This window comes from Carassius auratus, chromosome 13, assembly GCF_003368295.1.
Source record: "Carassius auratus strain Wakin chromosome 13, ASM336829v1, whole genome shotgun sequence".
Lineage (NCBI taxonomy): Eukaryota > Metazoa > Chordata > Actinopteri > Cypriniformes > Cyprinidae > Carassius > Carassius auratus.
In genome coordinates, this window is record NC_039255.1 from 7,148,247 (window position 1) to 7,289,675 (window position 141,429).

Here is a 141,429-nt window from a genome sequence, read left to right on the forward strand (position 1 = left end):
TGAAGCGTTTAAATGATCGTATCACGTGACCATTCCGCACTTGACCACACGATGGCAGTGATTGTCTGGAAATTTGGGGGATTTTTAGATTTATAGTAACTAAAATAATAAGTAATATTAGGAAGTAGCTCTGGCAAAATGCCACGGTCTATTTAAACTTATTTTAAACATTTCATTATTATTTTATTTTATTAATTATTAATTATTACTCAGTGCCATTTTCTTAAAGTCAAATACAATAGTTTAATTGTTAAAATGATTTTGGAATATACGTTTGTGTGCGTGTGTGTTTATTGTGCCAAAATAAAGCATATCTCGTGTGTGCTGTGTTGCTGCGGTCGCTCGCTCGCTCTCTTGCGGGCGATCCCTCCCTCCGGGCTGCGCAGATGCGGGAAGCGCGCGCAGTGAGCAGCTGTGATTACACCGTCATAGACACGAGCGCACTACATTGGAGTTGAATCGGGACGTTGCCAACAACAAAAACAAAGACATTAGCACTCCCCGAATTTTCGTCGGATTATAACGGATTCCGACGTCGCTTTGGTGACTGGGATATGCCCAGCAGACGGACTCCCACAACATGACAGTCTCCCGTTGGAGAAACTGCTGCTCGCGCGCTTCATGAAAAGTCTCGAGGCCACAGAGCCACCGCGCGCCGCCAGATGTGCTGCAGTTAACCGCAGGGACACAATAGTAGCGCGAGACGAACGCCAGCCTGACGACACCCAACGCCTCAATTAACATTTCCCCTTTTGAGAAAGACATGACATCGGCTGTCCTGTTTGAGGAGCAGCTGGGGGAACTGCCCGACTAGCATGTGCGGCTAATTTCGGTATATGTTAGCGGCTAATTAGCGCACGAGCGCTTCGCGAGACACCAGCGACACTCCAACGCCTGTCAGGACAGAGATCCGGACACTTTTACACTCTTCAAAACTGCTTAGATTGATTAAAAACAGTTTTTTTCGCAACAGAATGAGGTACTTCACGTGTCGAAAAGCCTTATTGGTTCGTAAATGTGGTAGAGTTTGAGTTTGTTTTGACCGTGTGTGCGCGCCGTGAGTGCGGATAAACTTGTGTGGTTGTTCCCGGTGCTGGGAGCGCGCGGGGCCGATGCAGAGCCGCAGGCATGCAGCACGACTTCAGCTCCAGCGACGAGAGCAGCGCGAGATGGCGAGGCCTGTTCGTGCAGGCGCTACGAAAGGTACTGACCCTGTTCGGTCCGTCATTCACTCTTGTTGTTTATATTGAATCTCAAGCTTAATGAGTGAGTTTTAATGAGCATTGAAATCTGGAGTTCGCTCCGTATGATGATTTGCACAGCTGTACGTAATGTCTGCTTTTAGACATTTCTAAAGGATGCAGCTATGCAAGATGCAAAGAATGTTTCTTTAAAATTATATAACGGCCTAAACACCATAAAGCCACGGTTTGATAGTTGACATACACTTTGACGCGACATGTCTTGGTCTAGTGTCTAGTTTGGAGAGATCAGTTGGTTGGCTTTTACTTTTTAATTGAGTTTCACCTTACAAAAAGCAGTCCAATGTTTAACTATAATGTCAGGTTAGTCCTTTTAAAAAGTAAAAATTAGACGCACGTACACATGTTTACTTCGCTATCTAAATGGGGACAATTCATAGACTTCTATTGTTTTATATACAGATACACTTTAACTTAAACCCACGCCTACCCCTCAAAGAAAATTTCTGCATTTTTACAATAATAAAAAAAACTTTAATTTTATACCAGTTTTACAAATGGGGATGTCCCCAAATAGGTTTTTGGCGATTTTGTCAGGTTTTGGTCACTTAAGGTGCAAATTTGTCCCCGAAATATAGTTAAGTAGGTACACACACTAATTTAGTAAATTTCTATTTATTTATGTTTGAGATTGAGGGAATCCAGGGCTTCCCTGCCAGAATAAATGACAAAATGTATTCCAGATCTCCCTTCCGTCTTGTTCTTCTCACTACTGCAAGAAAAATATCTCGGCACCATCAGGAGTCTGTGGGAGCAGATGGTGTGTGTGAATGTCTTTGGCTGTGAGAGAAAGAAAGATTTAGGCTGCATCTGATCTGATGCTGAAAATGATTTATGTTTCCAACCAAACAAATCCTTAAAAATATATGTGAAGTTAGTGTCACACTGAGACAGATAAAGAACTTTAATTATAAACAACATATTCACTGATCATTACAATGCAAAAAAGTTCACCCAAAAAGATTAATTAATTTACTCATCCATATGTCATTTCAAACCTGTATGTCTTTCTTTCTTCTGTGGAGCATAAAAGTAAATACTTTAGTTTATAAAATGGAGGTCAGTAGTTACCAACTATCTTCAAAATAATTACTGGTAATGCCCTCCCCAGAAGAAAGTCATAAAAGTTTGGAACATTATGAGGGTGAACAAATATTATCAGAATTTATCGATCAGTCTCAGATCTGTTCCATACAAGTTTTATTATTAATCCAAATCTAAATCTTCAAAATGTAAATATATGGAGAATTGGTTTTTTAAATCTCATCCTGTATGTTTTTCACTCTGGACATACACTCACTAGCGCTCACATCTATCATTTTGTCTGCCTGCTCTCCCATTCTCCACATCAATACTTTTCTGTCTGCTACTATCATCCCCCCATCCCTGGAGAAGACAGAGGGGTAGAGTGTGTGTTTGTATCTGCATGTGTGTATGTGTGTTGTGGGGTCCCAGTAGAGTAGCTCTCAGTGCCTAATGGAGGACAGCATGTAATCAGACACTAGAGCAGAGAGCACAAGCCATCTCTCATCTGTGTATTTGTGTGAGTGTGTATGTGCTTGCATGCATTTGAATTGTTTTTGGTCAGTATTTCACAGTTGCACTGCAGGAGTGGATTAAATCTGTGTTTGAACTTGTGTTCACCTTTAACCTTTCACCCATCATAACACAAATGTTATTTTTCTTATTTGATTTGAAACTGCTTCTGTTTGCTGTGTCTCTCTGCCTGGTTTTGCTAAACTACCTGAACAGACTGCATTCCTATTTCAGGACACAGCCCAGTAAGGGAGGGGGATAAAATCAGAAAGAGTTTTTTTTTATTTTATTTTTTTATTTGTCCACCACAAACTGTGAGCTGAGATGGTGTGTGAGTGTGTATGTCAGATGACGTCAGGTTGCATTTGCAACAGTATGTCTATCTATAAATCTGTGAGAGAGCTGTGATTGCAGACCAGATTTTTAAAATTAACTTTATTTTTACAGTGTTTTTCTTTTCTTTACTTTTCTTTCTTTTCATGTGCATTTGTCTTGGTGATACCATTCAAATGCATTCGTGATTCAGTGTTACAATGAAGTTATAACACTGCTATGTTTTTATATGTGCAGGTGCAGGTACAAGTGCATCCAAACCTGGCTGCTAAAGAAGACGCACTCCAGCACATTGAGGCGCTCATACTACAGCTCCTGAACAAGCTGTGTGTTACACAGCCCAGAACAATAGCTGATGTCGAGGTTAACATAAGTACACATCAGGGATGGGCATTATGAGACACTGTATAGTGTAGTATGGGAGAAATGTGTCAGCTGGCAGCAGTTGTGCTATACATATCTATATATTTATGCTAGGGATGTGCGATATGGTGATATGATTTTGGGCGATTAAAATATCTTCACTATCTGCTAATGAAGAAATATTTTAGTACTGTGCTTCAGCGCACATTCTGTCAGTTGCAGTTCTGGCACATCCTTCTCAATAAACTGTACAATGCAACGTAGATTCACAACAAATGTTAACTCAGTGGTAGAGTTACTCTCACAGGACACTGCTCACAAAAGTACATTATTTGCATGTGCTTTAAAGCCTGTCCAGTTAAAAATTAAATTTGTGTGCAGTTCTGACATGAATACCTGAAGCAGCACACAACTGGACCAATTTATCTTTCGCATCTGACAGCGCTGATACTGTCAGAAATACACAAGGCTTACATATAAACACAGTTGGTTATGTCTAAAGTGAAAGTAAAAAAATGGCTTAAAGCCACAGTACCAAACATGCTGCCGATTGTCATTAAAGGGATAGTTCACACAGAAATAAAATTTCTGTCATTATTTACTCACTCACACATTGTCCCAAACCTGTAATAATTTCTTGTGCTGAACCATTTTTTAACAATATTTTGAAGAATGTGGGTAACCTAACAGTTGCTGGTACCCATTGACTTTGATAGTAGGAAAAGTATACTATGGATGTCACTTGGGACCAGCAACTGTTGAGTTACCAACGTTCTTCAAAATAACTTGTGTTCAACAGAAAAAAGAAACTCATTTGGGTTTCAACTTGAGAGTGATGTATATAGTGTTTTATATTTATATTTATATTTGTTAATTCAGTTTCTTGAATGCTACTGCTAAATACACCTACTGTACCTGAAAAATAAAGCACGGTTTGTTTATTTGCCTATTATGTGTATTTGACAAAGATTTTTATCTTCGCCCACTTTGGCCGAAATATCTTCCATTATTTTTTTTATTTTATATTTTACCTCATAAGGATTTGTTTTTAGAATAGGGAAATTAGGCTGTACTGCTCAGACAACTTGCAAAATAGTAAAACCAACATGAAGAATCATGATTAAATCGTGATATTCCTTAAAAAATAAAATAAAATTGTGATATGATATTTTTGCCATAACGCCCACCTCTAAATTCTGCTGCTATAAGTGGGTTTGACTGCTTTAAATTATTTACATGTGACAGTGGACATACATGGAGGAATGTAAAAATAAAGATTGGCATGTGTCCTAAACAATCAAGACAGGGAAGTTTATTTTTTACTAAAGCATGAAAATTACATAATATTCAGCTGATGTAGCAAACTAGCTTCAAATGAAGCTCTTTCAGTCAAAATCTCTTTAATTTTTATAAATCATATATTTTTCTGAATATAGTAAAATCAAGAGGTAGCCATGACCCTGAATAGTCCCGAACATAGTTAAACACAAATGCATATATATACAGTCTGGCAGTATGTGTTTGCCTGATTAGTTTTGTCACCTTTGGCTTGATGTGTAATCATAGGATCGTGTCCAGAAGACGTTCCCGAATCCCATCGATAAATGGGCCATGGCAGATGCTCAGATGGCGATAGAGAAGCGCAAGCGAAGGAATCCACTGCTGCTACCAGTTGATAAAATACATCCACTACTGAAGGTGCGAAAACTTCAAACACATCATCAGTATTCACACAATGCTAGCTAGCACACAGAGTAACAAGCATCTGGTTTTGTGTGTACAGGAGGTTCTGGGCTATAAGATCGACTATAATGTGTGTCTGTATATCGTTGCTGTACTGGAGTACATTGCAGCCGACATCCTCAAGTTGGCTGGAAACTATGTGAGCAACATTCGACATTTCGAGATTAGCCAGCAAGACATCACTGTCTCCATGTGTGCTGACAAGGTCAGAAGTGTGTGTGTGTCTGTGTGTTTAAAAAATTACTGATTCGTTATGTCTGTATAAATAGTTTTTGTTTCTTGAAAGGTTGGTACGTGTGAAGTTATTGATGAAATTAAATAAATAGTGATGATACACATTTAATTATGACAATTATTACAGTTTATTTCTAATATGTCTGATACAAGATGGAGAAAGACCTTCTTAATCCCTAAGTAAATTATTGATTAAATCAAGATGGGCAATTAATTAAGAAATGGCAATTAAGTAATTATAATTCTCACTAAATTTAATTTAAGTTCATCAAATCTGAATCCTGTGAAATATGTTGACACTGGCACTAGGGTCTACATTAATCTTTATCCAGATGATTCAAAGAAAAATTCAGAGAAGTGTTGTTTTTATTCATTTTGTTTTCATATGTTTCTTATTTTGATTTGTTTTTTAAATACTGTGAGACCATAATATCGTTAAAACCAAATGATCTAAAGTTTTGTGAGGCTCACTGACCTTGACACATCATTATGATCTACAGGGATCTTTTATATTATGTTTATCATTGTTCTTGTTGCTGTTATTTTCAAAATTATTTCAGGCAAATCTGCTGTATTCCATTATACCACAGAAATAAAAATAATAATGAAAGATTATTTTGAATCCGTATGTCTGAATACCACAAACATTAAAGATTAACTGCATAAATTATAGTGAATAGTTGTTATTTATTTGAATTTATTAACAGTCCTAGTATTGCTTTTGTGTGTGTGTGTGTGTGTGTGTGTGTGCGCACTCTCTTTCAGGTGTTAATGGATATGTTCGATCAGGAAGAGGAGATGGGTCTGGTGTCTCAGGGTGTAGAGGAGGTGTCTTCCTCTGGTGTGCTCACATATGATGACCTTGTGCGTCTGGAGATCGCCGAGGAGCGTCAGTATCTGCGGGAACTCGATCTCATCATCAAAGTATTCCGGCAAGCCTTTACGTCCAATAGCAAACTCTTCTCCACTCAGGTGCGTTCTTCTGACCAGTCAGAACATGAGCTAATGGAAATAAGCATTAATACTAGCAGGGATTCGTTGTTTGCTTTCTATTTATTATCATTTATTGTCAGTTTTCTTTCTGCCTGCAATGTGTGTAGGATGTGGAGCTGGCATTCAGTAATATTCTAGAGGTTCACGAGTTAACGGTTAAGCTGTTGGGTCTTATTGAGGATGCTGTAGAAATGACAGCCGATGGAAGTCCGCACCCCCTTGTGGGCAGCTGCTTCGAAGACCTTGCTGAGGTACAGAAACTCAAACACTCATGAGAGTCTAAAACGGAGAAATACATTCATGTATGATGTACATTACTGTGCTGTTAGATATGTTTGTGTGCATATCTGTTGTGTACAGGAGCAGGCGTTTGATCCTTATGAGACACTCTCTCAGGATATCCTCTCTAAAGAATACTGTCAACATTTCAACACTTTGATGTCCCGCCCCACTGTTGCTCTGTACTTCCAGGTCAGTACCAATACTGGCCTCTGATTGGTTCATCTTTTTTTTTCAATCTTGAATTGTTTTTTGGAAGTTTCAAAGTGAAAATGAAAGTGATATTCAAATACTCGGAAATTGTGCCATGCATTTAACCCATCCAAATGCCCACACAGAGTAGTGAACACACACACACACCATGAACAAACACCCAGAGCAGTGGGCAGTCATGTTGCTGTGGTGCCAGGGGAGCAGTTGGGGGTTTGGTGCCTTGGACTAGGGTCTCACCTCAGTCGTGGACTTGAGGGCAGAAGAAATCGCTGGTTATTGACTGACAACTGACAATCACTGCCAGACAAGAGACTCAAACTCGTAAACTTTTGGTTAAGATTCGGACTCTCTAACTATTAGGCCACAAGTCACAGCTACCTATGGCATGTAACCACTAAATTGGTGAGATTAAAAATCTCTATAATTTTTTTGAAATTCATGCTTCACTGTAAAGTGAATTTAGGTGTCACAGCATTATAATGCAGAGTTTGAAAAGTTGATATTAATTTTGAGATTTAATAAAGATTAAATTTAACTGTGGAAAGAAGTGTGCATAATTAAATATCCAATTTCAACAAATACTTATAAATTAATGTAAATAATAATATTGGTTGATAGCTGTTATTCTAGTATTAGTTATGTTTTTTTTTAGTATTTGTTAGTATTTGAATTAGCTTATCATTTTAATTTTAGGTTTAGTTTAAGTTTTAGTAATATTGTTTTGTGCTTTTTGAATATTTCTGTGTAGCTTTGATTTAAATTAGTTTTAGTAATTTTAGTACTAAAACTTATTTTATTCCAGTTAGTTGCCAAGACAGCATTTCTGATTTTAAGTCATCTTTTTTCATCTGATATTTTATTTTTTATTTTTGTTAACAATATCAACACAGATAATTGATATATAACTAATACATTTAAACCGGTTTAAAAACATGAAATATCTCCAGTCACTGAGGATTGTGTTGTTGTTGTTTTTTCTTTTTAAGTTTCAAACTTCTTTATTAATCAGTTTAATTGTTTTTGTAGAGATATAGTTTTTAAGATGTAGGATCATTTTAATCCATGTTTGTTTCACTTTTATCCAGTACTGTGCATCTTAGAAATTAGACTAATTGAACTTGAATGCAACTTGCTTTTTAGTTTCACTATCACTTTCAAGGTTTGTGTTCGCTTGAACTTCTCCTATCAGTCATCTCCCCTTACACTGTGTCCACACCAGATGCGATAGTTGTTGTGTTGCACCGCGCTGTATCAGCTAAAGACTTCTACACTGGACGCGACAAAGTGACCATTGAAAATCAAGTGAAATTTCTGTCAACACATCATAAATAGAATGCGGCAGCAGTTCACTGTCAGGGATTTTTGTAGTGATGCTGCTCCTCTCGCATCTGGTGTAGACACGGTGTTAGGAATCATTCGTTGTTTTCCCTTATGGGGATTCACGCTTCGGGCACATCCCCTAACACCACTCCCCGATGTCATCGTCCATCGTTACGTTTCACTGTAGACATCGCCTCACCCTAATTTGAATTAAAGTCTTCATCTCTGCAGTCATGAGCTCAGATCTTTTGTGTTTTTGTGTGTTTCAGTCAATTGCAGAGGGTTTTAAGGAGGCAGTGCAGTATGTGCTTCCTCAGTTGATGATGGTTCCCGTTTACCACTGCATGCACTACTTTGAACTGTTACAGGTACTAAACACACTTCACTCAATCAGTTACCTACAGCAGTGTAATGTGTCACTTGAGGTTTATGTATCATTGTCTCTGTAGCAATTGCAGGAGTGCAGTGAAGACCAAGACGACAGAGAGTGTTTAAAACAGGCTCAGACTGCACTGATCAACCTACAGTGCAGCATTGAACGGATATATGCTAAACAACAACCACGACGCAAACAAGGGTAATGCAAACTTCATGGTTTGTACACCTACTGTATATGTCAGTACGAAATCCCATTAAAATTTTTCTTTCTCTTTTAGGGAGCCTCTGTATCGGTTATATAGTCGTGCATCTCGCAGCAAACAGGCAGCAATAAAGCGTATGAATGACATCCAGAGGTGTATTGATGGCTGGGAAGGCAGAGATATCGGCCAGTGCTGCAGCCAGTTCATCATGGAGGGGGCGCTTTTACGGACCGGAGCTAAACACGAACGGCACAATTTCCTGTTTGATGGCCTCATGATAAGCTGCAAAGCCAACCAGAGCTCCAGGTTGCCGGGAGCAGGCAGTGGGGCCGAGTTTCGTCTGAAAGAGAAGTTTGTTTTACGCAAGTATCGCATTGTAGATCGTGAGGATTCACCAGATTTTTGTCATGCATTTGAGCTGGTGGGCCGCGAGGAAAGCAGTGCTGTGTTCAGCGCGCGTTCAGCGGAAGAGAAGAGTGCATGGATGGCTGCGCTGGTCACGCTACAGTACCGTCCCACTCTGGACCGCATGTTGGACACCGTCCTGCACCGCGAGGAACAAGCACAACCGCTGAGGCTGCCGTCACCGGACATCTACCGGTTTGCTATACAGGATTCTGAGGAGAACATTGTATTTGAGGAGGGAGCGCAGCGCAAGACTGGAATCCCCATTATTAAGGCCGGGACAGTTGTCAAGCTTATCGAGAGACTGACGTACCACATGTATGCAGGTACAGAATAAAACACTCCTTTAGATCTGAAGGTCTACAAGAAAGAAATTCAGTCACCAAACCTTTGCATACTAGTGTTTCTCTGTTATTTGTGTCTGTCCCTGCATGCCATTATAAGTACTGTTCTTCTTTTCCACACAGACCCAAATTTTGTGCGTACATTTCTGACTACATATCGTTCTTTCTGTAAACCACAAGACCTGCTCACACTACTGATTGAAAGGTAAAGCACACATACACTTGTGTCGCACACATGTTCAGCCACTGAGAAGAGAGGAATTAAATTAAATTATTCATAGCTCTGGCATCACTCTAAAATGCCTGCTTGTCCATCAGGGAGTTTGTTGCATTTACACAACTGAACGTTGTTTGCTGTTTCTTGTTGTTTCCCTTTCATGTTAGGATATACAGTGTATATGCATGCAATTTAGTTTTACTTGTGTCCCCATGATGCTTCAGGATTGAGATTCCAGAGCCAGAGCCATCTGAAGCAGACCGAGAGGCACTCTGGAATGGAGAGCAACCGATGGCAGCTGAGCTTCAGAGATTTCGCAGGGAATATGTGCAGCCTGTCCAGCTCAGGTAAAACACACATTCTCATTTGCCAAGCAAACTCAAGCATGATGCACTCGTGATATTATAATAACTTAAAATAACTGTTTTCTCTTTGAATATATCTTAAAAATTTGATTTATTGCAGTGATGGCAAAGTTGAATTTTCAGCAGCCATTACTCCAGTCTTTAGAAATCAATTCTAATATGCTGATTTGGTGCTCATAATTAGAAACATTTCTAATTATTATCAATGTTGAAAATGGTTGTTCTGCTTAATATTTTTGTACAAACCATGATGCATTTTTTTCATGATTCATTGAAGCTTCAAAAGAACAGCATTTAGTTGAAATGTAAATATTTTGCAATATAACAGCAAAACGTCTTCAATGTCACTTTGATAGATTGAATGCATGCATGTTCTGCATGTCTGTGTTAATGAATGGCGCAGAAGGGTGACTTCATTTATTACACACACATGACAGTGATTTCAGCTTCTGTCGTCTCACAAAATGAGGATGTAAACACATGAAGAACATCTCCAGAATTGCATTGAGTCACTGCATGAGCATTTGACAGTTTGATTTGAGTATAACTAGCGTCACATCACATAACACAGAACTGTAAAGGTATTCATGGTCACCCGTCAAAATAAAAATCAGGTTTAATGTAAAGGCAAGTATTTGCCTTTACATTAAATGTATTACTATTGTTCAGCGGAATGTTTATAGCCTACTACTACTACTACTACTACTACTAAAATGAAATAATATATTTTTAAGGAATAATCACACAACATTTCTTCCATGTTTTATTTTTAATAATAAATCCCCTTTGTTTACCAAACAATTAAGTTTGCTTAATTTTCAGTAATTAAAATAAAAATTAAATGCATGTTTTATGCCTTCATTTGATAACCAGAAAAATTTAAATACACAACAGAATTTCTGAGAGAGAAAAAACATTTCATAAGTATATTTTAAGAAAAACATATGGTGAAGAAAAAATAAAACATTTCATAGGGCCCTATACATGTAATTGTTGTTAAACTTTTAATAAATAGTTGTGAAAATGTTTAAGTGTTATGATTTTAATTAATTAGACATGCTTTTTAGGCATGCTTTTTGATTAATACAATTAAATGTAACCATTAAAAAGGAGTTTAGAAAAATTATATATATATAGTTCTCTTTTAGAGAACTACAGACCAGTTTCTCTTCTTCCTTTCATTGCAAAAACACTTGAACAAGCTGTTTTCAACCAAGTCTCTACATTTCTCACACACAACAACCTCCTTGACAGCAACCAATCTGGCTTCAGAAGTGGACATTCAACTGAGATTCTGTCATTCAGAAACATGGCTTTTCATACCACTGCTATGCTGATGACACTCAACTCTACCTCTCATTCCATTCTGATGATTCGACGGTTGCTATTCGCATCTCAGCTTGTCTAACAGACATTTCTTCCTGGATGATGGACCATCACCTTCTACTCAACCTTGCCAAGACAGAACTGCTTGTGATTCCAGCAAACCCATCGTTTCATCACAATTTCACCATCAAGTTAGGCACATCAACCACAACTCCTTCAAAAACAGCTAGAAGCCTAGGAGTTATGATTGATGATCAGCTGACTTTCTCAGGCCACATTGCTAAAACTGTCAGATCCTGCAGATTTGCTTTATTCAACATCAAGATGATCAAGCCCTTTCTTTCAGACCATGCTGCACAACTCCTTGTTCAAGCTCTTGTTCTGTCCAGGCTGGACTATTGCAATGCCCTCTTGGCAGGTCTTCCAGCCAGATCTATCAAACCTTTACAATTAATTCAGAATGCGGCAGCAAGATTAATTTTTAATGAGACAAAAACGAATACACGTCACACCTCTGTTTATCAATTTGCACTGGCTTCCAATAGCTGCTCGCATAAAATTCAAGGCATTGATGTTTGCCTACAAAACTACCACTGGCTCTGCACCCATTTACCTAAATTCGTTACTTCAGACTTATGTGTCCTCTAGAAGCTTGCATTCTGCAAGTGAACATCGCTTGATTGTGCCATCCCAAAGAAGCACAAAGTCATTTTTAGGGACATTTAAATTAAATGTTCCCTTCTGCTGGAATGAACTCCCCAACTCAATCCGAGCAGCTGAGTCCTTAGCCATCTTCAAGAATCGGCTTAAAACACATCTCTTCCATCTTTATTTGACCCTCTAACTTTAACACTCATTATTCTAATTCTATTCTTAAAAAAAAATCTAACTACCTTTCTAATCTTTTTGTATTCTATTTTCTTTTCATTAATTATGCAATTGTATGTCTGTGTGTGTGTGTGTGTGTGTGTGTGTGTGTGTGTGCGTGTAAAAGATCTCTAACACTAGCTTGCTCTTTTCTTTTCTTTTTTTCTATCTGTTTCCTTTTTATTTATTATATTATTTAAAATCCCATGCTTCGTGTATGTGTTAACCTAACTGAGACTTGTTATAGCACTTATATATCATTGCTCTTTTTGTTGTTTTTGATTGCTTCCACTGTCTTCATCTGTAAGTTGCTTTGGATAAAAGCAACTTAATGAATAAATGTAAATATATATAAAAAAAAAAAAATTTGTAAGGCTCAACCATCCCGTTTGGTTCATTTCAGTCAGTGTTACCCCATACAGTCCTGCTGATAGTGCCTGTGAGCACGTCAATCTAATGTCTGTATGTGTGTCTAGGGTTCTGAATGTATTCCGTCAGTGGGTAGAACATCATTTTTATGACTTTGAGAATGATCCTGAACTCAGCTGTGGACTTGAAGAATACCTCATCAGCACCACACAACTTAGAGGTACGTACACACACTCTAACATTTCTGATGCATGCATGACGTATGAGCATGTAGATATCATATTTACACATACACAGATTTAGAGACTGGGTTCTGATATTCTGTTTTTCAGGTAAATCGATGCGCAAGTGGGTGGAGTCTATCATCAAGATCATGAGACGGAAGAAACAAACTCAATCTAATGGGATCAGTCACAACATCACCTTTGAGAGCCCACCTCCTCCTATTGAATGGCACATCAGCCGTCCCGGGAACTTTGACTGCTTCGATCTCATGACTCTTCATCCAATAGAAATTGCTCGTCAGTTAACACTTCTAGAGTCTGATCTGTACAGGTGAGCCAGTCAGAACTATAAGCATATGTTTGGATAACAGTACACTGTCTGACTATTGTACATTTGTGTACATAGAGCCGTTCGTCCATCTGAGCTGGTAGGAAGCGTTTGGACAAAGGAAGATAAAGAGAAGAATTCTCCTAATCTGCTAAGGATGATTAGACACACAACCAACCTGACACTGTGGTTTGAAAAGTGAGTAACTAGCTCATAGCCAGCTGCATCATCTCCACAAACAGTACAACACATTTTATATTGCAGAAAAACATCTTCTCCATTCTTGATGCTATCAGTTCTGTAAGTCAATTCTTTGTTTCTCTTTCTGTCACTCAGGTGTATAGTAGAGGCTGAAAATGTGGACGAGAGGGTTGCTGTATTCTCTCGTATTATTGAAATCCTGCAGGTATTTCAAGAGCTCAATAACTTTAATGGAGTTTTGGAGATTGTAAGCGCCATTAACTCAGTACCGGTGTATCGTCTCGACCACACATTTGAGGTGACCTGTTCATTCATTATGCAATCACAGTGCGAATCAGAAAAGTAACTGACAGATAATAATGGAATATGTGGTTATGTTGTGTATATGTAGGCTGTGCCTGAGAGGAAAAGGAGGATTCTAGAGGAAGCTGTTGAACTCAGTCAAGATCATTTTAAGAAATACCTCGCCAAGCTCAAATCCATCAACCCGCCTTGTGTACCTTTCTTTGGTAAGAGATAGAGCTGCTTTGTAACAAACTGGCATACATTTTGACATCAACATTTTGAACAGTATTGTGTGTGTGTGTAGTGTACTTATGTGATGTTTCCTGTCTGTTTGCTCTGTGTATTCAGGTATCTACCTGACTAACATTCTGAAGACTGAAGAGGGAAATCCAGATTTTCTAAAACGTGATGGAAAAGAACTGATCAACTTTAGCAAAAGACGCAAAGTAGCAGAAATCACTGGAGAAATCCAGCAGTACCAGAACCAACCCTACTGCCTCAAAGTCGAATACGAAATAAAGGTTTACATGTTGATCACTCACTCTCGGCTGTTTTGTTTCCCTCCGTCTAGTTCTTATGTGTCTAAGAGATTGTTTGTCTTGTAGAGGTTTTTTGAGAATCTGAATCCCATGGAAAACATGAGTGAGAAGGAGTTTTCTGACTACCTGTTCAACAAGTCTCTAGAGATCGAGCCACGGAACTGCAGACAGCCACCCAGATTTGTGAGTTTTTTTGTTAAAAGCATTATGTCTATATATAAATATATATGTCTGCATTTATCAGTTTTAATTTTCAAATAATTAAAACAACAAAAAAATTGTATTGACAACTAATTTATTTATTTGGCAGCAATGTTGTTGTTGTTGTTGTTATAAGTTTATAGTTTATTGGGTGAGGTTGGATTATTTATTGTATTTATTTTGGACATTTTGGCTTGTAATTAATAAACAATTAAATTAATTTAAATTAAAGCTATAATAATAGTAAAAATAGTAGTAGTAATAAAATAAGAACAAAAAAATCTCACTAATCGACTGGACATTTGTTGGAAACCATTTTTGCGTGAAATATTTTCTAAACCTATTTTCTATGTATACAGTTCATGTTGATGCTTGTTGATGTTGAAATCTGTAGATTAGCACATCCCTATTACAGATCCACGCCTTCTTTATGAACATTGATGGGACCAGATGGATTTATTCTATAAAAGATTAATCTCTTGAGATGAATATAATGGAGAGATTGTGTTGTGTTGATGAGTAAAGTGAGGTGGTTTAAGTTTATAACATTGTGTTGGTTTTACAACTGAGTGTGTTGTGTCTTTTAGCCCAGAAAGACTACGTATTCTCTGAAGTCTCCTGGCATTCGACCAGTGCGGCAAGCATCAGGAGGAGGAGGCACTCTGAAAGGTCACCCAGTGCCATTAGAACGAGAACCACCTCACAAAATCACTTTCAGGAGCATTGCAGAAGCAGAACCTGAGATCCCCCCTTCTCTCCCAACCTCTCCAAACACCCCCACACCTCCACAGTCTGCCAGCTCTGACCTCAACTCTGTGTTCATGGAGCATGACCTGAGCAGCTCCTATGGTGAGAGAAGATCAGCTAGTAAACATGTGCATAATTTTTTTCCCCTGAAATGCTTAAATGTCATTTTGTTTGTTTTGCTGCAGGTAACAACAGCATATTTGCCTCAGTTTTCCTGCCTCAGTCCAGTAAGTGTGAAGTCATAAATTTCCCAAAACAGAGTTCTCTTGCTTTATGTGAAGGACTGTGAGACTGTGTGTTTTCTCTCTTTGTCAGAGTTTCAGTCTGTGTCGTGTGGCAGTTTACACCATTTAACTGGGGATGAGCTGCTTATACCCCCTCCATTACCTCCCCGCAGGAAAGATACCTCTTCAGAGACCAAGGTGACTTGCATACAGTGTTGAGGAAGTTACTTTGAAACATGCTTTGAAACAAGTCCACACACATAAAAATTAAAGCTCCAAAAAACATTTTAAAAAATGGTTTTTATTTGGAGCTATAATTTCCAACACGCTGACATTGTGTTTGTTTTTTATATGTATCATTTTCTGTCCTGCTCCTGAACCCCTTTTTTGGGGGTCTTTTTGGTTGTGCTCACCTTTTTGCATTTCTTTGAAACTATACATGATGCTCATGATTTAAAGAGTTGACAACATATCTAGTAACATATTTTAACAAAATATTTTACTACAAAATTTAATCTTTTTTTAATCATTACGTTTTAATAGTTTTCCTATAGCACTTTCCTGAATGCTTTCATTTTTGGTCTTTATTGATACCTGTAATTTAATTTGCTTTTATTTTTAAATATAAGGTATAGAAACCGAAAGAATATCATTTTCGTTGGCTTAATTTGCATAGGATTAGATGTTTTCTTTAGAGATGCACCGATCGATCGGCCAGGGATCGGAATCAGCTGATTTTTCCTCACGATTGCCCCGTATCGGTGACTGACCAATCAGTCTTCTCTTCTTTCTGATTTCAAGCCGTTTTTTACAGGCAATATCAAAATAAACACAGTCAGTTTTTGGAACATTAAATATTTGAGAAAGAGAACGCATGTTGTGTAACAGTATATTGGGTCCGTGGATAAACTCTTAAAGGGACTGCAGACAAAGATCCCTGCTTCTGTCTGTCAAGATAATCAAAGAACAAAAGACAAGGAATATCCTTTCTGCTCTTAATAAATACGTTCTATAACTTTAATGGTAAGCATTAATTTTATTTAATTTTAACAATGAAGACTATAAAATTTAAATTTGATAAAAATGTACATTTAATAACTTTAATTTCTGTAGTATTTCTAACCTGAATAAAAACGTAACCTAAAAATGTCGTTTCATAGCTTTATTGCATTTTCAATTTTTTTATTTGCTCTTATTTTATAAATGTCTTTTTACTTGTGTTTTTTTTTTATTTGCGTTGAAGAAAAGTCGATTTTGTTTGTGCTGTCAATTATAGTTCTTGGGGGAAAAAAATTGTAATCAGCAAAAAATCTGTATCGGCAGATCACACTAACAAAAAAACAAATCGGAATTGGCCAAGAAAATTGCAGTTGGTGCATCTCTAGTTTTCTTCATTCATTTCAAGTTTAAATGAAAAATTTCCCTATTCAAAACATTTTGAGGTAAAAAAAGATGGAAAAAAAGAGCACATTACTTTAAGCATTCGTGAGACTTGTGAAAATGCTTCTATTAACTTGTATTTTGTTTTCTAATTCATTACTTAAATGAATTATGAATTAAATGAATTTGTCCTCCTGTTTACTGAGATAATTTTAGTCAGTTTCATAGGCTTTCATCATTGCATCATGTGCTGTCACATTTACATGAGTGCATTCTATCCTGTTTTAAGTTAAGTTTCAGATCTGAAAGTCCCCCTGCCATTCCACCACGACAGCCACCACCTCCTCGCCTGCAACCACGTGTTCCAGTGATCAATGGGCCAACAGATGGGCCCCTGCCGAGCCCTCCACCCCCTCTGCCCCGCGATCCCCTTCCAGACACACCTCCACCAGTTCCGCAACGACCACCAGAGATCTTCATCAACTACCCAGTGAACATGCAGCCGTCTCCAGGAGGCCGTTTCGCCTGGGACTTCACCAGCTCGCCTAGCACTCCCAACACCCCTCCTGGGACTCCCTCACCCCGTGCTCTGGCCCCCGGCACACCTTCTCCACGTGTGCCTCGGCGCCCCTGCACACACAGTGTCAGTCAACCCATGCTGGTCCACCTCCCCCCGCCCACTCAGGCCCCTCCCATACCACCTCGGCACAACTCCACCCCCGCACTGCCAAAACTGCCACCCAAGACTTACAAAAGAGAGCTCTCTCAATCCACACACACGCTCTCACAGCCATCCATACACACTCTTTCACTAGTTGACAACAGGGACAGCAACGAATAAGAGCATCACTCCCTGAAATACAGTGTGTGTGTGTGTGTGTGTGTTAACAACGTTTAACCTGGAACCAGACAATCTGAAGCTAATAAAAACCTGAAGATGCTCATTGCTCTTAAGGAATATTATTATCTCTCATTTTTCACATCCATCACGTGATGTTCAGCATGCAGAACTACGCAAGGTCATGTGCTCGTCAACAGCAACTTCACTGATGGGAATGCTGCTCTGAGACCTTTCACCACCGTCAGACTCTGCTGTGGATGTTTATTTGGTTGCAGTTCAAGGGTCAACCAGGGTTTAACCCAAACACCCTCAGCACGCTTCTCTTCGGTTGCCTTTAACTAATCGCCGTGACCTTGACCAGAGATTGTACCCTTCAGGTGAACTCATAAAGTTTGGGAGAGCTTTTTTCCTGAAGTTTTGGTGAGAGCTTTTTCCTTACACTATTTAAAGCCAATATGATGTCTTAACCCCTCCCCTCCAAGGCATACTCATCTATTCCTGGATTCATCACAAGCCACACCCCTCTTCTGATGCTTACGACCCCCGATTTCCGCACCAGACTCTTAATGTGCCTTCAATATCAGTTCTGAACAAAATTGAAGTGTATGAAAGAATTTGCCTTTACCATGCTTAGAACAAATGTCTAGACAACACCTCTGTTCGTCCGTTTGTGTGCGTGCGCTCCAAGTATTTTGTACAGTGACATATCTGCCCTCACTGCTCAGCTCGGTGCCGTGGCGGCCCCGATGCTGATATATCTACTGACAATCTCAGTCTGAGACCCACCGGATTCACACACTGTTGTAGAGTGTTTTGTGTGGACCAGTGTCTAGTTTGTGTGTCTTAATAGTGTGCGGTGAGCCTTTTTTGCACTTTAGGGCAGTACTGTTACAGAGAAGCAGAGGACTCAAACTCACAATCCTGTGACCTTATGACCCTGTCCTGCTAACCCCCGTCCTCTGGGCTGGTCAGGACAACCGTCGGGCTGTTTCCCAAAACTCATGAACTTTGGGACACCGCGCTGGGGTCAGAATGTTGTATTGTAATCTATTGTAAATCACGCCTCCTGCTCTCATTCAGGTCCGCTCCATCAACCAAACCAGGTCCATACAGGAAGGGCTTCATCACCAGAGCAATTCCTATCCAATCGACCACGGAAATGGTCTCCGAGGCGATCAGCCATAGAGGGACTGGAGTGTTTTGTAGTGATGTCACATCCTGTATGTGTAGAATTTCATCCTGGCCACTCCCACAGAGATGATTGGTCAGTTGGTCTGAAGTGTTAGTAATTCCTGAAAAACTCACTGTTTGTGTGCGTGTGTGTGTGTGTGCGTGCGTGCGCATACACAGCCTGTAACTGCTTTTGTACCATGTTCTCCATGAGACTCATTAATAAACTCGCAGTCTTATTTTCTACTGAACGTTTTTATTCCTCTGTTTATGTGCATTCTGTTACATCAAAGTGTTTATTTTCTCTCTGACAGATCAAATCATGCTGGAAGACTTTTGTTGAATTTAGCTGTGGTCAGGGTGCTGGTGCTTCAGTGTCAATTCACAGTGAGAAGAAGTCATCATTTGTAATCTCAGATAAGATTCCCGTCATTTCATTGGATAAAGCAGAAAAGTTCCCTGTGTGAGTTGCACCAGTGCATAATATTAATTGTTTGCTGGCATAGGAGTGTGTCAGACTGTACTGCAGGGTCCTTCACTGTCCTCACTGTCATGCCACACTGCTGCAGCCCGCTGGACTCCAGTCCCTCTATATGCAGATCTAAAACAACATATACACACATTACTACTTTGGAGTGACTTTAACTGGGATCACACTATTTTAAGTTTAGCACAGATCACTGCACATAATTTAATGACATTTTTATTGGATTTCAGAGATCTTTTGGAATGGCATACTACTGGCACTGCAGAAAAATCAGAGGTAAGTGCTGTTTAATATGTATCTAAAATGAAGTAAACAATTAAACAAACTAAAGTTACACTAAAAAAAGGATGAATTCTAAGTCAATTTGTAATGTAATTCAGACCTTTATCATTACAGTATCTTGTGCATTATTAAAAAAAAAAAAACATTCTGACATGTTGCTAAAGGGAAGGATTTCTTGTCTTGCTTTTGTGCAAGGAGACAATGTTGTGTTCAGGGACATTTTTTTTATTATTAAATATTAAACATTCATTTTTAAAAATGTGCATAGAAAAATCTAAATAAACATTGCAATATTCCATTTAGAAAATTATAATTATACAATTTTATTTTATAATTATTTTACACAAATGGATGGCACCAGCATCCATAATTAACACAGAATGCCAAATGCTAAATAAATGGCCTTCAGTTCAAATCGAACAGATTATTATAACAGATTGTTAAATGACCTGTTGTATGATGCACATTTGGCAGGTCATCCAGGTAGAACGCTATTCCTGAACCCTACCGTATGGCCCTTACCGTGATTGGTCAGTCTCTTGCTGCTGATTAATGATCTGATTGGTTGAGCTGAAAGATACAGAGTTCTCTTTTGCAGGAGTCACATCACCCTGAAAGAGAAGGTGAGTGTTTTTGTTAGTAATGGTTCATGTGATATTTCAGTGGCTGCATCTAAAATCACATAATTATCCACTACATAGCAAAAACATGAGAACGGTAGTATGTTTGACTTCATGGTATTCATAAAACAGCTGGTGAAAAGTTCCTGGATGTCTTAATACTATTGACGTGATTCTGACGTGACATCAAATTAATACATAACTATCCCATGAGGCCACAGGACAAAATTTGTGAAACTGATGCTGGTAGGTCACATGATGATGACAACATAATGATTGTAGATTGATGTCGAGATTACATTCATATTATACATGTTCATACTATATAGAAATTTTTTTTTTTTTTATCGTCATGAATTGAATTTTATCTGCCTGTAATTTCAGAGGCAGATCATGTTTAGTTGCAAACAGCTTGACTAGCAATAGAAGTGGGCCTCGGACAAAATTGTGATTCAAAATTTTAGGATGCAGTCGGTGCTTGTGCTAATTTTTGAGTGACGTCTCAAACCTGTGAATAAGTCGGGTCCCAAATCGGCCGGAAGGCACTGGCAAGGATTCTGTGTGCTTTTGGGGCATGCGTTTTTCCTTGAGCCCCAATGCAAACCTCAGAAGGAATAGGAGCCCGTCTAGGAATCTGCCACTGCAAGCATAAGCTTCCCCCTGTCTGCACAGCTGAAGAATTGTGAGTGTATGAAGGTTTGAGGAGAACTGGAACCTCACTGTTCTCTTCATCATTATCCTCCTCATCACGTGCTTCCTCTCCCCTGAGTCGATTCAGAGTTTCATCTGGGCTACAGGTCGTTACAGAAGAGAAGTCAAAAATGGATGCATCAGCCACATCGCAGTCTGTGTCGCCGTCATCGATACGTTGTGACGGAGGGTACAGGTCAGATGTGTATATGCGTCCGTCGAGGCCTGGAGACCCACACACACGCACGGCCAGACCAGCCGAAGAGCACTGACTCTTGGCAGCAGTGGTGAGGTTTCCCCCGACACCTACAGGTGGCACAGGATTCAGAAAGCGCCCTCCTTCTCTAGGATGACGAGCGAAGGGTACACAGATGGGACCTGTGTGGCTCTGCCCTATGCTGCCATTCCACATGTACTCTGCAGTCCAGCCACCAGGGGTCAGATCACACATATGCTCACGGCCATTTCTGAGGGGAGACATTGTTGTTTACTAATAAGAAAAAAAAATATTTGAAAGAATAAATTATAATTCCATTCAATTTAGCTGCTGTTTACAAAAGTAGACATTTATAAAAAATAAAAAAAAATAAAAAATTACATTTTTTGCCATTTGTTTCCTATACACATAATCTGTACCAGCAAATTGATTTTATTCAGTACATTAATACATTTAGATTTATTGCAGTTCCAAATGTTATGCCATTTTTGTCATGCATTAAAGCAGCTAAAAAAAAGGAATGCCTTAAAACTACATATAGAGAGAGAGAGAGAGAGATGAAATTATTTAATTATTAATTCTTTATTCATTATTATTAATTCTTTGTAAATTATTTAATTTTTAAAATCATTTTATCCAGATTGCACTATCAATGAACAATTTCAACAGGAATTTACTGTCAAAAGAAGCAAATGTAATATTTTAGAACTAAGTACAACTAGAAATTCCCATGATTTTAAGACTAATATTAATTTTCAGGTCTAGTATCAAACTTAAATATTGAAATCAAGATTTTTTTCTTTTGTTTATTCTTAGTGTGTTCAACAATAATATATTTGTATCCAATAATGAAAGTAGCTACATTCAAACGTTTATATGGGAATTACATATTTATCTTTTGCAATCAGATAAAAAATGCTTTCAGATCGAGGTTGATCAGATTTTTTTTTTTTTATCAGTTAGATTTTAAAAGATTATTACGCTGCATCAATTTTAATTTTTCTTCTAATTTCTATATAACAGGCTGGAGTACCTTAAAATGCCACTGGGCCGAGGTAGTGTCTGTGAGATGCCAACACGACAGCATTTCCTCTGGTGTACAGTGCTGTCTATGCCTGCTCCCGCTGTGACACTGGCTGTATCTGCATCGGTGTTGGCACAGTACTTGGTAAAAGCGGAAGGGCCACAGTCGGGGCTCTCGGCACAGCACCTGCTTCTAAAACTGCAGACACACTAAAATTAGCATCAACCACCTGCCACAAAAGCCATTTTCATCTAGTTAAACAGAAGAGCACTTCATAAAATTCAAATTTACTGAAGCTTTACATGACAGACAAACCGGCAAAATAATAAGACTGACCCTTGTTCAGGCCCCTCCCTTTCTTCGCACGGCCCCGTCTTTGCTAAAGTCATGTGACAGCTTGTGCAGAGGTCCCACAGCACCCGCTCACTCTCCTGCAGTGAACACCAGTCTGCATGTCCAGTGCCAGAACTGCATAACAGAGCCTGGTGGAAGCAGGGCATGCAACAGAGAAGATGCAATATCATTTGTAGCAACACTAAAAATTAAAATCACTTCGAAAATAGCAGACAGCATTTCAGGAAGAAAATGTATACTGTATGTACTGAACTGCTTGCATTACTTGTCTCAGACAGTAGTGCAGTAGTGTAGTAGTGTGCAAAGCAGACTATGGTGGCAAGAGTTCAGCAATGCGGTAATGCCATCTGGACCTGGCTCAACTGTGCTCTAGCATTCACTGCCCACTCATTGGCTACAACCCCAGTGTCACGTCTAGCATCACGACATTTCCCATATTTCTGCGTTTAGAGGATCAGAAGTATCTTGACCTAAATTCAACATAGCATCAGTTGTTAAATTGAGTCAGATTATACATTTCAGCACTGACTCTGAAACTAAAGATTCTTGACCTGTTGGCCGTGTCTATGTCCTGCTGTCGATCACCATAGAAAATTATTAAGACACTTAGTAAAAAAAAAACGAATGTTTGAAGTAATATACTTGTAATGGAAGCTCAAAAAATACAAATTTATATAGTACTTTAGTAAAATAATACTTCTATAGTAAGAGACAGTAAAGACCGTACATTCATCAAACAATCCTAAAAAATCCATCAGTTTCCACAAAAATATTAAGCAGCACAACTGTTTTCAATGGTTAATAATAGGAAATGTTTCTTGAACAAAATCGGATCATATCATATCAGAATGGTTCATGAAGGGCTGACTGAAAATACAGCTTTGCCATCACAGGAAAAAATTATATTTAAAAACAAATGTGAGTGGGTAATAATAATTTTTAATATATATATATAAAAAACAATGAAATATCTGATTGACACCAAACCTTTAAACGGTCGTATATATGAGATATGAAATTAATAATAGCCGTTTTAGGTTACAGTAGGGTATGTTGTGACAGCTACTATAGCATTAATAACTACATAAATCAGATATTTTTGTTATTAAATGTTTTTACACAATTTTTACAATGCATACAGGATCCGGTAATCATGGATTTCCAGACCCAACGTTTCCAATCCATTTTTTTCCTTTGAAAATCTCTGCTGTTTACATAAAACAAACACATCACGGGTTTTGCAGAAGTTCATGCCCCTAGAATAGTCTCAACTAAAGGATTCACGCCTTTATAGATTACCAAGCATTGTGTGTGTTTTACTGCTAACATTTTTCTTTCATTTGTATCAAGCTTATTCTTCAAGTATGTGACTTACCTGTATGATGTTCAGGTATTTGTGGATGCGGGAAACAGGAGCAAATAGTAAGGAAAGCAATCTGAAGCTCTCTTTCTCCTCCTAGCAGGAAAACATAAATGAACACATGAAACCAATATTATGCAAAAGTAAAAAAATCAATAGACTTGCACTTATAAAATATATATATATATATATATAATTGGGCCTGGTTGCTGTAGATTAATTTGTTGTCCTTTCACTACTGCAAAGTTAAACACAAAACAGGCACCACTTTATACTTAAGCATCTTTCATAATATTTTGCCTGTGGGTTGCTGTGGGGTGAAGTTGAACTGATCTCTGTTCTCAGGACAGTTCCCAGACTGGCCACGTATCCAAGATATGCATCAGAGAAAGACTTCTGCACAAAGACAAACAATGAAATGATAAAAAACAGTAATATTGTAAAATATGATTACAATTTAAAATAACCATTTTCTGTTCTAACACATTTCTGTGATGCAAAGCTACTCCATTCAGAAATCATGCTAATGTGTTGATTTGCTGCTGAAGAAACATTCATTATTATTATTAATCTTGAAAACACTTGTGGAAAATGTGATATTAATTTAGAATTGCTTGATGCATAGAAAGTTCAAAACAGCATTCTATAATATTAGTTTTTTTTGTTTTTGTTTTTTTGTAACAATGTAAAGGTCTTTACTGTCACTGTTGATCAGTTTTAAACTGGACTACATATGATTATTTTAGTAGTCAATGGCATTACATTATTGTGTCCAGTGAGGTTGAGGAAAGCATCCCCAGCAGCACAGCTTCTCTCATCGGTGGTCGGTCGTTCTTCTAGGGTGTTACGGAACAGCAGGTGGCGCTGTAGCATCTGATCAATATGCTTTACAAACGCCACACTGTCTCACAAACACACAAATACACGGGTTATAGTGCCTGGTACAGACAGAAATAAAAAGATTACATGAAACACACTGATAATGATTAGAGTTCTCTACTGTTGCTCAGCAGATTTGTATTTCTCGTAGAGCTGATTCAAACTAGACACATAATCGTGTTCGGACTGCAACAGCATCTCCACCACACCCCGCCTCGTGCCTGACACAAAGAGACAGAGAGACATGAGGATCTACTTGTGAATGCTGAGCAGTTAAAAGGCTTGGGGGACAGATTATTTACCCCGCCGTAGGCAGCTGTGTGTTACATGGCAGGATAGAGAATCTGCACCTGAAACAGTAAACAAAATATTTTAGGTTGTTTACAAAACAATGATTGTACTAAAAACAGAAAAGTTCTTAAAGTTACGCATACAGATGACAACATTGTCAAAACGATCCGTGAAAATGACTAAAAATGCTGTATTAGGCACACCAGGCCAGTAGTTAGCGCCTGCAAAATTATGCATTCCAGTAGAATACAATTTTAATATGCATGCACATGACTTTCACTTTGAAACCCTTTTTTTCTTTTTACCCCCCAAAAAAGGAAAGCTCACCTGAATTCTGTCTGGCCCATTTCCACACCTGTAATCCCTGCAGGTAACAGTGTATGAGGAAATCTCCACCCACAGATGAAAGGGGAGGAGCCTCTGCAGCACCATTACTCTGTCCGCTACTGTCGTCCACTCCATTACTGCATTCACCCATACACACATCAGCACTCACACTATAGCACAGTTTCAGTCATACTTTAAATGTAAATCTGTGCATGTCAGTGTGTGTTTACTTCTCTCTTCCTGGATTCTCTGGTGGCGTTCTCTCTCGTGCCTCACAGAGCTGACGAAACTGACAACGTACCTCCTCCAGCTCCTCCTAAAGAGACACACATCAAAACATACCTATGACAAACACATAAGGGGTGCTTCTCATTTCTTATCTGCACATCCTCTTTTCCTTTACTCGCTTCCTCTCCTCATGTCTTAGCTCCACCCCCCTTAGGATGAGAGGGAAGGATACAAGGAAAGACAATGTGGAAGGAGATATCAAAGGAGAGCTTATTTGTACATTATTATATTCTTGATTACTCAAGCGTCACTTCAAAGCATCATCAAATGCGCTCAGGTGATCTGCCCTTGTTAAAGTTTGGTTATTTAACCCATTCATTATAAATATTAATAAAGCAAGATACCGTGTAAAAATATATGAGACGGGTGGTTTATTTACAGCAAAAGTAAAACATAATTGAAATTAGTATAACAGATGTGTAGCAGGAGGAGAATTTATACATGCGTCCAGTTTTTCGACAAGAAAGACTTCAACAAAGGATACAGCTGTGTATCCTCGCTTATAGCTCCTCGTTCCTCACCTTCTAGTGGTACAATTTGAGATTTGAGATGTCTTTCAAGATCAAACTTTGATTCGTTTCTGGGTCTTGGGCTTGAGGAAAAAGGAGCGAGGAAACGAGGAAGTACCAGTTTGAGCATTTAAAAGGAATCAATTCTGATCTAACCTTGAGGGACAGCACCAGACTCTCTAGATGAAGGGAGCGCTTGTTGCAGCCATGTCTTGTGTCCTCCAGCTGGCTCTGCAGCTCAGTGTCTCCCTGCTGAATCTGATTGAGTTCCAGCAGCGCTCGAGAAAACCCTGCCCGCAACTCACACACCATGCCCTGAACCTGAACACATCCACATGACCATCAGGTGAGAAGAAACACTCCAATGTAGATTTGAAAACATTTGATGTAGATTAAGCTGTTAAAGAACAATTTCTATTCAGTTTAATATTTTGGAGTATAGCTAGAAATATCCATGATTTTAAGACTTCTATTAGTTTCCATGACTTTTTCAGGCCTAGTTATCACAAGTAATTACACATACTAACCCAAAATGTGTTTTTACAATGCTCATATACATTTCTTGTTATTTTTCAAGGCTATTGAAGAAAGTCAGTGTGTGTTTGTTACCTTCGAGATCTCTCTCTCCAGTTCTCCCTCATGAGATTTCATTTTCTGTGTGAGGATACACAAACATCATTTAACGCCCAGTCTCAAAGGTTTGTAAATACACTCTGTGGAGAGGCTTTATTCTCCAGATGACTGCTGAGATTTATGTTGGTGTAGTAAGATGCACAACAGTTCAGTTCTTATGTCTGATGCTTGCTTAACAGATCTTATCCATTTTATGTTTTATAATAAGTTACTCAATACATGAAGCAATCTGTGATTGCATTACTTTCACAGTAATTTCACAGTGGGACTTCTCTTGTATCTAACTGCACTCTCAGAAATGTCTGTGTTTCCAAAATGCAGATGTAGTCTGAAGGCACCCAGCATGCATGAATAGACTTTTCCTTCTTGTTGGTTTTATTTGTGCTATTGAACTTGTTTTTGGTTCACTTATAGCAGTTTATATTGTATGTTTATTTTGTACTGTTGGTTTACGTTGGTAGGGTTGTTTTTATTTGTTGAGTGTTACCATTGTAATGTTTTGTGTGTTGAATATTGATGTCACATCTTTCAAAGATGTTTCTCAGTAGTTGCTTCATTGTTGTGAACAAACAGTTATGAATATGAAATAAGTAACTGATTAGTCTTCATGCTTAAATAATGCTAAAATAAAATCTTCATGTTCATGCAAAGAATATTTTGACTATCTTAAAGTCCGGAAACTTGCTTATTTCATATTCTAGCTTGTCAATGTTTTGCCAAATGTTTTCATTTGTCACACTTCTGACATGATTCGATCAGAAATTTGAATATGAACATGCAAGGTCAAAGAGCTCAAACAAATGGGATCACCAATCACCTTTATGGTGACTTCAAAACAATTACAGTAGTAAACAGCTACATTTCTCAGTGGCACAGTTAAAGGCAATTTTATAATCTGAATTCACAGTAAAACAAGAGCAGTAAATTACTGTGATGTTAGCATCATTGTGCTGTTCATTTACAGTCATTTGTAAGAAAATGACCCAGTATGCATTGATTTCATAATACATTTCTGACTACAGTTATTTACTGTAAAATACTACTTTTTAATCCTGTAATTCTCGCATTTTTTTCCCAGTGCATGAATAACAAAGCCTGAAATCACCCATAGCATGAGAACAAAACTTGAAATAAATACTAAAGTTACTAGTAAAGAATATCTAAGAATGCGTGTTACTGTTTGTGATCAATGAAAAAGCAAGGCGCGCGCTTGTGTTTTACCTAAAGCTGGTCGCCCTATATCAGTGAGATCCAGGTGGGGGAAAGATACCTGCCAAAGAGCTCCACCCTACAGCAGAGAGTGAAAAAAGATTTTAAAATGTTCAATTTCCTTTTTCCCCAAACATATTTTCATAATATTAAAACACATTTTAAAGTCTTGTACAATACAGATGTAAAACTAAGTGTCCTATCAAAAGTAGCAGCCTGAAAACATCACTGAAGTCATTCAAAAAATTAATTATTTCAGCCCATTCATCAACACAAATCATAAAGGATCAAACTAAGGCAATTATTATTAATAATAGCCTAAAACTATGATAAATGTGACTGTACAGCGGGCGCTCACTTACCAGAGAGAAAATCTTTAAGATTTCTTTTTTAGTTTAAATGTTATTCCATTTCTATGACATAGCGACAACCTCATGTTTTTGCAGTTCTGTGTCTATCCCTGAGCTCTGTGTCCCGGTGTCCGGTTTATCTGGTGTCGTACACTGCGTCTTTCCGACTGCGGGAGGAGAAACAGAGCACGGACTGCGCGCGCCGTCCAGCGTCTCGGGAACGTTCACGCGCTCCTGCGCAGTCAGCAAAAGAGCAATATTTCGGCTAATTAGAGCCCCATTTGTTTTCCTCTCACATATCAGAGGTCTAGAATGCACTGAAATAATTAGGGACTTTTCACGTGCTTTGTGATTATTTTAACTTGGGTCAAAATATTTTATTTGTTTGTTTACATCTTTGAAATTCAAAGGTATAATCAAAGTTTGAATAAATAGACACATTGTCGTAGCTCACTCCGAAACAGCTGAAAAAAAAAAAATAAAGTTTACGTCTCATTAATATTTTATACTCAGAGTAAGCGAAACTGACTGGTGGGCGTGTCTTCTACAAACAGGGGCGTGGCTTTCAAACATGTTGGACATGATTGGGCGAGTCCTTTAAGTATGTTTTAAAATAGCTGCGCATGCGCAGTGCGGAGTGGTGTGTTTTGGTGAGTTCGGTTGTTTATTCTCTCTGTCGCTTACAGTCTTATGTTTGTATATAGAAATTGAATGCTTCATTTGAATTACTTCAAGTGCGTAAATATAATTAGTTGTGCATACGAGAATATATATGAAACTGTTAGTAATGTCTCACAGCATATGATGCTTTTATTTCTCATCAATTTACACTGAAATCATCTACATTTCTCAGTTCCACTCCTACACGATAAGGAAAACAATCAGAACAAGCTGCTGTTTGGATATCAGTTTCACATTTCAGCTCTCCTATGTCAGTGTCCGGGTTGATTAATGGTCTTGGTGTCATTACACTTGTGTGTATTGTAGACTGGGGCAATGAGGACAAGTGAGTTTGATTCATCTGACGAAGAGGACTTCGGTGAAGAGGAAGCTACACCTTTTCAGATCTCATGGTGAGCAAAACGTGCATATACTTTCTAAACAGCTGGAGAAATATTTATAGATTGAGTGATTTGTGTGTGTGTGTGTGTGTGTTTTGCAGGTTGTCTCTGTCAGTGGTGGAGTGTTCCCAGTCTCTTGGCATTTGTTCCTTACCTGGTAAACTTAATCTATAGATAATGTATCTGTGTGCTCATGCCATAAATATTTATAAACATTTCTGCTGGGGCTGCACAATTTGGGGAAATAAATCAAATAGCATTTTTTAAAATGTATAAATCCTATAAAAATGTTGCAGCAATGTTGGTTGTAATAAAAAAATAATAATAAACTTCAAGAAAAATAATAAATGTATTTTTCAATACAACTGTAAAATTGCAATACTAATACTAATTTAAACCAAACTTAAAACACTAGATCATGAGCTACTTGTGCATAAATGTACACAGTGCTAAGGTTCACTATGAATAATCACACTTAGCCATAACATGATGTCACATTTATTTCAGTTAATCATGCAGCCCTAATTTCTGCTCATTTCAGGATGCAGATATAAAGACATCAGACGAAACCTGCAGAAAGATGTTGGTGAGTCTGTCTGTCTGTCACACACATACATTAATGGTCAAAACCAGTGGTTCTTGACTGATTGGTTACAGGTTTGTTCTGATCGGTTTGTGAAGGAGCGAGGTAAAATCAGTGCTAAATTCACAAATAAACTTTTTGATCATGAATAATAAGGGTAGTGAAATAAATAGTCTTTTTACAGGGTGTCCGCGGGGTTTTAAAAAGTATTAAAAAGTGATAAATCAAAATAGTCAAATTTAAGGCCATTAAAAGTGTTAAATGTGGTCTCAGAGGTATTATTTTTTTCCAAATTAGGTATTATTTTTTCAGACTATCAGGTGTCCTATTCTGATTGAAATTCTATCTGCGTTCGCGTCAGTTCGTTTAAATATGGGCTTTAGCATATCTGGGCAGATAATCAAAGATCTTTCGTCTCCGTCTCAACGTATGTTTGATGCTGACGTCATATTCAGTGGTCGTTCGGCATCATCTCAGAACACTGCGCGCTCAACAGAAGTGGCTGGCTTCAGTTTTATTTTAGACTTGCTTCAAGGCATATCTTCAAAGACTGGACAACCATCGTCGTCTTCATGGGCAAATGTAAAAAATCTATTTAATAGATTTACTGATAGCGCTGTTTCTCACACATGCAAAGAGAGAGAGAGCGAGAGTCTTACCACGCTGAATCGACACGCTATGTGTGAACTATTCTTTGTTGTCTTCTCCTGTCAAAATAACGGAGTTCATTTAGAATTATTCACATTCATTTTCGAACAAGCAGAAGACATACCGGTTTCTCTGGTAGTGGGTGGAGCTAATGCGCAAATGGCAATTTCATTGGCTGGCGCTGATTTAGTACCGTCCCTGTTTTGATTTCAGCAAATCAGTTTGACCGAACGCTGACAACGTGATTAATATTCATGAACCCAGCAGCTCATCAATTCATAGTGCATTGTATATACATTAGTATGATAGTAGAATTAGTAGTAGTATTATCTTTTAATAATAATTAATTTGATCTATTACTATTTTGTTACAGAAACCCTCAATGACCAAAAATATCTTAAGCATCACCACCAGTCTTAAGTTCAGTTAAAATGACAAATATGCATTCATTAGGCCTAAAAGTAAATTTTTACGAATGGGCATTGTGCTAGAAATATTACTATTATTTAGTAAATTACTACTGTTGAAAAAAATGTAAAAACTTTATTTTTTGAAGAAATAAATCACAATACTTCTTCCATGTTTTGATTTTAATAGCAAATCCCCTTTATTTACCAAAAATAAAATGTTTAAATTTCATAAATTAAAAGACAAATTAAATTTGGGTGAAACTTGTTTACTGTTTTTCATAATTATATAACTTGTAGAAAAACTTTAAACACAATAAGTATAAAGAATGGCATTGGTTTTATTTTTAGTGTAAAAAGTAAAAAGTATTTTTTTTTAATTAGCATATTTTTGTGTTTTGCATTGGTACCGAGATTGGTACAGAGAACCGTGGATTTTCACGGCTATCGGTACCGAATATTGAAATTTTGGTACCGTGACAACACTAACAGGAAGGCTTATTGTTCGGTGTGTAAAAAAAACATCAATGTCAACTGGATGGGAGCTAACGCACTTCGGTCGCATATAAAATCCACTAAACATAAAAATGGAATGCGTGCTCGGAGAGAGCAGTTAATTCTACCAATCTCAGCTGTCTGCGCGGCTGCACCTCCACCACTGCCGCAAATTCGTGGTGCAGTTTTTGAATCCGCAACAGTTCATAGAATCCGCAACAGTTCATAGAAGATGCCCGTTTGTAATGCATCAACTTGCAATGAATGCCAGCCAGTGTGCTGGAACTATACATTCTCTCCATTGCAAATTTTATGTAGTTTGTTTTATTTTATTTACTAAGTTTTATTTACGAAGTTATTTACTCTAAATCTATTCTTTTTTGTATGTTATATATGTCAAAATCTGTGTAAATAATAGAAAGGTCGCTGATTAACACTTGGAATTCAGTGTCGTGATGGTTTTAAAAAATATTCTGAAGGTAGTAAAAAAGGTATTAAAAAGTAGTAAATTACACTTAAGGATTGCTGTATATACCCTGTTTTAACTTTGATAAATGTGTTCTGGCATCACCTTTAAATCAAAATCTGTGGTATTTAGGCACAAATTCTTTAGATACAAACATTGAGAAGTTCATTCATTTGGAGCAAGAAACTGTTTCAAATTTAGATGTGTCACAATAAGTGAGAAATACCACAATTATTTCCATTTAATTTGGACCTATGTGAGTTAATTTGCATGAGTATGGTTTGTGCCAACCCCCCCAAAAAATGTTGTGCAATGAATTTTTAGAAAATTTAAGAGGCTTCAACAAACCAGGTTCATTTTCTTATTCAGTCTATGCATTGCTGTTTTTGCATTTAGCAGGGCCTGCAGTTTTATGTAATAATAATACATTTAAGTGCTTGGATGTTTTTGGTTTTCTGAATACAATAATTTTGTCCTGCTTTGGTTCACCGCTTGATGTCCTGACTGTGTTTCATCTCGTGTGTAGCTGAGATGTGTGATCAGGGTGTGGAGGACGTGTTTGTGTTCTGTACCAGAGGAGAGCTGGTGCGCTACAGGGTGCCCTGTCTGTTAGAGGTTTATTCTCAGAATGGACTCAGAGTGCACCACGTCCCCTTCCCGGACGGTTGCGCTCCAGAGCTTCCTCAATGCTGCTGCATTCTGGAAGAACTGCAGGACTGCCTGCAGAATCAACGCAAGACTGTCATACAGTAAAAAACACTCTCTCTTACTCCATTCAGAGATATTCTTGCACCAGTGAATTTTTTTATATTTATTTTTATTTTATATTTATTTTAAATCAAACCTTTTTGTTTTAATTGACATTTATTTAAATATATATTTCAAATCTGTATTATTTTTTTATTTTATATTTATTTAAACCTACATTTTTATAATTCATGAATGAAAACATTTTGTAACATGACTTTGATGTACCATTTTCATGGTAAAGTAATGTTTGATTTTAAAATGGGTTTCAAAGCATGAATTTTGAGATTTTAAGTTTTCAAGTGATTTATCAGGTTCACTCTTGCCATAAATTAAGCTGTTACTTTGCTTATATAATTTTTATTTATTTTTTTAGATTGGTAAAACAACCCTATACGGACACCTTGGCAATTGAATCACCATTGGCTAGTACATTTTTTAGTCTACTCGCCAGACTGATGACGCCATGACTATAACTTATACTTAGCCTTCAACTCACACACTGGCGAGTAAAATCTGAGAATTTATTAGCCATTGGCTAATATTACACATCATTTAGTCGCCAGAGTGAAGATTTAGTCGCATATGCGAGTGATTTACTCTCAATGTAGAGGGTTGTAAAATATCTATTTAGGAGTCTTGGGCCTTTCCAACGATATACAGTTTGTCATGATTAGATTAGGATATAATTGTAATATAGTGAAGTAAACATAGGTGTCTCGTATATGGGACAGGGTGACTGTTAACAGGTTAAAAGTATTAATGTTTACAAGACATTGTCATCAAGGATGCATTGAATTAGTCTTTTGTGACATTATAATATTTTAAATAAACAATAAATGCATTCATAATAATGATAAATGTTTCTTGATCCCTAAATCAGCCTATTAAAATGATTTATGAAGGATCATGTGCTTAAAATTCAATTTTGCTATTACTATTATGTATGTATGTATGTATGTACTATTATGTATGTATAAGAAAAGGTTTTAATTGTGTGCTTTTATTCCCCCACAGTTCCTATGGAGGCCTGGGACGCTCAGGGTTAAGTAAGTGTCAAATGCTCAAACAGGGTGCAGTGTCCCGTGTGTGTGATTAGGAGTTTATCTTATGCTTCATTGTCACAGTTGCTGCATGTTTGCTGCTGCAGCTCTCTGTCGCCATGACGCCCAGCGCTGCTCTAGAGACCCTGAGGGAGCTGAGAGGGGGCGGAGCCATTCAGACCATCAAGGTAAGAGGCAACATCCAAAAACCTAAATGCTTCACTTCCCCTAACCCTAAAGCCAAGCTGTTACCAGTGCTTTCTCATTCGTCTCTTATAGCAGTACAACTTCCTTCATGAGTTTCGTGAGAAGTTTGAAGCATATCAAGAAACCAAAGAGCGGCTTTCAGAGAGATCAGTGTCTCGATGATACACCTGACATCCAGATGATGTAACAGCAGAAAAAAAGACAAATGACTTTAATTGGTGTTTTTGCTCTATAGATTTTCTCTACTTTATGAATGCATTTGTTTCTTTTCTGATGGCACTTTAAAAAGTCTGTATTTTTATAAGTCTATCTAATAATATTGTGCTTAATATATAGCTTTAATTTTGCAATTAAATGGGTCTTGTTCAGTAAGTGAGTCTTAAAGGTGCAGTAAGTGATTTCTGAGAAACACTGTTGGAAATTATCAAGATCCAAACAAACAATTTTGTTCTGTGTGTGTGCTAAAACAAATTGTGTTTGAACATAGTCCTGGCTGTGTAAATAAGGGAAAAACGAAGTGGATTGGACCGATCAGACCGAGCCCCATAATAATAGAGGGTTGATTATGCTCATGATGGGGAGGAGAGAGGGTGAGCAAGCGGGAGGTTTGACTAGACTGTAGAAGAACACATGGCTTAGACATTTATTTACCTAGAACATAATTCAGAGGAATATCATTAGAAAAAGAAAGCTTACAATAAGGCAAACTGTCGGAGCCGGAAAAGCTTTCTGATGCTGGAGAGACTGAAAGTCAAAAAAGGACACCAGTGACCGAGGTTGCTTTGTTTCCTTTCCAAATGTAACATTAGTTTTTGTGTCTGAGAAACTATGTTGCTTATGTTAGTGAGGTCATTTGGATGGTGTGGTGGATAAATCATTATGCAGCTGTTTACAATAATTCCTGGAAATTCTTTATCAAAGTGGTCATTAGCAAAGAAATATATTGCATCAGTTACCTGTTAAGTAAACCAAACCTTTTCATTTAAACAAAGCAATGCTAATTTTCATAAAATCAAATATTCAAATGCTATCATATTACTAAAATATTAAAAAAGATTTTTCATATATTTCTTGTTTGCCACATGGGTGTACTTTTCAATAAACTATGACTAATATAGCTTTGTGAAAAGCAGTATCACTGTTGTGTAATATTTTTTTGACAATTTTATCATTGGAATATTTTTTACTGAAAATGTATGTAGATCATGTTTTCAGGTTTAAAAGTTAAAATGACTTTAACGAAGCTGAAGAACTGTTATAAGTATTACATCACAAAATCAGCAATATTATTCATAAGATGATTATGTTAAAGGGGTGGTGAAATGCTCGTTTTCACTCAATATCCTGCTAATCTTGAGTACCTATAGAGTAGTACTGCATCCTTCATAACTCCAAAAAGTCTTTATTTTTATTATATTTATAAGAGAAAGATAGTCTGTACCGATTTTTCCCGGAAAAACACGAGCGCCTAGAGGCGTGACGTGTGGGCGGAGCTAAAGAATCACGAGCGCCAGTAGGCTTTTGAGTTGAGAGCATGTGGAAGCTGTGAAACAGATCCAGAGGCTGAAATTTAACAAGAGCAGCATCAGCAAAGGCGGTATGCTATGTGGTATGTACTGAAACTGTATATATTTGCTTAGCGGTTTTGGAAAATGACTAAGTTCCACTTTATGTCGTCTTTTTTTTTTTTTTTAAGCTGTACATGTGGAAAGTGCAGTTTGATGACAACATCCCATGTTGTTAACTTGATGTGCTTATGCGCTGATAGCTAAGTTAACAACACAGAGATATTTGAAGCAGTTTTACTCACCGCATGTGGTTCCAACACACAATCGTGACCCTTTTTCGTTGGGACTGCATTATCCTTAAGAAATAAACGATGTGCAATCCGAAATGCAGGGAACAAACAAAAACACTTGCACAACTCCTTTGATGCTCTGTAAAAATAAACTCCATCCACTGGTCCCTTAATGCTGTTTCTCTTTTGGTAATCTGTGCAGGGATGTCTTGCCCTGGCAACCAAAAACACACCTCTTTTGTGACTTTTCGCGACGCTCTCGCTCTGATCAGGCTGTGCTCAGCCTCTCTCTGCTCTGCTATACGGGAGCGCGCGCTCTTCCGGCAGAAGAGCGCGCACTTAGGACCCATATAAGGAAATTCCGCTCCATCTAACGTCACACAGAGCCATACTCGAAAAAAACTTTCCGAAACTTGTGACAAACCTGAAGAGGTTTTTTTGGAACAAAAATACTCCTTCAAACGTACAACTTAATTTTTGAAACTTTGTCCATGTTTAGCATGGGAATCCAACTCTTTAACAGTGTAAAAAACTCAGTATGCATGAAATAGCATTTCACCCCCCCTTTAATAATATAGAAAACAACTATTGTCCTATTCTTTCAGTTTAAACAAAACCCATTTTTAACCATGAACACTTTATACAAGTTTACACAGAACGCCATCATAAAATAGGCTATGAGCATTTGTCATGATTTGTCTATGGTGGGCTTTATTGGAAACTTTAAAACATTTAAGAAAAAAAAATCTAAAAATTTACTACAGCTTTTTCCAGACTTTATTACATTCAAACGCACATGACACACACACGGGGGAAAACAGAAAAAAAAAATCTAAATAACAGGGAAAATAAACTATTACATGGAATACGTACAACCTTAGTGGTTACGCTTGGTGATTATGGACAACTGTCAGTGTGGTAAAGACTCCTTCCGCACAGCTGTGTACTGAATCCAGATGCAAAGTCTACAGCATCACCTCAGGACTGAAGCCTGTTTGGGATTACTGACAGTCTTAAAGAAATTGGCATGTTGGGACACCGAGATCATGCCAAGATCAAACCAAAAATACTCAAAACAGTGTCCACACTCATTTCGGTCTCATAAAAACATAATGGAAGTAAAACTAAATCAGAAAACAAATTACACTTAGAAATACAAAATGCATGCAAAAATAAATTTAAAAGCAAAAAAAAAAAGTTACATGTGGAGTATTTCCAGGGTGTATGAGGGGAAGTAAAGCTTTCAACACACCGAAAGCATCAGTTCTCATTTGCTACCAACCAGACAGTAAACAGTGGTTTTGACACTTGAAATGGAGCATCCATCTGATAAGTACCATCAGCATGAAGCAGACCACCAGCATGAGTTCAAATTCATGGACTTAAAAGATCATGAACCACCAAAGCAGCACAAGACTCTGAAGGATAAATTAAAGAACTGATTTAGCTAGTAATATATATGTAAGATAAAATAAGTCTGTAAAAATGCTACAATCAAGATCTTTATTTTGTCCTACAGTTTGAAAACACAAAGAGTTAAATCTTTGCACATATCTTTCAGTGGTACATTGTTGAAGCCCTTGTGCCTCTGCTTTGGACATGATCTGGTCAATCTTAACCGTTTCCTCTCATCTACTAATGCTCTCAGTGTGTGAAGTGCTTTAGCATTGGTGTGGGGCATGTGTGTGTATGAGTCTAGTCTAGTTGTACTGAAGAGTTGGTAATAGTTCATTTTTGTGTGTGTGGTTCTGGAGTTGTTGCAGGCTGCTTGATTTCCTGGATCGTTCTTTGCCAATGAGAAATAAAGTAAAGTCAATGTCCATTTGAAACAGCCGAGCAGAACTGAGAGAGATGGCAGAGTCCAAATTCAGCTCCATTTGGGTTTTAAAATCAGCATCTCAAACGCTTCCATATATGCTTTCCAGCTCTATCCAGATTAAGAGCTCACCAAAACATAGATCATCCTAGAATAAAAACACCAGAGAAAAATAGAAGCTGTAAGGTTGACCCCAAAGTTTTGAATGGTAGTGTATATAAATGTAAAATTTATTTTTAAACTCTACAAACCCATAAAGATAGTAGAAGAATGAGAGGAGGTAGAATGCAAGTTTGCACCAGCCCTCCTTCTGACAGTACGCCAGAATATCTGCGTTCATTATTGTAGTGGGGTCATACAATCCAGGGCCACTCATCACAGGGCGGCTCATATACCTGCACACAAACAAACACTTGAAGTTGCACTTTGAGCAAGAATAATGTTGACTAATAACTTATTAACTTTAGAGAAACTAATGTGACACATCTGCTGAGGTGTTTTATATATTCTCTGTGATTCATTTAGGGCTGAGAGCCCCACCCACCTCCAGATGTGATAGGCCAGCAGGGGCATGTTGAGTCCAAGCGTCAGCCATTCTGCGGCACACAGGAACATTACGCAGAAGAACACATGGATGAGGTATTCCGGCAAGACGAGCTGAAGAAGCCAAATAATACACGGTCAGTGAACACATTTACACAGATCCATCTCAGAGACTAGAGTTTTACTGCGCCTGAAACCTTCATCCCAAGTCTAGCCAATCAGGTGTAAGATTCATTCGTATTCCCCACATCCCATGAGCTCTAGTACGTATTGATCTGCTTAAGTACGTCTAAATCTCTCTGAACCTCAAAAGAGCAGGATCTGCTAAGAATAATTGTCATAAATGATCAATTAATGGAATAGTTCACCCAAAAACGTAAATCTGCTCCCCCTTAGGTCATACATGTAATAAAAAATTTTCATCTGTAAAAATGTTTAAAATTAGCATCACATCACTTGGTTACCAATGGATCCCTAACCCTGCCATCAGAATGAGAGTACAAACAGCTGATAAAAATCATCACAATAATCCACAGGTAATGGATTTATTAAACACACCGCTTTTTTGACATTAAATGTAGGACTGGAGTCGTCTGAATTACTAGTAGTAAGTTAACTGTGATGTTTGAACTCTGAATCTGACGGCAGCCATTCACTAGAGTTGATCCATTGGTGAGCGAGTGATGCAATGCTAAATTTCTCCAAATAAGCTCTGATGAAGAGACAAACTATTCTAAACAATGCAAGGTCACAGACAAGTACAGTTTCAGCAAATTCCTTTGCAAGCAAATCTAGAAATGCTCTCAAGCACTCACACAACTAGGTGTTTTCAGAAGGCTAATAATGCTTTGTGCTGGTGAACACGTCTTAAATTCCTAAATGGTTCAAAGGTTCTTAGGCCATCTAGTTTAGAGGCCCTCTCACCTGCCAATGATCTCTACTCAATAACCTCTGAAACAGTCCATCTATTTTGCTATCATTAGCAAATTACTTAAAAAAACAAACAAAAAAAAAACAGATGAGTGGACATTAACTACACCCCCAGCCCACAGACAAAGATATGGGAACAGAGGCAGGATTGTGTTTTTCACAGGGATACAATGCCAGGCAGAGTGAAAACAGCAGCCATGCTGACGGAGGGAGCAGCTACGAGAACCCCAGGTTGCCCCGCCATGCCTGATCATAACCAGTAAACGTAGACAACACATGAAGCCCATGCAAGAAGAGAGAAAGTGTATGTATTCTGCTTTTGCCCAACAAACACATTGCAAAAATATTAAAATATTAAAATTTTCAATGGCGATTATGCATAACATAAGTAAAATGGCCTCAAAATTCATCAAACATTTACTCAGATAGTGATCAATCTCATCTAACCAGAAATACCCCTCTCTAAAGGATACTACTGCTAAACTCGAAATTAATGTGCACCAAAGATGATCAATACACCCGTTTTTCTTTCCCGTTCATCACTCAAGTGCACTTGAAATAATGACGACTTCTGCATGTTCTTAATGGTGCAATTGTTTTACAGAGGAGCCAATTTTAGAAATGCACTTTCTAAGTGAGACGTCATAAATGGAGTTAGTCGCTCTGGGTAAAGAGCAAACGGAGGGGAGGACAGAACGGCACATGCATGTTCTGAGCATTTGCAAGTCTTTTCAGTTAACACTTTTCCCTGTAAACCACTGTCTCTCCTACACTCAAATAAACACCTGTGCAGATGACATCTGTGCCTGTACCCAGACCCACAGTAACGGACTCAACCAGCCAAACATGAGCAAAATAAGAGCAACCCTGAAGGAGCAATCTGGGTTATGTTCACTCCGCAGATGTGATGGCGTTTCTAACAAAGACAACCTTTGATTTCAAGATGTCTAGTTGGCGTAATCCAGGTCCTGTCTCTTCGCATGGCTTGTTTGTCAGTTGTGAGGTGGTAGTTAACTGAAAAGACATTTGTAAACACTCCGCTCGTGCACAAAGAGAGACTGTTACTGGTCTAAAACTGAATTCTGGTACCAACCTTCAGAGCAAGCCTGACCCTTTTAATTTTTTTCACCCTGTCAACTGTCTTTGAGCCAGTCAGAGAAAAAGGGTAAAAAGCAAATATTAAGAAAATAAGACAAAATGCAAATCAGAAAAATCGAACCAAAGTAGTGTTAGTGTTGGAAAGCAACATTCACTGCAGATGATTTCATCGATTAGCAGAACAGTGTTGAGATAGAAGAGAAGAAACAGGAGTGCATGCATCATACGTCATCCCTCCAAAACCTCTCACTTACCGGATTTAACGTGTTACACTGGTCTATAGGATTTTTATAGTCAGTCTTCAGCTCATCAAATGCAATTATCTGTAAAACAGTGGGGACAAAAAGCAAGGTACATGATCCAGGAGTAAATATGCAATCACTTCCCACATTATCATATGTCAGGAATATGGTATTCTTTAAGAAGCAAGACTTGGTTTTTTTTTTCAGAAATATAAAAAATATAAACATTCAGTAATATATTTGTGCTGAATGAATGAGTTAAATGCTAACAAAGATTAATTGCAAACATAAAAGCTTGAGGACCTTTAATATTTTGTGATGTGTAAATGTAAATTTAAACTGCTTTAATAGTCTGTAAACTCAAGTGTTAAATCTTTTTGACTCCTCCCTAATTCAGAACATATGCAGTGTATTAATCCATTATCCCTGAATCATTCAGATTTAAATTTACTCTTGCATTATATAATTATTATAATAATTATATATTATAGTCATAAATACTAAAAATCTAATTGATTACCAAAAGTAATATTATTATATGAAATATAAACATTTACCTTTAATCTTGGAAAAAAAATAAGCATGGAAATCAATATTCCTATCACTGTAGTAACATTTGTCTACATTTGTATGCATCTGGCATATTAGGCAGAAATGTGATGTTGGTTATGAAAGGGTTATCTCTGAAACAGGTTAATAGCACCGGGCAGCAATGAATCAGCCTAAGAAATCTGAACAATGGTGCTTTTCTGTTCGCAAATAACTCAATGTGTGGCTCCTAATTAAAAAAAAAAAAAAAAAAACAGTTCGGTCTAAACGATACAGACAGGCCCAGTGACTCCAGACTGAGATGTTTATGTATAAAAGGTTTCACTGCGGCGGTTCTTTTTTATTATTTATTAGTGTCTGCTTTATGTTTTTGATTTTAGTAGCCGTTCTGATTAATCAATGATCTGTAAACACATGCACGAGGGCTAAACGGGAGCGCGCGCCCCATCCGCCCGTAGTCACCACTAACAGATATGACAAATTGATAAACAGTCTGTATAAATCTGTATTTAATACGGTTAAATAAACCGAATGCCCCTAAAGGTTTAACGGAAGAATAGAGGTGCCGATGACAATTTGTGTCATCAGCTTTCGATCGTGTCATTCATTCGCGGTTAGTCTCGCACTCTGCTTTGTGTGCCACGCTCCGCCAATTATCTGCGAACTCAAAAGTCTCACCAGTTCGGTTGTAGTTTAATCAAAATACTTACATGCCAAATAGCGAAGAAGATAAGCGCCGCCGTCAGCAATAACGCCAGCATATAACAAAAGGCCGCGAATGTGAACGCCATTTTTCGCTCATGTGGAATTATCCAGACCGACGACTGCTGTGACGTTCAGACAGCTGTACGTCACGTGACCGGAAAAGTCACATGTATACTCGAAAAAACGCGAGATCATGATGGGAGACCCTAAGTATAGAAAAAAAAAGGATTCTGAATGAAATGTGGAACTAAAACTCCATACCTCTTGGGAACAAGGCGTGGAAAGCCCGGAAAAGATCACTCAAAACATCAAATTATGGACCAATTTCTTTAACATCTAATTCATGCAAATTGATGGAGAGAACAATAGTTAGCCAATTAAATTATGAAGTAGGATCCGCATTGCATATAACAGGAAAAGGTGAGTCAGATTGCTGCAATTACTGTAGAATAACAGAAAAAGTTGAACATGTCCTCTTACATAATAGACAAAGAAAGCAGCTTGTTAAAAAAAATCAATGACATTTCAGTTAAGAATATATTTCAGAATGCTCAGAAAGAGTTGAGGGTTTATGATTTTCTTCTTAAATATTTGAAAGAAATAGATTTGATTAAAATAATAATAATTATTATAATTATTATTTTATATAGTATATAAAATTTTCGTTCATCGAGGCCTCACACTCCATCCCAGTAGGTGGTGGAAATGCATCTTAATCTGGTTTGCAAATTGCCATTAAACACAAAATAAGAAGAAGAAATTTGGAACCCATTTTTCTGTGGAACACAAAAGGACAGTCTTTGAAGAATGTTCACACAGCTCTATTCCTAAACTAAAATTACCATTAAAATAGAGCATAGTAAACATATAACTATATTCCAAGTTTTCTGAAGGCATATGATAGCCTTTGTGTGAGGAACTGAACAAGATATTGGCTAATATTCACTGATAATATGTATCTCTGCCAAAGCTCAAAAATCTCAATCTTCATTCCAAATTGTATTGATTATATCTAACTGAAAACTCTATTAATAAACTTTATAAAATTATGATATATACGAATCGCAAATATTAACCTCTTAAGCACAAATGCTATTTTGGGGATTTCCGTTTTTCATTTTCCTTCCTAATTTTGAATGCTTCCCTATTCACATTCAAAAGTGTGAGATGACAAAGTTTGGTATCATTTTAAAGGAAACCCTTTGAAATTACATAAAACACTGTTGAAATTGATAAAAATGACAATATATGCTGTCTTTGTTATAATAAATAGGGAAAAAAACAAGGCGCTTTTTTATTTTATTTGTGTAAACTGAAGTTTGAAATAGTATAGCTCAGGCAATGAAGGGCCTAGTAACTTTAGACCAATTTCATGTTTTTCTAGCACATGTCAGCTAATAGAGGAAAAAAGAAATTTCTTTCTATCTTAATCTATGCAAAAGTTATTCTATTCCAACTGAAGGAAGGAATAATACCATTTTTGTACAAAATTTTAGTCTAAATAAGTATGAAGTCATCTTTTGCACACTTGCAGTATGGAATAATGTGATATCTGTATATTATTTTACAGAAAACACTCAGAAGTTACATAAAAAGCTGCTGTTTGTGACAAATAGTATTATTTATGTTGTTTCACATATGATGAACCATCTCAATACAATGTGCTTTTTTGTGTGTATGTTTTCTGAACAGTCTTTCAAATAGAATTAGGCAATAGCGACATGCATAGAATTATTAAAATATCTGGTCTGTCACAGTCTTAAATAGAATCCACAATTTCCAGCTTAATATCATTTCATTTATGTCTATTCTGCATCATGTAAAGATTAGGAGACCTTGCCTGTCTCAAGCATGTATGATATTTCATATTTATAGCGTGTCTGTTTGTTATTATTCAAAACCAGCGATAAATCCGCGTCCCCGAAGCTTCAACGCGAACTTCGGAGCGTCAACAAACTAATTTATGTTCATCCACCCAGTATACTGTACTGTTTACTGTATATTCACTGAAATGCGGTCAAATATGAAAATTATGAAAATAAACAGATAAGCTTATGGCTAGCGGAGCTTCGAGGCTTCAAAATAAAGAATGAAATGTATAAAAGCAAGTATCACGCGTATACGCTTACCAGATGCGCGTCCTGACCTCTCCACGGCGACGGTGGTCCTCCATAACTTGTATTATGAATATTATTCATTGTTAATCCGGAGATTCTTCCGCGTGTAGTTTCCCCCTCGCGTGGTCTTTGTTTAGAAGCAGCCAAACACTCGATTTCCCTTCGGCCAGCAGTTCTGTGACGTCACCGGACGGAAACAGGACGGGGCAGTAAGTGACCCCCCTGTTGCGGCTATTCGCACCTCTGACTGGTTCAGACGGCTTTTGAGTGACAGCTATTTGGACTAATAGCGCTTCACAAAGAGATCAGATCTGTATAGCAGGAAAAAGGCTTTAGTGCGCATCATATGAGTTAGAGGTCTGGTCAGCGCTCACAGGGCTTTGGACCTCTATTGCGCACTTGTACAGAACGCTTTATATCTCAGCAATGGAAGCACGCAGAAACGTAAAAATGGTCTTGTTTGAAAGAAGAGATTCTAATCTAAAAGATTATATCGAGTATATAGGTATGCGTGGCTGTTTGCGGCTGACTGAAGCGGTGCAAAATGTATAAATAATAAGGTGAGAAATTTTACATCGCGATTCTGTTGAAGATCATTCGATCTGTGATTGTCACACAATAAAATGATCTACATCATCAGATTCCTGAGAATGAGAGCTTTCTTGTGATATATGACTTGACTGTTTTGTGAAAAATATTTTAAATACACATTCTTACGAAAACGTATTCGCAATCGTTAGATGGAAATTTATGGGGGGGGGAAATATATTTCTTAGCTTAATTTGACTACTTTATGTATCATAAAACCCCAATTAATGGTATTCTTTGTAAAGAAAACACTCTAAGCTTTCAAATGAACCCATTTTTGGGCAAATGCCATATAAGGAAGGATATGCAAATGAGACACAAACACGTGGCATGCTATTTTCGGACCCGGTACCGGGTCTGCAGAGTTTAAGAGGAAGCTTGAAGGATTTCACATTTTATGAGATTTGTGTGAGGCAGAAGTGAAGCGAGTTGAATCTGCTTGAATATGGAAATACACAATTGCTGAGCCAGAGATCATCTTGTATTTCTCTTTATTTTGCCTTTAAACTGATTTGTTAAGTCTTTTTGGCCAATCCCAAGTTAAGTAACTATGCAACATTTTATCCACCATGCCTGAAATTTAGGTTATGACTGTTGAAATGAAATCATGAAATCTTAAAAAATAGTTTAACACATTTAACTTAATCTTAGAAACATAAAGAAAAAAGTGATCCTGCTGAATCTCACCACTGTGACTGACATCATAAAAATCTTTTAAAAACCTTTATCTTTTAAGTTGCAGATTATGGCATGTTGTGCTGAATGTAAAACATTCTAGTGGTTAGTAAAATTAAAATTAAATTTGAGAAATAAAGAGGAATTATATGTCAACTAACTGCAAACAAACAAGTAAACTTTCTGATTGTAATTTTCACTTTCTTAGGCAAAGAAAGTGACTATACATGGTCATCAGATGATTAATGTTTGTTAAGGACTAGATCAATAAAGCCAAACCAAATTGATGTAATCAAAACTACATGAAAATGATAGTAGGACCTTCTAATGCTTTATGCCATTGGTTTACTAATGCAAACCCAGCATATGTGCGACACTAAATAGACTTGCCACAAGGTAATAATGAGCATTGCTAAATCACCTTGTCTGTTTGTAATGAAATTACATTTGCTCTCTTAGCAGACCCAAGTAAGCAGAATATGTAGAATGCAGAAAATCCTTTACTAAATCTCCATTTCATTCTTAACTAATTTAATATTTAATTATTTACTCCCACCAGTAAACTTTGCTAAAACAAGTAAGATAGCAATATTAAACATGTTAATGTTCAGTGTAATTATATTTTGTATCAGACATTATTTCACCCTTTGCTTACAGTATAAATGATTGGAAGAAAAAAAAAAACTACTACCGTGACATGAGCACACATTATGCCCAGTACAATTAAGAAGTTTTCAAATAAAACAGGTTGTGAATATCAATCAAAAACACTCCAGTTAAACACATGGTCAAATTTTCAAAGGAAAACCCTTCTATTTAATTATTGGAAACAGCAGACAAATGTAATTGAGACACATATTGAAAGGATAACCATTTTTCTGTTTTCTTGAGTTATAAATGACCAGGAAAAGCATCTTCAGTCATTAAAAATTAAATGTTAAACATATACACAGTTCACTACTGCATGGGACATATCATTTGATGCCCACATCATATAAACCACCAAAGTGAGCAATCTGCGTTTAACAGGAAATGGCACTAATCACAGGTGTTAGGGGTTCTACAGATGTACAGAGATGAGCCTGACCCACATTAAGCTCACAAATTCAGAAAAACTTGAGATCTGCAGAGGTATTACTTATCAAAACCAGAATAACATCCCTTCCTTAAACGATTCATATTATCCTGTTAAGCTTTGAACATTTAAGACATTTCAAGTGTTTACATTTTGCCCATAGAAAATGTAAACACATCAGCTTTGTGTTTACAGAATAGTGACATCAGCTTTATTCCAGCGTTTAGTTGGACAGTGAGGAGTCATTTAGAATAACTAACAGAGGAATTAATTACAAGATGATTGCCTGTGGCATAATAACACCATAGCACATCTCTGCCACTGTACATCTAAACCGGCACATTTCCAAAAAGGTAAGACAGATCTGTGATTAAGGACATCTGGGTGACAGATACTATATCACCTCTCCTAAAAAACACTAAATCAAGAAAAAGTAGTCAAAGAACGTTCACTCAATTGTCCTCACAGATTCTTGATCTTTAGTGGAGATTTGTTTATCAGGCTGAGCGCAGATTTAAAAAGGCAAAAAGGAATGAATTTATGACACTCAAGACAACAGGACAGAAACAGTAACCAAATGCTTTCTCCCAAAACTATCAGTAAGACTACAGATATCCAAAAAAAATAAAAATTAATGTTTGGTCAAATTACAGGTAGAAAATGCATTACAAAAGAAGAAAAGGTATGGCCCTTTACATGAAGACTTATGTGATTTTACACCAGAACTGGTAAAACATACCACATGATAGAGTTTTAACATGTTTAAATCTGTTGCGGTGTCATCTATCATGAAGGACTGACATAAGATTGCCTAAAATTGCAACATGTCACCCAACTATCATGGCAGTAAGACTGGACCACCTTTGCATGCCAGTACATATGTTACCGTTACTCAGGGACGAGAACGGAATGGTTCTAAAAACTCCAAGGAATAGTTCAGAGTATTTGTGGAATTTGCCTTCACGGTTTCTTTTCTTTTCACCTCAAATTTCTGTCATCTTAATCTGGTACAGGCGGGTTTAGAGTTTGGGCAGAAGCATTCAAACATACACAAACAGACAGTATCAGATGGACTATGGTATTCTCTCCGTTTAGAGGTGATGGTCCCATCTCGGTCACTCTTTAAACACGAGTATTAGCTTGTTCGGGTCACTCTTAGCGGAAGAAGCCCAGTTTCTCTCTGAGCCACTCCTCTGTCAGGTCTTCGGTGTTCCTGATCTCAAACACCTGAGAGAAAGCAGATTCAGACAAATTTAAAAACACATGCCCCCTACACTGCTTTAAAAAAACAACAACAACAACAACAACATCACTTATGTGTAAGGTTAGGTGTGTTAGTTAGAACTCACCTTGGTCAGTTCAACCGTCTGCACCAGTTTGTTTTTGCTGCCAGCATACATCATCTGCTGCTCAGGTTTGCATCCTGGAAAATTTGGTTTCATTTTAGAGACTTGGAGAAATAGCACTGGTTTATAGTACTTTGTTTGTGCATGTTGACTATTGAATGAGTGTATTTTCTTTACCAACGGGGCTGGAGAAGATAAAACACAGAGGGTAGGACACCCTCCCATCATCGTGCTGGTACTTATAGCTGTAGACTACAAATGTGTCGGAGGTTAAGGAATCCAATGATAGTCACTTGTCACTTTTAATCAAATCTATTTCACTTGTAGATAGAATTTACAAGTTTTTTTGAGTTTGCAGCACAGCACAGAGTTGAGTTTTGTTTTAGTGAAGGATATCTAGGCTGTCTTTCTGGTAGCTCGTTCTTCAGGTCTTCAGGAGAAATATCCTACAAGAAGAAATCAAATCCTGGCTTATGCCACTGAGCTGCTTAATTATTAGTCCTCCTAGAAATATGTGTATTACATATTCATGAAATAACAGTGATCTTGTGTATGTATTTTACCTCATGCTCCTCCTCCAGAATCACTAGCTGTTTGTCTTTATCAATCTTCACTGTAACCCGAGGACAAAATCAGCAATATTACCATTCGATCCTCACAGAATCTGAGAAAGTGTGAGCATTTATGAAACATTTTCAGATCGACTTACTGATGATGGCGGCATTATTAGTCTCCTTCCTGAAGCGGAAATCCCGCAACTTTTTCACCAGGTCTTCATCCACCTCACACACAACTAAAGACTCACTCTGCATGCATGCACACACAAACACATTAATGTTATTCAATTTTTTTTTTTTTTTTTACTTTGTCAGGCTGCCTAGTTAATTGTGTCCAAACTTTTGACTAGTAGTAGTTTATACATAATTCATAAAGCCAAAAAAACCTGAGAAACTTCCAATTAATCTCTTTGATTATGAGCCATAGGGACACACACATAGTTCTAGTTATATAAATCTAATTTTAATTAAAATGCTTTAAAAATATATTAAAGTGACATATTTTTGAGTTTATTTTTTGTAGTACCAGAGGTATATTAGCTTGGATAGCAGGACCATTAAATATTTTCCAGGACAAAGGGGGCAATGAAATCAAAAATGTTGAGAGTAACACTTTAACAAACTTTAAATCACATCAGCTTAGATGCAGCCATCTCAACAATAAAACACGTGTATACTCTGACATAACATCACAAGGAATAGGAGTTCACAAAAGGCATGCACCATGACAACCTGTGTAGGTCATCACACTGATGTCATCAGAAGGACAATCACGTTCTTAGCTGGTGATGTGGCGGACAAAGTGGTCAAACGTGTTTTGACGTGCATTTGCTGGTGGAATGCACAGAATCCGCGTGTATTTCATTACATTGTCATTTCTGCTCTGACTTAGTTACAGTGTTTGATCGTGACTTGACGTGCCATTCAAAGCAAAGGAACCGCGCCGTCTCTTTGTCGCTCAGCAGATTTCCCAAATTCCCTTGAAATACTGAGGTGTGAGCACGTCTGCAACAGGAAATGAGAATTCCCCCGGACCCGTCGGAAATCCATCATACCTCAGTTATGTAAGGCGACCCTGTCTCATGATAATTCTAAACAGAGTTTGGGGTATATTTAACGCAAGACATGCCTTTATTTTGGACAACTTTATGAATTCGGTGTAATGCGAGAGAGGGTTTGACATGCAGCTCATCACAAAGCACTGGGTGGAACTGCAACAGGGCTCAAAAAAAAACAACCCTTCTATCACACACATATCACAGACCATTGAGGCGTACGGCGTTATTTGTAAATGCCTCCGTATTACTATTCATCCTAAAAGAGGGGACCGCCATAAAAATATTTGTATTAATCCAAGACAGTTTTTGTACTCACCATTTTCACAGACAGCACGAGCTCAGCAGTGCAGGAGTTCCACCGTGCCGCGTCTCGTGACGCTCGTTCGACCAATCACAGCGCTGGAATGTGACAGGATTTACATAAATGGCTGTACTAGGATCAGTTTACTTCACCCATAGAAGGACGAGCTCTGTCTGATCCCAGAACAGCAGCATTTAAGCATGAACTTATGCTTATGGAAAGAACTATCGGATGCAGGCTTCTCTCTGCACCCTAGGGGGAAATCAGAGGATTTAGATAAGCACATGGAATGCACGGCACGCAAATGTATCCCAAGTGAATGCATTCAGTCCCTTAAAATACTGACATCATTAATTTATTTAAAGTAATATTTAATGAACAACGTACTTTGACGTTTAAAATAGTAATAATAACATTCAGAATGTATTAAAAAGCACATTTCAGAAAATAATAATAAAAAATTTTTTTTAATGGCAATCCTTTAAGCACTAGAGTCTTTTTTATTTGTAAATGATATATGCATTGAGAAAATATATTAATATATGTTTATTAATTGATGGGAAATATACATTTATCAGTAACTACAAAGGAACATTTAGTCAAACTTCACTTCAACATTCACCATTTGTTGGAAAAAACTTCACATTTTCAGGCTCTATTCGTGGAAAGTGGCATTTAGAAAACTGGAAGAGTTTCTAAATCAGTTGTAAGGCTGTGATTCATTTTATTACGGTTGTTTAATTTTAAGCGTCCAAGGGTCGAAAATACCCCCTTCGTCACAGTGACCCCTGCGCATGCGCAGATGAGGCGGCCCATCCCTCTAAAGACACGCCCATCGGGGAGCGTGCGCGTGCATAGCGCTCATATCTGATCTCTAAACGCAATAGATTGTTCTGTGCCTTTAACTAAAGTGGCTAATGTGTCATCCAGATTACTTGTTGCTCACAATGTTTTCAAACACGCCGTTGAATGTTCCAGTTATTACCTCACTTCCTGCGTATAGTTTAGTAATTCTTGTTCTAGGATCTTTTCGGGTGACGGGACCTGGTGCTGTTCAGAAGCCCAAATCTTCGGACCTCAGGCCCTGATACAGTCGAGGTGCTGAAGCCCACAAAACTGCTTACATTTCACTCAAATGCGCATGTATAGACTTACACAGATTGTTCTGTATGTAGTTGGAATCCCTGATTTTATCTTACAATTTAAAGTATAATTTAAATAGTTGCGAGATTATGTTTGATACAGTGACGTTATGCTCTATTAATGGCGTCTGTGTAATTAGTTGTGTGCATGTAACGTTACTTGATTTATGACAGAGGTTGATTTGTATACAGTTGCATGTCATTAAGTTTCACTGTTTGTATCTTTTTTTTAGGCCATGGCAGACTTTTCGGTAAGTGTTTTAACTGTTTTATAAATAATCTTGTTCAATAGTTCACTTCTATCGGTTTGGGCTATTAATAAAGAAACTTTGTGTTATTTTTCTTCTCTGTTACCAGCAGTAGAAATGAATATACTAGTAAACTCAATTATTTACATTTCTCGACAGTTTAATTGATGTAATATTATGCAGCACATATATTCAATTATTCAATGGAAAAAAAGTATGGATTTTTACTTATTGTATAATGTACAATGAGACCATTAATTATGGAATTAATCTATTTTTATTAAAATGTATAAATAGAAATGTATTACTATGTATTATAATTAAATATATTTATTTCAATTATTAGAGTAAGAAAAGTTAAAACAAAACATATTAAATTAAAAATAATTGTATTTGGTTTTTCCCTACTTTGCTTTGATAGCAGTAGCACTGAACTGAAGCCCGATGATCATGTTGTCCGGCATGATTTGAGAATGATCCAAAGAGCATCTTCTACTTTTGTGGAAGCAAAAATGTCACATCTACTTATTTAATTAGCTGGTAGTTACTAAAAGTATTGCAGATTAATCATATTACTAATGATTAATTTGACATCATAATGTTATTATTTTTGTAAAGTCCTGCAATTTTCTTTTCTTTTGCATGTTTAATTTAGTTTTTTAATCTCATATTTTCAATCTGGTCTTTTGGACCCAACTGTTTGCCCTAGTTAGTCTTTGACTTTGTGACTTTGTCTCTCTGATAACTCCCAGCTAGTGTTTTATTTGCTGTGATATTTCCTGCAATCTTTTTCTGTAGCTTGCTGATGCAATCCCAGATGATGTTTCTAGTGAAGCATCAAAAACTAAGCACACCAATCCATCTGCTCCTGGAAATGGGGCTCCGCCACCCACTAATCCTGGCTGGCCTGGTGCGGCCCCTGGTGGCCCTCATTTCCCATCCTCAGGAGGCCCTGCCCAACCAACAGCACCTGGCTTCCCTCAGACTGGGCCGTCTGCCCCAGGTTCCTTTCCACTAGGCCCAGGAGCTCCGGGCCAATTTCCTGGAGCCCCTGCTGCCCCGGGTGGATACCCTCCAGGACCGGGCGTACCTGGACAGTTCCCCTCCAACCCTGCAGCTCCCGGACAGTTCCCCTCAATGCCAGGTCAGTTCCCACCAGGTGGGGCACCCATGCCATACCCTGTTCCTGGACAGTTCCCCTGCCCACCTGGGGCTCCACAGGGCCCATATCCAAACGTGCCTTACCCAACTGCTCCATCTGGGCCTGGCATGTACAGCCCAGGAGGCCCTGGTGCCTTTCCACCAGATAGAGGCCCGGGATACGGAGGAGGAATGTTTCCCCCAGTTCCACAAGGGTCCTGGGGTACACCCGGAGGGGGCTTCCCTCCTCAACCTGGCCCGCCAGGAGCCTTCGGTCCAGGACCCATGGGACCATACGGAGGGCCTGCAGCTCCAGGTGGAATGCTGGTGAGCAATTATAATGGGTCTATAAAGCTTAAGTCTGCATAAAAGTGTATGTTATGGGTTGGTTTGGTGATGGCTCTGCTTTAATCTGCTGGAGTTTGTTTTTATCAGAGTGTTGGTGACACAAACGCTGCTTTCAGGGTTATAGGTTTGGCTCTTGAGTTCTGGGATGCTCCTGCTCTGGTCTTTTTCTTCTGGATCATATTAAAACTGTAGATTTTAAACTCAAGCATATCTTATGCAGATCTCAAAAGCTCCTCTTCTTGTTTTTCAGCCACCATATAGACCACCATATTTTTGAGCACAGTGAACAGCTCATCCAATTGAAGGAGGAGGACTGCATCACAGCCATCAAAAAGTCCGCAATTAACATCCAATCAGAGCTCAGACTTCTGAACACTCAGCACATAACTCATGCTGACATATTAGAATATCACCTTTGCAAATAAATATACATTTTTAATGTAGCTGAGCTACCTCATTTCTGCACAGTACATTAGCTATTAAGATTATCATTATTTTAAAATGTAATTGTTATATAATGCTTGAGAAAGAAGAAAAATAAATAATGCACTTTGTGTTTATACAACAAACAGATGAAATCCGTATTATTGTAATTAAAGTGTTTTTTATGGGTTTAAATTATTTTTTGTCAACATTAGCTTTTGTCAGAAATTGTAGATAATACTGAGAGGTTGGTGTTGTTCACATACATTGACATACTGTATGTTCTTCATTGATATTTAGGAAAGAGAGGAGTATAAGGACCTAAACCTATGACATTGAATTTAAGCAATATGATGCATTTTAATTTGTATTCCATGATTACATATAAACCTTTTAATAATTACACTACTGTTCAACATTTTGGGGATGGAAAGATTTAATGTTTTTGAAAGAAGTCTCTTAGGCTCACCAAGGCTGCATTTATTTGTTCAGAAATACAGTAAAATGGTATGTTGTGGAATATTATTAGTTTTTTTCTGTTTTAATATATTTTATAGAGTAATTTATTCCTGTAATAGCAAAACTTAATTTTTAGCAGTCATTACTAGTCTTCAGTGTCACATTTCATAAATCATTCTAATATGCTGATTTGATGCTGAAGAAACTTTTCTTATTATCAATATTCAATGGAAATCTTTTGTAACTTAATACATTTATTTGCTGTAACTTTTGATCAGTTTAATGCATCCTTGCTGAATAAAAGTATTTCTTTCAAAAAACGTACTGATCTTACTGATCCCAAACTTCTTCGCTGTTTAGCATACATAGGTTTTCATGGCGACTGGTAACTAGCTTATCTTAGAATGTTGTTGGTAAATATTGCTTTGAATTTAACAGTCCTGTTTAATGTCAGGGAGGGTTTCATGTTATTTTGTACTCTATGGAAAAGCCAGTGATGGAATTTTGTGATGGAGAATGGAAGAAACTCTGAGACATCATGGGAAAGTGTGTTAACCGATGACGAAGCCTGTCAATTCTCTACACTTCATGTGAAAGCTCTCAGGGTAATAGGGCTGATCCAACACTGAGATAATGATATTGTGCTTTATAGTTTATAATCATTTTAATCAAAAGCTTGGGGTCAGTAAAAATTGATTTAATTTAGCAAAGATATATTAAAAAAAAATTATATTTCACATTTACATTTCTGTTTCAAATAAATGCTGTTTGTTTAAACTTTATATTCATTGTAGAATCCTGTATCACAGGATCCACAAAAATATTAAGCAGCACAACCGTTCTCAACTGATGATAATAAGAAATGTTTCTTGAGCACCAAATCTTGTTTCTTGAGCAAGACTTGAGTAATAATGCTGAAAATTAAGGTTTGCCATCACAGAAAAAGATTACATTTTAAAATATGAAAATAGAAAAACAGTTTAACAGTATATTCACAATATACTGCTTTTACTGTAAAAAAAAAATGCTACTTTTTTGAGCATAAGTTTTCATTGTTCAAAACAATTTAAAAATCTTACTGATCCCAAACTTTTTAATGGTAGTGTACTTGTTTAAGATTTTGGGATATAGACTTCATGTTAGGATAGGTTAGGATATCTATACTATATTGGTTAATGGTTATTTTTTAAATATTGTACAATGCACAATAACAAGGATCAAGGATAGATTCTGGAGCCCCATATTTAAATATGTTCTTACTGTTAAGTAACTCAAAATAATTTGTGTGTATGTGTGTGTTTTAGCCATTGCCGTATGATCTTCCGCTGCATGCAGGGATAATGCCCCGTCTCCTGATTACAATAGTGGGTCAGCCAGTTCCAGGAGGAGACAGGTAAAAAAACAACAAACTACAGCATTACTTCTGTGTGTCCAAAGCAAACTCTCACTTCTCTTTTTTCAGGTTCCATGTAGATTTTGTGAGGGGGCATGAAGTGGTTTTCCATTTCAACCCTCGTTTCCATGAGAACACCATCGTACGGAACACACAGCTCGGGGGCAGCTGGGGTCCGGAGGAGAGGGAGGGAGGTTTTCCCTTTATACAGGGCAGACAGTTCGAGGTAAAGCTTTCTGATTTACCCATAGAGAAGGAACTTAAAGGAATAGTTTACTCAATGAAAATTCTGCCATCATTGACTCAACCTTAAGTTGTTGCAAATCTATATGAATTAATTTCTTTCTTCTGCTGAACACAAAAGAAGATATTTTAGGATGTGGGTAACTAAGCAGTTTCTGGTACCCACTGACTTCATACAATAGAACAAACTAGAATAGTTCACCCCAAAATTTTAATTTGTTGAAAATTTTGTCTCCCTCGGGGAATCCAAAATGCAGATGAGTTTGTTTCTTCATCTTAATAGATTTGGTGAAATTTTGCATTACATTACTTGCTCTCCAATGGATCCTCTGCAGTGAATGGGTGCCGTCAGAATGAGAGTCCAAATAGCTTATAAAACATCCCAATAATCTATAAGTAACCCACATGACTCCAGCCTATCAATTAATGTTTTGTGAAATGAAAAGCTCCTTATTTGTAATAAAGAAATCCATCATTAAACAGATGTTTTTGGTTAAAATAAGAGTCCTCCATCCATAATATTGCTTTCTCCAGTGGAAATGTTGTTACTTCTGTATTGGAAAAGAAATATGCATTGTTGCTAAATCTGTGTGAATATGCACAGATCAAGCATCGTTCAAAACAAATATATTGGTGGATTTTGATGTAAGAGGACAACAGGACATGGACTTTTTCACTGGAGGAGGTGTTGTAATGGATTATGGGCCCATATTTTGGCCAGGACCAATGGTTTAAAGTTAGAACATATTAATGATGGATATGTTTCTTACAAATACACAGATTTTCAATTCACATGATGTTAATTGATGGACTGGAGTTGTGTGAATTACTTGTGGTTTGTTGGGATGTTTCAACTGTTTGGACTCATTCACTCCAGAGGATCCAGTGGTGAGCAAGTGAAAGTAAAATGCTAAGTTTCTCCAAATCTGTTCCTATGAAGAAGCAAATATATTGACATCATGGATGGGGAGAGTAAATATTCAGCCAATTTTTCAGATTTTGGGTGAACTATTCCTTCAAGTAATATTGGGTTTCAGTTGAGGTTTCATATAATGTATTTGTGTGTACAGCTGAAGATCCTGGTGGAGACAGACGGGTTTAAAGTGGCCGTGGATGGCATGCATCTGCTGGAGTTTGAGCACAGAACAGGCGGGATGGAGGATGTCACTCGCCTGCACATAGAAGGAGACCTTATTCTGTTCAGTGCAGCCCCCAGCATGATCTAACACCTACGGGCATAGGAGTGATTTGACATTGCTGAGGTGACATATTAAGTCATTGGTCCTTGAAAAGTATAGATTATCTCCAAAAAAGTGTGCCGAACATAAACTTCTAAAAGCTATAATGATATATTTGTTATCTGCCTCTGCAGATAAGTCAAACTCAATCACATGATCTAAACTAATGAAATAGAAATGTAGAGAAAGTTCCGCCTCCTCTGAGAGGTCACCAGCACACTGATATCATTGATATGTCTTCTATAACTTTCAGTTACTCTTCAGCATGTAAATTTTTTTTTTGTAAAAACGAAAAGCGTGCTGTTCCAAACACCTATCATATGACCTTCAGTATTAGGATGGTAAAGTACCAAGGCCCATGAGGGGTCATAAACTCTAATTCAGGAAACTACAGACCAGAACTGTGACACTGTGCTGAATAACATCAGATCTCAATTGCTGACAATTATTTTATTTAGTATGGATATTGGAAAATTTTCAATAAAACTATATTAATGAAACCATTGTGATAATGGAGATAAGCAAACAATTATGTCCGAATAAATGCTGTACTACCCCAATCAAAATGTGCTTGGTCATATTGTATTCCGCATGTTGACCTGAGATAAGAGGAAGTAATCTAAAAAATGACACGCTTCATTTCTAAACACTAGCTTTGCTGTGCACTATAAGTATGCATTTCACTGGTCATGGAAATGTGATGGAAGTGTAAGTATTGGGACAAACTGCCATGTCAAAAAATGTGCCTTTGTCCCATACTGTTCAAGAATCAGAATGAGCTTTATTGCCAGGTATGTTTACACATACGAGGAATTTGTTATGTATGTACAGGTATATTATGTGCAAAATGTAAGAGTACACTAAGTATGAGTGTTAGATAAATAAGTGTATGTGTATATAAATATAAATAGTGTAGTGTGTTCCACAGTTATTATCAAGTGTTCATTAGATGGATTGCCTGAGGGAAGAAACTATTCCTGTGTCTGGTCATGTTGGTGCTCAGAGCTCTGTGTCGACCAGATTCAACAGTTCAAAGAGGGAGTGTGCTGGGTGTGAAGGGTCCAGAGTGATTTTGCCAGCCCTTTTGCTCACTCTGGATGAATACAGTTCTTGAATGGAAGGGAGGGTTGTACCGATGATTCGCTCAGCAGTTCAGACTACCATATGTACTGTAGTCTTCTGAGGTCAGATTTAGAAGCTGAGCTGAACCAGACAGTTACTGAAGTGCAGAGGATGGATTCAATGATGGTGGAGTAGAACTGTTTCAGCAGCTCCTGTGGCAGGTTACACTTCCTCAGCTGGAGAAGCAAGTACAACCTCTGCTGGGCCTTTTTGACAATGGAGTCAATGTGAATGTCCCACTTCAGGTCCTGAGAGATTGTGGTGCCCACGAACCTGAATGACTCCACTGCAGTCACAGTGCTGTTCATGATGGTGAGTCAGGGGGGAGCAGGGGGGTTTCTTCTGAAGTCCACTATCATCTCCACTGTTAAGCGTGTTAAGCTCCAGGTTGTTGAGAGTGTATCAGACAGCCAGCTCTTTAACCTCCTGTCTGTAAGCTGACTCGTCACCGTCCTGAATGCATCGCTGTGTAAGAATTAGCTTTGTTAATTGTTATAATTCAATATCAGCACTACACTCTTGGGTTCAAACATTTAAAAATGCAACCTGGGGACCATTGTGGGACCATATGTTCTTTCCTGTTTTTGACAGATAACAAACTCCCAATACAAAATAATAATAATATAAATAAAAATATACAATAACATGTTCTGATATTATAGACAAAATATGAACAATTTCTGGACACGATGCATTAATGAAACGATTCGATTTTTTCGATCGTTAGATTCTTAAATCATTCTTTTGAATCTAATGATTTGATTGAACTTTGAACCGTCAAACAACACATTCGATGCCTCGACAGCACTTGACTGGTAAACGGTCTGGCGAAAGTACTTAATAAAATCTGAATAGCAATAATCTTACAAATAAAACCTACTGGAAAATGTGTATTAATAAATATATAATGGTTTAAAACAGGTATTTTTTTCAACCAATAGATAAAAAATATATATTTTAATGTTTAATGTGCTATTTCCTTTGTGTGCTAAAAAAAATCAATATATGCAAACATATGACTTTTAATGCCGCTGGAATGTCAAGAAACACGTCATGACGTAATTACCGAATCCATTTTTTTAACTAGTTGAACTGTTCGCAATAACCGATTCTCGGAAATGTGTCCGTTTGCCTTGCAGTGCACTGTGAAAGTGTTCTGGTGGTGTCCGTTAGGGGGCGCTGGTGAGTACGTACGTATCCCGGCAGCATTAGAGGAAGCAGGCGGGGTTCCGCACGCTTTAGGAGGGTTTGAGCTGCTCGGGAATAAAAAGTGAAACTTTTCCGACATCATGAACGGTTCCTCACACAGCGCGCCGAGTGTTGTAGAAATGACGCTGAAAAGAGGCCCGGCTGGTAAGTTTGGCTCTCTCTTCGAGTCCTCCTTCACTGTTGGAGCTGTTGAAGCGGTTCCGCCCGGCGGTTCGGTGCTGCTGGTTCGGCCCGCTCCCGAAAGAAATGCTGACAAAACTGGCGGAGTGAACCCGAACAGATAATCCGGACCCGAATGTGTTCTGCAGACGATCATATCGGGTTTATTAAGAGACGTTTGTGTTGTTATGAAAGCGAAAGTTAAGTTTAGATCATAACTAGCACAATACGCAATAAGCATGATAATGGACCTACATGTACCAACAGACACATTCAATTTGGTTGTTGATGAAGTTTTTCCCCAATGGTGGTCTGGTTCCGATCCATTAGTTCAGTTTCCGAGGGCTGACAGTCTCCACTTGTTGTTGGCTTTGATTAGACTGTTATATAATGCGTTGGTGTGTGTGACCTCTGCGAGGGCATGGACTGGACCGCTCTGAGTGCCCTGGACTTTGACTTGTGATTAAATAAAACGATAGCAGAGACATTATATACCATCAGGGTCAAATTAATTTAATTAATCCTAGACCTGCCACTATAGAGAATCAAATTCTCAGTCTTGGAAAGAAAATATCCTGTTTTGGATCCCGATAAATGAGTTGATATTTAGCCCCCTGTACTGACATAATATATAACACATTATCTTACTATAAAGCCATATCAGATGCAAAACTGTCCAAAAGTGTGCTGTGAGGCAGGACTGCTTAATTTAGATTATGATACTTTTTTTTAAAATACCAGACTTTGTTGTCTTACCTAACATATTTTTTTATTTATCTTTAATAAATTACATTTTAAATTTGGCATGCTGTACTTTATTTAGTTAAAAATACATATTATATAATGTTATTATGAAGGATCCATGCATGTTTAATCAGAATGTCATAATTGGTTATTCTGGTGAAAATGACAGATATAAGGTTACCCACTGCATAATGTCAAACAATTTTTGGTTACTAATTAAAGGAATATTTAACAAAAAAAAAAAAAAAAAAAAATTTTGCTGAAATGTTACTCAACTTTGGGGCATCCAAGATGTAGATGAGTTGGTTTCTCCATCAGAACAGATTTGGAGAAATGTAGCATTACATCACTTGCTGTCGCATTGGATGGAGCAGTCAATGGGTGCCGTCAGAATGAAAGTCCAAACAGCTGATAAAAACATCACATTCACAATAATCCACGCAAAAGCCATGTGTTTGTAAACAATTCCATCATTAAGGTGTTTTAACTTTAAACCATCACTTCTGGCCAAAAAAAATTCTCTCCTGATTCATTACTGCTTAATTGGAGAAAACAATATTATGGATAGAGGATTTATATTTTAGTTACATCTTGGATGACTTGGGGTGTATAATTTTTCATCAGATTTTCATTATTTGGTGAATGATTCCTCTGATATTACTTAAATATGCGTTATATGTTAAATTGTAAATCATAGCCTTTATGGAAGATATGAAGTGTTTTGTAATGCAAGGATTGCATTTGGCAGTGATATTTTCCATGTGTCTCGTTTCTGTGTTTGTTTTAAAAAGAGAAAGAGACCCTTCTGTCTGAAGAAGTGACATCTGGCTGGGATCATGTCTGTTTCTTCTCCCTTCCCCATTTCTCCAGAAATCACATTAAGGCCTTCAGAACGTATTTCAGGTTCAGTGTAATGATGTAAGTGGTTCAAACATGTGCTGTGTGTAACATCCTCTCTGTCTCTGACAGGTCTGGGGTTTAATATAGTGGGTGGAGTTGACCAGCAGTATATTACGAATGACAGTGGAATCTATGTGGCAAGAATTAAAGAAGATGGAGCGGCTGCACTGGATGGACGCCTGCAGGAGGGTGACAAAATTATTGCGGTAAAACCACTGTAATTTACTGTACATTGTTGACAAATCATACTTTACTAACACTTAATGCTTGACTATCACTATACTTACTCAATAATGCCACTTCACTGTACAACAGCGCAACTGTACATGAGTGATTTATTTTAAAATCAATGCTCGCTGTAATCCTGCAGATCACCTTACTCCGCTTTAATGCAAATCCTTAGAATAATGATGCTACAGCATTCCACTTTTTTTTTTTTTGTGTTACCAGAACAAAAGTGAATATATTTTTTATCTTTTTAGCAGCTATTACTTGTTACAGGTTTGCTGCTCAATAAATATTTATTATTATTATTATTATTATTATTTATATGAAAACAGTTGTGCTGCTTGATGTTTGCATGAAAACCATGATACTTTTTTTCAGGATTCTTTGATGAATAGGCCTATTATTATGTTTCAATTTTGATAATCTGGATGAATCCCTGCTAACAAAAAAAAAAACTTACCACCCCAAACTTTTGAACGAAATAGTGTATATAGAAAATATTAAGGAAAATGATATGTCCCCTTTAAACTGAATAATGTATATTGGATTGTTGTGTGTGTGTGTGTGTGTGTGTAGATAAATGGACAGAATTTGGACAATCTGTCTCACGGTGCAGCAGTGGAGCTGTTTCGGTCTGCAGGAGAGGAAGTGCATCTTCGAGTACAGCAGGGAGTAAGTACTGCTGGCTATGGCCATCATGATGTTGATGACGTCTCTGAGAATTGGCAGTAAATTAATCAGCTTCACTGACACGTGTTTGTCTACAGCTAAACCTGCAGAACGGCCCCACCAGCTCTCGTGCCGATGGAGAATCTTCATCTGCTTTCGGCACATGGACAATGTATACTGTAGTCACCCTGGCAGTAATAGCAGCAGGTTTCATGGCTTACAAACGCCTACGCTTACATCCCCGGGCGTCCCGAGGCCCATTTTAACCCATTACATGATTAAATGACATTTTACAGACTTCATTTTTTTTTTTTTTTGGACAGTTTCTGCTGAAGGCCCAGACATTAACAGGGATTGAAAATGGAAACCAGTTAATGTTAGCAGAACTTGCAGATTTTCTTTAATTGTTTAGATCATGATATGACCACACACTTATAGCTGTAATAGGTTTTCACAGTTCATTTGGTGATCGTCATTGGCGCTTAAACAGAATACCCAGCATGCCTGATGACATTGCAGGGTGGAATAAGGGAACTGGGATGATGAGCACGGCGTTTGGATCAACAGCATCAGAAATTTCTGGACTAGACAGAGGGACCACAGGCAGGAGACAGAGGCTGAGGTGGAACTGTGTTTCTGGGCAGAAGATGGGCCCACAGAGGAATGATTTTTCTGGCTTGCCAAAATGCTGGAACGAGCCCAAGGTGTGCCATTAGATTATTTGAGGTCTTCTCAGGTACCTGCTTGTGCAAGGGTATGTTTGAAAGCATGCATGATGTGAATGGAGTCAGCTTTTTCTTTTTTAATACTTTAATTTCTCACTCCATATATGCAGGATGCGTTGCAGCGTTAGTGATGGGGGAGGTAAAGATGTTTAAACTGTTTATTTGCCATCATGGCTTTGCCTTGTATTTGGTTTTCCTCCCTCGGGGGAATAAACACAATCAGAATGAAAATGATATATTGTTGATATTGTATATGGCTTGTGTTTCTGGAATAGTCTTGTCTCGTACACTAATATTTCTCTGCACCTCTCTCAACTCGTGCCTTGCCACATTGAGCTGCAGGTCTCAGTGCTGCTCCCTGTCTGCAGTCTTTCTGTTTCTGACTGTATTATCTGTTCTGAAACTGACAAATGTGTTTGTGTTGTCAGTTCTTTTGCAGGTCTGGGTGGATGAAACCCTATGTAAAGTCTTCATGAAATGCTCCTTCATGCTTCACAGTTAGAATAATGTTATTCATTCATATGCATCATGCATTGAATAAATAATTGGTTTGAAAAAAAAAACAGGTTTATGTTTGTTTGCTTCTCAGTGTTTGAAATGGTTTAAAATTGTGTTGACTTTATGTACTTATGAGTGCATTTCTTTACATCAAGTTGGATAATTTAAAAGGAATGAACATTAGAGTGTTTATAAACATTTACATTAACATTTACTTGAATTAATAAAAGCTATTAAAATGAATTGGTTTTGTGGAAGGGCATGTTGACCTTTGGCCACAGGCAAAGGTTAGTAATGATAAAAACATTACACATCACAGTCCTACCCAAAAGAAGCTGCATAAGTGTCTTTACTGCCTCCTTCGGGATTTTACATAAATTCTGATTTCCTGTGATGACACTGTCAGAGCATACAGGTGCTGGTCATATAATTAGAATAGCATCAAAAAGTTGATTTCACTAATTCCATTAAAAAAATCTAACTTGTAGATTATATTAATTCATTATACACAGACTGATATATTTGAAATGTTTTTTTCTTTTGATTTTGATGATTATGACTGACAACTAAAGAAAATCCAAAATTCAATATCTCAGAAAATTATAATATTGTGAAAAGTTCAATACTGAAGACACCTGGTGCCAAACTCTTATCAGCTAATTAACTCAAAACCTCTGCAAAGGCCTTTAAATGGTCTCTCAGTCTAGTTCTGTAGGCTATACAATCGTGTGGAAGACTGCTGACTTGACAGTTGTCCAAAAGACGATCATTGACACATAAGGTCATTGCAAAACAGGCTGGCTGTTCACAGAGCTCTGTGTCCAAGCACATTAATAGAGAGGCGAAGGAAAGGAAAAGATGTGGTAGAAAAAAAGTGTACAAGCAACAGGGATAACCGCACCCTGGAGAGAATTGTGAAACAAAACCCATTCAAAAATGTGAGGGAGATTCACAAAGAGTGGACTGCAGCTGGAGTAAGCGCTTCAAGAACCACTATGGACAGACATATGCAAGACATGGGTTTTAGCTGTCACATTCCTTGTGTCAAGCCACTCTTGAACAACAGACAGCGTCAGAAGCATCTCGTCTGGACTAAAGACAAAAAGGACTGGACTGCTGCTGAGTGGTCCAAAGTTAGGTTCTCTGATGAAAATAAATTTAGCATTTCCTTTGGAAATCAGGGTCCCAGAGTCTGGAGGAAGAGAGGAGAGGCACACAATCCATGTTGCTTGAGGTCCAGTGTAAAGTTTCCACAGTCAGTGATGGTTTGGGGTGCCATGCCATCTGCTGGTGTTGGTCCACTGTGTTTTCTGAGATCCAAGGTCAACGCAGCCGTATACCAGGAAGTTTTAGAGCACTTCATGCTTCCTGCTGCTGACCAACTTTATGGAGATGCAGATTTCATTTTCCAACAGGACTTGGCACCTGCACTCAGTGCCAAAGTTACCAGTACCTGGTTTAAGGACCATGGTATCCCTGTTCTTCATTGGTCAGCAAACTCGCCTGACCTTAACCCCATAGAAAATCTATGGGGTATTGAGAAGAGGAAGATGCGATATTCCAGACCCAACAATGCAGAAGAGCTGAAGGCCACTATCAGAGCAACCTGGGCTCTCATAACACCTGAGCAGTGCCACAGACTGATCAACTCCATGCCATGCTGCATTGCTGCAGTAATTCAGGCAAAAGGAGTCCCAACTAAGTATTGAGTGCTGTACATGCTCATAATTTTCATGTTCATACTTTTCAGTTGACCGAGATTTCTAAAAATCCTTTCTTTGTATTTGTCTTAAGTAATATTCACATTTTCTGAGATCCTGAATTTAGGATTTTCCTTAGTTGTCATAATCATCAAAATTTAAATAAATAAACATTAGAAATATATCAGTCTGTGTGTAATGAATGAATATAATATACAAGTTTCCCTTTTTGAATGGAATTAGTGAGATCAACTTTTTTATGTTATTCTAATTATATGGCCAGCATCTGTATATACAGGGTATTAAAATAAAAATATAAAAGAATATAAAATATACACTCACCTGCCACTTTATTATGTACACCTGTACAACTACTTGTTAATGCAAATATCTAATCAGCCAATCACTTTGCAGCAACTCAATGCATTTAGGCCATATGGTCAGGATGATCCGCTAAAGTTCAAAATTGGCATCTGAATGGAGATTTTTTTTTTATTTAACTGACTTTGAACATGGCATGGTTTTTGGTGCCAGACAGGGATGGTCTGAGTATTTCAGATGCCGATCTTTCACACACAACCATCTCCAGGGTTTACAGGGAATGGTCAGTGAGCAACAGTTCTGTGGGTGAAAATGCCTTGTCATTGCCAGAGGTCAGAGCTAATAGAAAGGCAACAGTAACTCAAATAATCATTAATTTTTCATTAATCATTCACAGATATGTAGAAGAGCATCTCTCTGAATACACAGCATGTCAAACCTTAAAGCAGATGTGAAACAGGCCACCTGAGTCAGCTAAGAACAGGAAGCTGAGGCCACAATTGTTTGGTGTTATAACAACATGAAGCATGGATCATTCCTTCCATAAATATATGCCACCATAAACATGACTATGACACTCATGACATATTCTTTTGTTAGAAATGGATGAAATGCAGAGAATTTTCTGTATCTGGGTCCCATTCAGATGATTGACTCAGGATAACATGCTGTCTGTGTGAGTGGAAGGACTGCTGCTGTCTCTCTGTCTAAATGGATAGGCCGCTGTCTGCTGTCGGAGAGCGGAAGCAGATGCTTTTGACAAATGAGTTCTGCTACGTGCATGTTTGTGTGTGTGTGTGTGTCTATGTCAGTGTGTGTATTAGTCCTCCTCATCAGAAATCAATACACTCAAAGGCAGCAGTGGCTGAATGTTCTTTTAAGTAGGAGAGAGAGACAAAAGAGAATGATAATGCAGAGCTTCCTCTGGAGACTTATATTACATTACACCACATGGCTGAAACAGAAAGAGTGGTGGCATCAGCATGATTAAACATATGGCTATTTACAATAAACCTTCAGGCTATTTAGGGCATTTAAAACCAAAGTTGTGGATTTAGTATGGACTTTACCATTTTGAGTTAAGGAATTATAATAAATGCTCTGTGAGTCGCTTTGGACAATCAGCACAAATGACAGCTAAAGACTCTGCTCTAATAATAATGTCTAGCACACTCCTGAATGCACTTACTGTACTCTAGATAAGATTTCTGCTGACAATTTATGAGAAATGTTATGTCGATTCAAAACGGAAACACTGTACTACGTAACAGTGCAGTTTTGCTCAGACACCATCAATCAATTTGCCTAAACCTAAATAAAGGCTGATAGCCTCACCATGTTCTGGGTTACACACATATTAAGCATTAAAGCTAACTCTTATTATCTCTGTCTCAAATAAACCATTATGAGCACTATCTCAAACAATTAAATTACAAAGTGGTTTTAACTTTTATATATACTTTTATATACTGTAAATAAATAAATAAACATGACATTTTAAAAGACTTTCAAGGATTTTTTTCTTGAAACACACACACACACACACACACACACACATATAAATTTATATTTTAAAATGTCATGTTTCATTTAATGTTATCTGTCGTTTCTTTGCAATTATTTGTAAAACTTACAAGCACTTTCTCAGTAAAATTTATTTCAAAGTAAAACGACTACTAATTTATTTATGTTTGTACTTTTAACCTTATTTGTAAAGCAGTTTGTATGTATTGCCTGATACATATTATATTTTCCAGTAAACATAATTGAGGAAAATGTGTATAATTAAGCCTACAATTCGACCTATGAATAATAATGATGTATGTGCATATGCGGCGAGGCTATATCGGCATAGAGAGCAGAATCTGTTATATTTGTAGATCGGAATAACGCATCGATTCGCCCCCGCCCCGCTCCGCTCGGCGCGGATGGAAGGGGATGCTGGACGTGCTGCGTACTGATCATGATGGTGATGATGATGATGATGCTGATGTAATAATCGCACGCTCCGCTTATTCTAGTGCACTCTCACGCTCGTGACCCAGCCAGAGTGATGTCATCGTCAATACAGTGAACCGTGCTAAAGAATTTTCTCCCCGCTCCGTGCTTCTCAGCGAGGCCTCCATGAGAGCAAATCCCGGGACTGCGGCGCTGATGGCTGTTGCGGTCGGGACTGCACCAAGCTCCCTTCAGCATCAAAGCTGCGACCCCAGCGCTCAGACAAGCGGCAAAACCCGCGCAACAGACACACGCGCAAGAGCGCGCTTCTTCACAGCAGCGTTCTATATGGAATATCCGTCATCTTAACGGGAATTCAAACTCCTGATTTGATTGACAGCCAGTCGTTGTGCATCGCCGATCATCAACGCCCTTTTAAGACTTTTTGGTTAGTGTCTACCCTTGAAAATCGGTGATATCCGTTTTACTCGGTGCCTGTGCTCCCTTCCCCTCGCGCTTACCGGAGACTGTCCGCGCGCTGCTCACCCGGAGGCCACAAGTGCCTGTTTTTTTCCCCGCTAGATTCACCATTGATGGAAGCTGATGCCCTGTTGCCTTTCCTCGTCCGTGTCTACCTCTGCTGCCGCTGTTTCTCCTTTACTTACGCGACTAGGCCCGCGAGCCCCTCTAAACAACTCTCATAATGACACTGTGATGGATAAAATGAAAAGAGCGAATCATTTATATCGTGTTTTGGTATTTTGGGTGTTGGCGTAGCGACTTTGCTGTGTGTTTTAATCTTCTTTGTAGCCGACACTCGGGTGCACGAGGAGGGCAACTGTCTCGAGAGCAATAAACGACCGTTTTAAGGGATCGCGCGCGCTTCTCTCTCAGGATGGCAAATGAACCCGTTATTCTTAATGTGTATGATATGGTAAGCTCATTAACCCTTTCATTCTCTACACTATTTATCATCAACTTCGCTGCTTATGGCTCTAATTGTGTGTAATGTTGCATGTAATAAATGGAAGATGAAATAACAATGCATTGATGAAGTCTTTAAGAAACAATATCTGGGTGGTCACAGTCTAGTGATAAAGAATCTGCGCCGCTGACACAGTGGTATCATTTTGAAAACACGATTACAAAACTACTTTGTCTAGGTTTAATACTAAAAGCATTGACAGCATTAGGCTATTGATGTGCGAGTCTATGGCCGAGATGAGAGCGCGTGTGTTTCTCCTCCTGCGCTGGAGGAGGCGCTGTCACCCCATCACTAAAAACACACTTTACTAGTACAGATCACATGTGATCACAGTACTATAATAATATACATAGACATATGCACATGCATAGCCTACAAGAGATCAGTGATTTTGGTAGACCTAATCCTACTTTTTAAAAGCTTTCTATTTATGAAGTAGCTCTGTACTTTTCACCATTGTACTAAAACCATGTCTGTATATGACTGTAAATGTTATGCAATATTATGTCATAAAAATCAAGAAAGTGACTTAGTGAGTAAATACATGTGACACTGTGTTTTTATCAATTTATTTTACATTTAATCAGAGGCATGGGGATATGCTAGTATTTTTTCTGTGTACATTAAATCATGTTCTGCATGTTATATTATTTATGAACGACAGCTGGTGCACCTTCTTGGCCTCACACAGAAACAGAATTTCTCTGAATATTCACCCCTCCTCCTTCACTGTAAAGCCTATATTGTATAGTGTATGTCAAGGTTGTGTAGCATTAACTGATTTTAATGCCTTATAGTTAACACACACACACACATATATGTATATGTATATGGCTAGATAGATAAATAAATGCATATTTATAATAAACGTGTGACTCTCCAGACATAGACAAAAACATCTTTCTTAACTGTAATTAAAATATGTTATTATATGATCTATTTCTCCTTCTTGCTCTTTTAGTACTGGATAAATGAATACACCTCCACTCTGGGCATTGGAGTCTTCCACTCAGGAATACAGATTTATGGCAGAGGTACAGTGACCAATTCATATTTTGTTATTATTTTATTTTTATTTTTTTCATCAAACTTTAGACCTCTACTGGAACCTTGGAGATTTGTAAAGAACTTATGTGAAAAAGGCTGTTTTATCTACTAGGACTACAGTTAATTGACATGGTAGTTGGTAGAGATTTTGTCTATATATTTATAGTTCTAAATAAAAATACAATGACAAAACGAGACTGGAAATAATTAAGAATTGAGCAACTGAATGTGATTCATCATTAGTCTTTTTTTTTTTATAGTAGTTATTTATAGCCTGAAGTAAGGCTATATTTGATATGGCATCACTGTTCTTGTTGTTGCTGTACATGTTACTGTACATGTTCAACACTGCCACAGATGCAATCATTGTATCATCTTTCTGCAGTCTGAACCTTGTCACTAGCATTTAAATGCATTATGTACCATGTGTAAGCTTTGCAAATGGCATGACTTCACCTGCAAGTTGCAGGTGTTATTTGTGACTGTAGTGATGAACACAACAGAGGAACAAACATGCTGTAGCCAATTAGTGAGGCCTCTGATCTGAGTCGTAAAGTGATAGAACATGCTGCCTTCTTTCACTATTTCTTTTTTTTTTAACCCTTTTACATACACACACACACTTTCTCTCTCTCTCTCTCACACATACACACACACACACACGCACACACACACACTGCTCAGCAGCATTGATATAGAGCAGACGTAGGCAGCTCTGAGGACTGAATCATTAATTTAATAGGACAGAGCTTTAGCTTTTTGCTAATAAAGTACTGCAGGGATGATATATTTTTGCAGGCCAAAGCCCGGAAACTAGTTAGTATTTTAGTACTTCCAGTTCCTTCATCCTGAAGTCAATGTTTTTTTAGGTTTTTTTTTAATGAGTTTTTGGTTAAATGCCTGAAATAATTTCTTTGGTTAACACACGCTCAAAATATTAGTATTTTATTCTATGACATGAAATGCATCAGTAATACGGCTTTGAGATTTTTTTACTTGTCTTGACAAAGGTGGCTTAGTGGGACTACAGAAGCTGTCAAGGGACATCATCATATAGAAGAGGAAAACTCTTCTACTCTATAGTCCATTTTCAAATAATTGCTCGTGCAAACTACTGTAACTCAAATTTTCAGGGAAAATATTTTTTAAATAAAGACTTAAAGAGTTGTTCAAACCAAAAAGTGGTCACGTGACCACTGCTGTTCATTTATAGCCTATGTTTAGCTTTTTACTTCAAGCAATAATATTTAGGTTTAATTATAAAAAATTTTTTTTGAAAATTATCATTATGAACTAAATGTATAAGAATCAAACTTTTGTTGTCAGTGGAATTTAATGGAAAAATCTTTTGGGATTTTTATTGAGTGAACTAGGGTAATGCTAACTTCCGTGTTGATCTGCAAAATTATGTCATCATTTCAGTGCTCTACACACATTTAAAACATTTGTAAAAAATTGTTATGAGGGCTTGTCTCAGTAAATCACTTTAGATTAATTATCTTTTCTTCACTGTTGTGATGTATATCTGAGTAAAAAAGCTTCACCATTTAGAAAATTTAGGACAAGGTTTTATTTTGTCCATTGAGAATCAAATAGATCATTATTGTTGTCTTATTCCAGTGAGTGACTGGTTGCTGGAGAGGAGGGATTATTGTCCTTGTGAGGGGGATTTTGATATTGATGTTTTTTTAATGATGTGTACAAATGAGTTGTTTATAATAAAACAAGTTGTCATTTTATGATGACTTTAAGCACAATATATTTATGAAATTCCTACTTAAGTGACAATCGAAAGATTTTCGAACCCTGTTTTAATGTTTTTGCATGTTTCCTGAAGAGTTTGCATATGGTGGCCATCCGTATCCCTTCAGTGGCATTTTTGAGATCAACCCTGGAAATGCCTCAGAACTGGGGGAGACTTTCAAATTCAAGTGAGTTTTACACATACACAATCACATATGTAAGCCACAAAAAACAACTCATGAATTCTGTTTGTTCTCCAGAGAGGCTATAGCTCTGGGTACGACAGACTTTGCAGAGGAGGACATTGATAAAATAATGGAGGAGCTTGGAAAGGAGTTCAAGGGGAACGCCTACCACCTGATGCACAAAAACTGTAACCATTTTTCCTCTTCACTGTCTGAGGTTAGTTTACTCCACAAACGCCTTGTTTTCTGCCTGTCTTCTTAGAAATGACAGGACTAGGATGAATACAGCTTCACTGACTGATGACATTCTACATTCTCACATGATTTTATTCTCGCTTTCTCTTTCTCTAGTTGCTGTGTGGTAGAGAGATCCCACGCTGGGTCAATCGATTGGCATATTTCAGTTCCTGTATTCCATTTCTGCAGAGTTGTTTGCCTAGAGAGTGGCTCACACCCGCCGCGCTCCAGAGCCATATCAGCATGGGCCTTCGAAAGGAGAACACACACTCACACACACACGATTCCAGTGACGATGAGCCCTCGGCTGCCACGGAGGCGGCTGCTGGGACATCACACAGCTGCAGGCACACCCGAGTGTGATCTTAACATATGTATATATATATTTAGAAGCAGTATTATGCTACTTTGAACACACATACACTCCAACCTCTGATCCTGCTGCTACAGCGCCTCCTGCTGGACTGGATGAACGCCAGACCTCATGGCCGATCTGAATGAGGAAATCAAAGTCATGTTTTTCAGTAGAGCCTACAGGGATTTAAAAACCTTGCAGTGGTACTCTTGAAGTTTTAGAGTTGTTTGATTTTTACTAAGATTTTAGGGAAATGAAAACCATTTTAGTGTTTTCTCTCTTACAAGTGGGAATAGGAATGCTGGGCGATCGTGATGGACAGCACCACAGGCCCTTTCCTCATAAATCCTGAACTTTCATCTGGATCTGGATGATTTTGTTATAAATTGTTGTGTTACAAATTCTTTTCTAGTTTGTGATGGAAGGCGTGTGTCATCTGAAGAGGAACGTACATTCCTTTAACCATATTTCTTTCCTCAGTGACTTTTCTTGATATTAATCTTCTTTAATCATATGATGTCAAATTAATGTAATCTTTGGCTTACATTCATTTTATTTCTAGTTCTGTTTTTTTCAATATCTTTTAGTGCAAGGTTTTCAATGAATTTACACTTAAAAGAGTCAATTGCACCTTGTCTCTCAGTTGGTAATTGCAGCCTTATAACTGTAAGCCATTTATATGCTGGACTCAACTGAAAGAAAAGACCCCTGTTCAGTGGTTGAGGACACAAAGGGAGCATTTATGAGAATGATTATGAGGGGATGGGTGGGATCGTGTGGGTGGGGTCTGCGCATCAGGTCTGGTATCAGTAGTACTGTATAGCCCCTTTCACACTGCACGCTGATCCCGGAAAATTGCTGGGTCGCCTTCTGTGTGAATGCAAACACGTCCCGGAATTGCTTATTTATGACAGTGTTGTGATTGAATGCAATGTCTGGGTGATTAAGAGAAAGGGAGTGTTGCAAAGGTGGTAATGGTCATTTCTCTTGACTTTAGACAATTTGGTTTCTGGCTTGTAAAAATGCAGACTGAAATAAGTAATGTTGTTAAAATGAGTCATTCACACCTCACTACATTACCTTTGCACAAATTTTTGGCCTGTTTTTTCAGTCTGGAGTAGTTGACGGTAGTTGCTAAAAGTCAGAGACATATTTCACAAAAAATTGATTAGTGTATGATGGTCACAAAGTTGATTTTTTTTTTTTTTTTTGCTTCAGACTGATTCCATCCGTTCGGAGGATCAAACATCTTTGAGTTGCATTCAGCATGACTTGTAATTGTATCATACTTAACTGTTTGGTAAACGATGCCCAGCTTTTCTCTGTAAGCATTTACAAAGTCAGCAAGCATATAATGCCTAGTGTTTTAAAAATCTGTTCAGATTTTAAAAGTTGTGAAATGTATTCCAGCCTTAACAGTAACTAGGCCACAACTAAAGGTTGTAAGGTCTTTCCAGTCTTCAGGCAATACACCTAAGTAAAGGCAGACACAATATAGTTTTTCACAAATGAAAATAAAACTGGGAGCGATGTACAGATTATTCAATAGGTTGAATGTCTTATGGTCCTATGGCAGTTTTCTATTGTTTTACACACAAATGTCATACTACAAAGATTATTTTCCGTATTTTGAGAGTTGACGGATCAACAGCAAAGTTAAAAACATTTCAATATCTGTTCATTTGTAATATATAAAATATGGTGTATACCCTGACTATGCTCCATAACAGAGTAAATGATACAGCTATCAGTATTATTTTGACCTTCTGTACCATTTTGCCTGTCAGAATCATGTCTAGAAGCTCATCCTCTCTGTCTGTCTGTCTTTTATGGCATGTTATTGTAGAAGGGAACACGGGTGTTTCATGAGTCAAATCTATAAGAAATATGCTTTTGGTAACATATTTATAAAACTGAAATTTTTATTTGGAATATGTTTTTTTTACATTTTGTTTTTTATTTTGTCAAAGATACTATCCACCTGTAGAGCCCAATTCTTATAATGCTGTTTTTGTTTTATTTAGTCCACAACTGAGATCTTTTAATAGTTAAGCAAAGACCTGTTTTGTAGGCATGACCCACTGATGCCATTTCTAACCTTGATTAGTACTTCTTGTTTTGATGTGATTGATAATTTCAGATATTTACAGATTAATAGAGAATAAAGAAATTAAAAGTCCCCCAGAATTTCATTGCTGTCACGGGGTGGAGATGGACACGGTCATTTCTTTTAAACATTGATCAAATTAACTCTCACCAAGAGTCATTGTTCTCATGTGGCTCCTAATGTTCAGCAGTAGATCATGTGATGTATTCGGTTTCAAAACTGGATCAATGCAGTTCCAACTGTGTAAACCTACCTCAAACGATAAAAAGAAAAAAAAAGAATATATATGTATATTAAATGCATTCCAGTACTTTATTTTAATACATTCTGTAGCTCTATAAGTACATCAGAAATCGTGAATATCCATTTCCAACATGTTTACGTACACATGCACGAGCCTCGCCTACCATTACCCTCCCCCATGCGCGTGAACACGCATATAAATGCTTCTGCGCGCGGCCGCGTTCCTCATTCTCGAAGACAGCGCCATTTTGTTCTGTTAGCAGAGGTGAGAGGATGAAGACGAATTCTTGAAATTACTTTTATGTCATAAATCTATTCATTGTTTAGTGTTTTGATGGGTCTTTGTTATTGCAAAACTAATTCATTTTTACGGTATTTTTTCCGTTTTTACTGTTTAACATCGAGTAAAGCTATCTGCGTGTGCGGACTGGGCCTCGACCGCCGATCCTTGTTCATTAGTCCTGGTATAAATTCTCAAAACGGACTTTATTTTTTTCTGATTTATAGATATTTGTGATTTATAGCAGCGCTGTGGTTTTTGGCACCGTATGAGCGTATGTAACGTTAGTAATTTTTTATCAGCATCAATTCAATGGTTCTGCCGAGTTAACAGGCAGTGTTTTTTGTGTAACGCTAACGCCTATTTATAAATGAGGTTTTGTTTTAGGTTAGTTGAAGTCCCTGTGTTGCAGAAAACATTTTTATTTTAGTTTTACGAATCGGTTATCATGTTGTTGGATGTTTATTTGTGTACGTGGACTGGCTGGACTAGATGATTATCCTGTGTCATACCGTGTGTGACCAGCAGGCGCACAGATGCGGTTCAAGGTATGTGTTTTTTTAATAGGATTTCACGCTCTTTGCACAGATTTCCCTGATTAATTAATCGCCATGAGTGGATGTCGTGTGTTCATCGGCCGTCTAAGCCCTCATGCTCGTGAAAGAGACGTGGAGAAGTTTTTTAAAGGCTACGGACGCATTCGGGAGATTAACCTAAAAAACGGGTTTGGCTTTGTGGTGAGTGTTTACTTTCTTATGGTCTCGTGTGAGTTCATGGGGAAATCGTTGTCTTACTGCCCCCTGCTGTCTGTTTTTCGCAGGAGTTTGACGACCACAGGGACGCAGACGACGCAGTGTATGAGCTGAATGGAAAAGAGCTGTGCAGTGAGAGGTAAGGCTGAATCCAGAGCTGCTTACATCATCTGTCTTGTTTCATGTGGTTGAAGTCCGCATTAAATTAAAATTCACTCTATTTTCGTAATGCATGTTAGAGATCTTTAAGTTCCTGTGACTGCTTTTTTTTTTTTTTTTTTCTACATAAGTCTGTGGTAAATATAACTAGAAAATACTTAGACATGTTGCTATGGTATAAATTATACACACCAATACGAAAACTGTGGAGTTATATGAAGCATTTTTATTTTTAAATTATGCATTTTAAGTTATTTACCATTATTTAAAACGCACAATTTATAAACCCCGTAGGAAATTCTCAAAGGATCTCATGGTGGATCTAAGTATAGATATCTTGCTTCTGCATTCCATTGTGAACAATTTGCTTGTGCAATTAAGACAACGACTCTTAATCCCTGCCCCCACAATTTCTTGTTCATTTGCTTCTGCTTTTGAATACAAAACCCACATCTCAAAGTCCAATCAGTTAACAGTGTGTAGAAAGGCTCTGGTATATATTTACTTTCAAAGTTTTATACTCTGATGTTCCTCACAATATAGAAAAAAAGAGCCGTTTAGTAATTTATCATTAGCTAAATTTTCTTTTAACACCAGGGTGACCATTGAACATGCCCGTTCTCGCCGAGGAAGAGGTGGAGGTCCAGGAATGGGTGGCCGTTTCTCTCCACGCTTTGGAGGGTATCGTAAATCCCGCAGTGTGGGTTCCAGGTATGCAAACATTGAGACAGTCATATGCTGTTTGTTGCATTATGGTTCAAATGGGCTAACTTCTCCCCTTCTTTCCAGGTATGGACCACCCGTGCGCACGGAGCACAGAATCATTGTGGAGAATCTCTCCTCTCGCATCAGCTGGCAGGTGAGCATCCCGAGCTACAGCAGCAGAGCAGTGTAGCAGCCTTCTGTTTTAGCGATTCATCCCTGCACTACAAACATTCTTGCACACAATTTATTTTTGTTACTGTTAATCTGGAAGTAATTTTTTTTTTTTCTTCACTTCAGCCAAACCTCACATAAGTAAAAATGATTATTTTAATGCTGAAAGGTTCTCTAACCCAGACCCATGTTTTTCAAACCTTTTCTTTAACAGTTGTGCTCTGGTATTCTTTAATTGGAGTTGCATGCACAGCCTCCGAGGTGCATAACGCCCTCCCCTGGTTGTGTTCTGAATAGTGTCCCTGTGGTGGCTCACCCGGCACGCTGTGTCTGCTGGTCTAAGTCTTGGCTGGGTCCGTAGCACCAGACAGAGCCGTAGCACAGGATAGCCTTAGAGGAGCTGGGTAGCCACTCTCTGGAGGGTCTGATGTCAGATCTGCTCCATCCCCACGATCTGCTGTTTGGGTCTTATTCTGTTGGTGCTGAAGCGGGGAGGGGGACAGGGTTTTGGCCCCTCCCCATCCTCTCTCTCTCTCTCTGGTGGGGTCCGTTCTTACAGAGGCCGGATGGGTCAAGTCCGAGGTCGTTTTAACGCTTCATTGCTTCCGTTTGCTATTTGGACAAGTGGCTCTTTGCTAATGCCTTCTGTGGTTTGGAACGGTAAGTAGCTCATTACACTGGATAGTTACATGGTAAAGAGGGTTCTGTCACTTTAAATCTGGAGTTAGTTATAAATGGAGAAAGATTGCCGGTAGGAAGTTTTATCTATTTAACAAAATTAGACCTGTTCTCAGGAACTAGCTGTAGTCAGGCGTGTCTCCATCTGAGGGCCTTGCTTCCTGCTGTTTTACACAGTCTAAATGAGATTTGCGTTGCCAAACATGCTCCGGTAGTTTTATAACCGGGACAAACATTCGGTAAGATGACATCTGTTGAGGGAATCTTTCTACAGGTGCATCAGCGCACACTTTAGAGCAGATGCTGCAGAATGTGTGTGTATTAATGTGGGTGGTAAACTCCAGTGTGTGACTCAGTGCTTTTGGGTTTCTCTGAAAATGTGTCATTAAATGGTTTCTGTGCTTTCTGCAGGATCTGAAGGACTTGATGAGGAAGGTGGGTGAAGTGACCTTTGTGGATGCACACAGGACCAAGAAGAATGAGGGGTAAGATCTTGTGCGTGTGACTGTATTAAATAACTGTATTCTGACTCATGATTGTAATGAGTTTGTCGTGATTTGTTTTACAGTGTGGTGGAGTTTGCTTCACACAGTGATATGAAGAATGCCATAGAGAAGCTGGATGGAACAGATCTGAATGGACGCAAACTCAAGCTGTTCGAGGATCGCAAGAGGGAGTATGTACCAGACAATCTCACATGAATTCAAATTCAAAAGTTCTCGCACTGGCTTTCTGTAGGTCTTATGACTTTCATTCGTCCTACCACAATTGAAAGCTGAAAGTCTTATTCATGAAGTCATGGCATTAAATGTTTGTGCATTGGAAAAAGAAAAAAAAATTTTTTTTCAAATGTAAATATCAAAATGTCATTAAATCAGGATACATTTATTTGAGATGTGAATGTAAAATTAAGCCTTGAGAAAAGTTAATCAAGTGATGTGAAAACAAGGTACAAAATCCATATTTCCAATTTTTTAAATATTTTTGTATACAAGTTGTGCTTCCTCAGCAGTTACATTTAAATAACAGATTGACAAATTGCTCAGTCCCTTTTAACTTCTTTTCTCTACTAGGCTTGAAAAGTTTGACACGGTTAAACCCTGACATGGTCTTGACCTGTTTTTCATCTCTCTGCAGTCGTAGTAGGAGTCGTTCCCGCAGCAGGAGCAGCTCTCGTTCCCGCTCGCCCAGTCGGAGTCGAAGCCCTGAGCGTGGAAGCAAACGCTCCCGCAGTCGCTCACCCAGTCGCACCCCAGAGAAGAAGACTACAAGTAACCGCTCTCCCTCCCGCTCTCCATCTCCTCTGAGGAAACAGAGCCGCTCTCGATCTGCCTCTGCAGAGAGTCAGCACTGAAACAAATTTTGTGTGTGAGACTGAGTTTTTTGTTTTCCACTTATTAATGTGGCATATGTCATTGTGCTACTTTAGTGTAAATTACTTACTGTGAGTTGAATGGGGTGTGTGTGTGAAGATATTTTGATTTATTTCTTATCCTGAGGAACTGGGTAGGTTTTAGAGATAATGGAGTGGGTTAAGGCTAGATATTTTTAACAATGTCTTGGATTGATTTCTATTTTTATTTGATCAATCTTAATCCTGGAATACTTCTGTAGAGAACATAAACGTATGTGGGTTTTGTTTTTTAAACTCACCTGTTCATTTTAGTTTCAGTCGTTCAGAAGGTTATGTCTGTATATACATTCTGGAATAAAATCTATTGGTATTTGCCAGAGAAAGTGTTTCTTCTAGTGGTACAAAATGTGTGCTTTATTTGATTAGTGTGCCTCTGCTTTGCAGTTAAATAAACTCACTGTGCATTAGTTTGAATTTTTTTTCCATATATATAGAAATTTATAGATCAAACTTTTCAGAGTATCCATTTCATACAACTGTTTTTGAGAGAAATTGTTTTTTTTTTTTGTTTTTTTTTTTTTTTTATGTGTCTTTGCATCAGACAGGCTGCATGTCTGTGAGAATCAATAGTTTCCATCTAGGGCCTTAACATACACTGCACAGAAACCAGGAGTTATTGATTCAGTTAATGTATGAGGAAACACTTGAAACCTGAATTTTATTTATTGATTTCTGTTGCAATGAGGATCCTGGCAACAGAATATTGAAAAGCCTGAATGGGAGTTGATATTGTAACATGCATCAAAGAAGAAAAAGGCCTCCCTCCATGCTTCTACCAACCCTTTAGTCATTTCACTCCTAGAACTAGTGTCCTGTACACTGCGACGCTGTCCTTCTCAAGGGCAAACAGAAAACATTACTGCAAATAAACAACTGAAGTGCTTTGAATTCATTTGTTGGGAGTAATACTAACAAATAGCGTAGAGTAGACAGTTGGAGAACAGTTAATTACTACACACGACTGGAAAAGTGTGTTCTTTTGCTGTATCAATAGCACGTTGTCTTTGATAATAGCTGCAGCGTGTTCTAGACCGCACAATATGAGTGCTACATTTAGGTTCGCTTAGAATTTGAAAGTTTACACATTTTTAAATAAATCCAAAAGAATGAGGCTTCACATCTTTACACATTTCTTTCTCCAAATTTAAGATAAATTTGTACTTAAACACGGGATGAAATCTGGGGGACCAAAACTGAGTGTTAATAGTCCGTGTTAGTACCATTTTAATATGCAATAAATTATTAAAATGAAAACAACACAAAGAACATAACCTTTTTTTAGGAAATTGTAATTATTGGCATCATTAAAGGAAAAAAGTTATTGTTTTAATTGTTTTTGACTCACGTAACATTCCAATTTAAATGACAAGGCACAAAGACTGCGACTACATTTTGTGAGCGGTCTCACTGCTGCCTGCAACCACCGCTTTGTTTAGTAGCCCCCATTTCTGTTGCAACGGCCAACGAAACAGAAGCATAACGAAACCGCGCTACTCGTTTGAGCTGTGTAGTTTATCAGCTCGCACCTTTTAAGCACAAAGCGCAATCAAACTGGTCCGAGCTCAGAACAGGTTTACTGGGGAACCAGTTGCTGCACAGCGACACCCAGAGAGAAGCGTCTGCGCTGATGCACGGCTGAGAACCAGAAGTCTCAACGCTATCTATAACCATTGTGTTGTGTGCAGTTGCATTACATTATTAATTTCAGGATTTGTACAAACATTTGAGAGAGAAATTCAAGCACTTTCAATGGCCTTCAAAAATGTCCTCCAGCTTTTTCCACCACTTTAAAGTTCTAAAAGTGATTCAGTTTATTTTAATGACCAAAATATATTTTTGGTAAACAAACACTGTAAATAATAATAAAAAATTCAAGTTACCACTATAGCCAGTAGATGACAGCAGAGGAGCATTTATTTTCTTATTAGTCATTCATCTCTGCTTTTTGCTTTATATTCTGAAATTATAAAAATCAATTTTATAAAATTATCAAGAATAAAAAAAGCTATGGGGTGTTGCGGAGTGACTAAAACCCTGTTAGCTGTTATAAATTCATGGTAAACCATGGCTTTGCGGGGATTATTGCTTTTATACAATGGTTATTCCATATACTTAGTAAGGTTTCACAGAACAAAACAGCAAATTAATTGTAATGATATAAACAAAAACAATGTAGTTCCTCAGAAACAGTTGTGGTTCCAACAAAGGGGTTGCCGAGCAGCACACAGAAGTAAAAAAAGATGTATGTTTGTAGAGTAATTAACAACAGCTTCAAACGCGGCTCAATCAATCAGAATCAAGGAACGGAACTATCCGTTTTATAAATCAAATTTTGTCACAAAGTGTATGGAATGGAAGTGCATTTGCAATGGAATCACACAGTAAACAAATTACCATGATCATAGTTATCTATATTATCATGGTATTGTTAAAATGTGTTTGACATTTTCTAAAAGTACTCAAACACACAGTGAAATCATGAGTTTTATCACTGATCTATATATTCCATATTATAGATCAGTGGTTTTATCTCAAAAACCAACAAATAAAATTAACAGCACTATGAACTTTTTTTTATAAATATAAAAAATTATGGCTGGATTTGGGTGACTAAGGGGCCTACAACATAACATCATATCTACTAATGTACTACATGCTCGAATAAAGTTTTCTGAAATGATAAACCTCAAATTTCACTCTTTATCTTTTTTTTTTTTTTTAATAAAATTATCATGATTTTATCTGCTTAATAATCAATTATACTTAGGCTGCCTTATTATCCAAAGTGTTGATATTTTTTAGAATGCACATTTGCTTGTTTTTAATATACCAATTAGGATTTACAAAAAATACAAAAATCCAATATTTGCATTGGTCTGAACAAAACGGCAGACAGGTTCAAGGAAAATAACTGCTGTCTGACAGCAGGTGGCACTAATGGAACAGTAAGTTTTCATAGCTACATCTTGTTCCTTGAATTCACCTGGAACCAGGATTAATTGTTTTTTGATCAAATATTATATAAGTATACTTTATTATATTTTTATATTTAGGGAAAGCTAGTGTTAGAACAGAAATTTATGTCAAGGATTCTAGCAATTTGGAATAGCTATATAATATAATATAATATTTAAAAGGTAATTAACCTATGTTAAGATCCATTATTGCTATTTTATTTATATTTTACCTTGACCAGCTTCATCATGCAGTAGATACCATAAATGTTTAATGCTTGCTTTTTGCAAAACTGGTTGAAATAAGCAAGTCCCAATACCCAGTACTACCAGTATTTTTAAGTCCAAATGTCCTTTACTTGCAAGCACTGTCATAAAATACTTTAACTGTTCACTCCCAGCATAACGTAACGGTTCATTTATAAACAGCACTAGGTAGCTACTTTCACTAGTTGTCCTGTTATTCACTGGCCATCGAGTGTTCAAGAGCGCAGATGAGCCAGTCGCTGGTAAAGCCCGGGGTCACGTGACTTCCTGCGGCGAGAACTGCTGCTGCAGTTTCTTGTCGCGAGCGCTCGGTGCACGGTGTGGAAATTCCGACCCACAGCGGCATGAAGCTGCACGCTGACAGCGTATGCGAATCGCTGCGCAAACCGTGAACGGTAACCCGGCTCGATAGAGCAGCGGATTAACAGCCGTTTGAACGGGAAGGATTTAGACCCAGCGCGTTCCTGAGGGAGAAGTTTGCTCACTGTGTCGGTGTCGACTTGAGGTGCACGGGACACCAGCAGCGAGCATGGCGGAGAGAAGTGGCCGGTTAAGCTTCCCCGGGAGCGGGGCGCTAAACAGACCGGTGCCTATGAACCTATTCGCCACCTGGGAGATAGACGGCTCCTCTCCTAACTGCATCCCCAGGTGAGAGATGCGCTTGATCGGACACCCAGGTGGGCTGTTGGTGAGCAGGGGGGCAGGCAGGTGCACGGCGACAGGGAGTGGTGTGTGTCTGTGTTAGACAGAGGAAGGGTGTGTGATCTAGTTTGACTATCGTTGTGGTACACTGATCGAGCGCGTTTGATTGGACCACAGTGGCACAAATCCAGTGATGTTCTGAAGATTTAGTAACGCTTTTCTGTCATTCACCATTAAGTGTTAAAATGTGACCCGGTGGCTTTTGATCACTAGTCTTTTAGATATTATGATTATTATTAATATTGTTATCTATAATTATTATTAATAATAAATAATTTCCAGTCTGCTGAGCGCGAACCGGTTTTTTTGACAGTTCTGTTCTGCTGCTCGAAAACCCTTTGGCCTTTGTGACGTCAGGGTTGCGCTCTCGCGCCGCGCTCGGGTGAGGTGGCACTGGCACGCGGTTTGTTATGAATCGGTTTCTCCGGAGGGCTCGAGCTATCATCAACACGGACCGGTGTCGTGCAGAATAACCCAGTGGCTCTACTAGGTGCACTGCCACCGGAACATAACGTTCAGCACCAGCTGCTTTCTCTTATTTGCTGTCATGAGTCATCAAAGTATCATATACATTTATTTGTTTATTGCTAAACACAAATTAAATCATAACAGAGAAGCTACTATTAAAACAGGCCTGACTAAAACCTTATGTGTGCTGGCATGCAGGTTGTTTTTGTATCTGTCCCATATAATAGTTGTGATGAACTATGGGTGGTGTCCGCAAATGACCTTTAAAAGGCAGTTCGCCCATAAAAGAACATCCCGTCTTCATTTACACACCCTCATCACTTACAGGAGAAATTAGAAGCCATGTAATGATCCTTTTTTCACTGCAGTTGCAAAGAATGGAGCTTTCAAGCTTCAAAAGCTGTCATAAACTGGGCCCTAACGACCGCAGGTCTTCTGAAGCCAAGTGATCGTTCTGTGTGAGGAGCAGGTCAATGTGGAAGTCATGTTTCACTGAACTAGTCATTCTTTTGAGTCTTGTCTTTTCAATGAATCAGGTAGTTCACAGAACCAGACTGAATGGTTTGTTCAGCATTTGGATTGATCAAGTTCTCGAGTAGGGCTGCAACTAACGATTATTTTGATAATCGATTAATCTGTCGATTATTTTTACGATTAATCGATTAATCGGTTTATGTACTTATATTTTAGTTTTTTCCATTTTTTCCCCAAGTAAATTATTAATAAAGGGTCTTTATCATTCAGCATAGATTTTTAAGAGATTTTAACCATTTTGCATTGTCATATCCTCATCAAAAATATACCTGGAGTTGTTTTATTATGTTAGTAATCCTTTGTCGAACTCTTCTGCAATCAAAACACTGACCCATACTCTAGCAAAATTCACAAGGAGATTTCAAATATTGTTTTCACCATGGCAGTCCTTAGAGCTCCTAAAGTAGTTTAACATCCCAAACAAAGCTTAAGGAATCTTTGAGAACATATTTTCACGAAGTATAAGGATAAAACAGAATAAAATTGAAGTGCATTGTATTTTATTATTTACTGGGAAAAAGCTTTATAGCTTATGCTGTGAAATTGTAAACAATCCTTCGGAAAAAAAGTGCCAGTGGCATGAAACCTGAATGGAACTCACAATTTAAAGTAAAATCCATCAGAAGGTTGTCCAGAAAAAAAAAATTGGGACACACAAAAAACCTGCTGTGTGAAAAAGAGCAGTGAATACTTAGAAAAGAAGTGCATTTTAAATATACTCAAACATTTACCTCTCTCATTCAGTCATAATTAGGCTGCAAGTCTGAATTATGAACTGGTAAACGACAAACTGATCACATAACATGTTTGTAAAGCTTTAAATGTTAACTGTTAAAAAGCAATGTTATCAGCTTTTACGACTAAACATTTGCAAACAACCTTGTACTGGAGAATCTGCACAAATAAAATTTCACATATCGCACCGAAAAACGCGTGGAAAACGCTAGTCGCGCCGCTTTCTCCTTCTTTCCAAAGCGCTCGGGCAGAAGCGCCCCTGAGGCGTCTGCCTTTGCTAAGTAACTATGACGTGCTCTCTCCATGACGTGCCCTCTCCATGAAGACCCGGAAATTTCAGCAAAGGATAAATGGATGCGGTGTGGACGCGCCTGGAAAAACGGGCGCATCGCACCGCGTGCGTGTCGCGACCGCGTCGCTTCCTTTATGAGAGTGCATACTGCGCGCCTACATAGGAAATAACGAACTTGAGCACGCAAAAGACACGGTATGTGAACGGCCCCTTAAACAGTTCAGTAGTGCAGAGTTTACAGGTTACTCTTCATTTTAAAGGCTCAAAGTAAAGTACTCCCACTTCCCGCTGAATGCTGCAGAGACGCTGTTCGGGAAGCACGTGACATAAAACGAGGCCAGCTATTGGCTATTCGCTACTTCACCTGCTGTACTGGCTGAGTAAAACCTCCGGTGGCTCATTACTGCCACACTTTGGTCACCACAGATTTGAAATATGCACGAAATGAGCCGCTTATGGCAAATAAAATTTATTTAACGACGAATCGATTACTAAATTAGTTGACAACTATTTTAATAATCGATTTTAATCGATTAAATCGATTCGTTGTTTCAGCTCTATTCTCGAGTTCTCATCACTGACTAATTGATACAGTCTAAAGGGAGAGGAGGATTTTATTTAAGTTTTTTGGGAAAAACAACTTCTCATACATGACTATAGATCTGAAAAATCGTGTGGGAGTGCTGTGGATTACTTATAAATGTATTATTATGTTTTTTTTTAGTTTGGAGCTTCCCAGTAAAAAAATATATCCCATTAAATATCTAATAAAAAATGCTTTTTTACATTAAAATGTATCACCATAATAATGCAGGTGGCAATAGAAAACTACATGATGAATACTCCTCACAAATGTACATTTTCTGTTACACACACACAAAAAAGTAATTCAGGTTTTTGTTAGAAATGACAGAATTTTTATTTTCTGGTGTAATATTCCTTTAAAACAGCCTGAACTGGAACAAATGGTGAGATGAATGGGGAATAAAGAGAGAGAGAGAGATGTGCTTTATGAATTCTTGATCATACTAAAAGATTCAAAACTGTACCACAGACATGTATTCCCTCAGCCCCTTTTCTGTGTGAGGAGCACGACTTTTGACCATAGAATTCTAACAGTTAATTATGTGTTAATTTAAAGGTCTGTTCTGTGCACATAATTGAAGCTGAGTGCAGAATCTAAGAGAAACAACTCATCTTATCACAGTGAGACACACTCATACGTCTCTGTCATGAAAAATGACATTAGCTTTAGTTTTTAATGAACTAATTAATGAGCCACAGCAGCTGGTCTTCTGAGCTTTTCTGGAGGATTTTCCCCTTGGGCTTCTCCTGCAGTGGGTGTGGCCTAGTTTGGAGATGCTGTCTGATTGGCTAGGCCTGGCATGGTGGGTGTGTCCCTATTTTTAGGACTGGTTTTCTTATTTTTGGCTGAGAATGTTGAATATATTATCGGTCTCAGAGATGTTTTTTTTTTTCGTTTTCTGGTGAAGATTTAATTCTTTGCAGTGTTGTTACTATCCTTCAGCCACATCTAAAATGGTGACCTCTGGAAATTGTGGGCTGAAATGCTTCAGAAGCAGCTGTTTTGATTGCAAGTTCAAGCTGTTTATCTCCTTTGATCTTTAATTGTGTCAGTGAATAAGAAGATGAATGAATTTGGGTTGAATGACAATCATCATCATCATTAAGATTTACACACTGCAAAATAGGTCACAACACATTGAGTTTGAAACCTGTGTGATTGTGTGTGTTATGATAGATTTAAAAATACTTAATGTTAGATCACTGTTTCTGGCTTAATCCTCACATTCAATTAAGCTGTCAGAGCCGTCACATTCTGACTGGATGAGTCCCGCTGAAGTCAGTCAGAGACTATCAGAGTGTGAGGAAACAGAAAGTAACTCAAAGCTACAAGGCATAGAAGTGTCAACCATTAATAAAATAAATAAAGCAGAAAAGCTGATCCACTTCCATCATATTAGTCATTCCCTTTTTTAGTACAGCATGTGAATGTGAAGTGCTTTGAAATCTGTGAGTAATGTTTGTGTAATATGACGATTTGTGCTGTAACTGGATTGTTGAAAGCAGTCTTGTTATTGTTAACCGAAACTAAAACTTCACTACTTGGGGAAAAAAAGCTGAAACAATAGCTGAAATGTGAATATTAGATGAAGTTGAAGTGCTTAAATTGGTGCAGCTGAAATAGGTCTAAAAGTTAAAAGCAATATAGAAATATTTAAAAAAACAACAATGAATAAAACCACATATCAAAATTACTTAGACTTAAACTAAAATTGAAATGAAAAGGGAACATTTATAAATATAATCTAATTCAAAATACTATTATAGGAAGGTTTGAGGTCATCTCTTGATAAATGAATCCGTTAATTGATTGTACTATTAAAACTTGCATTCAGCTTCCTCCAGAAAGTCTAGAAAGAGCGTCTACTAAAACTGCTGCCAGAATGGCTTGTTTCTGACATCAGAAACTAAATTTAACACATGGCTGGCCACATTTTCACATCAACAATGCCTGTTCAGTGTTGAGTGTGGCCTGTCTAGTCACATTGAAAGGAATGATACTGTTAGTCACCAGAAAACGTATTCACATTTAATTATAGCTAATATCAGTGGCAGATTTTCAGTATATCCTGAGCGTAAAATTACATTCATCAGCAGGAGCTTAAATATAAACGTATTGTTATATAGTGACACTGTGCTGCTGACTGTGTGCATGACCCCATTATGGTCCTTTGTATCTTCTCAAGTGGGCATCGTTTTCACTAAAACAATAGAAATCTCTCTCTCTCTCTGATTGAACAGGCTGTGCTAGGCTGTCATATTTGTGTGTGTTGGTGGAGTGTGTGCTGCGTTCTCTCACCCAGAGGGAAGAAACAGTCATGGCTTTGTCTTTAACACACCCACAGCCATTCTTACACACACACATACACACTCACACTGGCAGGAGCAGGGTAAATAGCCATATTGTTTATATGTTAAAGCGCTGTTTTGTTTTGGAGCGTTTTGTTGTGTTTGTTCTTGATTCGGGGGGGATAGCAGATGCTATTACTTTAAAGCTCTTTAATGGAGCAATGAATGACGGTGCAGCTCTTTTATAACACATGGTCTAGGTCTGTACATCAGTACCTATTACTCTTGATGTCCTTTTAACCTAGAGGAATAAAATTAGTCTATATGTTTAATTTTACTAGAATTTCTCAGTGCATATGGCAGGTAATGAAGGGACTACTTGCGTACACACACACACACACACACACACACACACACCAGTGCACAGCTATCTGCTTGCTCAGCACTTACAGTAGGAGGTCTAATTGTGTTATTTCTCATTCCTTCAGATTCCAGTCTGGTCAAGTATGAAGGTTTGTTAAAAAGGACAAGCAAACACACACACACACACACACACACACACACACACACACTCGCACACACCCCTCCTACAGTCAGATTATAAAATTCTTTTGACTTTGTTCTGAATGTTTGCTGATGTAAACTTTCACACCTGCATCATAAAAAATAATGACACAGGGACTTCAAACCCAGTTCATCAGGTTATGTGAAAACTGCCTACAATGCCATGTTTGACACTTTTTTTTTTAGCAGAGCTAGTGTCTGCATTTGTTAATTATTTGCATGTGGTCAAAAATAAAGTCAATAATCATGCTTTTGGTCTGAAGAGACATGCAGGTTTGGAACAGCATGAGGGTGAGTTATGGATGACAAAACTGATATTTTTGGGTGAACTGTTTCTTTAAAGTCATCTAGATCCTTCTTCATAAACCAAGTATTATTTTTTTGTGCTGAAATAATTTTGATGGACTTATTTTAAACCCCGGTGATCAAAGTCTATAAGCAGTGCAGCTCTTTATTAAAACTGATCATCAACATCACCGTGAGGACAGAGATTCAGCCTGTAGGAGTCTGTACACCAAAGACAAAAATAGCTGGTTTGTGGACCAGGACCATGCCCAGAAGCCCCGGTGTGAGCCAGCAGCAGTAGATCTTTAAAATTATGGTTATGGTCAAGAATGCAAAACTAGCCTGAACTTCCTGATCACATGTGCATGACCACACGGCAGTGGGGCACATTGGTTTTGTGTTTAAATAAAGCTGTGGCCAAATTGAATTCTCCATTCCTGGTCACTGCAGGTGCGTCTGTTTGTTGTGTAAAGACAGAAACTAACACAGTGTTCAGCCAAACACTGGATATGAAAGCAATGCACAATTGTGTGAATATTTTACATGTACAAATAGAAAATATCAGTTCACAATTTATCAGTCCGCTGCACTGTTTTCTGTTCTGCATTTCAGAACTTAATTTATTTATCCCTTCTGTAAAGCTTGGGAATATTGGTCTAAAGGACTCTAGATTGGATCACAATGGTTAACCAGTTATCCAGTAACTGTCTTGGCACCTAGTGAGGTCGACAATCTCATTTACATATTCAGATAGATGTCTTTAACTGTTGTGTCACAGCATTGTTTTTGATTGTCCTCAAGTAGACTTTTCTCAAAATGAACAAGTTATTTAAATTAATTAAATTCAAGTTTATTTGTATAGCACTTTTTGCGATACAAATCATTGCAAAGCAACTTTACCAAAAATTAAGTTTCTACGATATTTAGTAGTAACTTATCAGTGGTGACTGTCAGTTTATGTGCACATGGCAGAAATGTACGGAAAAATCTATTTAAAGACATAATCAAACAGACGATGAACACTAGCAATAATTATGTACTTGTAGCAATATTTGTTAGTTCTGTATGTTTTTCAGGGTTGGCATCATCTCTTCTCAGGTGTTCTGGATCCAGACTTAAGCTTGTGTAAATCCTAGTTACCATGGGATGTAAATCTCGGGTTTCAAAACAGAGAAACAAATAGAGACCTAATTAGCGTAGCTGCTGTTCCAACAAAGTAAAATTAATTGGTCTAACCCCAAGCTTAAAGAATAATAACGCACATTTGATCAGATACAACTGCAGTCACAAATTATGAGATGCATTATTTGAATGCTTGGCCAAAGAGATGTGTTTTTAATCTAGATTTAAACAGAGAGAGTGTGTCTGAACCCCGAACATTATCAGGAAGGCTATTCAAGAGTTTAGGAGCCAAATGCAAAAAGGCTCTACCTACTTTAGTGGACTTTGCTATCCTAGGAACTACCAAAAGCGTTTTGTGACCTTAGGGAGCGTGATGGATTTTATATTGTGCATATTTCAAATATTTGACTAAACACTGATTTTAAAAAGTCATGTTTATTCACCAGTTCTGACCAGATCTGCCACAGATCATAAGTGTGCTTCTGCTGTCTTTTAATTGAATGTCACTTTGTTTGATTTAGATTTTCTCATTTCATGCAATTAAAATATTGCATCAAGTGCATCAAATATCTGTCACTGTATACACGTGAGTGTATAAAGCATTTTTGATATTTTAAACAAAGACTCACATTGTGCTACAGGTGATGTTTCTACAGCAGGATCAGCAACAGCTAAATTCTTGTGTTTCTAATCAGCATTTTTATGTTTGTTTGTGTGTGTGTGTGTGAGAGAGATTCAGTGAGAAAGTAGGAAAATGTAGGTCACTTGATTTTACAAGGGAATGAGATGCATGTGCATGTTGACTCAAATGTTTTCAGCATGTGTTAGTCTTTAACTGCAGTTTGCTGGAAGCCAACACTCCCATACACACATCTGTACCTAATGAGCTTGAATGAAGCAAACCGAGTGTGTCCAGAGAAGTGTGTGCTTGTGCTCAGGTGAAACACAGAAGGATTGTTGCATCGGTTTATGATCTCATATCCATTAGGCTTAGGTTAACTCCATCTCTCCTGTCTGTCTGTCCAGGTTAAGAGGATCAGTGGTCGTTTGTTCTGTCTCTCTGTCATACACAAGTCAGGGACTCCTGTAATCTCACCAGGGTGAAATGAATTCAAATCTGCTGTGAGTGAATTAATGTTTTTATAGACCATATCTCTCTCTATCACAACTTTATTGCAGCTGTTGGGACAGATTACAGTGCAGGTTATCTCGACTCTCTGCTCCAGCTTTGACTGTCTTTGAAGTTCATAAACATAATTCAGAGTTTCCGATAAACATATAATGTAGAAAATGTCAACTGTGTTTGTGGGTTTCTGTTTAAAAGCTGCACAGTTGATCCTGAATTAGCATTCAGTGGGATTCAAAAATCTTAAGACCACTAGTGCAAATGGTTCTATTTTGCATTTGTTTCTAATTTAATGCTATATTTTAGTTAAGTATATTATGAGCAGGAAATAACATTTCTAAGTATTTTACTTGCCCACATTTTATGTTTGTGATCTGTATGCTCTAGCGTGATTTGAGAATGCTCCAAAGAATATCTTGTAATTCAACCTGAACAATAACATCTTGACTTTTTGTACAAATGAGTTCAGTGACACAAATCTGCTGAAATGTCCTTACTTATAAACTTGTGAATGTTTGATTAGGGTAATCTAATGTTTAGTTTCTTATTAATGTAATTTCAGTATTGTTTATTTTCAGGTTTATATGGGAAAAAAAAATTGCCAGTTGGTGTCAGATGTTTGGACCTGTCTGCAAATAAACCCAACAGAAATTACTTTTTTGTTTGTGTTTACTAGTCACGTGCTTTTCGTACCAGCGATAATTTAAAATAACATAGGCTTACACATTGCTTAGTGTGAGTGTGTCTCTTCCATCATTTACTCTGAGTATTCAAGCCTTTGAAATTGAGCTAATTAGGACCAAACTGACCTTGTTAGAGTAGTGTGTGAATGTGTGTAAGACCCTGTGTGTGTGTTTAGCTTCTACAAGTAAATGTAGGTCAGCTCTCAGGGGTTTACTCGCTTTCAGGCACATGCAGAATATTTGGACCGTTTTTCTGATGAGATCACATACACACGAGTCTAACATGGAAACTGGCCTTTAAAACACTCAGAAGACACTCATGAACTAAACCTGTGTAATCCAAATGGTCCATGTGTGTTAGTTTTTATGCATTCTTTGCCAGTGTACTTCTAAATGTTTTAACGATTTGTAAAGTTCAAACTTCCAGTCTCCTCCAAAAAAATGGACTCCAGATATTGATGACTCATCCTGTACTACGAAAAAAACAGACAAAAAAAGCCTGGTGGGATACTCTCTATGTGTCAATTTCCCTCCCCCTCACACCATATATGGTTGTGCTGTAACTATTTATATATAAACGTCAGTCAGCATACCCACTTAAAATCACAATTCCATTTTTTTGTCATGTTATATTAATAAGTATTTGATCTGGAAATGTGCTTAATTTTCAAAAAAATTCTTATGTAATTTCTTGTGTATTTCCAATGTGTAGGAAATTAATCAGTATAGAACCTAAAACCTCACACACTCCCTCCATTTTTTCATTGGTCAGACATGGTGAATTTATTATAATTACTTTGTATTAGTTGATACTATTTAAAAAAAATTATTAGCTTTTATTTTATACTTTCAGTTTTCATTTAAATTTTAGATTTAATTTAATTTAATTTTGTGCTTTTGTAATTTTTATTAGTTCTTTTTTTGTAATATTTCTATTTTGCTTTGATTTTTATTTTATTTCGGTTTTAGAAATTGTAACATTTAGTAGTTTAGCACTTCAGCTTAAACATATTTTATTTTAGTTGTCAAGGCAACATTTAAATGTGTATGTTTTCTGAGTTTGTTTTTCATCTAATATTTTTTTTATTTTTTTTTTATTTTTTTATTTTTGAAAAAAAAATAATTTTGCCTTTAAATTGTGGTCATGGCATAAACTATAAGGCATTTCTGTGTATGTAATTGAAATCTTCTGTAAATGTTGTCAGAGCTGCATGCTTCAGGTTTAAGGGTGTGAATCTACCCACAGTGTCTGTGGAAGTGTTATGAAATGTTGGTGTCAGCTCTTATGTGTACTAATGCATCAGCTAATCCCGGTGTTCTGTCTGGGCCCGTAACCTGAGCACAGCTTCACCCCTTAGCACTGCCCTTTCAGACTTACAGTTACAGTAGATGTTCGTGTAACCGGAGTCAGGAGTGAAGGAAGCTGAGGGTTTCTGATGAGAAACGAATCGGATTGATTTTGGACTAATTCCCTCTGTGCTTTCAGAGTCTCTGCAGCATCTGCTAGAGAGAAAAACACACACCGTGTCTGTAGGAGAGTGTGTGTAATGGAGCTGTGATTGAGTTTGGATCCAGCTGAGCGGAGTGAGACACTTTTATCTTCAACAGTCTCCGTTCTTCTGTGAGCGTCTGTTCGATTTTTTTTTAGGAATTTATGCATAGTTATTAGATGGGCTTGACTGACATGAGTGTGGGTGCAGTTTGAGACGCAACACACACACCTCACAGTCTCACACCACACCAGCTGAAATAATCTGACTTTGTACTAAAAAAACAGAACATACATTTGTGTGTGTGGCCATTGTTTCCTGTTTTGTTTGTTGGTGGTCTCGATGATTAACCTCTGACACAGCTTTCACTAATATCAAATATTTTTATTTCATGTAATATAATAAATATAGAGTGTTACTGTTGACTTTTTTTTTTAGTGTGTGTGATTAACTTAAAATATGGCAGTGTTTTAGTGGGCCGAACCGAAGTCAGATTTAACTACAAAATCAATATCTATATCAGTATACAAATCAAGTTTTAGAAATGACAATTAAATTACAAATAACTTATTAATTTAAATTCACTTTAGTGTACTTTGATGTGAAGTCTTAATTCTTATTGCTATAATGCAGCAATTAAATATTTGAGGTCATCAGCTACAGCCACAGTTGAAAACCATTAAGTTTGTGTTTTTGTGGGTTGCAAAAATACTTTTTAGTCTGTGATAATGTGTGAATGTGCGAGAAAAATGTGTGAATGCAATCTGCTCAAAACCGCTGTGTGTTCCTTTGTTGTGCTCAGAGTTAGCATGCTAATCGCTCGGGGAAGAAGAATGGCTTTTGTTTGTGTGTGTGTGTCTTGAAGTGAGAATAGTGTGTGAACAATACCAGCCTTTAGATCACTCTCTCGCTCTCGCTACTCTTTGTCCTCATCGTACCTGGTATGTGATTTGAATATATAAAGTGTTTCTTTTTAATATTCTATTAGGTGCACGCACGTGGGTCTGATTCCATTGGCTTCTCTCTCTGTTCAGGCAGCTCTCTGGTCCCTTGATCACTTCCCACTGCGACATTCCTGACAATACTGACTCATCTCTGCTCTGACTCTCTTCTGCATGACTGACGTTATCTCATTCAATCTCTGTGACGGGGTTCTTTCCATCCACAGTCAGTGTGTAAAGGGACATTTCACCCCAAAAATGAAAATTCTGTCATTTACTCGATCTCATTGTTGTTCCAAATCAGTAAGACGACAAAAGGAAATGAGGATGTTCGCAGTCTTTTTCAAACAATTAATGGAATCAAATGGAATTGTCTCGCAATTTGAATATGCGCATAAATTTGCCCCGCCTGCATTATTCAATTTCAGAGCTTTGCCTAAAGGGAAGATTGTCAGAAAATAATGACTTAATACCCTTTTTTGATCTACTAATTTAATTCTGGAAATGTTTGGCTCTATGATGCAAACTTGGGAGTTTTGATTCTTTAAAGTGCATTATCACTGTCTGTGTTAAAGGATGGATGTCTGTCAGCACAGTGCTGATGTTTACTGCTGTATCAGAGCAGAGGTGCGTTTTTATTATGCTTTATGCTTAACTTTGATTTTTGGCTCATTTGAACAGTTCCTTCTGCCTAAAATGACAGGCACTCCATGGAACTTTTTGTAAACAGTTTTGTATTCAAGTTTCCAGGAGACTAAAATCCCTGAACCTCACTTTTTCAGCCCCATGAATTCCAGCTGTTTTCTGTCCCAGCTGAAAGCTGCTATGGGCCTGTTTTCAGCAGACCTGAATCAGATTGCGCTGTAGAATGTTTCCCAGCACAGTCTTAGAGCAGTAGCTGTTCTTAGGAAGATTTTCTTTGGAAATTGAAGGGTTGTACAGTGCCTTACTAATTAGAAACTCAGGATTTAGAAAACAAGATTATCAACTCACATCCTGTTACAGGAGCAAACATACAGATCATAATCCCAATCATTTACTGATAAACAGCACCTGAGCGCCTGTCTATTCCTGTCTGGATATCCAGCTGTAAAGTGAACAGATAGTTCACCCAAAAATGTCCTTTACTTAGAAGCATTGTGCCCTAAACAATGGCACGTAAGATGTCACTTGATCCACATGCTCATTACAAAGATGCCTCCTCAGCAGTAGCCAGACGTTGTGTATAATCACATCATTTTGAAAGTATAATGCTGTTGCTTCTGTCTGTAGGTTGTGTAGTCTGACTTTGAAGAAGCTGGTGGTGATGAAGGAACTCGACAAGGAGCTGATTTCGGTCGTCATTGCAGTCAAGATTCAGGTTAGCCATCAGCTTCATGAAATGTATGTCGTTTTTTGAATTCCAGTAAGTCTAGATTTTTGTTGCAACGAAGAACACAACAATTAGATTTAAGACAATAAACAAAATATTCCAAGAGGGTGACAATACATGAGATTCTGAAATGAATGAAAGTCTATTATATTATCAAGTATAATTCCACTGAAGAATCTCACAAGCAATTACTTTTGCTTCAGATAATTCAAATAAATATATCAGCATCTTTCATGAAAATAAAAATAAGTATTTTATTTAAACACTTGCATTTATAAATAAAAATTTTTGTATTGTACGGGATGGTAATAAAATAATTGTATAATTAATATAAAAAGTGTCTCTTTATAAAAAAAGTCTCCTTTTGGCAAAATTAGAATTTTCAATAAACATAATGACTAATTAAGAGGATAATAATGTATTTAGAGTAATAATAGGAGGTGCAGCATGTGTGTAAATAAAGTGAGTGTTTGCTTGTAGGGCTCCAAGAGAATCCTGCGCTCCCATGAGATAGTGCTGCCCCCTGCTGGGGGGGTGGAGACTGATCTCGCTCTCACATTCTCACTACAGGTAAAGATATCCCCAAAACACACATTTTCGAATTGTTCAATCATAAATGGCTATTAAAACAATGGCTTCGAATCAAAAGATGGTGAACTGACTAGTTATCTACTGCTTACATAGCCTGACAAAGAACCTCTTAAGTGATTGATTTGGAACACTCTGTGTCACTCATTGCAATGCACTAATGGATTTTTTTTTTTTTGCATATATACAAGTATACATGCTGAGCTGCCTTGAAATTAAAAACGGAAGCTATTATAGAAACAGTCTTTGCTTTGGGAGTGTGTCTGCAAATGCTCCCTGTGTAGGCAGCTTACTAGGTTTTGAAACAGAGCCAATATTACTTTTAAGACATCATCATTTCAGTGTGCTCTGAATAATTCTAGAGTTTTATTATGAAACTGAATCTGATGTTTTCTTCTCTCTCTCTCTCTCGTGTGTGCATGCTTTAATACGAGTAGTACCCTCATTTTCTGAAACGCGAGGGAAATAAGTTGCAAATCCTGCTTCAGCGGAGGAAGAGGTACAAAAACCGAACAATTTTGGGTTACAAGACTTTGGCTGCTGGTTCTATAGACATGGCAGAGGTATTTCAGATTCCTCAGTGAGGTTAATGTAGACTTTTGAAGCATACAGATGCTCAGATGCTGATTTGTTTGTGTGTGTAGGTGATGCAGCATCCTGCAGAAGGTGGGCAGGTCTTGGCTCTTTGCAGTAATCAGAAGGAGTTTCTGGGTAAAGTTGCAGAGATTTGGATCTATTCCTTGTCCAGTCAGCCTATAGACCACGAGGAGGCAGCCATTCTGGGACAGAAAATCAAATGTTCTGGTAAAAAAAAGAAAAATCATTCATACATACTGATCTATTTTTAATTAGTCTATGACATGTCTCTGGCAATAACAAATTGTGTTCTCTATGTGTGATGTGAAGTGGTGTTTTGTTTCTATATTGTGTATTTTAGTGTGACTGTTGTTTTCGGCACCTTATCAGATTTCGGCACGAGTTGCTGTGCACGTGTGTTTATTAATAAAATGAACTTAATTTCTTATAAAAAGTTTATTAATGATTATTCAAAATATATAGTTTATTCTGTTTCAGATGAGACATGCAGATTCTCTTTTATAATACCAAACTCCTCATTTAAATTATGGACTATCTAACCAACTTTCTAGAGGTTCCTCCTTTATGATTATTAGCAGGTATTCTTCCTCCTCTAAAATTTAGAATATTCAGAATATTTTTTTCACAACAGATTTCAAAAGAATTTATCATTTTTTCATTCTATATATTATAACAGAGATTCCCACATTTTTGTCGACCGAACCACTTTTGACCTGTTTACTTGAAGTGTTTAGTGTTTAGATTTTAAATTAATATTTCAATAACAACACAGTCACACATTCATGGTTCTCTAATGCTGGTTAATGGTCACATGACATGCAGGTAAACAAATAAAATATAACTTTTTAAAATTTTTAATAAGTGTTTCTTATCATATTAGATTATCTTTTTTTTTATTTATTTCCTTTTTAATTTTTTCCTTTTTTAAACTTTTTTAAATTTATTATCTTTTTTAGCATTTCATCACCTCATGAACCCCTCAGAACCTCAGTTTGGGAAACAAATTTTTAGTTAACGAATGCATATATATATATTGTCCATTTATGAGTTGTCATAAATGCATTATTATCATATTAGCATTATTTAAAAATCATTATTCGTTTATCATATCAGCCAAAACTTCAATATCAGAACATCACTAGCTGTAGCACTGTATTGAACAATCAGTATTCAGGACCTGTCCTTTTTATAATATTGTTTATTTGACTTGGTAGATAATTACTCTGAAGAAGAGTATGAAAGCTTCTCATCGGAGCAGGAAGCCAGTGATGACGCAGCACAAGGACAGGTGATTACATACACACGTACAAACAAAGCCACCTCTTTTCCCTCTTTTTCTGCTGACTCGTCTATGTACATGCTCCACAGGATCTCGAGGATGACGAGTACGAGATAAGGAAATCAAAAAAGCAAAGGAGGTCAATAGTCCGGACGGCGTCGATCACCAGGGTAAGACTGTCAGAGAACAATGAGAATTTCCTCAGATGTCATTGTGTAGTAAACAGGCTTAATATGAGTGTGTATGTCTGTGTGTGCGCTTCTCTTTCTCCATTAGCAGCAGAACTTTAAGCAGCGCGTGGTGGCGTTGCTCAAACGCTTCAGAGTTTCTGATGAGGTGGGTATAGAGTGCATTTGTTCTTAAGCGAGGTGTAGTGTTTAAATACGAGATAGTCAGGTTGTGCTGGTTGACTTGTGCTGTGAACCAATATGTTTTGGAACAAATCCATGTTTGTGTGCAGACTTGTACCAAATGTATTTTAGATTTACTACTAAGACCTCTCACCTCTGACATGATATTATAAAGTCAAGCCAAGCCATCTTTATACTGTAGTGCTTAATAAAATACAGATTATTTCAAAGCAGCTTCATAGTCATAAAAAGGAAAATAACTCAATTGATGATGCAAACTTCATGAAAATAACTGTTACTGTTCTGTCAGGATGTTGATTCTTATTATGGAGGATCTGAAACCGGACGGAAGGTTTTCACAAATGTTTTATTAAAGGAAGCTATTTAGCAGTTAGAACCATTAGTAGGGTTGCATTTAGAATCGAATAATAGCTTACTAAATATTGCCCAGTGTATAAACTGTAAACTGACTAATATTTCAAAAACAGTAGTATGAAAAATAGTATAGCCATTAATGAATGAAACCTATCAAACTATAGTACAGTGCTACATTGTTGTCACATGACCTCCTAATGTTGCATGTTTAATTTAATAAAGTGGTGTCACTCTCTAAAATATGTAAATAAAAAACGCTATTATGTAATATAAGTTTTTTTTAAGGTGTTGTTATTGTTAATTATACCATATGGTTTCTGTTAATCAAAATAAAGCTGAAATAAAATAAAATTTAAATGTTGGATGAAGAACTTTGAAATGTTGCCTAGGTAGCTAACTGAAATAAAATGAGTTTAAGGACTGAAATGAATAAAATTAAAACTTAAATAAAAATAAATTCTGAAAATAAATCAAAGCAAATAAAAATATATTATAAAATATAGCAAATATAAATATTTTTAACTAATAAAAATGACACAAAATGACAAAATGACTACAAAATGTACAATTAAAATTAAACTGCAAAAAAAATCTGAATATGACTTCAGTAAATAACACTGGTGTGAAAATGTCCAATCCAATAATAAATCAAGAGAAAGATACATTTGAAGAAGTTTATTTTATATAGCATATTTAATACACAATGGTAATTCAAAATGTTTTAGATAATATTGAATATTATTGTTATTACAGTAAATTGAAAATAGTAAAATAGTATACACAGTACATACTGGAACAATATTGTAGTATGCACTTGTCAACATAGTCAAAAACAACTTTATCTTAGACTTTTTGCATTTTCACATTTGTAAATGTCTAAATTATTTACAGGGTTAGCAAGCTCTTTAAAATAGATTGTTGGAATTTGATTTGAGATATTACATCCTCATTATCTAATATACGTATTTAGTTTCTAACATCTAATAAAGTAGCAGAAATGACATCAGCAGCAGCTTATTAAAATCTGTTAAGAAGCTGGATTCACACTGAACATTGATGGTTGCAAAACAAAGTCCTTGATTGATTTCCTCTCTCATTAATAATATTCAGGAACATCACGTTGTGCTTTGGGATCGATTTCTCTGCAGCTGAGTCTGAGCATTTTCTGTTTCATCAGACAATCCCTCACTCTACTGCCCAGCACGTTCCTGCAGTTCAAATGAGGAATAAATCATGTTTAAATGTTTGTAGGTATTGGACTCGGAGCAGGACCCAGCCGAGCCTCCTCCAGAAGTAGAGGAAGATCTGGATCTGGAGAGTTTAGAGTTCGAGAATCCCAGTGACAGTGGCCCGGATCTGGATGATGATGAAAGTGTTCTCAGCACCCCAAAACCCAAACTCAAGTAAGCTGAGAGAGAATTTGTTCATTAGTGTTTATTTAGTGCCTATATTAATGTTGAGATGTGTGCTATTTCCTCAGATCAGCACTTGTGTGTTTACATTTTGTGCCTGTGTTTGGTTTAGGCCATATTTCGAAGGAGTTTCTCTGTCCAGCTCTCAGACAGAAATTGGCAGCATTCACAGTGTCAGGAGTCAGAGAGAGCCGCCCAGTCCAGTAAGAACATGTTCATGTGCACACGTAACGTACACTTAAACTGACTTGAGATAAAGCAAATTACTCTAACCTAATACTAACCCTTTCCAAATATATATGTGCCATTCAATCGTCTGTGGTCAATAAGATTTATTCATACATTTTTTACTTTTATTCAGCAAGAACACATTCAATTGATCAAAATATTTATGATGTTACAAAATATTTATATTTCAAATAATTACTGTTCTAATAAATGTTCAATTCTTTCAAGTTCCCTAAAATAATCTTCAAAAATATCAAGCAGCACAGGAGTTTTCAACACTGATGATTATAAGAAATATTTCTTAATCATAAAAATCAGCATATTAGAATGATTTCTGAATGATCATATGACACTGAAGACTAGAGTAATGACCGCTGAAAATTCAGCTAAGCAATAATTATAATTATTAATTTATTAGAATATAAATTAAAGTAATAAATTAATTTATTTTTAGCTAAGTAATAATTTACTTCTAAAATATGAAAATAGAAATTATTTTCAATTGTAATAGTATTTTACAGTACTGTTTTTATTGCATATATGATCAAATAAATGCAGATTTGAGCATTAGAGAGTTCTTCAGAAAGATAAAAACGTACTGAGCCCAAACTTTTTAATGATGATATATAGACAAAATGTTTAAGCACTTTTCCCGATGAGGAGGAAGTATGAGCTTGGTTAGAAACACAGACACTTCAGTTTAATCAATCCTCAGCTAACTCTCTACCTCTCTCTCACTTTCTCTGTTCAGATGGATCCTGATAAAATAAGGGCTGTAGGTGGAAAGTTTCAGATGGATAATGAATCTGATAATGTTTCAATGGTACGTCCTTCAGCACTGTAAGATATTGACTGGTGTTTGTTTAGAGATGAGCTCTGGCTGACACTAAAGCTGAATCACAGCTAATAACTCGTCCACACTGAATCAGCATGTGGTGTGAGGTGATGGCAGCAGTAAAAAACTAGGATTTGATAAAACTAGGATTTGATAAAATATCAATTTTCTGTCAATTTAACATTTAACCTTTACAATTTGTCTTGTTATTTGACATTATATTATATTAATTATATATATATCCATTCAAATAGGCTGTAAAGAGGCTTAAAGAGGCTGTATATAGCATAACGTGTTTTTGAAGTTTTATTACGCGTGTTTTTTTTTTTTAGGGTCATCCTGAGGTTGTGACCCCTACCACAGAACTTGAGATGATGGACAACCTGGACTCTTTCATGGAGAGGTTGCCTTCTATAGGGCGGATGACCAAAACAGAGTCACTTATCATTCCTTCAAACCGGTGAGGATACATAAAACCCTTTAGCATTGGTTAGATGAAACAAGTATTACAGATCTTACTTGTTGTTGTTTTTTTTTGGTCCATTCTGTTTAGTGTTTTTTTACAACTTCTCTCTTCATCTGAAGGGTGGAGCCAAAGTTGGCAGGGCGACGGGGGCGGAGCACATCACTTAAAGAAAGGCAGCCCAGTCGACCGCCCAATCAGAGGGCCAACAGTCTGGACAATGAGTGCTCGCTTGACACCCGCTGCCACCTACAGGTCAACAAGAACCTGGCTGCACACAAATATAGTCCAGTTACTAAAGAGAAGCAGCAGTTTTTACTTCAATTTGAACTAATTTTGGTCTCTATTTGGTCTTGGTCTGGTTAGATTCCACGCAAAACGGTTTATGATCAGCTGAACCACATCCTGGTGTCAGACAGCCATCTTCCCGACAGCATCATCCTTATTAACACCTCAGACTGGCAGGGCCAGGTATGATTGAAAAAATAAATAAATAAATAAATAAAAAGTTAAAGTGACCTGACATTCAGCCAAGTATGGTGACTCATACTCAGAATTCGTGCTCTGCATTTAACCCATCAAAAGTGCACACACACAGAGCAGTGAACACACACACACACTGTGAACACACACCTGGAGCAGTGTGCAGCCATTTATGCTGTGGCGCCCGAAGTCATGGTATTGCCAGAGATTCGAACCCACAACCCTAGGGTTAGAAGTCAAACTCTCTAACCACTAGGCCACAACTTCACAACACAATATGGCTTGATCTGGTGATTTGAAAAATGGCAAATTGGTATAATTTTATGTTTTTGTTTTTTTTATTTGTAATGATAAATTATAATAGTTATTTTTGCTATGAATATTACAAAAACACATTCTACAAATGTAAAAAAAAAAAATTTTCACTACCTTTGAAAGAGTATATTGTCCTTTATACTCATCAAGGCTGAAAAAATACAAAAGTATTTTCAGATAAATCATAATGACCCCAAACGTTTGAATGGTGGTGTATATTTTAATAACCATGACTAAATGAGTCTGATAAATGCAATACTTAAATGAAAATTATAAATCATAAATAATATTCATGGCATTTGGAATAATAAGTCAGGCATCAGTACAAAAAACATATATATATGTAACCCTTTTCCTGTCTTTTTGTCTCAGTATGTATCTGAGGTTTTACAGAATCACGGTCTTCCTGTTGTTTGTACATGCACAATGGCTGACATACAGGCTGCACTCAGCACCATCATCTCTCGCATTCAGAGATTGTGAGTCACTTGAAGCAAATAGACACTTCATTTGAAGTCCATCTGCCATTTGGTTTCCGGTTTTTCCAGGATAGTGACACTATGTACTTGTTCCTGTTTTTCTCTTTCTCTGTAGTTGTAACAGTAACTCAGTCACACCATCTCCAGTGCGGATCGGAGTAGCAGGAGCTCAGCATTACCTGTCTGTTGTTTTGCGTTTATTTGTGGATCACCTGACACACAAAACCCCCGACTGGCTCGGATACCTGCGATTCCTTATCATCCCGCTTGGTAAGTGCAGAGGTCAGAGAAACAAATGAGCCAATAAAACACTACGAGAAGAGCTAAAAAGCATGTGTATGTGTAGGGGTTCATCCAGTGGCTAAATATCTGGCCAGTATAGACTACAGATATAACAGCCTGTTCCAGGACACAGCGTGGAGAGATCTTTTTCACAAACCAGAAGCACCGACCTCAGGTAACTGTCTCTGAGATACTCATTCTCTCTCCATTCTATCCATCACCACCTCCTAAAAATTTTTTGTAAACTAAATCAGTAGCTAATCGTATTTTCAGTGGAACACAATCATTTGACTTTAAACCATGATCAGCTGTGCTCATTTTCATCAGCTCAGCATGAAAAGTGCATTTCATTTCAGTCCTTGTATGTGCAACTGAAGCTAACATCAACTATTGGATGCAAATCACTGTCAAAAGATCTCCAGGGTAAAGGCACAAGCCAGTAGATGGATACAAAAAAAAAATTAAAGGCTAGATCAATGCATAGAAGCACAGTGAAGTATATTATTAAGAAGAAGGTAAAATACAGGAAGTAAATACAGCTGGATTAAACAAAAACTGTGTCCATCTTTAGGCTGCAAAGCAACACAATTTGATTATTTTGAAGGGGATTGATTATTTTCTATACCCAATGCAAATGCACACACACACATACATTTGTAAAAATGTATACAAAAAATGTAAAACATTTTCTTTTTTATTGTCTGTCAACTTTCAGCAGTTCAGGACAGTCCAGATGTGGTTTCCAGGGTAACACAGTATATGTTGGGAGCGAATGGAGCTCTTCAGCTGCCCATAGCAGAGGCCATGCTTACCTATAAGCAGAAAAGGTGATATACACACATGCACAGAGCAGCCCAGATCTACATTTTTATAAAAGAAACAAACCTTTTCAGAGGAGGCAACATAAATGTTGTGTGCAGAACACACTAAATTTGAAACATCAGTGTAATTTTAACATGGCACCACTTCATAATAAAACATATTCAACGATTATGAGTGTGAGACAATTGTATTTGCCTAAATACAATTAAAAGAATATCAATATTCTGTAGATAAAAATGTGGTTTTGAATATGTGTTATTAGAGGCTGGGTTCGTTTTCAGATGCTCTGAAGATGCAGATAGTTGGTTTTCTGCTCAAACACACTTGATTCACTTTGTTTGCTTATCCAGATATTTGCATCTTTTTTTCATGAGCATCCTCCTCCTTGAAGTCATGTTCGGACAGAAAGCATGTGAATGTCACTGTTTATCATCTCTGTCTGTAAATAACATTCTTTATTTTTTCTTTTCCTTGCCCTCTCTGAAGGAAAAAGAGCTTTCATTTTGATTTTGCAGTAAGGTATTGTGGTCTTCCTGTCTGTGCTGATGCCATAGTTTATCAGATACATATCACCTTCAGTCTCTTACTTCCTCTCGCTCGCTCACTCTTCTCTGTTTTATCAAGGGGAGTTAAACTGAGGGAGAGCAGAGATTCTGTTAAACTCTACAGATTCTGTCCACACCTTAAGGTTTATGCTCTATGTGGTGGGGCTTCCTTTACTTTCTCCCTTTTATTTCTCTAAAAGTGCTCCATCTCCTCAACCTTCTGATGACTTTGGAATTAGCCGTGTAATTGTATAATAAAAGCTGCAGCGTGGAAAGAGCCTGAAGGTTTTATTGGATCTCTTGCTGCAGTGGGATATAAATGTTACCTCCATCATCCTCTGCACACCTGCGATGTCCTTCAGCGGAGCACATTATGTGCCAGAGAATTGTCAGTTTAAGGTTCTCATAACATTCAAAACCTAAATGTCTGTCAAATACATAAAATACTGTATATATATTATTGTAATTTATATCTGAAAACTGTGACATATAATGTCTGTGAATGTAAATTTTTCGGTTCCACAGAATGTTTTTCAATTTGAATAGCAAAATCAAGGATGGAAATTATTTCAAATTATTCCATTTTCATGAAAAGGTGAACAGACCTTATGATGGAGGTAAAATGATTTCTTAATTTTCTGTCTTGGCTTCATTTTCATTTTTCTTTCCTTTTAATGATCTCTCTCTCTCATCAGAGTAAACTGCCTAAACTACACACACACACACACACCCACACACCCACAGTCTTGTTTTTCCAAGCAGGTGCTTGAAGTATTGCTGCTGATATTGGCTGATTTCTCAGTTATTGGTTTCACCAGTGTCTCTTTATTCTCTGGTGTGCAGAGCAATAGACCATCTGTTATGCCTTACACTGAGAGCATCTTATATTTCTGCTCAAATGCACTCTGTGAACTCCCTCTATTTGGCCTTGTGCGGTGTTGATTTTGGGGTGGTTCATTGGCACAGATTATTTATTCTTTCTGTTCTCTTGTTTTGTGTTTTGCTCTTCTAGTGATCAGAGATGGTTTAACAAACAAAGAGATTCGTAAAAATAAGTAAATAAATAAAGCATTATACAGTATGTATATATAAATTAAAATAATGCTTTTCCTCCAAAACCTATTTTATGCTGAGCACAGTGGCGATTTTATAGAGTAATTTTATTGTTTGTGAGTATATTGTAAAAGTTAGCATAACCATTTTAACATTATAATATTGTTGCTAGATCTATGATCTCTGCATTAGACCATCTTTGGTTCAAGTTGCCTGAATCTAAGCCTTGATTGGCTGAGAATGTCTTTCTTAAATTTTTTATTTCTTCTTAAAACTTCTTTTAGTTTTCTTTTTCTAGTAGTGGGTGGGGCAGTGGCATAACATCAGCAAGTTGATAAAAATGATGCATGCATCACTTGCTTTATGGCATTTGTCTCAGACACGCTATATTGGATTACACCAAATAGTCAGTTGTGTTTAACTGATGGTTGGGAGAGCTGGAAGTGAGAGGCGCAAAGAGTGGACAAATCAGACAGTGGGATTGACAAAATCAGTCTTAGAAGCCTTTTCTCTTCAGAGATCAAAATGTTTCTCTAACCTTAAGGTTTTTTAATTGATATACAATAGTTGCTGAAAGATACTATGGATGTGGTTTAGCATGCATGTGGGAAAGTTGCTCATTCATTTCTACTCATTCATTTCTGAAATATCTGAAACATTAACTTTTTATGAAGCAAAATATGTATTGCAGCCACATATTCAGATGTCAGATTACACATCTCTCATCATATTGCTGCTGAATTGCTTGTATTCAGCCTTTTTTTTCTTACTTTTCAAATGTCTTGTTCGTTTTACTTAATGTAATGTGTAAAATGCCACACATATATTTATACATATATTTAGAGTACACATATTTAGTATTTTTTTTTTTTCTAAATTAGTTAAATCAGTTTAATATTTCCCCATAGAAAGGAATGGGTAACTACCAGGATTTGTTTTAGCTTGAGGAATCCTTTTTGCCCACTGTATCAATAATTTGATTAATTTAATGAGGTAAATTTAGTCGGTAAACCATGTGTTCAAAGTCCTGTCTCTTTTTTTCCTTCCACAGTCCTGATGAAGACTCATGTCAAAAATTCATTCCTTTTATTGGGGTACGTGTCCATTTGCAATCATGCTTTTATCATTTGAAATGTTTGAATTGTATTTAATGTTTTTATAGTGTATTTGTTTCCAACCTGTCTGCAGGTGGTGAAAGTGGGGATTGTTGAACAAGCTTCTGCCACATCTGGTTAGTTACACTGTGAATTATATTATATATTAAATATGGCTGTCAGTTGAAAATTTTAACCCATATAAAATGCTCTTAACTTTATATAATAATAATTAGAAAAAACTAATTTGAAATGGAATGGTTTATTGAACCTTTAGAAAAAATTTCTTTTTGTTGAGTATAAATCAGGAAAACACACATTAGTATGACTCCGAAGCCCAGACTGAGCAAAAGTATGAACTTTATTGCAGTTACTGGTATAAGGCCATAAGTAAGTTTGTAATGCAAATCAGTGAGATCTTTAAAACCGTATAGCAGCTTACTTACAGTACATGAAATTAATATACATAGCGGTTGTCAATCTATATTTCGCAATAATGTCTTTGTGAGATTATATTTAAATGCTTAGGTTTATGATCAAAGATCTTTAGTTTTTCCAAAATAATGCAATGCAATACACAGTTGATTGAGAGACAAACAAATGGTCCTCAATTTATCATGATTTTTCAAAAAAAAAAAAAAAAAAAAATTCTAACAGCCCTTATGTTGAAATACTACCAATTGTAACCCTAAACTACTATTTTTATAAATAAATGTTATATTTAAGGTGGTTCATGAATGATTTGTGCATGTGATTTGTAGGCGATTCAGATGACGCTGCTCCGGTGGGATCTTCTCTTCTCTCATCTACTCCTCCTGCACAGATCTCCCCATTACTGAAAGAAGCATCTCCAACGCCTCCTTCCTCTCCCTCTGTACACATGTCCAGGTACAAACACACACAGCGCTAGGTGTCTGAGATCTCTTAAAAGGGTCACATGATGCTGCTAAAAAGAACATTATTTTGTGTATTTGCTTTAATGCAATGTGTTTATGCCGTTTAAATGAACATAAAACACATTATTTTCCATATAATGCACATTATTGTTTCTCCTCTATGCCCCGCCTTCTGAAACGAGTAGATTTTTACAAGGCTCATTGCTCTGAAAAGTGAGGTGTGCTCTGATTGGCCAGCTATCCAGTGCGTAGTGATTGGCCGAATGCCTCAAGCATGTGACAAAAAATGTTACGCCCGTCTCTCAGGCCAGCAGCACGAGACTCAGTCCAGCTGCTCTGCTCGTGCACATCCCATCATTGGTTCGCTTTTAGCAGTTCAGTCAGTGTACTGTTAGTAGTAACTAAATACATTTATTTTGCGACAGAGGGAGTGTCAGGTCCGTTTATAAACCAAATAATTTGAGTAATTTGTGGATTAGTGTGTACTATAGACAAACCTTTTCAAACGATTCAGTTTGATTTGGTGAACTGGTTCATCCAGTTCACTAAGAAGATCCTGTTAAACAGAAAGATTTGTTCACGATCCGTACATCACTAGACGAGACAAAACCAATAAAACCCATTACAAACAAGGCATTTGTTGCATCCAGTTGGGAATGACTTATACTGTCTTTTCATGTGTTGCGTATCACACTGCGTAAACATAAAACCATGCCTGCATTTGTAATCTGAGAAACAACTAACAAGCCTATTCTACACTGCTCAAAACTCACTTTTGAATCATCATTGGCAAATAATTTAAATATAAATAATGTACTTCCAGGCTGTGAGTCAGAAGCGCCTGAACTGCCCAACTTTATAGAAACCGCTGTTGTGCCACAGATGCACTGTAGGCTACTCTCACAGAAAACAGTCCTCATCCTCCATAAAATGCGCAGCACACATCTGAATATTTGGGTTGGACTGTTCTGGAACAGTGTTGAAATACAACTTAACCACGGATTTCTAGTTGTGCCCCCTTTTGAAAGAACAAACATATTTTTTTCTCTTTTGAAACTACCAAAAGTAGTTTTGCTTTCACAACGAAACACACAGTGACTCGAAGACATGGCAGCGGCGGCAACAGAGTGATTCAAAGTTATTCCTTCTTTCTTTGTGTGACCATTTGGGGGCGGCATGTTTAAACGAGGCATTTTAGGGGGGTGTGGACGAGTCTTAACTTTGATAAAGAATATCTCTTTGGATTTGAGACTTTAGTCTTTGCAACTTTATAGATCATCTTTATGCACCAAAAGCTTGTAACACTCCAGAATTTAAATCACATCATATGACCCCTTTGATCTTCTGTTTTCTCACCTTGTCTATGTGGCTGCAGTACTCCTGGAGGAGGTCAGGGGGAGCTGATGGGTCTTCAGGTTGATTACTGGATTGCTCCATCAGAGAGGAAGAAAGAAGTGGAGAAGAGAGACTCCAAAAACACGCTTAAGGGCACCTTCCGTTCACTGCAGGTTAGCCGCCTCCCACTGGGCGGAGCAGAGACGACACATCAGCCAACCATGTCCATGACTGTTGTCACCAAAGAGAAGAATAAGAAGGGTAAGACACTGGAACACAATACTTGCACAGTGCCAATGTAACCGTCACAGGAACACATTCAGTTTATAAAATGTATTGTGTTATTGAATAAGCATCAAACACTCTCTCTGTCTCTGTGTTCAGTGATGTTTCTGCCTAAAAAGACCAAGGATAAGGAGGCGGAGTCTAAGAGTCAGGTGATAGAGGGAATAAGTCGACTCATTTGCACAGCCAAACACCAGCAGACCATGCTGAAAGGTGATCAGCCAATCCGAATTCATCAAAGTAATCACTACAGCTTACAATACAATCAATAAACTATGCTTATCGGTGTCATAATTAATACTTTAAAGGAATTAATACTTTTATTCAGAATTAATGCTTTTATTTATTGATCATGAGTGACAGTAAAGACTTCAAACAAATGCTGCTCCTTTGAACTGTTTGTTCATCAAAGAATCCTGAAAAAATTGATCATGGTTTCCACAACAATATTGAGCAGCACAACAGTTTTCAACATTGATAATTATAAGAAATGTTTTTTGAGCAACAAATCAGCACATTCAAATGATTTCTAAAGGATCATGTGACTCTGAAGACTGGCGTAATGATGCTGAAAATTCAGCTTTGCCATCACAGGAATTAATTACATTTTAAAATGTATTAAAATAGAAGACAGTTATTTTATATTGCAATAATATTTCACAATATTACAGTTTTACTGTAGTTTTTGAAAGTCTCTTATGCTCATCAAAGCTGCATGTATTTGATCAGAAATATTTAAAAAAACAAACCAACCTAAAACTTTTGAACCGTGCTAAATGTTATACATAGACCTCTTTATAATTTAGCTATAGATAATGTATCATTTATTTTTTTTGGAATTCATGAAACATGGCTAAAGACTGCCATTGTTGGTTTTGTGTTTCCTCCCTACAGTGTTGATAGATGGAGTGGAATGGAACGATGTGAAGTTTTTCCAGCTTGCAGCTCAGTGGTCATCTCATGTCAAACACTTCCCGCTTGCCATCTTTGGATCCTCCAAAGGGCCTCACTGAACCACAGCCTCACATCTCCACTCCTCTTCGCAACGGCTGCCTTTACACTCAGAGCTGCCTGATGGTTTTATTTAAAATCTCTGCTTTCTCACGGTTTGTCTGTTATTTTTTGTTGACATTTGATTGTTCTTTTATGAAGACTTGATGATGTCTTGACTACAGGGCATATTTTTTTTGGACTGCGTATGTTAAAACCCTCCAGTGTTTATAGTGAAATGACTAGTGAACTGAATCTTTTAAACTGATCTAACTCCGTAACTAGTGAGTTTTCAGGTAGTTCTGTGCCATCCTGCAAAGCGGTGTCCATACATTTTAGCAGCCAGCACACTTGTGGGAGAACAAACCAGCAAAATGGGAGAAAGGAACTGCTTTTGTTTTATTAAAAGGAAAAAATCTGGTTTGGATTTTGCTTCGGATGGATTTTCCAGATGGTTTGGCTTTATCCTGAAGATGCCGGAAGCGTTTTCTCCATCTCTCTCGCTCTATAACCTCAGCGAGGTCAGAAAGTTTCTCGAAGGTTAATTGTGTGTTTGTGTTGCAGTTTCCACCTTGTCGTATGTGGTTACTTTATTTACTTTGTAGGTTTGTTTGTAGTATATGTGTGTGTGAATGTATTCACTGAAGGTACTAAACGCTAAAGCACTTTTAAAACATTACTAGATTGGGTTTTTGTTATAATGCTTTCTGTGGTGCACAGCGCTGTTCACTACAGCTAAAAACTGCTGCAAAGCTTTGTGGGAAATTTGGAGACAATGAGTGTCTGTGTCTACGTTAGACAGACCGTGTCAAACCTGTGTGCTGCACTCTTTAAACACTTCTTTTGTTGTTGTTGATGTAATCGTTTCTTAAAATGAAATTTGCATTCTGTTTTGTTTGTTGGCTTGTTTGAGAATGTTTTCTTGTGAGATGTCCAGTTTCCCTAAAATGCTGTATTGGATTTAGAATAATGTGCCTAAAACATGGAGAATTTTTAGGGCAGTGATTCTCAAGAACCCGTCCAGATCATACTTCACCCCAAAATCAAAAGAAAGTACCATTTTGTTATAAGGGAAATGCAGCATATTTTTAGGACATATAATTAAATTTTTATTTAAAATGTTTGTAATATTTTTTGTACTACCTTGGTTTGTCTAAAAAAAAATCTATATATTTTAAAAGATAATTATGTAATTTTGTTTTAGTATTTCCACTACTATAATTAATGCATTGGGTATCATGAAAAAAAAAAAAACTTTTTATACGTTAATTAATCTTGGTTAATTTCTATATATATATATATATATATATATAATTCTTTTTTTTTTTTTTTTTTTTTTTTTTTTACATTTCAAGTTGCATAAATTAACATTAGGTAATTTATTATGAATTACCAATGAATAATTATAAATTAATATTAACCTAGATTAATAAATGCTGTTAAAATATTTTTCATTGTTAGTTTATGAGACTAAATGCATTAATGTTAACTAATTGAACCTTCTTCTAAATTGTTGGTAAAAATCAAATGAGAATCACCTTTGAGAATAATAAGAATGTAAACAGAGTAATGAGACTCTATTTGAAAAACCATTCTGAAAAACTTAATAGTCTTGATTTTGGGGTGAAATATGACCTGGAGACTAAACAAACAAGCTACATTCATAAGTCAATTATATTTTAATCTTACTAAATGTAGCATAAGAAGAACGGTGTTCCACAGCCTGTGTGATGGTAATATGTAGATGCTAATGTCTCATAAAGGTCTCTTTTAAAGGTATTAGACATGCCCTTTTTCGTAAGGCCTTTAGTGAGGTTCTGAACTATCTCTTAGTCTCTGCTTTGCTGGATGGTGAGATTGTTTAGTCCTCATTACTCATATAGAGTATTTTTAAATCTAATTATATTGTGCCTCACCTGCTCCTTAGAAAGCCAAAATATGTCAAAACAAACACATCCAACCCGTGAGGGAATTATCCCATAATTCAACTCAGACTCGCATTTGTCACATTAATGCAATGATGTCAGTGTTGTTCTATTTCTGGTCAGCAGAGGTTTCAGTGCAATTTAACGGAAATATTTCATGCTTGTCCAGACTGTAAAAGGTTCATAACTTATACACCGTATGTAAGGAGCTTTGCTGATGATGTCAGCTTATAGTTAAAGCTGTGCTGAAGAATTGTCTGTTTGCTGTTTAAATGTATACCTGCCACTAGTATTAGTTTTTATTATTATTATTAAAAAATATAATTTAAAAATGTTACAGCTTTTTAATTTAAAAGTTTCTGCTCCAGTTATGGGGGATTACTGTGATAATTTTGTATTTGTAAGAAAAATTGTTGAAAAAATACTACCACAGTAATTCCTTAGTGGAATTTAATAAAACTACACACACTAAGATTTGCTTTGTTTTAGTCCCTGCTTGTCATTTTTACATTTAAGTCTAACAACATACAGTCTAAGTTATATGGCTACTTCTGAAACCTGATTGGTTAATGTCCAGTTAGTTATTCTGTGAAAGTAATAATGATAACTGGTTGAAAACAACTTGTTCAAGTGTTTTCGCTATGAATGGAAGGAGAGAGACAGGTCTATTATCTATTTTTATGCCTCTTTAATGAATATTAAATGGATATTCGATTACTTGCACCAAATGATGATCCAAGACTCTACTTGAAATGCTGATCTGAGATTTGACTTAGAGTCTTTAACTGATAATATTTTCTCTGAATATCACAAGATTTCAAATACCACAAGTTTAGAATACCTTTTTTTATTTTTTTTTATTTTACATCATCAATTTTAATCAGAATTTTACAATTAAATCTGAATCTTTTGAATCTGAATCCTGTCTAAACAATTTAATATGTAATTTATAATTAAGTGTTTGGTTTATATATATATATATATATATATATATATATATATATATATATATATATATATATATATATATATATATAAAGTGTAAAGTTAAAAATGCTATCTTTTTATATGAGTAAAGAGTTTTATTATGTATTGCATTTTAATAAGTCTAATAATACAATATTGTATAATTAATTTAATATAGTTTCTATTCATGTTTAATATATTTTAAATATTTAAAGTGTTACATTAACATTTGAGTGTGAATATTAAATATAAATATTATGAATGTGTATATATATATATTTCATTATAATGTAAAATGTAATTTATAAATTTATCATAATTTAATCTAATGTAACAGTAAATTCATGAAACACAAAGAGGTTTATATTTTTAATTTAGCTTTTTTGCATATTTAACTAAATTGATATTAACGTATAAACAAATAAATACTTAAATAGATATGTACACATACAGCATAAGGATTCTTTTTTTATAATTTTTTAAACCGTATACTGTTTTATTTTTTATTAACAATAACATGCAAAAATTGAGCACTGCATTAAAAACAATACAAAGTAAAAATGCACAAGTGTTCACAAATTATATAAACTGAAATATATATAGCATTCAATCAGAAAGTACAGCAAAGGTAATGCTTTTAATCATTATTATTACAAAAACTTGTAGAAACAGGGAAGCGAGACGTGAATATATCCCAACAAAAAGCATTCATATAAATAACAACAGAAAACAAATATTCGGGATTTGCATATGTCAAATCACAGTATTATCGATACAGCAAAGGTTCTGGTTCTGAGTGGGTGATCCGGTCTTGTGACGTCATCACCCTTGCACCGGAGCAGGAAGTGCCGGCGGTCGGTGGGACTCTAAACAATCTACTGTTTTTGGTGCGCACTTTCATGCTTTACCGAGCAAACATGTGAGGAAACATTCTCCAGCCGAACCAGAATCCACCGAATCATACCCTAAATCAAACCCATGACGGCCGGGACACTCTAGAGGCGGCGGTGAGACTCATTTACCGGAGCAGAGATGAAGAAGGCGCGGGGCTGCGGCATGCGGAGCGCCGTCGGGTTCCTCTCTCGCAGGGCGATCGGCGGACAGCCGCGGCTGAAGGAGGACTTCCAGCGGCGCAGACTGGCCGGCTGCTCCAGCCTCTATAAGAAGGACATGCTCGGTCACTTCGGCTGCGTCAACGCCATCGAGTTCTCAAACAATGGAGGCCAGTGGCTGGTGTCCGGTAAGATCCTCCGTTTCTGCACGCTGATCTTTCTCATGTGGGTCAGCGATAGAAAGACAGACAGGAGTCTCTAACGTTGTATAGAATATACATGCAGAATAAAACATGCCAAGACGGGATTGCTTTGATAGCTTCAATTATTTGTCAGATTGTGCATACAAGATTTATTTTTTTCTGGGCATTGCCAAAAAAAAAGAAGTAATATAGAAGTATAAACGTGTTAAGGTGCAAAAAAAGTTTTTTACACAAAAAAACGAAACGACCAGAGTAATGTCATTAAAATTATATTATATTAAATAATGTACATCCACATGAGATCACAATCAGTCTTCCTGAAAAAGCTTTCTTTTTCTTTTATTCTGCATGCATGCAGTGGGTGGCCCTTTATGGGCGTAACCATGTTGACATCACGTGACCAGCCTAGGGTGACCACTGTCCCGCATTTGCGGACAGTCCCGAAATTTAAGCTTTGTCCCGCGTCCCGCAAGTCATAAGCAGTGTCCCGCATTTTAATTTCGTCTTCGTCATTTTATTTAATCGTCCTTTAAATTACATTTCTACAATAAAAAAAATGTTAATAAGAAAACACGTACTGAACATGCGCAGCGCAGCCGTTATTATTGGTTCTAGCGGCTAGCCAGAGCAGGAAAATAAACACCGAGAAAAAAAAAACCCACTCCTGGTGAAAGTGAACTACAGCTACACCTGCCAGGAGTTCTAATGACACATAATGAATGAGAAGGCCCTACTCTAAGCTGCCAGATCAGACAAAAAATATAAATTCAAGATGCACTGAATCTGGTAAGAACGCATTTAATCTTTCTAGTCTTTCCTAATGGAATTTAAATGCTTATTTGGAAATGTGCTTTGTAGCGATTGGATTATTATTTTCACTTAATTATTTGGATTGAATACACACGTTCTGTTAACGTGCTGTTAACGTGCTATTTATGTTGATATTTATTTTACTGATATTACTATTAAATATTATTAGTGACGTTCACAGCGCCGGTCAGCACCGTCATTAACATTTTTATAAACCCTTTTAGCAATTTAAAAACATGTTAACATCACTGCAAAAAGAGATATCTAATAAAAAAATCAATATTTATTCACCTAGTATAATAATAGTAATTTCTCTGCCTCGTGTCCCGCATTGTCCCGCAAAATCAGGTCTGCTGACCTGCAACAGAGCAATAGCCAGGTGGTCACCCTAGACCAGCCTTATCATGCAATTGACTAAAGTTACTAATAGTTTACTAAGTTGCTACTAAGAATAAACAATAAAGAAAATATCTACCATGCTGTAGTTCATATATAAAACTGCAAGACATTAAGCGCTAACTGCAAATGTATGACAGTCGCCACACTGGAAAAAAAGTGCCTGTCATTGAGTAATGTTTATTAACTTCATCCATCCAGGCTTATATGTCTCCATATGAAATCCTTATTACTGGTGCTATTAGTATGAATAGGTGCTGGATAAACCTATATAAAACAAACTAAATGCTCCTCTACCGTATATTGTATGTTTTTCAGACTGTAGTCTACCTCCATAGTTTCTGTCTGACTCTTTTTCTTGCTGACTCATTAATTGGTTGCAGCTGTTACTGATTCTTTTGGCTTCTCATTTTCATTCCTGCTTTTGAATGTCTTTTGTATGTTTTTGCACTTGCATATTTTCAGTTTTCTCATTTGGCATATACGGTGTGGTGAATGCGCAGATTTCCAGAGTGTTTCTGTGCTCATGGAAACCAGGAAATATCAGACAATTTTAAAATTGTGGTTTCAAGGCCGGGAAATTCTTGTATTTTATCAGCTATAATGCACTCTGTTTAAAATATTTTAACTCCAGTAATGACTAGAAAAGCAATGTAAATCCATGGGTCAAAACACTGAGAGAAGATTTTGAAGGGAGAATGTTTTGTTTTTTTCTATTTAAACAAGTTTGTACAAAAAATGTAGATGAACTTTCACTTAGTTTCACTGTGAAACTAATTCCAAAACCCTGAAATTTCAGTTTCATTTTGCACATGAGAGCACATAAAATAGCAGTAGGATGCTGTTTTTTCAGATTTGCATGACAACAGGTGCTCAACTGGAAATCTACCTATTTAAATAAAATGTCAGGCTATAAATTTTTTTTACCACTGTGTGTGGGATTTGAACCCACAACCTTTTTGCGCTGCTAATGCAATGCTTTACCACTGAGCTGCAGCAACGTACTCTCTCAAATATAGTCTCACAATAATAGACCACCATTCATGAGTTTGTGGTTGATAAGAATTGTTTAATGTTTTTGAAAGAAATATCCTATGCTCATCAAGGTGCTCAGTTTCTTTCATTAGATATAAATGTTTTTTTTTTTGTTTGGCCCAAGAATTTTATTTATGGACAGAATTCATTGAGCAGATTTGCCATTCAAGTTTGTTACTCTCAGAGCTCTTTGCTAGTCTGCAGACTGTGCATTATTTTACAAACAATATAAAATAAAATAGCTTAGAATAAGACACCTTTTGTATTAAATCAGTGCAGGAGTATGAGAGGGCTATATGTGACCCTGCACCACAAAACCAGTATTAAGTACCAATTTTGAAGATTTATACCTAATCGGAAAGCTGAATGAATAAGCTTTCCATTGATGCATGGTTTATTAGGATCGGACAACTATTTGAAAATCTGTAATCTGAGGGTAAAAACGGAGAAAATCACTATTGAAGTTGTCCAAATTAATTCTCAGCAATGCATGTTACTAATCAAAAATTATGTTTTTATATATTAACAGTAGGAAATGTGCAAAATATCTTCATGGAACATGATCTTTACCTAATGTCCAAATGATTTTTGTCATAAAAGAAAAATAGATAATTTGTACCCATTCAATGTTTTTCTAGGCTATTGCTAAAAATATATCCCAGTGACTTAAAACTGGTTTTGTGGTCCAGGGTCACATAAGATGTTTTTGTTATCATGACCATGAGTTTCTGAACTGCTGTTGACTGTGTCTGTAAAGATTGCGTGCATATAACCGTACATTCATATCCTCAAGAGAGTGATGTTGAAACATTTCTCTGGTGAATCTATTAATGTCTTGTGTGGTAGGTGGAGATGACCGCAGGGTGCTGCTGTGGCACATGGAGAAAGCAATACACTCACGAGCCAAACCAATCAAGTTGAAGGGGGAGCACCTGTCCAACATCTTCTGCCTGGCATTTGACAGCACCAACAAACGTGTTTTCTCAGGAGGTAAAACAAGCAGCTGCTCAGATTCCTGATGCTGCAGCTGAAGCAGAAGCGAGATCAACTGTCTGATGTTTCTGTCTGTCACTGCAGGAAATGATGAGCAGGTGATTCTACATGATGTAGAACGTGGCGAGACGCTCAACGTCTTCTTGCATGATGACGCTGTGTACGGTCTGTCCGTCAGTCCGGTTAATGATAACGTCTTTGCCAGCTCCTCCGATGACGGCCGAGTTCTCATATGGGACACAAGAGAACCACCACATGGAGGTACACATTCAAAAGCGTTTTTAATATGGCCCCTTTTTACTTTAATGACACATAAAGGATAATCATAGACTCTGTTGTTCAAAGGTTTGAGGTCGGTTATTTTTTTTGCAAATATTATTGTGATTTGAAAGAACTATTTTCTATTTGAATATATATTTAAAAACAAAAATTGATTCCAGTCATGGCAATGCTGAATGTTTAGCAACCATTACTTCAGTTTAAAATAAGTTATTCTAATATGCTAATTTGCTGCTCTGGAAACATTTCAGTGTTGTGCTGCTTAATATTTTCGTGAAACCATGATCAGGATTTTTCAAGTGTTCTGGAACCTCAGTTTCATCTAAAGCCTGAACTGTTCTAGATCCTGTAACTCTAATTCTGTTGTGTTCTAGAACCGTTCTGCTTGGCCAACTACCCCTCAGCATTCCACAGCGTGATGTTTAACCCCGTAGAACCCCGTCTACTGGCCACTGCAAACTCTAAGGAGGGGGTGGGACTGTGGGACATCCGCAAACCCCGCAGGTGAGATGGAGATCTGTCCGAAATAAGCACACACATTCTATCACAGTCTATCTCACTTCTATCACACTTTAACTCTTTTCTTTCGAAGGCCAAAAGACATTGTCAAAAGAAAATTTGAGAGGGATTGAGAGAGGTTAAAAATTTTACAGTTTTCCAAAAATAACTTTTAAATGAGCCTTGGCCCAGAGAAAACGCCTGCGCTTCTGGATCATGTTTAGATATGGCTTCTTTTTTGACCTATAGAGTTTTAGCCGGCAACGGTGAATGGCATGGTGGATTGTGTTCACCGACGATGTTTTCTGGAAGTATTCCTGAGCCCATGTAGTGATTTCCATTACAGTAGCATTCCTGTATGTATGTTATGCAATGCTGTCTAAGGGCCTGAAGATCCCGAGCATCCAGGGTGGTTTTCCTGCCTTGACCCTTACGCACAGAAATGGTTCCAGATTCTCTGAAGATATTATGCACTGTAGATGATGATAACATCTAAACTCTTTGCAATTTTCTCTGAGAAACTCCTTTCTGATATTACTCCACTATTTTTCGCCACAGCATTGGGGGAATTGGTGATCCTCTGACAATCTTGACTTCTGATAGACACTGCCACTCTTTTTTTTCACTCAGGCTCTTTTTATACCCAATCATGTTGCCAATTGACGTAATAAGTTGCAAATTGGTCCTCCAGCTTTTCCTTATATATACATTTAACTTTTCCGGCCTCTTATTGATTAAAATAAATTTATTGCTATCTGTCCCAACTTTTTTGGAATATGTAGCTCTCATGAAATCAAAATGAGCCAATAGCTGGAATCACATTTCAAAATATCTCACTTTCAACATTTGATATGTTATCTATATTCTATTGTAAATAAAATATAAGTTTATGAGATTTGTAAATTATTCCATTCCTTTTTTACTCACCAATTGTAGTGTCCCAACTTTTTTGGAATCGGGTTTGTACCTCTGGCTGCAATTGGTTAAACAGCATCAGGTGTTCTAGAGAGCTGTGTTTATATGCTAAGCAAGAAAAACAAGGGTTGCTGAACTATGTCTAGTTAATGCTTGAACACTTGCTTCTGTCCAAATATGGCCTGCAATCATGCTGACAAGGCCAGCTTTATCATCATAGCTGTCTGCTCTACTGCCTGAGACCAGCAGAGGACAGCAGAGCTTGTGTAAAGATGTTCTCAGTTTGCTCACTATAAACATGATCTCCTGAAATAACACACATCTGAATGAAGATCTTTTAGAATAACCTGCTTTCTTCTGTGGTTGATGTCTGTCTCTCTCTCTCTCTCTCTCTCTCTGTCTCTTTCTGTGTTGTAGTTCTCTGTTGAGGTATGGAGGGAGTTTGTCTCTCAGAGTGCCATGAGCGTGCGCTTTAACAGCATGGGGACGCAGCTGCTGGCTCTGCGCAGACGTCTGCCTCCCGTCCTGTACGAGCTCCACTCTCGTCTGCCCAGCTTCCAGTTTGATAACCAGGGCTACTTCAACTCCTGTACTATGAAAAGTTGCTGCTTTGCTGGAGACCATGATCAGGTTAGATAAACAGGATGCTCAAAACCTATGTATATACAGGCTGCATATTTGAAAAATGTAGAGTGAACAAATGACTAACTTAACCGGTCCCTTTAATATGTCCAGTAATGGGTAATAAAAAAGGTTTTTGTGTGGAAGTGTGTCAGTGGATTGTAGAGTGTGTGTGTTTTCAGGTATGTTCAGTGAGGGAATGTCTTGCTTTATCAGTGTTGAATCTAAAGCTCAGCAGATGCTCTTCTGTCTGTCTGCCTGCATTTGTGTGTGTGTGTGTGTGTGTGTGTGTGTGTGTTGGTCTCTTGGGTTGTTTGGATTTTTTTGTATGTTTGTCCAGCTGCTTCTGCTCTCTCTGTCTGACGTCTCCAGAACGATGGATTCTCCTCCCTAAATCCTCTCTAACATCTGAACAGCTCAGTGTGTTTCTGTTACTAAAAACTGTTTTCAGAAATTAAATAAATGTGTCTGAAAACCTCCTCTTGGGGACACATTTTTTGAAATAATGTTAATATTCTATATTATTTATTAATACAGTACCTTTTAAAAGTTTGGGGTCAATTTTATTCAAATAGTTTTAAATGAAGGCAAACTGTTAATACAATTAAAAATAACTGTCTTCAATTTGAATATATTTTCAGTGTCACATGATTTTTCAATGAATAATTTTTCAATGTCTTTTCAGTACATCTTGTCTGGCTCAGATGATTTTAATCTTTACATGTGGAGAATCCCCAACGACCCTGAAGCAGGTAAATACTCAAACACAGACTAACCGTGTCTAAAGTTGTTATTATTTATGGACTCCTTCTCTGTCTGTCTCGACAGGGGGTCCAGGTCAGGTGGTGAACAGGGCCTTTATGGTTCTGAAAGGTCATCGGTCAATCGTGAATCAGGTCCGCTTTAACCCTCACACCTACATGATTTGTTCCTCCGGGGTGGAGAAGGTCATTAAGGTTAGTTGTTACTCTTTTACAAACATCCTTTGTCCAAACGTCGTTCTTACTGTTAACGCTGCTATTTTCCATAATATAAAAGTGAAAGGGGGTGGATTGTTGGATTTAAATGATTATGAAAGAAATGAGAATGGATTGTGTTTTAAAGTATTTAAGCTGGTGTTCACTGAAGCTCTCCAGTCTCAATTGTGACACCTCTGGTTCTCACATACTTAAAAAAAAGATAAATTAACAGAAGTAACAGAAATTAAAGAAATGGACACATTCAATTAATCAAAAGCAACAGTAAAGACATTTATATTGTTACAAAATAGTCCTACTTCAGATATATTTTCAAATAATAAAATTAATTCAGATGATCATTCATTATATTCATTCAAGTCTTAGATGCTTATCGAGGCTGAAATACTGTAATTTATAATGACTGTTTTCTATTTGAATACATTTTAAAATGGAATTTATTCCTCTGGTGGCAAAGCTGTATTTTCAGCAGCCATTCAGTCTTCAGTTTCACGCAATCCTTCAGAAATCCTTCTAATTCTCAAGAAAAAGATTTCTGAATGTTTCAATTCAGGATTCTTTGATGAAAAGTATATTTAAAAGAACAGCATTTATTTGAAATAGAAATCTTCTGTAATATTTTAAATGTCTTTACTGTCAGTTTTGATTCAGAATATTACAAAAGATTTCTATTACAAATAAATGCTGTTCTTTTAAATATACTTTTCATCAAAGAATCCTGATTATATAAATATATAGTCACCTTGAAATTAGGAAAGAAGGTCCCTTGTAAAATGAATACCTGTGCCTTATAGAATGGGCCTAATTCCCTCCCTTTCCCTCTCTCTCTGTAGGTATGGAGTCCGTATCAGCAGCCATATAGTGTTGGTGATCTGGAAGGCCTGGTGGAGGACAAGTCGCGCTCTCTCTACACTCATGAGGAATACATAAGCCTGGTCCTGAACAGTGGAAGTGGCCTGTCACATGATTACGTCAGCCAATCAGTGCAGGAAGACCCCCGGATGATGGCTTTCTTTGACTCGCTGGTCCGCCGCGAGATTGAGGGGTGGAGCTCGGACTCGGACAGTGATTTGAGCGAGGGCGCCATTCTACAGCTGCAAGCGAGAGCCCGACGGTCCACACACGCCACAAGATCTATGCCACGATCTTCTGCCAATGTTTCCGCCGCTCATCACAGCGACTCTGACCACTCCTCTTCATCTTCATTGGCCGGACAGGATGCCTCTGGGAGTGAGCGGAACGATCAGGATAGGACTGAGTCGCAAAGAAGCCGGACGAGGCCACGTGCATCTGCATTTCTGCTAGACCTTGTGAACGAGGATTCAGATTCCAGTGGGTTCTGGTTGGACCCGATGCCCCGTCCCAGATCTCCAAGTCCACATGAGAACTCTAGCCTTTCTAGCCACGCCTCCTCAGCAGGCCTGGCTTCCAGTTCTAGCTCCTCCCCCAGTTCCTCTTCTAGCTCCTCCTCCAGCACAGATGGCGTCGATGAGGATCTGCGCAGGAGCAGGATGCGACAGCGAAACGCAGCCAGATGGAGACGCAACATGGGCCTTTCAGGAAGAGACTCCGCCCATAATCTTCACGGTGCAACAGATGCCTCCAACTATCCCAGCATTTCCATCCCTGATCAGTCATCACCCTCTTCATCCTCAGGTGACGAAGGTCGACCTTTCAGGAATCGTGGAAAAGAAAAACCAAGCGGACATGGCTCAAGTCCCACGCACTTAACTGACAGACAGATGCAGTCCAGATGTAGGAGCCGCTTCACTTCCTCTTTCTCAGGTGGTGACGCGCTTGTGGAGAGGGCGAAATCTCGAGTGGGCTTTCTCGCAGACTCTGGTGAGGAACCAGAGCGAGGGAGAACTAGCGGGGAAGAGTTAAGTGCTTTGGAGGAAATAAACATGACTGTCAGCAGTCGCACTACAGCGGCTGGGGTTAACGGACGTCCACATGTAGATGAGAACCATGCAGACTCTATTCACCCAGAATGCTCTGGGACACAAAAAGAACTCAATAAGAACTCTGGCGACTCTAGGACCAAGGGGGAACACTCTGGAAGGGAGATCTCCAGTGTTTCTGGGAAACGGACTTGTTCGGACTCAGGAGATGAGGAGGATTCTCCATCAGAGAAGAGGGCGAAAACTCACTGACTCAGAGTCAAACTTTTCTTTTAAGTTGTTTATCTTTGGACGCTTTTGATTTAGCCTTTATGAACCAACTTCTCTTTTTCTCTTTACCTTATTGTCTGGGGTCACACCACAGTGATGACACTAAAAAAAAAACATTAGTGGTATTAATGTGTTTTTGCAAGAAAAAAATAACTGCAGTGCTTTTGGTTTCATAACATTTTAGTTCCATTGAACCTGTAACATTTATGTTTGGGGCTCTGGTTTGCTTTTGGGCTGTGAGAAGAAGAAAAGGCATTTTGAGCATACAAGGATGGCTACTCTGAGTCTGTATCAGTGGAACTGGGGAGGGGGGGGGTAATGTTTCCGTGGTAACCTCATTGAGAAGCAGCTGTTTGAGTTCTACATTAAAGTTCTGTTCCGGTGTTTCCATAGAAACCTTCTTGTTATGTCTCTTCTTCCTTATCATCCACCATTCTAATCATCATCAAACAGGAAGTAGCCTGCTGTAATGTCTGGGTGAGTGTTCTAGGATATTTGGATGTGAGAATGGTCCCCATGGTGATGCATCAGCATCCGCTCTCCATCTGTCTAATGGAGCAGCTTGAAGGGCCAAGTGAAAGATTAATGAGAGCATAAATGATAATGTTGTAGGTCAGCACAGGGCTTGTTGTCTTAAACTCTTCCTCTACAGATGCTTGATTAATAGACTTTTGCAAATTCTACTAAATTGGGAGTTGAAACATCAATATTATAGTGAGATTCAAAATTGTAGCAAAGTTTATACTAAAAGGACACAAAATTTACCCTTAAGTCATTGCTCACTACCTCAGCACTGCACAAAGTTTGGCATCTGGTTTGACTAAACAAACTAAAATTGTTTTGCATTAAACACAATTCATCTCAGATGTAGTTATTGTGTACTTTATATAAAATTAGCTAAATATGTGACTTTGTCAACCAGGTAAGAAATATTGTGCATATAGAAAGATAACTAAATCACATTTATTTTCATATAGCCCTCAGTAGGGATGATTAATATTACTAATTTATGTTTTTATTTATATTCATTTAAACATATAATGTATGGTATCTATCTATCTATCTATCTATCTATCTATCTATCTATCTATCTATCTATCATTCAAGTTTTGTTTCGAAAGATGTTAATTCAGCAGGGATTGATAAAAAAAAAAAAAAGTGCCAAAAATACTTTTTCGGTTACATGTTTTCTTTTTAGCATTCTATTCATAAATGAATCCTTAAAAATATTTCTACAGGAATATTCCTTGGTGAGGGGTTGTGTGTGCGTCCGTGCGTGTATATACAGTACAGACCAAAAGTTTGGACACACCTTCTCATTCAAAGAGTTTTCTTTATTTTCATGACTATGAAAATTGTAGATTCACACTGAAGGCACACGTAACACGTGGAATTATATATGGAATTATATACATAACAAAAAAGTGCGAAACAACTGAAAATATGTCATATTCTAGGTTCTTCAAAGTAGCCACCTTTTGCTTTGATTACTGCTTTGCACACTCTTGGCCTTCTCTTGATGAGCTTCAAGAGGTAGTCACCTGAAATGGTCTTCCAACAGTTAGGGTTAGGCCTTCTGTCTGCGGTCCAGCTCACCCCTAGACCATCTCGATTGGGTTCAGGTCCAGTGAATGTGGAGGCCAGGTCATCTGGAGCAGCACCCCATCACTTTCCTTCTTGGTCAAATAGCCCTTGATGCCTTCAGTGTGACTCTACAATTTTCATAGTCATGAAAATAAAGAAAACTCTTTGAATGAGAAGGTGTGTCCAAACTTTTGGTCTATATATATACATATATATATATATATATATATGATGCCCCTAGTCTGTTTGATGATATTCCAGACCAATAAAAATGAACTTAGGGTGTCAAATGAAGTGAAATCTTACAGACATCCGCTGATTGTTTTACAAAGAGCAGTGAAACTTTTGTTGGATCCCTGTGAATCAAAATACAGTTATTGAGTTTGACACAAAACAATTGCAGAACCGTTTCTGTGGCTGACGCTGAACAGATTCAACTGACGGCATTTCGAGAATTCACAGAATCACTGTAGTATTTGTTTTAACGAAAGTCTGTGGATGAGGACCAGGTCTCCTTTTAGGAAATGAACTACAGTTTTTCCACTCCCCACACTGGCCACACGCACAAACACACACTGGTGGACATGCTCTTGCCTCGATGAACAGGGCAGCCTTAAATGGAATCATCTCTCTGTTGTTCAACGTGATAAGGAAACTCCACCCAACGGTAAGAGCTGTACTGGAATTGCTGATTGACAGTTATTTGGCTGATGTCATTCATGAGTACAGTCACAGCCAGACCTTCGGACTCATGTAGAAGTGTGATTTGTCCTCGTGTGACCCCTCCTTCCAAGTGAATAATCTCTAGATAGAGTTCTGTTCCTCTAATTGCACAATACAGGGCAGTTTGACTCACCTTTGGACTCAAGGGTTCATGCATACAAGGCTTTTGCTTGAAAAATTAAAAGCTTTAATTGTTTAAAAAAATATTATAAATAATAGTTCATTTTGAAGTATATCTCCATGTCTTTATGGTCAGAATACAGAAATAATAAAATATTACATCAAATTAAAAGAAATAAAATATTAAATAATCCTGACATTAATTGCAGAGTGACAATTTCTGACACTGGTCAGGACAGTAAATAAAAAACTGTCTTTTCTCTTATGTGCCGTCTATATAATTTCTTAATTAATTTAAATTAATTTATGCCAAAAAGTCATTCATTATTCATTAATGATGATGAATCATGATTCATGAACTCGTTCATTATTATTTCTGTTGTTGGTGGTGTTGATGATGATGATGATGATGATTTAAGTCATTTGTCATTCTTAAGAGCACCTGAAATTAAAGTCTGTTTTCTGTGTGTAAAAGACCATCTGCTCATGAGGCACATATGGAAATTATTAATTAATCTAGAGTATTCAGTTCATTATTATATTTATAATAATAATAATAATAATTATTATTATTTAATTCTTAGGTCCTTCTAAAGAAATGCTAAAGTGAAAATCTTTTGTGCGTGGCAGGGCTGAGGGAACAGAAGGATGGATGGTGATGTTTTTCCTCAGCTGTCAGCAGCCAATTGTGTTTTAGCTTCTCTGTCCTGTACCATTGTTCATCTTCTCAGTCTGTCTGAATCAGCCGTAACAAACTCTCTTATCAACATGAAATGAATGATGTGTACGCTCATGCCTTCGTAAAGTCCTTGTAATAGGAGGTTGGTTATTTTTATACTTTTAAATCAAACAGGCTACTCTAAACTGAGATTGTATTTCACAAGGTTTGCCTTCATCCAGACAGCAAGCATCTTATCAGGAACATTGTGACAAGAGCTCTTGATACTGTTGAGTTTCACACTCAAGGGGGGCAGGGGGTGTTAGTGCCAGTTTGTGCCGGATTATAGCCGGAATGCTTTTGAACTGCTCCAGAGATCATCCATGTGAACAGAATCACCCTCCATAACACGGTCTACCTGTTGTGCTTCATCAATGTTTCACATCAGGAGACAATGAGAATAAATTGTGTGCTTTTGTGAAAAGTTTGACTTTCTAATGTTTAACTTGGTGTGAGAGAGTTTCCTTGTGATCCATGTTGGAGCTGTGCATGGAAATTTGACATTCTGTTGTGTATGTGTCTGGTGGATGGCCTATCCATTCTGTCACAGGTTTTGAATTTAGAAGGTGGCCCAGTATAGTGGATTATACAAAGTTTGTTTTGTTTATTTAACAGCCATCTCTTAGTGAAAAGTGTGACTGGATTTAGTAAAATTATTCTGTGACCTGTGGCTCCTTCCTAATATGCAGTTTTGTTGATATTGGTGTTAATAATGTCAATGGTTATATAGATGTTTAGATGTCATATGAATCATCGGAATAATTTCTGAGTAGATAAATAGCTGAATTTTGAGCTTGGCACAATTGCAAAAGGCTTGGTGTAAACATTTATCTGACTAATCCGAAAGTCAATCTTCATGATCTTTATAGAAAGCAGATTCGATAGATCTTTAGAGTACCAATGACTGCAATAAGACTACCCTATATTTTCAGTCTTCCAGACACTTTGACATTTGAACCCATTACCATCTTAAGCCTGTGTGTGGCATGTTTTTAAAACTTTATTTTTTGTGTCAAAGTGCTAGTCAATTATAATTATTATTACAATGTAAAATAACTGCTTTCTTTTGAATATATTTTTCGTGTAATGGCAAAGATGAATTTTCTGCGGCCATTACACCAGTCTTCTTTGTCACATGATACTTCAAAAAATATATGGGCTATATAGAGGTTTTGTATATAGGCCTATATGAGATTAATTTTAGATGTAAATATTGAGGACTGTTATTGTGAAACTCCAAAGCAAACAGAAATCAGATTGTTTTTCCTCAAAGATCTGCTCCTTTAAACTGCTTCAGGAGAACATGTTTCCTGTTTACATAGCCTACTCCTATGTCAAAAGATCCCAAGTTTGGTTATCTGGATTCCGCAAACTGAATAAGCAGCTACATTGGTGATGTTTTAAATCGTCTGAGAACGTTTAAGACGTAATACAGACGTGCTGAATAACTTTCCGGTCTTTTTTTTTTTCAGTGAATATCTGTTTATTCATATGCCGAACGAAAAAACATCTTAACATGTAAGCGAAATATAATGGAGTCGAACACATGAGTAAGTTTGTCATAAGTTTAACAAAAGATTTATTTAAATTAGCGAAAGTTTTAATGCTTTGATTAAGAAGCAGCGTTGAGAATAAGATGCACTGTCTGTGCGATTAACCCGTGACGTCACTTTCCCAAACATTCGGCGCTTGGAAGTTTGTCCATATATGGAAGAGCGCTCCAGACTACAGAGTGCATAGAAGGCGAGTGTGCTCTTGACCTAGTCAAACTTTAAGGAATTAAATTGCAGAAGAACGTTTCTAGAATTTTGCTAAATCAGATAAAACATTCTTTTAGGTCCTAAAATAAAGAGAAAAGACGGCAGACAGACAGATAGAAATTCATTATTATATTATTATTATTATTATTATTATTATGAAAATAGTTTTATTTCGGGTTAAGGTTAGTTTGTAATATTTACATTTATCTTAATTGAAAATAATACAAAATCTATGGTAAAGAGCTAAATATATAATGAAGATGTGTGTGTCAGAGAAGGACAGTCTCTATAGGGGTTCAGCTTTTGCAGAGGGGGACTTCTCTTCGTCAGAAGGGGGCTTTACCCTACATGGCAGAGGCATTCAGTCCCAAACAATGGCCTTCTTCGGAATGCGGGGAGGATGGAAGCAGGAGATGGACTTTGAACCGATGCTATTCACTGGGAATGTGATGTAATGGTTTGAAGTTTGACAGCTCTGACAAAAGTGACAGGATCAGAGTGCTTTATTGTATACAGTACATACATATGCTATTGTATAATGCACAACAGTATATTGTAAAGTTCAGAATAAAATAAATAAATACAAAGAGTAAAACAAAAGTTTATTTTCATATAGGCAATGAAATTCTTTGATAAGATAACATACTTTTTTGCATTAGGATAGACAGACAGATGCTGAACATATAAAAACAAAATACTATAAAATATATTGTATATACATAAATATATATATAAAACTAAGGAGATATGAATGTAAAATGTAAAAAAAAAATATTGTTAAAAAATAGCAGCAGGATTAGAGACAAAACAGTAAAGAGGTAAACAGATAGTTTAAGACTTGAGTAACTTTAATACATTTTTGTTTCAGAATGAGAAGGGTCGTGCATGTGTTTTAATGTATGTACAGTATATACAGTTGACTGAGTAGTGACCTCAGTAAAGTGCATTGTAGATTAATGAAGGTAAAAAATACAATACAGTAAAATGTTCAGGGCTGTACACCACAGAAATGAACTGCTGACTCTTATTCAGTCAATGTGGAGCATCGAATACTAACAAGGCGAACATCTGTTTGCATCAGAGCATGCAATGGCTCTTCAAACATGCCCTGAATAAACAGAACTAATCTTTCAATCATTTTCCAGAAATAACCACAAGGATTAAAGAGAGGAAATCTCATCACCTTAAACTTAAATGTGATGAATATGAGGGATATATCCCTTGCCAGACCAGACAGACTTCTTTAAGGAAAATGTCTGACCACATAGGGCCTTGATCTAAAGCAGTGGCAGCCTCCACTTTCAGTCTTTTATCTATTCCCCTAATATATAATAGTGTGAAAAATTTCATAGTCTCATTACCCTGTTGGCAAATCCATCTTAAAGGTCTACTCCACCCCGAAATGAACATTTTGTCATTCATTTCTTACCCCCATGTCATTTCTAACCCATTAAAGCTTTGTCTTCGGAATACAATTGAAGATATTTCAGATGAAAACTGGGAAGCTTCTGACTGTCCCATAGACCGCCAAGTAAATTACACTGTCAAGGGTCCAGAAAAGTATGAAAAGCATCGTCAGAATAGTCCATCTCCCATCAGTGGTTCAATGGTATGAAACGATGAGAATACTTTTTGTATGCGAAGAAAACTTTATTCAACAATTTGTCTCCCCAGTGTCTCTCACATTACCGTAGCACCATTTTGGAGAATATGAGGATATGTTTTCTATGTGTATTTACGCTTGATTTAAAAGAAAACAGTGCATCCGTGTGGTGCGGCTGACACAGAAGAGCATACATAGAGGAGACGAATTGTTGAACAAAGTCTTTACTTTTGTTTTCTTCACATACAAAAAGTATTCTCGTTGCTTCATAACGTTACGGTTGAACCACTGATGGCAGATGGACTATTCTGCTTTTCATACTTTTCTTATCGTTGACATTGTAATTTATTTCAAAGTCTATGGTACAGTCACAAGCTTCCTAGTTTTCATCCAAAATTTTGTTCCAAAGTCGAACAAACTTTTACGGGTTTGGAACGACTTTAAAGACTAGTTAAAGACCTGTTCGGAACAGCTAGAAACCAGCTTCTGTCTTCCATAACACAGAAACCATTTTAACATTGATTTTCTAGCAGGGATACTACTGTACTGATAATCCTAAAGTGATATATCTTTGGATGTGCTATACCCCATCACTTCCCTCCACCCTAAAAGAAGACCATGAGCGATGTTACGTAAGACACGTTGAGATAAAACAACTTAGGGTGTGGTCACCTGGAGGGCAGTGAGAAAATAGCAAGATTTAGAATAAAATTATTTATAAATCATTAAATGAATTAATAGAAACATAAATTAATTCTGCAATTAATAAAAGTGCCACAAATATCCCTTAAAGCTTTACTACGTCCATGCAGACAACCTACAACAAATCTGTTAATGGACACCAATATTAGCCAATCACCACAGAGCTATTTCTAGTAGGCGGGCTTTGAGGGTTTGCATACCAGCCAATCAGACGCCCTGCGTCGTGTTTCTTTTTATTTTTTTCCGTTACTGTGAAGTTTTTGCCGATGCTCGTGCTGGAGGTTCTGCCTACTCGTCACTCTGGATAGCGGCCGTGAAAAAAACGGACAGAAAGAGAAAGACAAGGAGACACGGACTATAAAGGAGAGTGAACGGGGCAGGGGAGCCGAGGCAGCGACGTTAGTTTCGTCCCCATCGTTTTAAGTGCGCACGGGAGTGTTACTGCAGCGCTCTGTGGGAGAGAGAAAGAGAGAGAGAGAGAGAGACCATAGGACTGGAGAGAGACGTGAACAGCAGTTCAGAATGGATCACCATCAACAACAATATCACCATCACAATGATGGAGGAGAGAACGACTATATGCAGCAGGAAGATGACTGGGACCGGGATATGCTGCTTGATCCCGCCTGGGAGAAACAACAGCGAAAGGTACGCTCTCCACACCACCGGTGCCTTTGGGTGCAATGGGAACTTGCAAGAAACCAGCAGAAAAAAGAGAACATATCGAAATGTGGATATTTAACGGGCCTGTTCGGTCTCCGAGTCATTTCGGCTGCTGGTGAAATAGGCTTTGCATGCATGCATTTGTTTATATCGTGTGTATAATATCCGTTTCCCTGAAAACCGGTGTACAGAAAATCAAAAGCTTATCAACTGTACATATTCCTAAAGCATCAGCCTTTATTATAAGAAACTTGGGAAACATCTGTTGCGGGATTGTGCACTCTTGTCTGTCCATTCATTTGAGCGTTGTGACGGCCCGCCCCCAGTCAAACGATCCGGGACCCTGATCACCGGACACCGTGCGCCAACCTTTTCTCCTCACCGCGCGCGCAACAGATGTCAGCGGCAGCAGTGTTCGCTGTGCGGATGCGGCTCATATGATCAGCTGTGCGCGCTGAGAGCACGAGCTCAGTCAGCTCACTTCATTGACGGTCACGGCACGCAAACCCAGTATCTGGGACTTAAACTGTGACCCACTCAGAGAGAATCTTTCTGTTTCCGATTCCTCTCGTCGATCCAATTTCCCTAACGATTCTTTAATACTTTTGAGGAAGATTCTTCTTAAAAAAGAATGCAGTTAGTAGTGCATTTACTTTCCAGATGATGAGGTAACGTCTGATTACAACATAACAGAGATAAGTAACATACAACTGCAATAGAATTTCGTATGTTTACGTTTTTCTAAATATGACATAACGTTAAATATGTATTTTTACAACACACATCTAGTAACTACATGGATTAAGTCCTACAAATATAGCATAAAGCAAGTTTCAATTAATTTCTCAGGCGTCATGGCGAAAGTAATAATTTGCAGTTCAGAAAGTGATTCAGATTAATTTAGGCACCGCTCATACTGATTCAGAAGTCTTTTTGATACAATAAAATTGTTTGTTCAAAGGAGTTGTTTGTTTGAGAACCGTATTTGGCTCTGTGGTTTAGATTCATTTCAGGAACCGGTTCGTAAGAGTATTTTTTTTTCAGGACTTGGACCATACGGATCGATTCTTAAGCGGTGTTGCGTTGAACAGTAGGTGCTATAAAACACTGTCAGGGTATTTATTACGGTGTTCAGTGATCATCAGCGGTGGAATGTACCGTTAACAGATCCAGACGTCATAAAATCGCTTGTTTCCGGTATGATTAACGGTCCTGATGGAACCGGTTATCGGTTGCCAACTTTAGGCCCATGCCAGCTCAGTTAACTCATCCCGGTAGACCATTAGTTGGGAGAGTGGATTGTTTATAAAAATCTCTCGGATGTGTTTTTTGCACAGTAGTCTAAAAACTATTTGAAATATGAGTGAAACGTTTGCCGCTCCTACACTTTTTTCCTCCCCCTTGGAAAACTGGGAGGAAAAAAAGAGAGCGAGTGCTGGAATCTGCTGTGGTTTGGGCTGGGCTTGTCAGGGAGCAAGTCTGCCCAAAAATGGTAATAACAGACCCCGCACACGGCTGCTGGAAAACTTTCCCGCGTCTCTTTTTTTTCCTTCCTCGAAAGCTTGTAGACTCCTGAATGATGTCATCAGCTACTGGCGGGAAAGACTCATTCTCAGGTATGCGGGCAGAGACCCGCATTTCAGCTCCTGCGACCATTTACCATGACAAATCTGGTGGAAGAGTTTTCCACAAGACCAGACATGTTCAGTCTTACTTTACCGAGTGTTAAAAGAGAAATTAAACTCCTAAAGTAGTTTTACATCAGTAGCCCATTGCAGGATCATTGTATTTTGAATATTATGACCCATTAACGTCATGTATGCCCTTAGGTGTTTTTCCCCCCTGTGTCGGGATATAGGCACTACACTGTGATAAAGCATAATTTCTGAGACACTGTTCATTAATGACCAACACACACATCTGCTCCATATTGCTTATTAAACACCCACTGTGACATTAATGATGCGTGTGTCTGTCAGACAAATTGGTTATTGTTCTGCTTTCTGACAGGGCTGAAAGGTCAATAGAGATTAGAGTGAAGTCTGTTCTGCAAACACACACACACACACACACACACTCAGCAGGAACAGAGTGCAGCCCTGACCCCAATCTCATAAAATACATAATGGACTAAGTCAAATCTGGAATTAATGAATTTGAGTTGAGAAACTGAATGTAAGAAACCATCTGATTGGCTGCAGTTTATGTTTATGCATAAAAGTGTTTCAGCAAGTTCAGGCTGGACCAATAGAATCAGAAACACATTTTCCTGTCTAATAACATCTGTGTCGGTCTGTGAGTGTTTGTCTGCAATTTGAGAAAAAAAAAGCCCCTCGGGACGTACAGGTGTGAGGTGATTCAGCTTGAAACAGCAGCAAGACCTTATGAACTCTCTCTCCTTTTTTCCTGTCCTCATCTGTGAGGTCAGATCTTCATTGTTTTGTACACTTGTCCCTTCCTGATGCTTTCAGCAAGAGAAGGCTTATGGGGCCTTCAGATACCACAGTTCATCTCGTAATGCCACAAGACAGAGTTCTATTTAGGCTTCAGTGCATGTTTTGTTTTCATTTATAGTACCGCAGCTTTCAAAAGTTAGGGGCCAGTCAGTTTTTTAATGAATACTTTTATTCAGCAAGGACTCATTAAATAGATTTAAAAGGGGCAGTAAAGACTTTTGCATTGCTGAATGTTTTTAAGTTAGTTCTTACAAACTTTATATTTCTCAAAGAGTCCTAAAAATGATTTAAAAAAAAAATATTAATTTTAAAAAGTTATTTCACAATATTATTATTATTACTTGATAAGCATAAAATGCTTCTTTCAAAAACATTAAAAAGTTTTACTGACTCCAAATATTTGATTGGTGGTATATGTGTTGAGCTTCTGTTCTCAATCATTTGTAGAAACATTCTGCTTTACTAGAGGCACTAAACAGACAGAATTGCAAAAAAGCAGGATGTAAAGCCTAACCTGTTATCCAACTAAATAGATGGTTCCAAAATTTACAGCATTTAGTCATGCTGTTTCATTTAAACAGATTGCATTTTTGTTGGTGCTGCTAGTGGCACAGAAATACATTAAACTCTGCAACTTTAAGTTGAGTTTTCAGCAAAGCTCATTTAGATTTGAAAATATGATATTGCATTCAAATTTGAGACAGTATTTGCCAGAAGTTTTACCACAGGTATTTGCCACTACCATATGAACATACGAATTTGTTGATAAAAATAGCTTACCAAGTCAACCCTTACCAAAATGCAGTCTGTATTTTAACACATTTTATCATCATTTTAGTAAGTTCAAATGTTAGTATACTAACATCATAGTAGTGAATTTCCTCTAGAAAATGTAAAAATCTGATTTTTTTTTTTTTTTTACTGAAATGACAAGATTTGTCCTGCAGTGCTGTACAGTGTGCAGACAATACTAGTTGTGAGTTATTTTAAGTGTTTCCATACTGCAGTAGTTCAGTCTGCCTTGGGCAGGTTTTGAATGGTTTTGTTTGCAGATTCTGATAAGAAAGATGTAGATCTACAGAAAACGGTTCAGCTCTAGTGAATCTGAATCAGTCATTTATCATTAAGTTCTGAGATCTGTAACTGTCTACCAACCTGCTTAGTATTATGTATTTTCTTGGTGCATGTCTTTAGGGTAGTAAAGAGTTAATATAGGAGGGGGAAAATAATTTTCTAGCTTTTTCAATGTAAATAGAATTAAACTAGGCCTACTTGTCGCAATCAGTCCTCTGGTTTTCTCTGTCTCTCACACTTTTTCTCTTTCCCTCTACCTCTATTAGAGGGGTAAGCAGAGAAGCCCAGGGGGACACAGTGGCTGTTTTTAAGCTGATCTGAGGTGAGTTCCCTGAAATCCCTAAAATCTGTCGCAGATCTAAGAAGAATCGGCAATTCTCTGTGGAGATATTGACATACACATTCTATCGCTACATCAATATCTATTTTTACCACATTTCTGTGATGATTTTTAGTGAAAATTTGCAGCATTCCATGAAACATTGTAAAATGTGAGTACTAAACTCTTAACATGGCTGAAAGCATAATCCATTTAGCCAAAATATCTAATAAACCAACACACAAGCCGTTTGTGTAAAACTTTGTGAATGGCATCTGCTTTAATTGCGTGGAGTTCTGTGGGCACAGATACTGTGTAGGCCTGCGTATAACACATGATATCCTTAAGTGTCATTGCGTGACTGATTTATTTTTTACCACTTTACTGAAAGTAGAATCTTCAATTCTTCACCAGTTGGGATGGTCAATGTTTTTATTTGTTTTATTTTGATTCAAGGAATCAATTAAATAAAGGAAGAAAAGAGGAAAACAAATCTGGGATTAATGGTAAAGTAATGACTTTGAACTATATGCACATAAATTATTGTAATATAGAAAAAAATCATCCCTTTTAAAATCACATTTTTTGCTTTGCAGCCTGAAATGAAGAGAGACACAGTTTTGGTTTTATCCAGCTGTATTTACTCAGTGCAAATCTTAACATTCAAGTGAAAGATACAACACCAACATATCAGAAAAAATAAATAGATAAAAAGTATAAATCACTGAGTTGGAAGAATGATCACCCCTTTGTGTCAGTATTTTGTTGAACCACCTTTTAATTACAGCCTTTAGTCTGTTGGGATGTCTCTACTAACTTTGCACCTCTAGACTTTGCAATATTTGCCCACTCTTCTTTGCAGAAATGCTTAAGTTCAGTTAAATTTGATGGTGACCGTTTGTTGACTGCAGTCTTCAAGTAATTTCACAGATTTTCAGTGGGGTTTAAGTCTGGGTTCTGACTAGGCCATGCAAGGACATTCACCTTTCTCCTCCAGTCACTGTGTGCTCAGTTTTCCTGTGTGCTTTGTGTCATTGTCATGTTGGAACTTGGAAGGTAAACCTTCTTCTCATTGACAACTTTCTGGCAGCAGAATTTCCTCAAGAATTTGACAGTATTATGACCCATCCATTTTTCCTTCTATCCTGACAAGTGCTCCAGTCCCTGCTACAGAGAAACATCCGATATCACCACCTCCATGCTTTACTGGAGGAATGCTGTTATTTGGATGGTGAGCTGTATTGGATTTCTGCCAGACATATTGTTTGGTGTTGAGGCCAAATAATTTCATTCTAGTCTCATCTTCCTCAGAATGTTCAAGGTGTGTTTTGGCAAAGCTCAGTCGTGGCTGTATGTGGCTTTTCTCGAGGAGTGGCTTTTTCCTTGCAGCCCTTCCATACAAATCACATTTGTGGAGAATTTGTGATATTTTTGTCACATGCACACAATTACCACTCTTTGTCATACATTCCTGAAACTCAGATATTGGAGAGACAGTTTGGCCATATCTGATTATTGGGGTGGACTTGTCCTTCTCCATATCTATGGTGGTTACGGCCCTGCAGCTCTCCAACACAGGCTACAATTTATTGCTTTTCTACAGCTCGCTATGTTTCACCATTCCTAATATTCATCCACTGATGTACAAATGCAGCTGTGCTTTATTAAAACAATTACTTTGATTGAAAAAAACCCTCTTACAGACAGTGGAAGATTAATGAAATGCTCAAATTAAGTTTGTCTCATGATTTCATTCAGAACAGTAAGATTATGTTTTATTCATGCATACGTATAACATGCATGAGATAATGCGTAAGTATTTCATGACATCATAACCAGCATGTCTGTTAATGACACCAGATTCGGAATGACATGCATGATGATGTGCATGACACAGTCTCTGGCATTTCCTGCCCTGGAGTTTAATGTCAGGATGTGATGAGGTACTTCATCCCTTACTGTGCTCTTTCAACCAGTGAAAGAACAGCTTGAACTGCTCTACAATAGTGTTGAAAATGCTGTCACCTCATTTACTGAGACTGTGTGTGTGCTCGAGCCAGACCGAGATGCTACTGGATGCAGTTTTTTGATGTATGTGTGTGCGTACTTAAAAAGTTTTTTTTTTTTTTTATTGACTGTTTGATCCTTCTTTGTCTCTGCAGTTTGAAAAGTCAAATATGTAAAGTCAGAACCTTTTTTATCTTAGTGGAAGCTCTTTATGCAAATCTTCATCTGATGATGTGCTCCAAATGAGAACTTTGATCCTTGTATCCTGTATCTGGTAACAACAGACTTAACCAGAACCAGCCCTTATTGTTCCTCACATAAAACCATATATAATGCAACAGCTGTAACATGCCGCAGTGAGGAAAAGTGTGTCACAAATGTGTGTTTTTAAGTGTAATTAACGTGAAAGCAGCAATTCGATCGAGTCAGTGTTTAGCTGTAAGTGAAGCTTCTGGTGTTGATAAGATTATTAATGAGCCATTAAACTGTGTGTCTGGAAACATAAAAATGTGAGACAGGCTCACCTTAGGAGGGTGTATTGTGTGTGTGTGTGTGTGTGTGTGTGTGTGTGTGTGTGTTGTATGTGGAATGCGTGTGGGACCGAGACAGTGGGCCGCCCGTCTAGAGGAGAAAGCCAGCTGACACCAACAAACAGACAGATAGGGTGAGAAAGAGAAACAAAAAAGATTCTTACAAGAGTTATACTTTGAAGTTTAAGCTAAAACATAGGGATAGGGGGTTGTTCAAAGCGGTAATGATGTTTGCCTTAGCAAACAGCGCTAATGTGAAAGATAAACAGATGGAGAGACAGACAGGCATTTCATCCATTGAAAGGGAATGATTTCACTGTCTCTGTGTATGCGGTCAGAATTTTGCTTAAACAGGTAACAGCTGTTACAGCTGTCGCATGTGCGCACCTGAGTAGGCGGAGCTGCACAGGCATTTGTGTGCTGACAAGACAAGAGAAACTTCATTCCTGATGTCTTTCTCTGGCTCTCACACTGAGAATGCATGTACAGTGGCCCCAAAATATATTTGGTCAATTAAGACACATTTAAAAATCTATGAATGTTCCTGCGTTTGATTTAAGGATGTGCTGATATTAAAACTCTGTCTGATATAAAAATATCATCATATTTATAGGTTACCTTTTCCATAACCTGGAAATAATTTGTTAATATTAAATTAACTTACTGTTTAAATATATATGGTAATGAATTAAATAACAATATTATTGAATTATATAAAATGTGTATGCTATTTTTACTGAATAAATAAAAAAAGGTTTAAACTAGAAACAAATTTGTATTGTTTAAAAGGGGTCATAGGATGCGATTAACATTTTTCCTTTCTCCTTGGAGTGTTACAAGCTCTTGGTGCATGAAAAAGATCTGTTAATTTGCAAAGATTGAAAGTCTCAAATCCAAAGAGATATTATTTATAATTATATAGTTGTTTGTCGTTTCTTTGATCACAAATGCAAACATTGTTTTATGTTTACGCAGCACGATACGCAATGCAACGCGTAAAAAGACATTATATGCAAAGACTGTATAGAATACCCAAGACATGTCACTCCAGTAGTTTTGAATGGGGAAAAGGGCAATGCTCAATATGGTTGCTCAATCACAGGAAGCCCCATCTTCTGAATGAAAGAGCCAATCGCTTTTTTTATAATGATATTTGAGCAGAAGTTTGTTTAACAAGAAGTTTAACAATGTTTTTGACACAGGTATGGTCAGATTTCTTTGGCAATTTCAAATATGAAATTTAGCTTTTAAATTGTTGCTGATTTGAGTATGAGCTCCAAATTCTCCTATATCATACTATAATAGCCATGAAGCCTGATATATTGATATTTCCGTCATTTCTCTCTCTCGTGCTGCACAACTGAGCTGCGTTTATCAGCTGTGCGGCAGAGATAAGGACTGTCTAAAACACTTTTTTCCACTAAAACTTTCGATTATTTGCGCAGCCTAAGTGTGTATATATACTTGTTTTGAAATTTGAGCATTTAATATGAAAACAACATCCTGTGCTTTAGCTGTTGGATAAGTTGCATGGTAAAACTCTTTTCGTAATGTCATATCTTCAAATTCATCATTTCATTACATTCAGCACAGTCGTACGGTTCTTGAACAGAAGAACACGTCTTATGTAAACGCCCCCCCAAGAAAACAGTCATCCTTATTACACAGGACTTCTTTCAGAAAACTGTCAGTTCAATTAAGCAGCCCAGCATCTAGTTAAAACATGTTAGTTTTGCACATCTCTTAACTTAAAGAATGATGTGCTACGCTGAGCACATTCAGTGATTTTTACTGGAAGAAATCTAGTTTTGCCAAATTGCTCGCCGAAACTTATGGTAGCTGTGTGTTTATTTTTCATTCTATCTATGTTAGAGTTTGTCTTTATGTTTAAGTTTGTATTATTAATTAAGTTTGTTTGTTTGTTATTTATAGCTTTTATTCTTTCACATTTTGATTTGCATTACTTTAGGAACAGGAATATTGTAACAGCAGTCATGGCTCTCATATGTATGCTTGCACTTCCTCTTGAATTAATTTATAATGCTACTACTTGACTCACATTTACCACTAGATATTCCCATGTTATGGGATTTCCTTTTAGTATCTGCCAAATTCCACAATGTTTCTAACCTGACCTGCACTCTATTACCCATAATCCATCAATAAACTGCACACCCCAGCCCACCCGTAGGGATCGTCTGTATCCCATTATGTTGCAGTCATGTCTCTCCTCACATCCAGATCTAGAAATTTCTCCTCACATATCAAAGTTTGGAACAAACCTCTGCTTTTACGTGCATAAGCTAAAGTGTCTCTGATTCTGTTAAGTGGCATATCAATCGTATTAGAGTGTGAGTGTGTTTAGCTTCTGTTCTGCTCCACAGCTGTTTCTCATCAGCTCGCTAACATACCGAAGAATCCTGAAGCCACAGATACTCAGCGCTGCCATGACAACCCCTGTAGAGCGCTTACTTTCTCTCTCACTGTCACAATCCAGCATGGTTGAAGATGAATACAGAATTACCAAAATATTCAAACGCTTGCATAGCACAGGTGTTTTAAATAAATAAAAGTGATTAAAGGGGTCATAATCATGAGGAAATTAAATTTGTATTTATTTTTTAAGAAAATTGTATTATTAACTTTCTTGTGCTGTTTCAGGCTTTGTGTAGCACTTACATGTTGCTGATCATTTCAGTCTGATCTTAACAATTTGAGTTGCACATTTCGCTGTGGGTTTTGCAAACCTATTGAAGCACTTATAGAATTTTCTTCCAAGTCTTATATGCACCTTACAGGCATTTTTTGCATTTAAATTTGGTTTTATTTCTCTTCTAAACTCATAAATCACTCTTTTTCAGACATTTACTGCATGGTGCAATTCTCATCTACGAAAGGCAGGGACACAGATCGAAAACATTGAGGAGGATTTTAGAGATGGACTCAAACTCATGCTGCTCCTAGAGGTTATTTCAGGTCAGTGACCTTGAACCCAGTCCGCCCCTCTACATTTGGAAGCTTGTATCTTCTTTGATGATGATAAAATTAGTCACACAAAGTGTATAATTTATAGTATTAGCCAATAGAGGATTTATTTAATATGTGAACAAAATAGACATTATAACTGACATATACTTAAACTAATTAAAAACAAGTAAAATTATATTAAATCAAGAGGTTGTGGATCTAAACTAAATCAGGAAACTGATTTCGTCTCTCTCCCAACCTTTTTCAACTCGCGGCCCACACAACCAAACACATGTTTGCGCGGCCCACTGCAAAAAAATTAACTGACCCCACTATTGTTGGGTTAATAACTTAATACTCAGAAGCTAGATTGTTTACTGTCTTTATTGAATGAACTGGCAATGAACAGAAAATAACTCGGGCTGGCACCGCTTTGCACAACTGCTGTTGTTCTGTAGCATATGCAGCAAAAATATCTAAGATAAATTTGCGTTTTTTTCTTAAAACAATCAGCGAGCTTGAATAGTGGAAGCATAGTTACAGTTTAATATTTATTTTTTGTTATTTAATTATATATATTTTAACATTTTTACGTATATGAACAATATTATTTTTTCTTTTAATAGTAATTGGCGGCCCACATGCAGTACCATCGCGACCCACTAGGGGACCACGGCCCACAGTTTGAAAACCACTGCTCTAGTCATTCAAATAAAAAAATAAATAAAAAAAGAGTACTTGCGTACTATAATTAAGTCGAAAACTGTCAGGAATGAATATGTGATAATATTTATGTACATGATTAAGCCTCCTGAGGGCAGAGTTTTGTGTGTGATATAATGTTACGTAATATTTAAACTGTCTTTCTCTGTAGGAGAACGCTTGGCCAAACCAGAGAGAGGAAAGATGAGAGTCCATAAGATCTCCAATGTGAATAAAGCTCTGGATTTCATTGCAAGCAAAGGAGTCAAACTGGTTTCTATTGGAGCAGAGGGTAGGCTCCTTCAGCAGTGACCTATATCCTGCAGGCTTCCAGGGTCATGAGTTCAGCGTTTCAGCATGTGGGATCAATGACTGTCAGACGCTCTGCCTGTGTGTGATATGTATTTGTATCTCAGGTCATATGAAGCCCCTCCCCATACAGTTAAATAGGTTAGACATGCGGTTTATACCTGACATATATTAGACCAATCTACAGTGTGTGTGTATTTTTCCTGTTTGCTGTTCCCTCTCTTTATAATCCAGAGCAGCATTCCAGACAGATTAGCCATCTACCAAAGCCTTTGCCTTGGTCACATACTTTTTCTATTTTGTGTGTGTGTATTTGTCTGACAGAGCCAGGATACACTTACACACACGCACACTGAGATGTGTGTGGAGTGTATTATGAGATAAGCCTAAAAAGTAGGAGAGTAAAACATGCAGGTTTTCCTAGATATTTCAATGAGGACTTCCCATACACATCTACAGTATATGTGTAAAAAAAACTAAATTAAAATAAAACTTTTGACACAATTAGAACCAAATGCAGACATTATTTAGTCTTTATTAACCATTTGTCCATTTGAGAATGTCTCCAAATCAGACAGGGCACATGTTCAGCAAGTTTGTATATGCCTTTAGTTTGTAAAATGATCTCATTGTTAAGCTGTTACAGTAAATGTGATCCTGGTGTGCATGTGTTTGTACTGTTTAGAGATTGTTGATGGGAACGCTAAGATGACTCTGGGGATGATCTGGACCATTATCCTCCGCTTCGCCATCCAGGATATCTCAGTGGAGGGTATATATAAATAACACACACACAAACACATTTTTTTGTTTATAAGTGATGCATTAGATCTTGAAGACTTGAAGAAAAAAAGCAGTAGGCAGTTTGTGTGAATTAAATATCATGAGAATGAACAGAATGACTGACTAAATTAGCATCATTTTGTTAAATACAGTTCTGCTCTTTTGAATTTCTGAATAAGGAATTTTTTTGTCATTTAAATTACAATGTTATCTTTCATCTTTTCACTCCTGAAATTGTGTGTGTGTGTGTGTGTGCAGAGACCTCAGCTAAAGAAGGCCTGCTGCTGTGGTGCCAGAGGAAAACAGCTCCCTACAAAAATGTCAACATTCAGAATTTCCACATCAGGTGAGCAGACAGGAAATGATGCTTAGAGAGAAGCAGGGTGAATGATGGGAAAAGAGCAAGACTTACAGAGATACTGCAACTGAACGCTGAGTTACAGCATCATATATTACATTTCTCTTTCTGTCTCTCTCCTTGACAGTTGGAAGGATGGATTGGGCTTCTGTGCACTCATTCACAGACATCGTCCAGAACTTATTGATTACGGTAAACTGCGCAAGGTGAGGCAATACCAGAGCCTCTTACCATATATAGAGACTAGCAGCATGAAAGACCATGACTTATGCTTTGATGTTTGCTCTAACTCAGGACGACCCAATGACTAATCTGAACACCGCCTTTGACGTCGCTGAAAAGTACCTGGACATCCCTAAGATGCTGGATGCAGAAGGTGAGACATGTAGAGGACAGGTTTCTTCCTGTTCCACTTCACTGTGAAACTAGATTAGACCTCTGTCTAGATAAAGAGCTGCAGGAGGTCCACAGGATGTTTCCTTAACATAGTCTGTTCAAAGGGATTTTAAGGATAATAGACTGTGATGTTCAGTGATGAGATTGTTGCCGTGTTGCACTGGATCCATGTTCCTCAAACAGTTTTCTATACTAAGTACTAACCGTCTGCAATTAATTCAGCCCGAACCACTTGATGTACAGTCTGCATTTAAACTTTGTTTTACAGATAATTTAATTCTTTGGTGTGCTATCTGTTCATAGCTTTTGTGAACTTTTTTTTATTT

The 141,429-nt window shown here is 37.4% G+C and overlaps 12 protein-coding genes across 29 annotated transcripts in view; 9 read left to right on the forward strand and 3 right to left on the reverse strand.

The window, feature by feature from the left end:
* The first annotated feature begins 1,128 nt into the window (after window positions 1-1,128).
* Window positions 1,129-19,136, forward strand: LOC113112475 (son of sevenless homolog 2-like). The gene is made up of 23 exons (XM_026278081.1): window positions 1,129-1,203; window positions 3,369-3,494; window positions 5,061-5,192; window positions 5,278-5,442; window positions 6,237-6,443; window positions 6,572-6,715; window positions 6,825-6,935; window positions 8,546-8,644; window positions 8,726-8,853; window positions 8,933-9,588; window positions 9,730-9,811; window positions 10,048-10,170; window positions 12,858-12,970; window positions 13,083-13,305; window positions 13,381-13,500; window positions 13,639-13,801; window positions 13,895-14,012; window positions 14,137-14,309; window positions 14,394-14,510; window positions 15,116-15,377; window positions 15,461-15,502; window positions 15,591-15,697; window positions 17,169-19,136. Exons 1-23 carry the CDS (start codon window positions 1,129-1,131, stop codon window positions 17,718-17,720), a joined length of 4,038 nt encoding a protein of 1,345 aa, XP_026133866.1. The 3' UTR covers window positions 17,721-19,136.
* A 149-nt stretch (window positions 19,137-19,285) lies between these two features.
* Window positions 19,286-28,745, reverse strand: LOC113112476 (uncharacterized). The gene is made up of 16 exons (XM_026278082.1): window positions 28,423-28,745; window positions 28,073-28,139; window positions 26,828-26,872; window positions 26,375-26,539; window positions 25,652-25,737; window positions 25,422-25,558; window positions 25,106-25,153; window positions 24,925-25,024; window positions 24,687-24,825; window positions 24,225-24,320; window positions 23,940-24,020; window positions 22,547-22,692; window positions 22,220-22,408; window positions 20,788-21,436; window positions 20,182-20,270; window positions 19,286-19,491 (listed from the first exon to the last, which is right to left on the reverse strand). The coding sequence occupies exons 3-16, from the start codon at window positions 26,867-26,869 to the stop codon at window positions 19,404-19,406; spliced, it is 2,055 nt and encodes a 684-aa protein (XP_026133867.1). The 5' UTR covers window positions 26,870-26,872; window positions 28,073-28,139; window positions 28,423-28,745; the 3' UTR covers window positions 19,286-19,403.
* A 224-nt stretch (window positions 28,746-28,969) lies between these two features.
* Window positions 28,970-35,187, forward strand: LOC113112478 (cyclin-dependent kinase inhibitor 3-like). 2 transcript variants are annotated; one of them, XM_026278084.1, is made up of 8 exons: window positions 28,970-29,060; window positions 29,398-29,483; window positions 29,573-29,628; window positions 30,013-30,057; window positions 32,597-32,819; window positions 33,835-33,866; window positions 33,968-34,048; window positions 34,140-35,187. In XM_026278084.1, exons 1-8 carry the CDS (start codon window positions 29,034-29,036, stop codon window positions 34,157-34,159), a joined length of 570 nt encoding a protein of 189 aa, XP_026133869.1. In that variant the 5' UTR covers window positions 28,970-29,033; the 3' UTR covers window positions 34,160-35,187. The 2 variants fall into 2 exon arrangements, with proteins under 2 accessions (XP_026133869.1, XP_026133868.1); XM_026278083.1 differs by having other exon boundaries at window positions 28,981-29,060; window positions 33,945-34,048; window positions 34,140-35,186.
* Window positions 35,188-36,556: 1,369 nt separating this feature from the next.
* LOC113112479 (protein cornichon homolog 1) lies at window positions 36,557-41,904 on the reverse strand. Its single transcript, XM_026278085.1, has 5 exons — window positions 41,754-41,904; window positions 40,507-40,575; window positions 38,226-38,338; window positions 37,933-38,076; window positions 36,557-37,829 (listed from the first exon to the last, which is right to left on the reverse strand). Exons 1-5 carry the CDS (start codon window positions 41,832-41,834, stop codon window positions 37,802-37,804), a joined length of 435 nt encoding a protein of 144 aa, XP_026133870.1. The 5' UTR covers window positions 41,835-41,904; the 3' UTR covers window positions 36,557-37,801.
* Window positions 41,905-45,916: 4,012 nt separating this feature from the next.
* Window positions 45,917-49,524, reverse strand: LOC113112481 (glia maturation factor beta). Its single transcript, XM_026278088.1, has 7 exons — window positions 49,481-49,524; window positions 48,259-48,355; window positions 48,113-48,162; window positions 47,946-47,995; window positions 47,727-47,809; window positions 47,553-47,626; window positions 45,917-47,430 (listed from the first exon to the last, which is right to left on the reverse strand). The coding sequence occupies exons 1-7, from the start codon at window positions 49,481-49,483 to the stop codon at window positions 47,359-47,361; spliced, it is 429 nt and encodes a 142-aa protein (XP_026133873.1). The 5' UTR covers window positions 49,484-49,524; the 3' UTR covers window positions 45,917-47,358.
* An 844-nt stretch (window positions 49,525-50,368) lies between these two features.
* On the forward strand, window positions 50,369-56,659 carry LOC113112480 (galectin-3-like). The gene is made up of 6 exons (XM_026278087.1): window positions 50,369-50,563; window positions 50,841-50,858; window positions 51,654-52,322; window positions 54,530-54,618; window positions 54,688-54,844; window positions 55,932-56,659. Exons 2-6 carry the CDS (start codon window positions 50,844-50,846, stop codon window positions 56,085-56,087), a joined length of 1,086 nt encoding a protein of 361 aa, XP_026133872.1. The 5' UTR covers window positions 50,369-50,563; window positions 50,841-50,843; the 3' UTR covers window positions 56,088-56,659.
* Window positions 56,660-58,364: 1,705 nt separating this feature from the next.
* LOC113112487 (synaptojanin-2-binding protein-like) lies at window positions 58,365-62,266 on the forward strand. Of its 3 annotated transcripts, none has more exons than XM_026278110.1 (5): window positions 58,365-58,574; window positions 60,125-60,223; window positions 60,303-60,439; window positions 61,038-61,133; window positions 61,229-62,266. In XM_026278110.1, the coding sequence occupies exons 1-5, from the start codon at window positions 58,511-58,513 to the stop codon at window positions 61,394-61,396; spliced, it is 564 nt and encodes a 187-aa protein (XP_026133895.1). In that variant the 5' UTR covers window positions 58,365-58,510; the 3' UTR covers window positions 61,397-62,266. The 3 variants fall into 3 exon arrangements, with proteins under 3 accessions (XP_026133895.1, XP_026133896.1, XP_026133897.1); XM_026278112.1 differs by having other exon boundaries at window positions 58,442-58,574; window positions 60,125-60,227; XM_026278111.1 differs by lacking the exon at window positions 60,125-60,223 and having other exon boundaries at window positions 58,379-58,574.
* A 3,867-nt stretch (window positions 62,267-66,133) lies between these two features.
* Window positions 66,134-72,740, forward strand: LOC113112486 (deubiquitinase DESI2-like). Its single transcript, XM_026278109.1, has 5 exons — window positions 66,134-67,246; window positions 68,259-68,331; window positions 70,182-70,275; window positions 70,348-70,489; window positions 70,624-72,740. The coding sequence occupies exons 1-5, from the start codon at window positions 67,208-67,210 to the stop codon at window positions 70,870-70,872; spliced, it is 597 nt and encodes a 198-aa protein (XP_026133894.1). The 5' UTR covers window positions 66,134-67,207; the 3' UTR covers window positions 70,873-72,740.
* Window positions 72,741-73,379: 639 nt separating this feature from the next.
* LOC113112485 (serine/arginine-rich splicing factor 5-like) lies at window positions 73,380-77,780 on the forward strand. 2 transcript variants are annotated; one of them, XM_026278108.1, is made up of 8 exons: window positions 73,380-73,479; window positions 74,083-74,231; window positions 74,315-74,385; window positions 75,003-75,116; window positions 75,195-75,264; window positions 76,371-76,444; window positions 76,528-76,635; window positions 77,097-77,780. In XM_026278108.1, exons 2-8 carry the CDS (start codon window positions 74,106-74,108, stop codon window positions 77,311-77,313), a joined length of 780 nt encoding a protein of 259 aa, XP_026133893.1. In that variant the 5' UTR covers window positions 73,380-73,479; window positions 74,083-74,105; the 3' UTR covers window positions 77,314-77,780. The 2 variants fall into 2 exon arrangements, with proteins under 2 accessions (XP_026133893.1, XP_026133892.1); XM_026278107.1 differs by having other exon boundaries at window positions 75,003-75,264.
* Window positions 77,781-80,807: 3,027 nt separating this feature from the next.
* On the forward strand, window positions 80,808-109,717 carry LOC113112483 (phosphofurin acidic cluster sorting protein 2-like). Of its 9 annotated transcripts, none has more exons than XM_026278096.1 (25): window positions 80,808-81,242; window positions 93,683-93,770; window positions 94,263-94,352; window positions 94,808-94,933; window positions 95,015-95,174; window positions 96,182-96,255; window positions 96,336-96,416; window positions 96,523-96,582; window positions 98,223-98,374; window positions 98,496-98,586; window positions 99,363-99,434; window positions 99,779-99,906; window positions 100,032-100,164; window positions 100,276-100,380; window positions 101,080-101,186; window positions 101,302-101,456; window positions 101,533-101,643; window positions 102,184-102,295; window positions 102,777-102,809; window positions 104,940-104,982; window positions 105,077-105,119; window positions 105,744-105,870; window positions 107,254-107,474; window positions 107,598-107,738; window positions 108,393-109,717. In XM_026278096.1, exons 1-25 carry the CDS (start codon window positions 81,124-81,126, stop codon window positions 108,509-108,511), a joined length of 2,691 nt encoding a protein of 896 aa, XP_026133881.1. In that variant the 5' UTR covers window positions 80,808-81,123; the 3' UTR covers window positions 108,512-109,717. The 9 variants fall into 9 exon arrangements, with proteins under 9 accessions (XP_026133881.1, XP_026133883.1, XP_026133882.1 ...); XM_026278098.1 differs by having other exon boundaries at window positions 102,187-102,295; XM_026278097.1 differs by having other exon boundaries at window positions 96,526-96,582.
* A 2,329-nt stretch (window positions 109,718-112,046) lies between these two features.
* Window positions 112,047-121,725, forward strand: LOC113112484 (DDB1- and CUL4-associated factor 5-like). Its single transcript, XM_026278105.1, is given in 9 exon segments — window positions 112,047-112,619; window positions 115,722-115,865; window positions 115,953-116,129; window positions 116,522-116,651; window positions 117,978-118,006; window positions 118,009-118,190; window positions 118,867-118,933; window positions 119,010-119,137; window positions 119,992-121,725. Coding segments are annotated over 9 exon segments (2,385 nt in total). The 5' UTR covers window positions 112,047-112,411; the 3' UTR covers window positions 121,312-121,725.
* Window positions 121,726-128,786: 7,061 nt separating this feature from the next.
* LOC113112482 (alpha-actinin-1) overlaps window positions 128,787-141,429 on the forward strand; it is a 23,980-nt gene continuing 11,337 nt past the window's right edge. For 2 of the 6 annotated variants that reach the window (XM_026278091.1, XM_026278090.1), the window contains exons 1-7: window positions 128,788-129,187; window positions 138,450-138,564; window positions 139,430-139,549; window positions 140,252-140,338; window positions 140,608-140,695; window positions 140,835-140,913; window positions 141,002-141,083. In XM_026278091.1, coding sequence (XP_026133876.1) covers window positions 129,062-129,187; window positions 138,450-138,564; window positions 139,430-139,549; window positions 140,252-140,338; window positions 140,608-140,695; window positions 140,835-140,913; window positions 141,002-141,083 — 697 coding nt within the window. In that variant the 5' untranslated portion in view covers window positions 128,788-129,061. Of the gene's footprint in view, window positions 129,188-138,449; window positions 138,565-139,429; window positions 139,648-140,251; window positions 140,339-140,607; window positions 140,696-140,834; window positions 140,914-141,001; window positions 141,084-141,429 lie in introns of all 6 variants that reach the window. The other 4 variants (XM_026278094.1, XM_026278089.1, XM_026278092.1 and 1 more) reach the window with 3 other exon arrangements.

Excerpts from the sequence above, each read along its gene's own strand:
- LOC113112475 (XM_026278081.1), top strand. The coding sequence starts at position 1,129 with ATGCAGCACGACTTCAGCTCCAGCGACGAGAGCAGCGCGAGATGGCGA. Across the intron at positions 15,378-15,460 it reads TGACCTGAGCAGCTCCTATG|GTAACAACAGCATATTTGCC; the intron begins GTGAGAGAAGAT and ends GTTTTGCTGCAG. Across the intron at positions 15,698-17,168 it reads ATACCTCTTCAGAGACCAAG|TTAAGTTTCAGATCTGAAAG; the intron begins GTGACTTGCATA and ends TCCTGTTTTAAG.
- LOC113112476 (XM_026278082.1), bottom strand. The coding sequence starts at position 26,869 with ATGAAATCTCATGAGGGAGAACTGGAGAGAGAGATCTCGAAG. Across the intron at positions 24,021-24,224 it reads CACCCCACAGCAACCCACAG|GAGGAGAAAGAGAGCTTCAG; the intron begins GCAAAATATTAT and ends TTTTCCTGCTAG. Across the intron at positions 19,492-20,181 it reads CAAGAGACTGACCAATCACG|ATCTGCATATAGAGGGACTG; the intron begins GTAAGGGCCATA and ends ATGTTGTTTTAG.
- LOC113112478 (XM_026278083.1), top strand. The coding sequence starts at position 29,034 with ATGCGCAGTGCGGAGTGGTGTGTTTTG. Across the intron at positions 30,058-32,596 it reads AAACCTGCAGAAAGATGTTG|CTGAGATGTGTGATCAGGGT; the intron begins GTGAGTCTGTCT and ends TCTCGTGTGTAG. Across the intron at positions 33,867-33,944 it reads CCTGGGACGCTCAGGGTTAA|TTGCTGCATGTTTGCTGCTG; the intron begins GTAAGTGTCAAA and ends TCATTGTCACAG.
- LOC113112479 (XM_026278085.1), bottom strand. The coding sequence starts at position 41,834 with ATGGCGTTCACATTCGCGGCCTTTTGTTATATGCTGGCGTTATTGCTG. Across the intron at positions 40,576-41,753 it reads TCTTCTTCGCTATTTGGCAT|ATAATTGCATTTGATGAGCT; the intron begins GTAAGTATTTTG and ends ACTGTTTTACAG. Across the intron at positions 38,077-38,225 it reads CTGGCCTATCACATCTGGAG|GTATATGAGCCGCCCTGTGA; the intron begins GTGGGTGGGGCT and ends GTTTGTGTGCAG.
- LOC113112481 (XM_026278088.1), bottom strand. Across the intron at positions 48,163-48,258 it reads TAATAATGCCGCCATCATCA|TGAAGATTGATAAAGACAAA; the intron begins GTAAGTCGATCT and ends CTCGGGTTACAG. Across the intron at positions 47,627-47,726 it reads TATCTTCTCCAGCCCCGTTG|GATGCAAACCTGAGCAGCAG; the intron begins GTAAAGAAAATA and ends CAAATTTTCCAG.
- LOC113112480 (XM_026278087.1), top strand. Across the intron at positions 52,323-54,529 it reads CAGCTCCAGGTGGAATGCTG|CCATTGCCGTATGATCTTCC; the intron begins GTGAGCAATTAT and ends TGTGTGTTTTAG. Across the intron at positions 54,845-55,931 it reads TACAGGGCAGACAGTTCGAG|CTGAAGATCCTGGTGGAGAC; the intron begins GTAAAGCTTTCT and ends TTGTGTGTACAG.
- LOC113112487 (XM_026278110.1), top strand. The coding sequence starts at position 58,511 with ATGAACGGTTCCTCACACAGCGCGCCGAGTGTTGTAGAAATGACGCTG. Across the intron at positions 60,224-60,302 it reads AAATCACATTAAGGCCTTCA|GTCTGGGGTTTAATATAGTG; the intron begins GAACGTATTTCA and ends TGTCTCTGACAG. Across the intron at positions 61,134-61,228 it reads ATCTTCGAGTACAGCAGGGA|CTAAACCTGCAGAACGGCCC; the intron begins GTAAGTACTGCT and ends GTTTGTCTACAG.
- LOC113112486 (XM_026278109.1), top strand. The coding sequence starts at position 67,208 with ATGGCAAATGAACCCGTTATTCTTAATGTGTATGATATG. Across the intron at positions 68,332-70,181 it reads AATACAGATTTATGGCAGAG|AGTTTGCATATGGTGGCCAT; the intron begins GTACAGTGACCA and ends TGTTTCCTGAAG. Across the intron at positions 70,490-70,623 it reads TTTCCTCTTCACTGTCTGAG|TTGCTGTGTGGTAGAGAGAT; the intron begins GTTAGTTTACTC and ends CTCTTTCTCTAG.
- LOC113112485 (XM_026278107.1), top strand. The coding sequence starts at position 74,106 with ATGAGTGGATGTCGTGTGTTCATCGGCCGTCTAAGCCCTCATGCTCGT. Across the intron at positions 74,232-74,314 it reads AAAACGGGTTTGGCTTTGTG|GAGTTTGACGACCACAGGGA; the intron begins GTGAGTGTTTAC and ends TGTTTTTCGCAG. Across the intron at positions 76,445-76,527 it reads AGGACCAAGAAGAATGAGGG|TGTGGTGGAGTTTGCTTCAC; the intron begins GTAAGATCTTGT and ends TTTGTTTTACAG.
- LOC113112483 (XM_026278096.1), top strand. The coding sequence starts at position 81,124 with ATGGCGGAGAGAAGTGGCCGGTTAAGCTTCCCCGGGAGCGGGGCGCTA. Across the intron at positions 96,417-96,522 it reads GGACGGCGTCGATCACCAGG|CAGCAGAACTTTAAGCAGCG; the intron begins GTAAGACTGTCA and ends TTTCTCCATTAG. Across the intron at positions 98,587-99,362 it reads AGAGAGAGCCGCCCAGTCCA|ATGGATCCTGATAAAATAAG; the intron begins GTAAGAACATGT and ends TTCTCTGTTCAG.